Source organism: Lycium ferocissimum, chromosome 4 (assembly GCF_029784015.1).
Source record: "Lycium ferocissimum isolate CSIRO_LF1 chromosome 4, AGI_CSIRO_Lferr_CH_V1, whole genome shotgun sequence".
In the NCBI taxonomy this organism is placed as follows: Eukaryota; Viridiplantae; Streptophyta; class Magnoliopsida; order Solanales; family Solanaceae; genus Lycium; species Lycium ferocissimum.
Genome location: NC_081345.1, coordinates 24,891,508 through 25,018,764, shown reverse-complemented (window position 1 = coordinate 25,018,764; position 127,257 = coordinate 24,891,508). Strand labels below are relative to the sequence as shown.

At 34.1% G+C, this 127,257-nt stretch overlaps 11 protein-coding genes and 3 long non-coding RNA genes across 15 annotated transcripts; 7 read left to right on the top strand and 7 right to left on the bottom strand.

The window, feature by feature from the left end:
• Window positions 1-1,349: 1,349 nt before the first annotated feature.
• LOC132053867 (serine/threonine-protein phosphatase 7 long form homolog) lies at window positions 1,350-2,919 on the bottom strand. Its single transcript, XM_059445963.1, has 3 exons — window positions 2,402-2,919; window positions 1,670-2,313; window positions 1,350-1,538 (listed from the first exon to the last, which is right to left on the bottom strand). Exons 2-3 carry the CDS (start codon window positions 2,063-2,065, stop codon window positions 1,350-1,352), a joined length of 585 nt encoding a protein of 194 aa, XP_059301946.1. The 5' UTR covers window positions 2,066-2,313; window positions 2,402-2,919.
• On the bottom strand, window positions 2,390-2,923 carry LOC132053866 (protein MAIN-LIKE 1-like). The gene has a single exon (XM_059445962.1). It carries the CDS (start codon window positions 2,921-2,923, stop codon window positions 2,390-2,392), a length of 534 nt encoding a protein of 177 aa, XP_059301945.1.
• A 3,541-nt stretch (window positions 2,924-6,464) lies between these two features.
• On the bottom strand, window positions 6,465-8,048 carry LOC132051931 (leucine-rich repeat protein FLOR 1-like). The gene has a single exon (XM_059443204.1). It carries the CDS (start codon window positions 8,008-8,010, stop codon window positions 6,574-6,576), a length of 1,437 nt encoding a protein of 478 aa, XP_059299187.1. The 5' UTR covers window positions 8,011-8,048; the 3' UTR covers window positions 6,465-6,573.
• Window positions 8,049-26,595: 18,547 nt separating this feature from the next.
• Window positions 26,596-28,678, top strand: LOC132053865 (GTP-binding protein YPTM2). Its single transcript, XM_059445960.1, has 8 exons — window positions 26,596-26,744; window positions 26,832-26,904; window positions 27,581-27,628; window positions 27,710-27,757; window positions 27,968-28,039; window positions 28,126-28,281; window positions 28,389-28,492; window positions 28,582-28,678. Exons 1-8 carry the CDS (start codon window positions 26,596-26,598, stop codon window positions 28,676-28,678), a joined length of 747 nt encoding a protein of 248 aa, XP_059301943.1.
• Window positions 28,679-30,569: 1,891 nt separating this feature from the next.
• Window positions 30,570-35,907, bottom strand: LOC132051930 (RGG repeats nuclear RNA binding protein A-like). The gene is made up of 7 exons (XM_059443203.1): window positions 35,505-35,907; window positions 33,142-33,463; window positions 32,911-32,976; window positions 32,687-32,819; window positions 32,245-32,403; window positions 32,090-32,137; window positions 30,570-30,957 (listed from the first exon to the last, which is right to left on the bottom strand). The coding sequence occupies exons 1-7, from the start codon at window positions 35,683-35,685 to the stop codon at window positions 30,772-30,774; spliced, it is 1,095 nt and encodes a 364-aa protein (XP_059299186.1). The 5' UTR covers window positions 35,686-35,907; the 3' UTR covers window positions 30,570-30,771.
• Window positions 35,908-51,218: 15,311 nt separating this feature from the next.
• On the top strand, window positions 51,219-51,943 carry LOC132054490 (uncharacterized). Its single transcript, XR_009414309.1, has 3 exons — window positions 51,219-51,415; window positions 51,585-51,663; window positions 51,823-51,943. It is a non-coding gene; the product is annotated as an uncharacterized LOC132054490 (long non-coding RNA).
• A 5,705-nt stretch (window positions 51,944-57,648) lies between these two features.
• LOC132054489 (uncharacterized) lies at window positions 57,649-59,538 on the top strand. The gene is made up of 3 exons (XM_059446488.1): window positions 57,649-58,906; window positions 58,985-59,229; window positions 59,307-59,538. The coding sequence occupies exons 1-3, from the start codon at window positions 58,603-58,605 to the stop codon at window positions 59,526-59,528; spliced, it is 771 nt and encodes a 256-aa protein (XP_059302471.1). The 5' UTR covers window positions 57,649-58,602; the 3' UTR covers window positions 59,529-59,538.
• A 2,427-nt stretch (window positions 59,539-61,965) lies between these two features.
• LOC132051929 (phospholipase A1-Ibeta2, chloroplastic-like) lies at window positions 61,966-63,687 on the top strand. The gene has a single exon (XM_059443202.1). It carries the CDS (start codon window positions 62,009-62,011, stop codon window positions 63,611-63,613), a length of 1,605 nt encoding a protein of 534 aa, XP_059299185.1. The 5' UTR covers window positions 61,966-62,008; the 3' UTR covers window positions 63,614-63,687.
• Window positions 63,688-65,695: 2,008 nt separating this feature from the next.
• On the top strand, window positions 65,696-69,998 carry LOC132051928 (uncharacterized). 2 transcript variants are annotated; one of them, XM_059443201.1, is made up of 8 exons: window positions 65,696-65,846; window positions 65,938-65,974; window positions 66,374-66,570; window positions 67,178-67,214; window positions 67,430-67,710; window positions 68,055-68,091; window positions 68,199-68,395; window positions 68,914-69,998. In XM_059443201.1, the coding sequence occupies exons 1-8, from the start codon at window positions 65,835-65,837 to the stop codon at window positions 69,622-69,624; spliced, it is 1,509 nt and encodes a 502-aa protein (XP_059299184.1). In that variant the 5' UTR covers window positions 65,696-65,834; the 3' UTR covers window positions 69,625-69,998. The 2 variants fall into 2 exon arrangements, with proteins under 2 accessions (XP_059299184.1, XP_059299183.1); XM_059443200.1 differs by having other exon boundaries at window positions 65,697-65,846; window positions 67,421-67,710.
• A 1,526-nt stretch (window positions 69,999-71,524) lies between these two features.
• On the top strand, window positions 71,525-79,413 carry LOC132051925 (ubiquitin carboxyl-terminal hydrolase 3). Its single transcript, XM_059443197.1, has 9 exons — window positions 71,525-71,667; window positions 72,396-72,527; window positions 72,613-72,651; window positions 73,523-73,634; window positions 74,130-74,188; window positions 74,275-74,349; window positions 75,341-75,389; window positions 76,055-76,131; window positions 79,034-79,413. The coding sequence occupies exons 1-9, from the start codon at window positions 71,602-71,604 to the stop codon at window positions 79,118-79,120; spliced, it is 696 nt and encodes a 231-aa protein (XP_059299180.1). The 5' UTR covers window positions 71,525-71,601; the 3' UTR covers window positions 79,121-79,413.
• On the top strand, window positions 77,994-78,707 carry LOC132051927 (uncharacterized). Its single transcript, XR_009413917.1, has 2 exons — window positions 77,994-78,495; window positions 78,612-78,707. It is a non-coding gene; the product is annotated as an uncharacterized LOC132051927 (long non-coding RNA).
• A 360-nt stretch (window positions 79,414-79,773) lies between the features above and the next one.
• On the bottom strand, window positions 79,774-80,464 carry LOC132051926 (oleosin 1-like). Its single transcript, XM_059443198.1, has one exon. It carries the CDS (start codon window positions 80,362-80,364, stop codon window positions 79,960-79,962), a length of 405 nt encoding a protein of 134 aa, XP_059299181.1. The 5' UTR covers window positions 80,365-80,464; the 3' UTR covers window positions 79,774-79,959.
• Window positions 80,465-96,835: 16,371 nt separating this feature from the next.
• Window positions 96,836-99,703, bottom strand: LOC132051924 (uncharacterized). The gene is made up of 2 exons (XR_009413916.1): window positions 99,377-99,703; window positions 96,836-97,409 (listed from the first exon to the last, which is right to left on the bottom strand). It is a non-coding gene; the product is annotated as an uncharacterized LOC132051924 (long non-coding RNA).
• Window positions 96,836-99,812, bottom strand: LOC132051923 (uncharacterized). Its single transcript, XM_059443196.1, has 2 exons — window positions 99,696-99,812; window positions 96,836-99,276 (listed from the first exon to the last, which is right to left on the bottom strand). The coding sequence occupies exon 2, from the start codon at window positions 99,251-99,253 to the stop codon at window positions 97,643-97,645; it is 1,611 nt and encodes a 536-aa protein (XP_059299179.1). The 5' UTR covers window positions 99,254-99,276; window positions 99,696-99,812; the 3' UTR covers window positions 96,836-97,642.
• Window positions 99,813-127,257: the final 27,445 nt, after the last annotated feature.

Below are 127,257 nucleotides of genomic sequence, written 5' to 3'. Positions count from 1 at the left end.
GGGGTATAAGGTGGTAACGTGCACGATGGATCCATTCGGTGTAAATTAAGGAATTGTCCTAAGCGGGCGGAGCGATCCTTGTCCTACGGTGGCTACGTAGTTTCGGGCTATACGAGACTTCTCGGCAACTTGTGCAACTCCCAAAAACATGAACATGATATAATTGGCTAAGAAGCCCATGATTTTCGTGAATTAACTTGTACTTGTCTTGTAATCATGATTTCACGAAATAAGCGGTAAACATGGTTTCATGAAATAGCTTGTATTTAGCATGTATGTATCTTGTATCATGGCATGAAAGTAATTATATAATAAAGTTGCATGAAAACTTGTAGGCATGTAGGATATTCATGAAATAAGCATTTTTATTTAAAAAACATGCATGCAAGAACCCATGGAATACAAAATATGGGTTTTCATAGATTACGGACTGTTCTCGATAATCATATGGAGTTATTGAAAACACAATGATAGAATAATAGCAATTCATACATAATATAATCATGGACATAGACCTAGGGTTGTCATGAGCATGGTATAGAAGCCTAGTTTTCGTAAAGAACTATAATCTATGGATTATGAGGCGTGGGGAAGAACAATGATGTTCCCACACGTAGATAGTAACTCTACATACCTTAATCGCTCCAAAACTTAAATTAAAGACTTGAGCTTTGAAGAAGATTTCCAAAATCTTGAATTCTTGCACCTTGAGATGGGTTTTCTTGAAAACCTATGTTAAGAATGATGAATTCTTGCTTAATGATCATGAACGTATGTTGGAATTGACTTAAAATGCATAGAATAGGCTTACCTTAAAGTGTCTTGAAGTTTGGGAAAGAAGAGCTTCGTCGTTAGGGCTTGAGAGACTTCTTTAGGGTTTTTTACCTCAGAAAAATTGGTGTAAAACGAAATGGGAATGAATATAACAAAGTTTGGCTCTTAAAACGTCGTGGTCGATGCGCGGTCACGCAGCTGGAGGCCCACTTAGCGTAGGTGATCGCGCAGCGGCGGTCTGCGTGCGGCACTTCGCGCGCGCGCGGCGTCCGAAAAAACTGTCATAACTTATAGTAAACATCTCTGTTTGAGATCCATAATATATGGTTAGAAAGGTATTTCAAAGGCCTACAATTTCATGTTTTGAGTTTTCTCAAATTCCTAACACAAATACCCAAAAAATGGTCACAAGTACAGACAGTCTCAGACTTGGACGAATTTAGAAGGCCTTAAGAACTTCACTTTTTGGTTTAACTTCAAAACGACTGTTTATCACCCGAGTTCATCCCGAATGGATTCATATAGCTAAAATATCACCTTTATACTAGATTCATACATTCACACCTATCTCGGATTTACGGGATGTTACAACCAAGTCCTCCTCCTGGCGCTGGCTGATACTCAGCCTCTGGAATAGGCTCCTCCATGCGCCTAAACTCTCCAGCCTGCCGGATACCATCCTCGGATATCCGTACCATATCCGCAAGCCAGGGGTAAGGCTTATGCTCTAACCCCAACATGCGTAATTGTTGTACGGCCACCAGCTGCATTTGTGTTCAACAGTAAAAAAAAAAAAGTTATTTTTTAAAACGTAACAATTAATACAATTAAATAAATCTAGATACGATAAACTTACCAACGCCTCGTACTGCCCTGCGAGTGCTGCGTATCCTACATCCCTTGAGGGACGCAATGCTGGGTTACCGATCAATCGGCGTGTGATCTGATGATACCAGCGCATGTAATCCTGAATGGGAGTCAAATGGCCGACCATCGCTAAAGTGTCCAACCTGTGCTCCCAACGGTGGAGCTGGACAGCCATGAAAGCCAGAAATGCATCATCAACGGTGGCCCGATCGTCCCGCTGGTAGTGTCGGAGCTCATGACGAACGTCAGGGGGTATACTCTGTGTATGCCCAAACTGTCGTAAGACGCGCTCGGGCATGTGGTCCTCAACGATGTCCAGGTGTATCAATGGACACCGCGACCTCCACACCCCCTGACCTGCCTTACAAAAGGCCGGCAACCCATCTAATATAGCAGCGTACCGCATCCATATAAATAGCTGCATAACATATAAATACAAATTAGTGATCACCAAGTAGAAAAGATGTTTAATTAAATTAATAATGTAAAATTAAATAGTTTTACCGTATCGTCCGTCATGTAATCAAGTTGGTCCCGGAATGAAAGAATATTGTGGTGCATATCCATATCCCGGTCACAACCCGCCGTCCACCTCCTCGCATAGGGCATGTCAATATCGAGGTAATGCGTAGGTACGAGCTGAAAAGGCAGCATCCTCTCCCACGCCCATAACTGTAAGCGATATTAGAAAATACGATTTTTTTAGTCGTCGTTTCAAGAGGTTTGTTTATATTAAAGGAATGCACACTTAAAATATTACCTGGAGAAGAGCAAAAAATCCACACACATCGCTGACAACACCAATAGATGCTCGGCATAGGCATCTGTAAAGGTACGCCAAAACAGCACCACTCCAGCTGTAGTCTCTCAAGCGGTCCAGATGCTCCAAGAAGACCAAATATCGTAAACTAACAAAGGCACCCGATGAGTTCGGGAACAAGATGCCTTCGAATATAATAAGCAAGTACAAATGAGCATGACGATCAACAACATCCTGCTGGGTACGGTCCTTAACAGGAGGCAGAGCCTCCAAATAAGTGCAGAGTGCACTAATCTGAACCCGACTCTGTCCCGACATCTGGCCCTCGGCACCAGGCACGAAGTGGGTGAGCCTAGTCAACTCCGTCAACGATGTACTACCATGAGGAGGCTCGTACTGAGTGTATAATGGCTCTCCATCTACCCGCAATCCAAAGAGGACCTCCACATCCTGAAGTGTAATTGTGGCCTCATCGGTGCGAAGATGGAAGGTATGTGTCTCCGACCTCCACCGCTCAACCATGGTCGTAATGAGCGCCCAATCATGCTGTACCCAACCAACGGACACGCAACGATAGATGTCGCCCTGAAACAATATCTCTAAGATGCGGAGGCGTGGTTGGCGCTCGCGTAAAAGAGTCTCTGCAGCCTACGGAGACGGAGCCTAGTCGATATCCCTATAGTACCAGCCCATAATAACTCTGACCTATGATTGCCTTGCAAAGACAATACTGATTTATCATCAGACCCCGGGTGAACAGCGGGCGCCGAGTGATCATCGGGCCCCGGGGGAACACTCGGATCCATAAAAGAATCGGGTCTGTAAAAACTAAATTAGTCATTATTCTTGAAATTAAAGAGAAATTATATTAACTAATTAATCATTTGTAGGGAATATGTGAATTATGTTGTATTATATCTTGTGAATAATTAACATGGGATAAACAATTTCACAAATAAATAAAGTAACAATGGCATAATTAACATAATAGGAGATTACTATATTTTGGGGGTATGTAGTCTCTATGTACGTGCGTTGCACGAATATTTCTTGTCGACTTTTATAATATTATTTATATTCTATTGATAAGCAACTTGAAAAAATAATATCTACTTATTATCTTGAATACAAATATTTCTTTTGAATTTATAAAAATCAAATATTTACTTCCTCGCACGATTCTGAATATTTAATTTGGTAATTTTGTTATCAATCTTTAGTAGATAGTCTTTTCCAAAAATTATTTTCACTCTCCAACCAAATATTGGAAGAAAATAATTATTTTCAACATAACTTTCGTCATATTAAATGTGCAGTAAATTTAATATGTGATAGTAAGGACACGTGGTTTTGAATTATGTGATGGCAAAGACTTTTAAGTTAATTGGTTTGGGAATCGAAATTCAGCAGTAATATTTGTTTAGAACTCTATTTTAAATATGTGATATATTTTTAGTTGACTAAATAGGCAACACAAATATGGTAAAATTAGACTAAAAGAGTATATTCTTCGACCACTTGTTTTTTTACAAACTTTGCATTTTATCGTTAACGTATGTATTTATGGAATTCATTATAATTTTTATTTCCGTGAAGATAAATATTAAAAGAAGAACTTTAACTATTCTTTTTTAGATAATCTTTTTTTATTTAACATATATATTCATGCTTTTAAAATAATATAGATTTAACAATTCATAATCAATTAACAAAATATCTATTCATAATCAATAATTAACAACTAATTAATTAATAATTGCATATTTTACAAATAATAGTACATTACTATATTAAACAATTCATAAACAATTAACAAATCATAAACAATTAACAAATTAACAATTCATAAACATATAACAAATTAACAATTCATAAATTCCTATTTTTCCATGTCAAAATATGACCAAAATCACCAAAGAAATTCGGAATTGCAGATCTGGCCAGTTTTGCGCCTCTAGCCACTTTTGTCATTTTCTTCATTTTGGCTCCTTTTTGCCTCGTTTTCACTTGGTTCTTCCCGATCACTTTTAAATCACATAAAATCTATAAAATGGAAGTAAACGATATTAAATGCACTATTTTGTCAATCAAACATAGCAAAAATCTAAGCTTAAAGAAGAGATAAGTTGGTAAAATATTAACTTATCAGACTACAGATAGTCGACCAATCTACCGTGAGAGAGACACTAACAACATTATATTAAATATAAATAATATAACTTATTTTTTTAATAAATAAATAAATACAATATATTAGTTTAGTTATATAAATATAGGATAAATCAAAGATTTGGTTAAGTATGTATCAATACAAGACATCACTATATGATTTGATTAACTATGATCAAACTATAGTTTAACCATTATCAACTTCTTAAATAAAGCTATCATCCTCGATTTATTTATCCTAGCTACCTTATATTATGTATAACTATGAAAGTTAATATCTTTAACAACTTTTTTTTTAAGTCAGAATACTTATGTCAATTAATTAAACACCATAATTTTTAAACTATAACTTTAAAAGTTAATATTATCATCAAGCTATTTCAAAAAATCCCTTTAGCCTAAATTTCACTTACTTTTTTTTTCTTTTTCTTTTTAATTGATCAAAAGGAAAAAATATTAAACTGAAAACAATAAACACCACGGTCACAAAAGTGTATATACTAATATTTGTATTTACTCTTTTGTCTTGCTTTTTAAAATAGGAAAAGATTAAATGTTTTAATTTTTGAAAATAATCTAACACAAAATTAAACTAAAATCATTGTACTATTTAAATATCTTTATTATTTATTCAAAATTATACCTAAGCAATTAACATGAATAAAATCCTCAACGTAATTAGATAGATTGACCAAAGGAAATTGAGACTCAAATGGTCTTGATCGATTGGTCGACTACAAGTAGTCGACAGATCGGCATAGGCAATTAATAGGATTGAGTCCCTCAAATGGTCTACGTCGATGGGTCGAGTACAGGTAGTTGATCGATCGACCATGAGAGACACACTAACAACATTAGGTTAAATATACATATTATAAAGTAATTTTTTAAATATATGAATACAAGATATTACTTTAGTTATATAAATATATGATAAAACTAAAGATTTGGTTAAGTATGTTTTAATATAAGACATTACTATGATTTGATTAACTATGATCAAACTATAATTTAACTAATATCAATTTTTTAAAATAAGACTATTATCCGTAATTAGTTTATCCTAGCTACGTTATATTATGTATAACTATGAAAGTTAATATTGTTAACAACCTTCTTTTAAACCATAACAATTATATGAATTAATTAAACACCAAGACTTTTAAATTATAACTTTAAAAGTTAATATTATCATCAAACTTTTTCAAAGTCTTCTGGCCTAAATTTCACTTTTTTTTTCTTTTGTCTTTTTATTTGATTAAAAGGAAAAATATTAACTTAAAGAAAATAAATACCATGGTCATAAAAGTGTATATACAAATATTTGATATATATTAAAGATAATTAAACAGTGTAATAAATACTAATAATACTATATTCACTTTTATGAACATGGTATTTATTATTTTTAGTTTAATATTTTTCATGTATAAATTTAATATAAAATATAATACATGAATTAATCTCTCAAATAAAAAAGAAAAGAAGAAAGTGGAGGAGCTCGAATATGAAATGTGATGTAAATGATGAATGAGAACCAATGGATTTCATACATCTTGAAAATAAATTTAAAGTTTCTTGAATCCTTTTAACCAAAAAGTCTTTGACATGTCATTGATGTAATTAAAGAGTAAGAGCAATGCAACTATTAAAGAGAAATTTGACATTTTAACCAATTTCTCTCCGCAAGGGGCTTCATTCTCGACAAAGAATCTCGACAAATAACCTCACCCTTTGGCATTCTAGAGGGCCAATCCTTTTGATGTGAAAGTGATTTCTTTAGAAGTGAATGTTGACTCATTAGACATCATTGATTACTTGGAAAATGACAGCACTAGATTTTCTCTCATCATCTTTAATTATATTTCTTATTTATTTAATTTGGGAAATCCACTGGTCAAACACATTCATTTCATAAAAGCAAAGTGCAGCGGGTTGTACAACACCAAATTATTGGCACTGCTATAACTGTAAAACAACACAATCCAAACACTAATTTTGAACTAAGCTTTGCAGGGTGACAATGGTGAACCACAAAGACATTTATTTCCAGCAAAAGAATTAGCTCCAAACTTTGTCGGTGGAAGTTGACCACACAAATGATTACTACTCAAATTCAACTTTTGTAGTCCAGAAATTGCCTTTGGAACTTTCCCATAAATCATATTCCTTGACAAATCCAAATCCTTCAGTGTCTCAACAATCCTTAATTTCTCCAAATCAAACTTCAATTTATTCCCAGAAGCATAAAATCCCACCAAGAAATCAGTCTTGTTCAACAATCCAATTGGACTTCCACTAATCTCGTTATCCGAAAGATCAATATAGTCATAAAAATAAGTTGTCTTTGGCTTCCAATTATCCAATTTAATCTTGATCCCACATTTTGCTAGCTTCAAAGAGTATATAATCGGAGAAGTAGTGACCCAACTTGGAATTGTACCTAAGTGGAAATTATTGTATGACAGATCAAGAGACTCAATGCCTTTTACAAACAATGTTGGAAATGGGTCCACAAGAAGATTATGGGATAAATCAAGATTGAATATTTTGGTAAGATTTGCAAAGGATTTTGGTACAGTTCCTGAGAATTTGTTAGAAGAAAGATCTAATGTGTCTAGAGCACGGAATTTTCCAAGAAAATCTGGGATTTGACCGCTTAAATAATTGTGTCCTAGCTCAAGGTAACGTAGTTGTGGAGCTAGAGCTGCAATACTAGTTGGAATATTTCCAGTAAATTTGTTGTAAGAAAGTGTCAAGATTATGAGCTCAGGAATGGAATTGAAGAAGTTTGGTATTGATCCACTGAGTTGATTTTTCTCTAAACTCAGATAAGTTAAGTTCTTGAGATTGCTTAATGTCTTTGGTATAGTGCCAGTGAGAATATTGTTACCGAGTTTGAGCTGAGTCAACTGAGTTAACTGACCGATAGAACTCGGTATCGGGCCAGTTAACCGGTTACCCATGAAACTCAGAGCACCAAGTTGGGTCAAGTTACCAATGCTTTCGGGTATACGACCCGAGAACATGTTGTTTTCGATGTAAACAAATTGAATTTCAGGTAGAGTAAGGAGAAAATTCGGTGTACCCTTTAAGTTCTTAAGATTCGTAAAATAAATACCGTTTAGCTTTTTTAGTTTAGAGAGAGATGACGAGATGGTACCAGATAAGATTTCATTTTTTTCGGGTCGTCCGGAGAGTGATAACTCTGTGACCCGATTTTCTACCCGACAAGATACACCCGACCACGTACAACAGTCAGTACTTGCTTTCCAGGATGCTAGCATACCCGATGGGTCAGATGTGATACCCGACTTGAATGCTAACAACCCGCTCTTATCGTCCACGTGGCATTTTGCTGCAAGGGATGTGAGGCACTGCAGGGTGAGGATAGAGAGGAAAAAGAAGAGAGGGACCGGAAATTGAGAGAAAGATAGCATTGTGAATTTGCAGTTGTAGTTGTGCTTGTGCTTGCTCAAAGTTGGAAGTCTTTATAGGGTGGAAGTTGGATATTGGGTCCCAATCTTTAAAATATCTTATGAAGATAGAAATTTCCATCTAACTTTGTTACACAATATGACATGCTTGAAATGTGTGTAAGTTTTGACTTCTTCCACGTTCAAAGTTATATAAACTTATAAAGTACTCGTCGTCGTGGTAGAAGCATTATTATATTGTTCTAATCTTGATGAGGGAAAAATACGTATATAAATTAAATTGTTATTCAATTTTTAATATTAATATTTTTATGTTTTATTTGCAGGAAATGCCATAATAATAAATAAATTCAAGAGATCAAAATGAAGAAGAAAGAAAAGCAAGAAACGAGAAAAGGAATTGCTGCAAAGATGAAATCAATTGTACAAACTTTTCCTTGGTGTGGGACCCATCAAACTAAAACAAACATACAATCGTAAAAGAAAAGAAGGCCACTACACATTTCCATGTTCATGCCACTTTAAAAGCAACAAGTGGACTGACTTATAAGTTGCTTATAAGACAAATGCAAGTTGCAATATTCAACTTGTCAAATATAGAGTCCGTTTGGATTGGTTCATAAGTTGCTTATAAGCTGTTTTTAACTTTTTTGGATGTTTGACTGGTCAGTTTAAAGCCATTTTGTGCTTAAAATAAGCTCAAAAAATTAATTGGGCCTGTTTGGCTTAGCTTATAAGCTGAAAATTGCTTATAAGCCAAAAAAAATAAGTTGGGCTACCCTAACTTTTTTTTTTTTTTTTTGCTTATAAATTTATTTTCGAACATAAATTCGCTTTTAACTTCATCAAACGAGGCCCCTAGATATTTACGGCCTTTTAAAGACTATAAATAGAGTTGTTTGAGCTGCTTTGGAAAAGACGAATGGAGAGGATTAGAGAGTAACGGGAGGAGAACTGCAAAATATATTGTTCCTTTCTTCAGTTCTTCTTCTACTATTTCTTCAATTATTTGGTATTGGAAATTATTCTAGTTCTTGTTTTTAATTAAATAGCGGAATTATTCTTCTTGAATATTTCTTATATTTTCTTATTAATGAATAAGAATATTTCCATGAGTTGTATTAACTCCAGTATGGAGTAACTTTCTTTTATGTTAGGAGAATGACGGATCTTGATATTTCTATATAATAGTAGATATTATTCCTGAATTTCACATGTTTGAGCGGAAGCTTTCTATTTAACTTTTATATGCTTTAGAGTTAGATGTTATTTTATTTGTTAACGTTTATCTAATTTATACTACCGATTAACTTGTTACTAATTCTGTAATCGAGAGAGGCGGAAGAAGTAACATAGTTAATTGTCGTATTGATAGATGTTAACATTTATTTAGTGACATCTATCTCTTTTATGTCGTAATTAATTTTACACTTATTTATAATCGAAAGAGGCGGATAGTGTATTGATTAGTTATAGCAAGTAAGGTAATCGAAAGGGACTTACTATAAAGAGCATGTTTCAGTTCAAGCATATATTTCTGGTGCTTTAATATTACTATTTTGATAATTAATTTGTATAACCGAGAGGAATGCGATTAATTCTTCAACTTAAGTAATAATATCTAAATGTAATCCAGAGAGGCATTTATACATTTATGAGAAATAGAAATTGAAGATTAAAGAATTTACTTTATAATAACAATATCAAGTGAAGTCAGGATCCCAACACCTTTTATTATATTTGAGAGAAATCAAAATATATCTCCATTGCTTTATTTGCGTGTTTTTAGTTAATTAACTCACAAGTCAACTCTTTCTGATTATCTCAAATAGTAATTAAAACAAGAAACGTCTGTAGAATAGATAACCCAATCTCTATATAATTTGTGTTTCAAATATTTCATTAGTCGCAGTAAGATACAACTATCTAATAAGGTGTGTTTTAAGAAAATAACATAAAATGTGAGATGGGTGATGACATTATACTAAAATATACAACAACAAAAAATATTGAAATCGCATAAGATCAGGTGAGTCATGTGTCCCTGCGGTGCTCGCATGAGTTCAATATTTTTCCGGTGAAAGGTTAAAGCCAAATTTAGCAGTAATTAATGTAATTGTTTCAATTTACACTTTGGTATATTTTATATTTTGAAAGTTTAAGGCCTGATGTAGCCTGCATGGCCAATGTCGTTTAGTTGTTTCCTTTCTCGACATGGCAGTAGAAAAATATTTTTGTAAAGGAAGACCCAAAACAAATTGAAAGAGAGAATGGATTTCCGTGTGACATGAATGATTATTCAAACGACAAGAAGGAGATCTTTTATTAGCATTTTAGTTTTGATTTGGGTTTTATTTGAGTTACTAACATCTATAGACTATAAAACTTATTTGACCATTCAAGATTCTAAGTTCAAGTTTGAAATAATAAGTTAAAAGACCAAAACTATGAAAAAGTTCAAAAAATATTTATAGATAAAAATATTTATAAAAATCATTTCAAATAACTTTATGTATAAATATTTTGAAAAAATTGTGTACATGTAATGTCGGGCTGGTTTGGTTCGATTTGACTTTTATTAGTTAAAACCAAGCCAAACCAATTATGGTCGATTTTTTTTTTCTTCAATACCAAATCAAGTCAAACCAATCCACTAATCAAGTATTTTTCTCAGTTTGGTTCGGATGATCAGTTTGGTGTGATTTGTCGATTTTTTTTTGTACACCCTAAGCACAAGTATGAATAAATTTTACTCAGTGTGCACCCATTTCTCATGCCTTGTTTCTGCCTCGCCTCACTCCTTAGCCCCATTGCCACTTCTACTGATCGAGTGGTGTTTGTACAAATTCTCTAAGAAATTCTACCATATGATTAACTTGATTGATTGTGCATTTGGTGTTAATAGTTTCATGTACGTTCTACTATTTTATTTATTCATATTTTTCTTTTTCAGAATCATTTTGGCTAAAATTACAAGGAAAGTCATATTGTGTATAAAGAGACAAGATAGAACGGAAAGGTAAATATATCTTGAAGAGATTTTTAACTGATGCGACCATAAGAGTCCGGAACCAAAATGCCCCCCAAAAAAATCACTTTGAACCAAAATATGCCAACAAAAAAAATGTTATAAAACTACCTTTAGCGCAATAATTTACTGCGCTAAAGCAATTCACGGAGACGGAGCCGTTAACTGCTTTAGCCCAATATTTTACTGCGTTATAGAAGCTGTTAAAAAAAAAAAATCTATAACGCAGTAAAATACTGCGTTATAGAAACAGTACAAAAAAAAAAATTGGCAAATTTTTTTTTTTTGCAACACTTAGTGTGTTTTTTCATACTTTGACGAATGATTAGTCGTGTGTCAAGACTCCGAAACGTCAATATTTTATATAGAACCTGATATTTTTTTCTGCGTATAATAATGTAGGCTCAATACATCAAGGATACGTAAACGTTCGGATCGACATTTTAGGGGTTGAAAAGGTGCTCGAAGTAAGTTTTGTTTGTAAACTTTAGGTTTAAGTGTTCTATATACATAGTCGTTCATTTTTGTTTGAAGACTTGTTGTCATTAGCTTAAAGTTTTTTATTTTTAGGGTTTATATTTAAGTGTATTATTTTTTAAAGCGTAACTTTATTTCAAATATACGCGATTTTTTGAGCTCGGACGTCCGATTTACGCGATTTTTTTTTTTTTTGCAACATATTCGAAAGAAAGTTACGCATTAAAAAATAACACACTTAAGGAACTTAGTGTTTTTTTCCATAAAAAGATCGCAACATCTTATTTTAATAAATCTTTTCTTTGCAGCGCTTAGTGTTTTTTCCATATTTTGACCAACGATTAGTTGTGTGTCAAGACTCCGAAACATCAATATTTTATATAGAACCTGATATTTTTTTTTTGCGTACTATAATGTAGGCTCAATATATCAAGGATACGTAAACGTTCATTTTAGGGGTTGAAAAGGTACCCGAAGTAAGTTTTGTTTAAGGTTTAAGTGTTTTATTTTTTAAGGTTTTGATTTAAGCGTGTTATTTTTTAATCGATACATAACTTTATTTTGAATATAAATATAATTCTAAAAAATATAGGGAGAAAAACTAGTTGTAAAGTAGTCAAACTTTAGATGATCATAACTTTGCGCTTGGACGTCCGTTTTATGCGTTTTTTTTTTGAACTTGTGTATTTTTTCGAGATCTATGCGGACGAACGCCAAAAGGCAGTTTGGCAGAGCCGATTTTTTAAAAAAACACCTTTTATCCCATTCAATTTTAATTTTCTCCCAAATTGGCTTGAAATTTTCAGTTTTATTTACTTATAAGATGATGATATGCAATAGATTTCAACGTAAAAATTTCGGCGTAATGTAGCTGTGAATGTCAATTTCACTTCTGCGGTTTCAATTTTTGAAAATAAAGCTGACTAATTTTCTCGATATATAAAGTTGACTAAAATAACCTTACAGTTAAACACTAAATTTTTTCAAACAAAACTTACTTTGGGCACCTTTTCAACCCCTAAAATGACGATCCGAACGTATACGTATCCTTAATGTATTGAGCCTAAATTATTGTACGCAGAAAAAAATATCAGGTTCTATATAAAATATTGACGTTTCGGAGTCTTGACACACGACTAATCGTTCGCCAAATTTTTTTTTTTTTTTTAGTGCTCGCTATTTTACTGCGCTATACAAAAAAAAAATATTCTTTAGCACAGTAAAATACTGCGCTAAAGCAGTTAAAAACCTTTTGGCAACGGCTTAATAAAATGGACGTCTATATATATAGAACACTAAAAATAAAAAACCTTAAGCTAATGACAACAAGTCTTCAAATAAAAATGGACGTCTATATATATAGAACACTTAAACCTAAAGTTTACAAATAAAACTTACTTCGGGCACCTTTTCAACCCCTAAAATGACGATACGAACGTTTACGTATCCTTGATGTATTGAGCCTACATTATTGTGCTTGAGAAAAAAATATCAAGTTCTATATAAAATATCGACGTTTCGGAGTCTTGACACACGACTAATCATTGGTCAAAGTATGGAAAAAAACACTAAGTATTGCAAAAAATAAAGTTGGCCAATTTTTATTTTTTTTTGGTACTGTTTCTATAACGCAGTATTTTACTGCGTTATAATTTTTTTTTTTTAACGTAACTTCTATAACGATAAAATACGCGCTAAAGCGGTAACGGCTCCGTCTCCGTGAAGCTTGCTTTAGCTTGATAAATCTTGCGCTAAAGATAGTTTTGTAACATTTTTTTTTTTGTTAGGATATTTTGATTCAAAGTAATTTTTTTTGGGGCATTTTGGTTCCGGACCCCGACCATAATACCATATTTAGATATGCATGAACATGGAGGATTACCGTCACCACAAATATCTCCAAATGTTAATATTTAGATATGCATGAACATGGAGGATTACCGTCACCACAAATATCTCCAAATGTTATACTCCCTCTGTTTCAATTTATGTGAACTTATTTAATTGGGCACGGAATATAAGAGAAGACTTTTAAACTTGCGGTGTTTAATAAATCACATATATTTTATGTGACTATAAATCATTGCATAAAGGTAAATAATTTTCAAATATAAAAAAAATTAATAAGAAAATAGGTCGGCATAAAATGAAATGGAGGGATTAATTGCCTAATTGGGTATACAGTCATAGAACGTCGTGTAGCAAAAATAAAATACAGTCATAGAACATGCCTATTCTTCAATATTGATGGCTCTAGGTTGGACAAAGTCAAAATAATGTTACAAAACATGTTCTGCAATAGTGTTATATGGTCAAGATAAGACGCGGACTTACCCTATGTGAAGGGGATCAGAGGACACCTTTAATTTTGGGGAAAATCCTGTATATATTGTTGATATAACGGAAAAGGGTCAAAAATATTTCTGAATTTTTAAATATTATTTATTCATACCCTCCATTATATTTTTCATCCAATTATGTCCTTACCGTTATCTTTTAATGCTGATTTACCTTAATTTAAACGGAGTAACACTTAGACATCATGGGAATGAAATAACCCATCTCTAATTTTAATATCCTATTCTAATTAAAATCCACCCCAACTTTTGACCCACTACCCGACCCAATTACCCCCAAAACTTATTGAATTCATAAACAACCAACAAAAGACAAACACATGGCAAATGTGGGACTCACACCAAGCCCTCATCATCTTCTCCAACTAATCACCGGAGAGACCCAAATCCAGTAGGCAACAAAAGTATGACCAAACTAATATTTTTCTTGAAACCCAACTCGTTGAGAAATGAAGAAGGTGGAGGTGGTAGTGGTGGAGCGGACGGTGACAGATGAGTTGGAGAAGATGATGAGGGTGGTGGAGTTTGGGAGACGAGATGAAGAGAGGGAACAAGCAGTGAAAGATGCATTGTGGCCGTGTTGGCCGTGGTCATTTGGTCGGACCTCGTCGCCGGAGAAGACGAACAGAAATGGTGGTGTGAAATTTTGAAGAGATCAGGAGGGTTTGGCATGGGTCGGGTAGTGGGTCAAAATTTGGGATGGATTTTAATTAGAACCGGATATTATTATTAGGGATGGATTATTTCATTCCCATGATGTCACGTGTCACTCCGTTTAAATTAAGAGCAAATCTGCACCAAAGTATAACGATAGGAGTACAATTGGACGAAAGTATAACGGAGGGTAGAAATAAATAATATTTGATAGTTCAGGAGCATTTTTTACCCTTTTCCGTTGATACAAATACGAAAATTGTCATAAAAACAACCCGTTCACCAACAAAAATGTATCCCTCCCGATTCAACAAACTCTCCCAGTATCAATTAGGAGCAAAAACAACAAAAGATTAATTTAAAATAAAAAATCCTGCGGATCAAAAAAGAAAAGGACTAGTACTTGTCCTAAAAGAAATGAGAACATGTATTTATGGGTAAGGAGTTAACGATTGTGCTGTAATAACTAAAATAAGTAGCGGCTATAACGTTCATTACATTGATGGCTTTAACAGTTATGAAAAAATAAGGGAAATCTACATGGCATAACTAACTATGGTACATATTTATATTTAGTAGTTATAGTTTAAATTAATTACATCTTATAGCTAAGAGTAGTATGATAAATACAATTAATAGCTACATATATATTTAAAGTAGAATACTCTCTTATTATTATTATTTATAATTTTTTTTAATCTTATCTTACCGCTCCTTCGCTCTCGGCCCGCGAGCTCGCAACGAGCTCGGTCATCTTCTCCGGCGAGCGTCCTCGGGACGGCTTCTCTCTCTTCTCCCTCGGCGACGTATAATAAAATCGGTTGTATTCGAATCCGAACACGTGGACATACGAGGTCGGGTAACACATCCTTACACCGTGTCATTTTTCCATCTCCGTAGTGCATATGCGCAACTGCAATATCCTAAACTCACCATTTTTAACGTCAAATCTCAGCTTTGTGAGTGGATTAGATGCTTTACTTAGTTGTAATAATGAGCTGAGAATAATGAGTATTAGGAATAGTTTTATTGACTTGGAAGAATTCTTCATCAAGCTTGTTCTTGTCCACTGCCATCTGAGAAGAAGGGGAATGGTAATTGCCCTTCAAGTGGCTGTGGGTTTAGGGAAATCCGACCAGTGTATCTATGTTTTATGTATTCAAATTTTAGTGTATGACTTGCTGCCTTCACTAAAAAAAAATTGTATGCAACAAGTTGAATACAATATTTTTTGTATTTATGTTGTTTGAATCACTTGATTTTTAAATACAATAAAGTGAATACAATGTAAAAGTAGCTATAGATGAATACAATGAGTTGAATACATTTGACATGAATACGGTGAGTTAAATACATATGACTTGAATACGATTGAAAAGAATTTTTGAAATTTTTTTATTATTTGTATTCATGAATCTTTAGGCGTAGTTTTATGAATACGTGAGTCATTTTTGAATACAGCGGGGGAACTGTAGCTACGCAATGTAAATATTGAAACTGTAGCTATGGCAAATTTTAAACCCCCAAAGTGTAGTCATTTATGTAAAATTCCCAAAAAATAATGACTCAATTATATGGACATTTAACTGTTAAAAAATGTTTTACTATTTTAAAAACAGATGATTTAGATTGAGCCTGACGTATATTTCTCGTGCAGATGGGGAAGGCAAATCCAACAGTTTTGACTATCAGTCTATTTCTCATTGGCGCAAGTCCAATACCTTTTACTTGTTCTTTATAAGCCCAATAAAACAGGGGGGATCCATAGCATGAAATGTGGGTTGACGGGATCGAATAGCTTTTATGTAGTGTCCATAACGTAAATTGTAAAGCTCTGGCCTAAGAACAATAGGCCCATCTCTGATAAAATAAGAAGAAAATATTTTTTTTCCCATTATTTAGGATTTTGTATCTTTTCCCCTTCGATCTCCGTTCTTTCCATTGTCTCTTCGGAAACTTCACATGCATCCCTATTCACGCATAATCAGACTCAATGCATCTCGAAAACTTCATATACATCAGCAATTCGTGGAAAAAAAATCAGCAATTCTTTCCAGTTTTTCTGCAATTCGTGGTTTCAAAAACTTCATTACATCCCTATTTTGCAGTTCGTGGTTTCAACTTTATACAATATATAGACTTGTATATCAAATATCTAACCAATGTATCTACATTGTATGAGTGTGTATAAACAAGGATAATACACATTAGGGTATGTTTGGAAAGCTAGTTGGTAATTGGAATTGGTGTAATTACTAGGGTAGTAATTATACAACCTAGGAATAACGTAGTATAGTAATTACGAAGGCCTATTTGTTTGTTATAACGTAATTACAGTTTAATTTACAAGTGTACTGTTTGGTAGCACAAGTGTAATATTACACAGTATGGTTAAATTTAGAAATAAAAATTAATAATAAGAAATTAAAGTAATATTTGACAAATATGCGCCTTTATAAATAATACTAAATTAGATATTTAAGATACATGTTGTTTCTTGAAATATATTAATTAATAATCATATATTAATAGTATTTTAATTTAGTTAATTAAAGACTAAAAGCATACAGTTTGTAAGAATATCATGGATGCATGTTTGAGAGAAAGATTAATATTTATAAATATAATTCCATAACATTATTTTAGATGTTTGCAAAAAAATAATCTATCAATTCTAGTTGAAAAATGAACGACATGCAATGTGAAATAACAAGTCAATACTACTAAAGCAAATAAATTGGATCCGAAAATATAGGGAAAAGGGTCAAAAATACCCCTCTACTTTGGAAAAAGGGTTAAAAATATCTTCCGAACTTATTTTGGGTCAAAAATACCCCTCTCATCCTTAAAGTTTTCAAATATACCCCTATCTTGACGGAAATTATCCCCCAAAATAACCCGAAATCATTTTTTAAACCCGCTCCATCATTTAAACCCGACCCAACTAAATAATTACCCATAAGATCCCCTTATTCCCCCAATTCGGAGGATATTTTTAGCCCTTTTTTCAAAGTAGAGGGGTATTTTTGACCCTTTTCCCGAAAATATAACATAAATTCAAAATCCATTTTTTAAAACATAATACGCTTATGTCAAATTCCAACATAACTTAAGTAAATATAATTCAAAAGAAAAGGAAAACATAAATCTGTAACCTCATTCAACAACGAAATTATATTTTAATGACATCACTCGTTATATGCCAAGTTTGTTAACGACTCACTTTTTCAATATTAGGAGGTGTAGTTTCAAAAACTATAATAACGCAATTACGTTAAATGAAGAAATAAAGAAAAATACATAAGAAATAAAAAAAATATGAGAAATTACATGGAACTACAAGAAGTAAAGATTGAAAAATGAAAGATAAATATGTAAAAAAATATATTTTAAAAATAAAAATACTTTAAAAAGTAAAAACATAAAAGAAATTAAATAATAGAAATAAAAATAAAATTTAGAAGGAAAAATTAAAATAAAAGAAATACAAAAAATAATATAAAGACAAAAAAAATAAGAAATTAAAAAATTGACATGTTTACATGGTGTAATTACACCCAATTCTTAAGAGTCTGGAACCAAAATGAACCCAAAAAAGACCTTTTGAACCAAAATACCCCAACAAAAAAAATAAAGGTGACATAAGTACCTTTAGCGCAGCGGTTAAGTCCTTTACCGCAGTAAAATATTGCGTTATAGAACCCAGTAAAAAAAAAAATCTATAACGCAGTATTTTACTGTGTTATAGAAACAATAAAAAATAAAAAAAATTGGCCAACTTTATTTTTTGCAACACTTAGTGTTTTTTTTTTTCTATACTTTGACCAACGATTAGTTGTGTGTCAAGACTCCGAAACGTCAATATTTTATATAGAACCTGATATTTTTTTCTGCGTACAATAATGTAGGCTCAATACATCAAGGATACGTAAACGTTCGGATCGTCATTTTAGGGATTGAAAAGCTGCCCGATGTAAGTTTTGTTTGAAAACTTTAGGTTTAAGTGCTCTATATACATAGACGTTCATTTTTGTTTGTAGACTTCTTGTCATTAGCTTAAAGTTTTTTATTTTTAGGGTTTATATTTAAGTGTGCTATTTTTTAAAGCGTAACTTTATTTTGAATATACGCAATTTTTTGCGCTCGGACGTCTGATTTACGCGATTTTTTTTTTTTCAACATATTCTGTGCATTCTGTTGCGCTCTATTCACTGATTTGTATACATGTCTCGTTATCTGTAGGATATGAGGATCATTTCACTCGAATTATTTTAGTGAAATTCTTCTATGACTGCTCTATGTGTGTTTGTTTGCTTCTTTTAATTGGTGGAACTCATAGCTTGGATCTGGAAGTTAGCTCATGTTATCATATGCTTTAAATGTGGAAAAAATTAAATTTAAATACAAGGAACAAGGAGTCATTATGATGATTATAAATGAAACAAAAAGGAAATGAGACTTTGAGCCCATTTGGCTTGGCTTATAAGTTGTTGGAAACAACTTATAAGGTTTTTTGAGTGTTTGGCTGGCCAGTTTATAAGTCATTTTGTGCTTAAAATAATTCTCAAAAAATAAGTTGAGGTAGCTCAACTTTTTTTTTTTGGCTTATAAGCTATTTTTTTTAAGCTAAGCCAAATGGACCCTTTTTGCTAATTATTTATGTTTGATTGTAGTATTCCTAACTCTACACTCCAGTATTCACATGATTGCTTCATTGACTTTCAAGGAACTCCAATCAATGATTATAGGAGTATTGCTCTTGATAAAAGATTTGGCGCTGTCACACGTATCTCAATTAGGAACTCCAATAATATTGAATTATTACATAAGCATTCTCAAGAAACGCTTACTCATGAGAATGTTAGGTGATCTTGAATTGCTTTGTTTATTCTTATGAGTTGAATCACTCTTTTCCAGCGAAATAAACTGACATATTCCGATCTTCTACAATCTTACTAAATACACATCCAAATAATATTTGCACCATAAGTTGAGCTATTCAATCTTTACTTGTTCTTTTCAACAATTTTGAAATACTCAAAAATAGGATTTGGATATCCAAGAACCAGTTTATAAATCTACCTAACTAATTACATCATCTAAAGAAACAATGAAAAAACACAAAAAAGGGAAAAAAGTAACAGAATAAACACAACAGGTAGGGATATCACAAGGGGGAGAAAAATGTTATATCCCGTATTTTTAACAACGGGATAATTTGAGTTAATGATGACAAGTTAGGATACAAGGCTATTCCGGGACAAGAAGTCGGGATTTTCTTTAATCATGACTTTGTTTTAAATAAGTGGTATATGACTTTGTTGGCATGGAAACATTAAGGAAATAATTGGGGCCAAAAATGAATTAGAAAAACTTGTGGAATATGGAAATAAAAGGGCCAAAGTGGCCGGCCATACTACTTGTGGGCCATAGCCACATAAAATATTTTCTTTGGCAACTTAATAAGATGACTAAGTCATCTTTCTCCTCATTTTACTTTCTAGAAAAATCAAGAAAATAAGGAGAAGCAAAGAGGAGAGCATTCGGCCATTGGAGAACAAAATCAAGGCCAAGAAATCTCGATCAAAAAAATTGGTTTCCTTAGCAAAACAACTAATTCAAGGGCGCTTGTTAACGTGGAGGCGTTGGTTGGATTGATAAGCCATCCGTTTCTCTTGTTCACTACTTTAGTTGGCGTGTGGAGTGAAGAAGAAAAGGTAAGAATTAATTTTCCTTTATGTGTTTTGAATGGTGTGGACATGTTGTGGTATGTAAACATGCATGAAACTTATGAAAACTTGGATGTTGGAGTTGAACCGTGGCCATGGTGGATGCATGGCTTGTAGCCGTGCATATGTAATATTGTGTAGAAATGATAGCTTGAATTATATGTAGTATGTTTCCTTGTCGTTGTAATGTGTTGAATGAGTGTAAATCGTATGTGTGTGTAAGTGTTGAAAGGTGGCCGAATATAGGCCATGGTTGTGCCAAGAATGGACAAATGTTACTTAAGGCTCTAGTTGTTGTCGTTGTGAGTTTTGTATCGTTAATGAACCTTTGAATGATCCACGTTGATGTTGTGAAGAATGCGGGCTGTTTTGGAAGCCATTAGGCTTGTAATGTAAATTTTGTGATTAAGAGGAAGACATTGTTTATGCATGGTTTAGTAGTATAATTTATGGAATTTAAAGGAAAGAAAGGTGGGAGTAGCATTCTCGGGTTTGGGCCGCATTTCGGGTAAGTTGGGACAAGGTTTGGGTTATTTGAAAAATTGTGTGAATTGCTTAAAGTGTTCTTGAATATGATTTAAAGGGGTTCGGATTAGTAATGGAACGTATAAGCCTTAATGTTAATTTGATTATATGAGTATAGTTGAATATATTGGAATATTTCTAAGTATGTAGTAAAATGTATTTAATGTTGGAATGTGTTGGAATTGGATATTAATGTTAGAATGAATTGTGAATTGATTATTGATGTTGTAGTTTGGTTGTTGGCTTGGTTGTTGTTGAAATTGGCGAGTTGAATCTCGGGGTTGGTGCATTTATAGGGGAAATCTTTGCCGAAATTTCTATAGAATTTAATGTTCGTTTGGAATTGGATGCCTAAAGGCGTATGACTAATGTTAATATATATTTGGCGCTATGTAGATCTTGGCGTACCCGAGACTTGAAGCTTGACTTAGCTGCCGAGCGGATAAGGTATGTAAAGCGTCGATTTCTTTCCTTGGCATGTCCTAGTGCTATTAGGCTATGACCCGCGTCTTGAGGTCATTCTACTCCTAAAATCCGAGCTTAGATGTGTACTTTATTCGATTCCAAGAGCTTATTCCTTAATGTGTGCAAACTAAGATTTCTTGTGTTTCAAATGATTAAAACTTGAAAGACTTAAAAAGGATTTTGACCACAAAGAGGTCCTGAACTTCAAACGCCCATAACTTTTGCATACGAGCTCGGAACGCCCCAAAACATAATATGTATGTTCATAAGACCTATCTTTCCCCTAACTACCATAGTCGGGCTCGGATGGGGGTCGGCACCCGTCCGTGGGGCCCGCGGCTTTTTATGCTTCCGTAATGATTTTCAGGAAAAAAGTTAATACTATTTTCGTTTAAACTTTGGCACGTGGACTTCTTACTTTATGATTTTATGCATATGTATGCTCACGACTCCGCTCGTGCTCATAGTTGTCACCTCGTCCGCCGGATCCCGGGCCGGTTATGTTCGTGCGCGCTATGATATATATTCGGAGTATGATGTGTTCCGGTACGCCGTGTCCCCCGGCCGGGTACCGTGTATATTTGGCGTTACGGGGGTACGCTTTATGATATGATATGATCCGTCGGGTGTCGGAGATCCGAAACTTTACGGAGTATGATGTGGTATGGCGCCACCGTCGCGGCGACCATCGTTCTAAGAGCCTATGCATGATTTATGTTTTTTTTACATAAGTATTTTGACATTTGCATATTGTACTTAATTTTCTGCATCTCCTGTTTCGACTTATGATTCTGTATTCCCGCTTTACATACTCGCACATATTCGCACCGACCCCCCTCGTCTTCGGGGCCGCGTTCATGCCCGTGCACGGACGCTCGGCCTTGGTGATCCACCCGCTTAGGACGCCTATTCGGCTTTTTCCCCGGGATCGCTCCTTCTTCCGGAGCTCATATATTTTGGTATATATTTTCTTCGATGTATATGTACATTATTATTCGGGGTACGACGGGCCCCGTCCCGTCATAGGATTTCGTTATTCGTTTAGAGGCCCGTGGATATGTACGTGGGTTATGGCTATGTACGTACGTGTATATATATATATGTGATATGTTCGGGCGGTTTCGCCACGGCACCCCCTAAACGCTTGCCCGTATATGTATATATGGTTATGTTGGCCCTGTGTGGCCTCTGTTGGTATTTTCTGCGTGCAGGTTAATTTTGGCTAGTAAGAAAAACAAAGGAAACTCTGCCCAAATTTTATTAAATATTTAAGTTATTTTTTTTCGGGACTTTGGTACGTACGGGTGCCCAGGTCGGGCGCCAGTCGCGGCCCACGGGGTTGGGTCGTGACAAAAAAACAAATAGGTCAAAATACATGACGCAATGGATGATGAATTCCTCCAAACTCTCGCAATTGCAAAATCCCTAAAATCATACAAATATTCATCAGCAATGTTAAATCACTAATAATCTAAGCATTAACAGATTCGACAAAGAAACTACACTCAAACAACAGAAATATTAAAATAGAAAAATAGAGTCATTGGAATCCTCAATAATCTCCCATTCGCAACTCACAAATTGGCTTTCTCGACTCTTAACCTCCTCCTAACAATTAGTCATATCGTTGTTAATTTTTTATTGATAAGAATACACAATTCCAGTAACTGAAGACACAATTTTGTTTATAGAAACTAAAAGGAAAAGAAAGAAACGGAAAAAATCTGAAGACAATCATAGAAAGATGAGGAAGTAAAATATCCAGAGCAGAAAAATCCAGCATTACAACCTAATATGAGAATTCAGAATCCGGCATATAGCATATATATCACATATGATATATACACACAGAAAGAGGAACCATGGTGCACCAAAACTCATGCATATTTTAATTTGAATACCCAAAAACAAACATCCTAGACCCTTTTATATAGATATATCACCCTTATGCTGTTGTGAAGTTCCGTTTCTCTTATTTCTTTTATCATAAATAATGAATTGTTAATATTAATACGAATGAACGCTTCTTATAGTGACCTTTGGATTTTCAAATTAAGACTTTTAGACTTTCTAGTAGTACAATGTAAAATTTGAGGAGGCTTTTGCAAGTTGCTACTTCTCCATAGGAAACAGTTGTTTGTTTTTTGTGATTTTTGCATCCTTCAAATTAAATTAAATGAGTAGATCGAATGAGGGGTGGGTCATTTCATTTACTAATAAATTTAATACAAAGTAATCACAATAATTATAGGGGAAGTGATGACAAATAATATTATTAAATGGTGAGTGAGTCTTTATTATAGGTGGAGGGATGAAGCCTTTAATATTTTATTTTATTTAGTAAAATAGAGAAATGAAGAGAAAAATGTCAAAAATTTGAGAAAAAAGATAAATAGCAATGTAGTCATAGAGAGGTATCACATTACTTTGTCTATGTTAAGCTTTATTATAGGAATTTGAGATTGAGGGGGATTTTTGATCCTTTACAAAAAAAAAAAAAAAAAAAATTAGTTTTATGATCTTTTATCAGAGATCTTTACTTGTTACACATAAGAGATCTGAGAAAGATATTTTCTTCTATTTAAATTGTAAGAGGCTAAAAAATCTTATTTGCTCCTGTTAAGAGTTGAATAGGAATTTAAATCGAAGTAGAAATATTTTTGGCTCAAATTTTTAACGTGCCCACGCGCTATTTTGTGCTTTTACTCCAACTAAAAGTACACACGTATATGAGGCATCTAGGAAATTACGGGCTCAGCCACCTTGAAGGTCTTTAAAGTTTCCTGAATGACAAAAATATCCTTTAGTTTGGTTTGAAAAGTTTTAACCAGAAAATAATGGATTTGATTTTGAAAAAGGAAGTTGTTTCCAATAATCAAAACAAAAATATTTCAAGATTCAAAAGTACTTTCAATCATATATGCTATAACTTTGGAAAATTAAAGAAAACTTCCATTGACTAATTTAACTATGAATGTTGTCCATTCAGCTTTATATTTTCCTATCAGTTTGTAAAACTTTATAATATTTTGTATTACTTTTATTAAAGTTTTCGATTTGAGTGAATTAAAAAAAGATGTAGATATTATGTTATGTTATTTTATTTAGATGCTTAAAATTTTAAAAAATGGGGATAGAAGTAATAATGTGAGTTTCAATGATAAATAACAAAATGATGTAGCTCCATTTTTTTTTTTTTTTTGAAATTACCTAATGAAACACCTATAAGCCAAACTCCATATTATTTAATCCAAATTAATTTATAAATTCTTTCATCTTCACATAGCCAAACTTAACTATCTTGCCATTGAACGGTAATTTTCATATTATTCTCCTCTTTTTATATTTAACAAGAGAATATCAATTAAACAGCAATAGTCACGAAATTAAATCATTAGCACTCAGTGTCTACCTCAAATAAACGATCGCACAATAAGTCCATATACCATATATTTTTATTAAATAATAATTAAATTCATATTTATTCTGATCAAAAAATATCTCATAATAAATAAATAAATACTAGTGTAATCCAACTCATGTACATAATTAAAGTCATTAGCGAAAAGGACAATAGAAGCCCATTTCAGTAATCGCATTTGCAGCCCGATTCTGTATTCCACGTGGACTGCATTGCATTTAATTGCCATGTCACAGTTCCAACATTTGTAGACCTCTTTAACAAGTCCAACTTTCGCCGTTCTCTCTCTTTTTTGAAATAAACCAAATTTAATCTCTTTCTCTTCTCTCATAAGAAACTATTGTCATCTGATAAAAAATCTCAAATATTTGTTGAATTTAGCAGTCATGAATCCAGAATAGTAAGTAGCATCTGCTCTTTTTAATTTCGTCACGATTTTAATTCTCTTACTTTTAGATCTGTTGTCATCATCAGTCTTATCTCTAATTTTTTTCATATATCTCTTAAATATTTGGAATTACTCCATCAATTATTGTGACTTCTACTATTTTTCTATGTAATTTTTAAATAGTTAAATTTTATTTCAAAATAGTTGAAGATTCCATGCCTGATGAATTCAGAATCAAAATTAAACTGTTTGACTCTCAAAGTCCGAACTGTGTCACATAAATTGAGACAGAGGGAGTTTTATTTACTTGTTGGTACACTGGATCGGTGAATGATGGTTACGGGTGTGTAGTGATGTGACCTGTTAAATTCTTGGCATTTTTTTATCTTCAGAAATTTAACCAAGCAAAGACCGGCCGAGACCTAAGGTTAAAGTTAAAGAGGTAGAGATTAGGAAGGGGGTGGCCTACTGGTCAATGAAGTGGGTTAAGCACCGTGAGGTTTTAGGTTGAGTGACCTGGTATCTGTTGCTGGTGAGAGGTGGCAGGTATCTCTGGAATTAGTCGAGGTGCGCGCAAGTTAGCTCCGACACCACGGTTATATAAGAAAAAGAAAAAAAAGGAAGGGGGTGGAGAGGTCGGGGGATTGATTTGCATCTGACCACCAAAACAAAAAGACGAGAGGTTCAAGTGGAGAAGGGTAGAGAAGCTGGTTCATTAACAACCAAATTTCGACATGCAGATTTCTTTGTTATCAAAAAAAAATATATATATATATTTACCTTTTTTTGTTGGCATGGTTTGGTTCAGTGTTCCTTTTAACACTAGAAGGAGAAGAATATAGGAAGTATCTATAAATTCTAAAGAGTAATACCTCCTGGTGCATTGTCTGTTAATGTAACTTCAACTATCTTTTAGCTATTGCTAAAAGGTAGCAATGTAAATTGTTTTGGTTGAGTTGTAGTAATGTAAAACGTCTGGTTGATAATTTTGTGCAAGCTGCTGCCAAGGTTTAGCTGTTAAGTGTAAATTGACTTGTCAGATTTGAACTATGTGCTAACATGCTATTCCTCAAGCTTGACATAGACCTATGTGTTAATAGTTATTGTTTGCAAGGGTTCAACCATTATGAGTGGAGTATGTCAGTTCCCCTCTTTCAATCTGAAAAACCTTATAGACATTACTCTCTCTTTCCTGAATTGTTGTTCAGGAGCCAATTCTCTTAAACTTTGAGCAGAGTTTTTCAGACGATTTTTAAGCATTTGTGGTATCTCTATTATAGTTTTTAAACTTCAATTTTTTTTTAATTTTTTTTTTTCATGTGATTATTTTATCTCTATGTCCAATTCACTGTAATAAGTTGGCCATATTGAATCTCAAATAGCACAAAGTAGAAAAAAAAATTGGACAGTTCAACTTCTTTTAGTTATGTTTTGTTGATGTGCCATCTTCATAAGTTGTCTGATTATTAGTGGATCTTATTTGGTGTGATTATTCATACACTTAAACTTGTACCAGTAACCTTCCTGTGTGGTTATGTTGACTAATGTCAGATCTTAGTGTACTTATCAAAGTCTGGATTGAAGATTTTCCTTATCCATTTCATATTAGAAGAAGTTCTTTCCATGGGAATAGTGATGTTAGATTTTTGCTTCTGAAGACATCTGGTGCTTTATGGGCACATTATTTATGGATGTTGATCATTTTTGAAATCATGGCATGTCTGTATTGTGACATATTCTGAAAGATATGGCTTATCTGATATTGTAATCTTCCGTGCAGCGACTATCTTTTCAAGCTTTTGCTTATTGGAGATTCTGGAGTTGGCAAATCATGTCTCCTTCTCAGGTTCGCTGTAAGTGATTAACCATATTTGCTTCTCAGTTGAAATGTGAGAGAAGACTCTTTCCTTTGCCTCATCCAAGTTTCTCTATTTACTGGTGTATGTCTTTCGGGGATTGGAAATTACTTTGCTTTATCTTTGATTCACTTTTCTTATAAGGGTCTTTTTCCCCCTCTTTTTGGGTCCTTGAAGTGAGGGGAAAGGATAGCATGCTCTGCTCCTGTAATTTTTGGTGATTTTTAAAAAAAAAATCGACTTGTTTGGGCTGAGGCATAGTTGTTGGTTGTGGTCGTTTCTGTTGGCTCTTTATGACCCCTGGTATGTACATGTGTCAGGGGGTATTTGCAATTGAATTTTTGGGCTCACAGAGGTTCGGCATGTTTGTGATTGAGGAAACTTCTATTTATTACTGATCTGTGATCTAAATATAAATGATCTGTTGGAAATGACATTTGTACAGAAGGGAATTACCTCTGAATTATTTTATGGATTGAATATCGAGCCTGCATTAACTTCTGTTCCTGTTGAATGGAATATTTTAATCTTGCATTTGCTACATCTTATTGTCCTCGTTTTCTGATTTGAATTTGTCATGTTAGTTTATATTGCCTTTAAACTAGCCAGCAACTTTGTTGTAACTTATACATTATGTATGGAATAAGACGGACTTTTTTTTTCTGGTTTCCAGGATGATTCATATCTTGAAAGTTACATTAGTACCATTGGAGTGGACTTCGTAAGTGATCAATTCTGTTCTGTACAATGTTAACGTTATTATTGTTTGCAGTATATCAGTAACGATTGTATTCTCTTGTAGAAAATCCGCACAGTGGAACAGGATGGAAAAACCATTAAACTTCAAATTGTAAGTATTTGAACTTCAAGTGCCTTGGCAATTTATGTCTCTGTCAAAGGAATTGCAATTAGCATGAATATCTCTAGTCTCTGAGTTGTTTACCATATATTAAGAGAGACAGAAACTAAGTCAGAACCTTTAATCTATATATATGTTGATCCATTCTCAACTTATTTTAGTTCCTTTTAGAGACTAATGTTCCCGCCTTGTTGTATACAGTGGGACACCGCCGGTCAAGAACGTTTTAGGACCATCACCAGCAGTTACTATCGTGGGGCTCATGGCATAATTGTGAGAACTAAATAATTTCTTATACTTGTTCACTGATTCCATTTTTTATTTATCAAGGAGATCTTCTTTTGATGGCATCTGTTCAGGTGGTTTATGACGTGACTGATCAAGACAGCTTCAATAATGTCAAGCAATGGCTGAATGAAATTGATCGATATGCAAGTGATAATGTAAACAAGCTTCTTGTCGGAAACAAGTGTGACCTCACAGCACAAAAGGTAGTTTCCACAGAGACAGCTCAGGTAAGAAGTCTTTACCCCTTTTATTCTAGACTCTTGTCCCACATTGATCAAGGATGCCTCTGTGAGTAGAGTTTGTATTATATCTTAATGGTATGCAAAATATGCAGGCTTTTGCTGATGAAATTGGTATTCCTTTCATGGAAACAAGTGCAAAAAGTGCGACCAACGTAGAGCAGGCTTTCATGGCCATGGCTGCTTCAATCAAGAACAGGTATCAGAATTCGTCAAATTGCCGACGTCATTCATAGATTTATGTGAATTTCTGTATGGATAACTCACAATGATTCTTTGCTTTTGTAGAATGGCGAGCCAACCCGCATCAAACAATGCTCAACCTCCAACTGTGCAGATCCGTGGACAACCTGTTAACCAAAAGAGCGGTTGCTGCTCAACTTGAAAAGGATGAAGCTAAGTCAGCACCATGATGTTTCTGATATGATGTGGCATGTAAAATTAGTCTCTCAGTGGTTTGATACTGCTTTTATAGTATTTTGTTACAGTGTTTTCGCCAAACCCCCATTCTTTGCAATGTATTTGAATTTAAGCAAAATTTGTACAAAAACTAGGAATATTGGTGGAATTAATAGTGTTTGTTTTCTTTCCATTCTTTGAATCCTCAATGCTGCTTCAGCTTTAAATATCACCCTTGAACTTATGGTAAATGAACAAGTTGGTCCCAAGTTTAACCAATTATGTGGAAAATGCTCGTTATCAACATGTCAGATAATACTCTAATCTCTGAAGTTTGTTACATTTCACACTTTAATCATGAAGGGGAAGCTTTTAAGTAATCTCCGACTTCTTGCCTTCACACACCTCTTTTTTTGGCAGTAGGTTTGAAATAACCTTCAACCCGTATTACACTGCTTTTCAAATATACCTTTCTTTTAGAATTTACTGATAAAGTAAGCCACAGATAATGGCAGTTTTCAACAGAAAAATTAACCCGCCAACAAAAGAGGGACATTAGTTATTGTAGGAGAAGTTCCATCTTTTTCTATATGGGTGAAGTCTTTGCCTGTTTGGACGAACTTCGGCTATTCTACTTTAGTATCTGCCTAAGCTTTTTTTTTTTTTTTTTTAAGTTTGATGCCATCACTGTACAACGGACTGCAACACTTTTGATAAATGTTGAGACCGGTATATAATATAATACAATTCCTTTGTTGAGGGCCAAACTAAGCTTCTATTAGTGGCACATTGCAAAAGTTGAACAAGAATCAAAAAGAGACAACTCTAGACATTTAAGAGTAGAAAAAGGCTACATCAAATTAAGCGTAAATTATCGCTCTTGAATTTAGAAGGCGAGACATACCAAACTGAAGATTATGGGAAGTGTTAGGAGCATAATGTACGTATGTGTTTCGAGCATCTAAGGAACAAGAGCAACAAAATATATTTTTGCATCGAGGTTTTCATGGGACTAGGCATGCATGGGCAACCTCTGCACTGGTAGATAATGGCTTCATCCAATCTCATGTTGACCAGAACCTTTTCAAATAATCGAACATTCAATACACCAAGCAAAGTATTACAAGGAATTAAATTAAAATGTACCAATATTTATGGGACTAAAAGGGCAAATATAACTTCTAAAGAGAAAATCATAAAACCAAATTCAACGCCTTTAAGACTCAAATAGTTCGTACACTACAAAGCAGGTTGACACAGAATCTACACATTTACAAGAACACCAAATTTACTAGACTTGTGCATAAATACATAACATCCTTTTTTACTTTTGGGACGTAAATCTTACACAGTAACTCGTGTTCTTTAATTAGCTTATCAATCTTACATTTTCCCAATTTGCTGCAACAGTTGAATTCAAAGTGGAAGCTTGCTTACACCAGATCAAGAAAACAAAGTAGGTAATGAAAGATTCGGTAGTAGGATCATGCCTCCGAAATCCTAATTTTTGGCTCGGAATTATTTAATATAAGCAACTATGGCAACCCAGATTTTAACAGCTTAATTCTAGTAAAGACATTTAATACACATAAAGAATCACTGAAAAGAAGATAGATTTATGAATGCTTTTTAAAGGAACAAAATTGTTTTATGATAAAATCTACAGATCAGAAACTGATAATGAATGCTTGTTAAAGGAACAAAATTGTTTTATGATAAAATCTCCAGATCAGATACTGATCTCTTAACTAAATAAAAATTGTAAAAGTAACCCTAATTAAAATTGTTTTATGATAAAATCTCCAGATCAGAAACTGATCTCTTAACTAAATAAAAATTGTAAAAGTAACCCTAATGCCTATATGAAAGAAATGGTATTCATGCATAGCAAAAGTAAATAAATACTAAGGGCATAAAATCCCAGAAAGTCATCTAAATTTACACTATTAGATGAACTATAAAGGTTTTGGATAATTCTAATACAGGAACAGATTCCTGGAGATATTCTGCCATCATTGAGCCGAAACATGATAAATACTGCGAAAGTAGAGACCAGCCCAGATGGTCAGTTCTGCTTCCTTACTTGGCGCCCAAAGAAGGGAACTGTCCTACATCTTCAATGGATGGTGCTTTTATGAATGGTGCATCAACACTGTTGTTTCCAACAGAACCACCCCTTCCACGACCACGTCCCCTTCCACGGCCACCTGGGCGATAGTAACTTTCGCCATCGGCAGGCTTCAGAAACTCATTGATACTTTTAGTCTGCAAAAAATATAGATAAAAGTTTTCAGCATTTAAACCTCTTATCCATTTAAGCAACTTCTGTACCGGTTTATTATATGTGGGATAGAAACTTCAACTATAGTGCACACTATCAGGCTCTTCAGAACCTACACATGTTTGGTTGCCTATTGCATCTGGCCTTGGGAGACAGATTAACCAAGCTCCAGGTAAGCCCCTTACTAAAGTATACATGCCCCAGCGAATCCCTAACCCACAAAGGCAAAAGAAATGTTACTTGGAAAATATTGAAACTATGAATGAGGACAACAGAATTGAACTTCCACAACTTGGGAACGGCTTTACCAAGAGACTAAAAAGTATCAATCTGGAAGAACACACATGCACACCAGAAACAGCTTTGACTTAGATAATCAACTAAATCTGCAGCACGACCACCTAAGCTCTACAACGTCTACAGTAGAAGCTAGACCAAAGAGATTAATTGAACCAACAATGATGAGGGCCTCATGAAGCGGGGACATAAACAAACTCGAGTTTTAATCTCCGTACTACTTGGAAGTAGATTGAAAAGTTGGAGCTTGAGTTGTTTGATGTAAAGTCACTCATAAAGGTGCAGGTTGTGTCAAGCCAGTAAAGCTAGTAAACAAGTGGATCTAGCATCTTTAGCCAGTGCAGGCACAAATAAGTAACTCTCTATAAGCTCTTTTTCCGACAACATTTGTTAAAGCAATTAGTGAGTTAGAAACTTTGTGACTTCGTTCAGAAGTTTTACAACAAAAAGTTTTCAAGATAGTTCTATATGAACATTTCCTACTTTTCATTACTCAAGTATTCAACCCTTCTGTTTATTGGAGGCGGCTCATCCTCCCACATAGATAGGCATGGACAGAGCATCCCTCCCTCACACTTATTATATGCATCTTCTCGCATTCTTAGGCATGTATAGAGCTTTATTCACTTCTGTATTCCCGACAATAATGTAGGGGGCAGCAAGAAGGAAAAGTGGAATAGGTTGAAAAGTAAAAAATGTCAGACTTCATATAGCAGTAGGATAATGAGAGCATAGATTCCCAAGAAGATGCAATATACAACAAACCAGCTTGCTGCAAACAAAAATAGATGTTTCAAAGTGCTAAGAAACCTGAAGTACCTTCTTGGCTTTTTCCACTGCCTCTTTATGTTTCTCTTTCTCAGAACCCTGGGTGACATTTTTCAAGCACGGTTATTAACATACTAATAGAGCATAATCAAGTATCTAATAGCACAATTAAGCAACTAAATAGCAGCATATGCCAAACAGCTCACCAATTTAACGAAGACCTCATCGTCACTCTTCTTGTTTGATAAAAGTTGCATGGACTCAAACTCTTTGTCCAAATTAACCTTTCTTTCTTCAGGCTTTAAAGCCAATAAGGCTTTCCTCTTCTCTTCCAGTACCTTCTCATACTCTTCTAGGGTCATTTCCTACATATCAAGCAAGAATGTCATTTAAAATAAAAGATCCATAAGCAACATGAACAAATGCAAGGCAGCCTAATCCACCAGGGTTTGATATTAAAATTTAAAGCTGGTTCAAAAAACAACTGCATGCACTGTCCACTACAGAATCATATCACTCGTTGTAGAAGAACCAGCAAATCACCAAGATAAAAACTATGCACTGAGACAGATTAATTTTCAACAAATAGAAGTAGACCATGTAAAATAAAAGAGTGGAGAACAGCCCCAAAAAAATGCTGAAAGTTACCTTCTCCTCAGGTTCTTTCTCTTCTGGCTCGACCGCCGGAGTGTCCTTACTGGCATCTGCAGCATCTGCCTGCCCATCTTGTTTGTCGGCATCAACAATCTTTTCTCCTTCATTAACAGGTACTTCAGTCTCCCTGAACTCAGATGCAATAACAAAACTTTTAAAACTACATAAGAAACAAAAAACATGATGAATAAAGAAGGAATTGAGATGAAAGTACTCACGGTGCAAGCTCATCAGTAGGACTTCCCCAATTCCCACGACCAGCACCCTCTCGTTTAAATTCATACCTGTACAGTAAGACGATTGGTACATAATTACTAATACATTAAAGCATTCCAGCTCATACCAGCTAAATAAGCACATTAGAGAGTTGAGACCCCCCACCCCACCCCCGAAAAAAGTAGAATCCACTTGGCTTATTTAGTAATAAGTAATTCCCTTAAATGACTTACCCATGTCCAGTTCCACTTCGTCGCTCAAACGCTCTCCTGGGACGTTCACCATCCGCAGCATCTCCATTGCTAAAACCACCACGGCGACCACCACGAAACGCCCCGCGTGGTCCTCCGTATCCAACTCTCCTTTCAGAGGGCCTCCCTGACTCTCCATCTTCTGGAGCTTTATACCCTCCAGATAACCCATTACTGCTGCCAAATGTATTCTCACCATCAGCAAAATCTTGGTTAAACCCACGACCGCGCCCGCGTCCACGGAATCCTCCACGTGGTCCCCCACGACCTCCTCCACGCTGGCCATCATTCCTGGCTTCCCTCACTGCTCAAAAATCATCAGTCAAGTAAGAACGGAGAGAACTTCAATTGAAGGACTCGTGAGGGGTGACCATGGAGTATAACAGAAGAAAACAAAATGGTGACAAAACATCTACATTGTTTTCATCAATATCATAAATCTTAAAGAAAGAAAGTCAGCAATGACAATCAGACCAACGTGATGGTATCCGCGAGAGAGAGAGAGAGAGAGAGAGAGACAGAGAGAGAGAAAGAGAAAGATAACGGAGAACATTAAGGCCGCATGATTGGACATTTCCCTAATTCAAGTACAACCACAACACAGAAACACCAGCCAATCAACTTATCGTTGGTAACCAACTAGCTGAACAGTCAGCTTTCCATGTACTAACAACATGCTACCATACCATTAAAATAACAGACAATAGATCATAAAACATTGAAGAAACTACCATTTACTCCCTCCATTTGAATTTATGTGAACCTTTTCGGAGTACAAGGGTCAAACTTTAAATTTTTGACCGTAGATTTTGATATAGATTTTTAAAGTTTGTAAAAATTAAATTTTTATACTTAGAAACTACATAAAAAGTACTATAAGTCGTGATAATTTATAACTTAAATCATTTAGAAAACATGCTAGGAAAATGTGGTCAAAGAACCACCTCGAACACTCCAAAAATAGTAATAGGTTCACATACATTGAAACAGAGTGAGTATTATTTACGAACTAAAAGTGTCACCATGAAAGAAGTTATATACTATGACCTATGAGAAGATTGTAAACATACATATGCACTAGTCCTTAGTTGCAACAATTTGATGATATACGATGATAAAAGTGGACAAGGCAGCTCGAAATCACAGGAGATGAGCTGTCTCAGATTTACTAAAACTTCTTTGGATAAGAACTAGCCAAGAACATGACATAATAGAATGAAAGGGTCCACATGAGAAACCAACAAACTCAAGAGTTATTTTAGTTACACTTGCATTATCTTCAAGACTTTTCCGGTTGGACACTTGATTGCCGTGTAGGGACAAATGTGGGATTTAGAGAAGCCCTAATTTGACTTAAAAGAACATTTTTTTTAAGTATTAGAATGAAATGAACATGAAGAGAGCGTAATGGATATATAGCCAGACCCAACTAATTTAGGTTGGAGTATAGTTTATTGATTGAACATACAGCCTCTCGCTGAGCAAAGACAAGAAAATATACAATCGTGGACTTCTCAAGGCTAGCCAATAGGCAAAACAATAGAATAATAAAGTTGAAAACTTCTGGTTTGATTATAACGACATTTAAAGCGGAGACAAGAAAATCAACTCTAAAAACACTTGTTCAACACCAATTGAATAAGGACTACAGATTTACATCATAACCAGATCCTCGCGGCTACATTCACTAGATATCACCACAAAACGAAAACGCCAAAAAAAAAAAAAAAAAAAAAAAAGCATGTATAAAACAAAAACGCCAAAAAAGCAAAGCATGTATAAAACAAAAAGGCCAAATAGCAAAGCATGCAACAAAGCAAAAGTATCTAAATTATTACTCCCTCTATTTCAATTTGTTTGTCCTACTTTCCTTTTTAGTCTGTTACAAAAAAATGACTCTTTCCTAATTTAGCAACTCTTTAATTTCATCATAGCACATGGCATGTTTAAGACCACACAAACAAAGAATTTCTTGGGACTATTTAATTTAAGACCAAAACATCCCCAAAAAAAAAAAAATATTCTAAAACTCCGTGCCTAGTCAAAAACTAAGACACATAAATTGGAACAGAAGTAGCTTTATACAGTGATGTCAGGTGGGAACTTGGGCACACCTGGAGTAATGCACATGGTACAAAGCACAAGTTATCATCCACAAGTAAAGTACTACAACAACCATAACAACATAACCAGTGTAATCCCACAAAAAAAGTCAGACAAGGGTTGATGAGAGTAAAGAAGCCGTGGCAAACTAATATGATAATCGAAGTACAAGATACAACAGATAGTACCAGAAAATCGAAGGACAAGAAACTACAAAGATGGACAGGAAATCCAAGAATTACCAGCCTGAGATGGAGGTAAGGGCTTTGAAGGCAACTTAGCAGTAGGCTTAGCTTGTTGTGTAACCTGAGCAGCACCCTTCTTGTTGGGAACAGAAGCAGGAAGAACCTGCTTAGCTACAACAAACAAACTTGGGTCCTCAGTATCACCATCAAGAAGGTCAAATGGGTTCAAAGTTGCCATTTTTATGGATCTTTTTTGCTGTATAGATGGAAAGAGATACAAGATACTATGTATCTTTAGCAAAGATTTAATTCAAACATATAACACTATTGATTACAACCCATTATTGGGATATGGTGTTGGTAGCTTAATAGACTGATATGTAAAAAGCTTAAAACTGGTTGTAAAGAGAGAGTGTGGGAATTCTTGAAAACCCTAGACAATGCGGCAGGTAAGTGACAAGTGAACCTAATCTTTAATACCCTTATGGAAGGGTGATTCAGTGTGGGAAGGTGCACTGAGTAGTGGGTGTGGACTCCCTGGTGCTTGCCTGGTTTGTGGGCTTTATAACTTTTAGGGGTCGTTTGGTTTGGGCTTTAGCCTGGCTCCTATCTTGCGGTGGTTGTTAATTTTTGTCCCTCAAATCGCTGGTCTCTAATTTCTTATTCTATTGGATCGGATTCACCATCTTTGATTTCATAAATCAGTGAATAAAGGTAATTTTGCTCTCAAATTTTCATTAAATGAAAAACGAGGGCAAAACTAAAGATCAACTATTTCGGGGTTAAAATTAAAGACCAGTCTGTATAAAGAACAATCCGCGCAAAAATTGTAACTAATCGAGAATTTGGCATTTCATGACATGACCCAAAAAAAAAAAAAAACTCTGTAACAGTTATCATAAAACAATTCAATCTTTTATAAATGACACCTGATAGCCTATAAACTGATAGTATGTAGCTACTATCAAAAATAACTTTATGAATTTTCATGCTCACTTTCTTTATACAACCAAACCTCTCTGTAATAGCATTGTTGGGTTAAAACAAAAATTGATTGTTATAGCGAATGGTTGATACACACTTATAACAGCATTGAAATTTAAAAAATATTTTGTTGTTATTGGCGGAAAGATAAAATCTAACTTTTTCATTTTTAGTTGTCAAATCCTAAGCTTAAGCATACTTGTATAATGAAGGAAAAACTTTTAATGTGAAAATATAGAGGAGTAATTTTACGAAAAAGGATATTGTTATAAAGATGGTTGTTGTTGTTATGTAGAGGTAAAATATAACATAAAAAATCGATCGAAAGACTTAGCTGTTTTAAAGAAGTGTTGTTATATGAATAAGCCGTTATAAAGAGGTCTGACTATATAAGTGTTTTTCTTCAAATTTCTTTCAATTTCTCTTCCCACAATTTAGCATCACATTGTAGACGGCCTATCATTTTTTTATGTTGCAATGTTCATTGTTTTCTCTTCATCTTCATAGAACTAGTCATTACATTTACATGGGGTATTTTTTAAAGGAAAAGTACATGGTGTGGTCATCAATAAAAAAATAAAGGCTCGAAAAGGCCTCATTTTAAGCAAATGACCCGAGTTGACCATTCGGCCCCAATTAATGCCAAGCGCTAGCCACCCAGGCCATTCACTGTAAAAATTAAAAAAAAAAAAAAAAAAAAGGACTTTTTGCGGCGACAAAAAGTCGCGACAAAAGAGCAAAAGTCGTCACTAAAAGGTTCCAAAAGAACATGACTATTTGTGGCAATTAAAGTCGCCACTAAGCTCGACGAAAAAAATTCATATTGAGCCTTCAAAAAATATCTCAAAACATTATAATATATGTATATTAATTATACATTTATTAAACAGAAATTATACACCAATGATATATTTTCTAAGCATACATTAATTATACATTTATTAAGTAGAAATTACATGTTGATTACATATTTATTATACACAAATTATACAAAAATGATACATTTTCTATACATATACTTTAGGGATACATATTCAATACGATATGATACATTTTCTATACATATACAATAGTGATACATATACGACAATGACACAGTTTATATACATATGCTGGAATTAGTTGAAAAATTGCTAGAAAATGAAATTATTTTGAAAAGGCTAACAAATGACTTTGAAGATGCTTGGGCCAGTGGGTGTCAATAGTTTCATCCGGATGGCCATTTTTGTCATTTTGCCTTTTTTTTTAAGTTATTCAGTCTCTTAATGCTTTCACTACTGAAGTCTTTGGTCAAAAGGTGACCTCTTTTTTTGCATCCGGGTATGCATAGAGGGAGTGTAACAGTCATGTATATGATATTTATACTATTATACATAGCTACACAAGTGTTGTCTATTACAAGTGTCAATGATATACATGTATGTACTCTATTACATACGATGATATACGTGGACATAAATGTGTTGACTTTTTACAAGTGTAACATTTATTTACATGGACATATAATGCCTATATATGGGGATATAAATGTTTACATATTTGATGTATTTTACATGTATATAATAAAATCGTAAATTGATCAATTGGTGAATGTGTGCACATTTTTTTACAGAACTTCTTTGATTTACAGTTGATTCACCCTCTTCGATTTTCTTGGGCACAAAGATCTAGCTTTATATGGACAGTTGGACTTGGATTTTGGAATGGGACAAGCCTGAAATTAAGAGTATGCATGAAGTTGGATCTAGATTTTGAGAAGGAACAAGCATGAAATTAAGAGTTAAATGTTTTGATTCTCCTATGTTTTAGTCGTGTAGTAGGATTTGGCTATTCATTGCTTTTTTTTTCGGGGATTCAATTGTTACATGTAATCTTTGGCTGCAATAGTTATTAGGAATGGTATATACATGCCAATGTCTAACTAATATCCACATAAAAATCGATAGTGAAACTAGGATAGCGACACGCCGATACATGACCCATAACCAATATTGGTATATCGTTAACCAAACAATAGATTTGACAATTGAAGCCTAAAATATTTGGCATATCCAAGTATAACCGAAGAAATATTGAGGGAGTCAATATTTTTTTCTTGATCTCACGCATATAAAAATAGATTGTCATTTCATAAGAGAAAAGGTTCGGTAAGGAAGGGTGAAAACACAACACGTATATATGTTCCAAGGATCAGCAAATATATATCATAACCAAAGCTTTAGTAAGACAATAATATTTGCATTTGGTTTTCAAGTTGGAATTGCTAAATATTTTTGCACCTACTATCTTGCGGGAAAGTATTAAGAGTGGCGTATCCTAACTACTGTTAGATTATTGTGGTTAGCAGGTTATAGTTAGCTTGTATACCCTTTTTTCAATTTGTATGATGCAGTTTTTTTTAGTCTGTTCTGAACAAAACGACACATTTATATATATAATTAAAAAACAATTAAATTTAAAGTTCTTTTTACTATTCACACAAATATTTATAGCGTGTTTAGGTCATGAACTTTAAAAGACTTTCTTTTTTAAATTTTCTGTAAATATTTAACTTTAGTGCATGTAAACTTATGGTTAGTGATTTAACAGGAAAATATAAATTAACTAAGCATGAATAATTGCTAAAGACTGTGTATAAATACATATCATGCATTTATTGACTTGATGTAAAATAATAAATTTTTCCAGATCTTTTGACACTATTCGCAATGGTTAGGTGATTTAATGATTCTTATAATAGTTACATGGGCAAAATACTAAATTAACTAAGCATGAATAATTGCTAAGTACACCTATACATTTTCTGTATCGGACGAAGATAATCCTATACTATATAAATACATATGTATGTACAAATCCTTTATTTCGCCAAAACACGGGATGGACGGGCCCAATGTTAAATGAGGCCGCAGTACTTTAAGTAGATTTTTTCTTTAAACCTTTCTTCTTCACTTTACTTTCGTATCCATAAAATAGAATAGAGAGTAATTGGACAAAATAATTACCGGAAATCATTCGTATTCCTCAACTTAGGAACAAATGTCAACGAAAGAGACCTTTGCTAGTAGTATTTTTTGGTGGCGTACACGTGTTAAGTGCAAAAGCATTGTATAGTTCATTAATGAAGATTGAGCTCCCGTTTGCAAGAACTTCCCAAATATATTCTCCTTTTCTCTCTTCAGTTCTACTTCTCTTAACCCTAATCTATGGTGCTTGAGATTGCAAGTTTGGGGTGTGTTTGGTGGAGCAAAATATTTTGTATGTTTGATATAATTAAAAATTTTGGAGAATATTTTCTTTGAAAGACAAGTTACTTAAAAATAAAAAAAAATTGATTTTCTTGGAAAAAGTTGGAAAAATAAATTGCATAGTAGCATTTCACATTAATTAATTATTTCCTCCCCACGTCCCAACACATCCCGCCCCACCCCCACAGCCCATAAGCCCCATCCCTATTACCACACACCTCCATCCCCCATCCCTATATTATGCTAGTCTAGATTATAACAAAATATTTTTTGTACAGTATCTTTTGCTTATTTATTGTAAATCAAAAAAAAAAAACAAAAAAAAAAAAAACGTTCCAAATTCAAGAAATTATTTTTCATAGAAAACATTTTCCTTACCAAATACAACATTAGATTTGTGTAAATTTTGAAAAAAAAAAAAAAAACATTTCTTACTTTGTTTGTCCAAGAAATTAAAAAGAAAAGGCAATTCGTCCCTTACAATTTCTAGCTACTAATTATGTATCTTCACTCTCCTCCATCTCCTCTACAAAATTATTCTTGTTTTTACAGGTCACGTACTCCATTAGTATTTTGACAATTATTATTTATTCAATAGTGTGAGTAATTAAAATTTGTTAATTAGAGGGTGTATTTTTTTGTAAAAAAAATATGGATATTAATATTATTCCTCACTCGACCTGTTTTTATTAAGCACGGGGTTCAATTTTTTATTTTATCATTTTATAATTAACCCGTTATTAACTTGTCCACATTCAATATGACCAATCCATTTACTAAATACTACATGTCACATGTGGGGGCAGTGCTAGAGAAAAGTAGATAAAAGGCAAGGTTTCAAGATAAAATAATTTAATTGAACACTTCCTCAGATCTTTTAATCCTATAAGAATGGTATTGGAATATTCATACGTATTATAAATTCTTAATTTCGAGAAACTCAACAACTTATATTAGAAACAATATATCCACTTGAGTAACTTTGATTTGATACTTGTATGTCTTAAGAAATATATTGAATATTCATATGTATTATAAATTCTTAATTTAGAACTCAACAACTTATTAAAATTAGAATCCCAATCCTACTAGCTTCAAATAATCAAATCATGCCCCGCGTCTAAACACATGCAGGGCTATTCCTCGACATTATGTTTGTATAGCATGTTTATGTAGAAGACAAGTTCAAATTCTCTTCGTACTTTATTAGGATGTTAGCTTAAGCAATTTTTATGTGATTTAGTAGACGACTCTTAAATGAAAATGACTGGTCGGTGGTCTATTTTCCCTAGCTTAGCCTTAGTACGTCCTTTTTCTTTCCACACTGTGGTTTTGAAATTGCTGATTTTTTTAGTGTTTTTGTTGACTAATCTGTTTTCCTACACGTAAACTTTGGCTTCTGTTTATTGAAAATGTTACCACTATAGTACTTAATTATGTAAGGTTCTCTCTGACCGCGTGACACGCTAGTCAGCTCCTTAAATAGCCATTTAGTCAATGTTCAATTCTCATTTTGTATGTATGTTGTCGCTAACATGAAATTTCACCATGACCTACTGTCGTGTCATGTTTCTGATACTCTCTTTAAATGTAATCTACTTCTTCATCACTCCAAGTTTTTCTAGCACAACACATACATGGTATTAAGTTAATAACTTCAACAAAATAATTTAGACAAATACAAAATGTCTACGTTGGCTTTTAAATTTGTCACGCCGATTCAACATATGTATACAAAACATTTGGAGATCAAGGTATCAAATCTTTCGTACTTTACGCAATTTTTATGTGATTTAGTAGACGTTCATGTCTATTTTCAAATCAAATAAATATCGCTTCTGTTTATTGAAAATGAGGTCTTTACATGACGTGTTTGAAAATACTATTTTGTATGTATGTAGTCGCTAACATGAAAAGCTGGCCTAATTACTTAAATATAAATGTTAGGAGAGAAAAATCTTTTAAAAGCGATTCAACATAATAAACGTGCTTTTATTATACCCACAATATTCATCAATAAATATTTATTTCTTCATATTTTGTGTGTGGTTACAATTTATTTTTCGCACACCAAAAATTTGTTGCAAACAACGATGCTATAAATTTAATTATACATAATTCTAAATATTTTAAATTGTTTTTTGTTATTGTAGGACTACTGGTAACATTATTATATGCAGAAACGGTTATCAGAAAACTGTAAATTGCATGATCAGTTAAACAGAGAATAGCATGGGCTCTACATTGAGTTGCCCCACCATTTATTAATTTGACACACACTACACTCTAACAAGTAACATGTATATAGTCACGTCGTTGTCTCCTATTACCCCTACATCCCGAGTATTCTATTTACACTTCCCATGACGTGTTTTAAAAAATGAATTCTTCTTTTCGTGTTTTAGGTATACTCATTTGTTAAAGTAAATGCATATTTCTCTATCACACAGCTCTTCCAAATATATTGCATAATAGTAGTTGTCATACACGATTACCTCATGGAAGAAAACTACCGCGGTACTGCTGACTCAAGATTCAATGTTCTTGAATCTTGCGTGTCCTCAACTAATCAACTTCCTTCGGTTTGCTTAAAAGTGATAAACTTATGCCACGTGAAATAAAAGGAATAGAGAGAAAATTATTTTTTGTCCCTCAATTGATGAATTTTGATTGTGGTTTGAAATAATTAACCTTTTAGTCAATTAAAATGTTTGCTTGATCTTAGAAAAGTCTAAAATACTTAACTTTTAGTCAATTAAAATATGCGCTTTGATATTTTTATGTAGGAAATGTGTTATATTTAAATTATTTTAAAAGTATATACCTTTCAAATATTCTTTGCTTTGTGCCTCTCTTTTTTTTTGTCCCTCTTGCTAGTATGTCGTTATTATTTTCCTTCTAACCCTACTTTGATTTCACTTTCTTGAGCCGAAGGTCTATCGAAAGCAGTCTTTTTATCTCACAAAGGTACATAGGAGTAAGATATGCATACATCCTACCCTTTTTAGACCCCACTTAAGAAATTATACTGGATATGTTGTTTTTGTTATTGTTGTATCCCTTCAAATATTAATTAGTAAAGATACAAGTTTAACATTAAAAAATAGATTGTTTTAGAAGTATATTAATTACCTTCAAATTAATATTGCGTAACAATACAAGTTTAGTATAATATTATGAATAAGAGGATGATGGAACGGTAACTCTGAAACATTATGAAATACTCATAAACAAAATGATCAAAATTGCACATTTTAAGTAATTAAAGATTAAATTACTTAATAGGATATTATAACGATTTGAATTAGATTGACTATTAATTTGATGAATCAAAAGTATTATTAACCCGAAGGAAAATGTCTTCTTTTTTAAATTATTACATGAGGGTAGGGAAAGGGGATTACAACATAGGGATTCGAACATTCACCAATAAAGTGAGAGTTAGTTCAGGTCAAAAGAAATGCCAACTGAGCTACTAGATCCCTACCCGAAAGAATATATCCGGTCCAACCTCCAAAACGAAATTAATGAATACATATTTTATGAGTGAAGCTTGATAAGTTTTTTCTTTTTGGTAATTGAAGTAAGTTGGTGTAGCGCTTTCACCTCTTATTTTTATTTTTTTCTAAGGACGCCTGAACTGCTTGAGTCACACGTCGAAACTGAAGTTCACTGTTTATCCTTTTAGGGGTATTTCAGTAACCATAACATCAATCGTTTACACTAGCAGTAGTAGTTATCCATTGGAGGTTCAACATCCTAAGTATAGTGTTTCAAGTGTAGTAGGAAAGCCGCCAATGAGAGAAACTAATTAATGAAAGTTAGGATGGGATAGCAGTAAAGAAATAAATATATAGCATGCTAAAGAGAGAGAAGTACAAGCTCACCCACTAAAGTGCCCACTTTGCTTGCAATCTCTTTTGCCATAAAGTGGAATATAATGATAACAAGAGCATAAAACTTGAAAATTTTTTACAATGGTAGAGGCACAAGTATGACATGGTATGTGAGGGAGTTTTTAATTGATATTTTAACATGGGACCCACCACTTTTTGCTCCCATTCTCTCTTCCCTTCTCATCCGTCTTATATCTCCTCTTTTCTCTATCCTTTTTTTTTTTTTTTTCTCTTTTACTTGTGTCTTCACTCTCCTCTTTCCTTTTTTTTTTTTTTTTTCCCCCTCATTTTTGTTTTCATGAGTTTTAAAACTGTTTCTATTTCACACATTAGCAAACAAAATTTAGATATTCTCAATTTCATTATCTAGTTTTTCAATTCTATCTTAAAAATTTAGTTAAACTCCAAACAAATTTAAAAGAAAGTAATTGACACTTGAAAAAAATTAAATTAAATTTTAATAGCTAAATATGAACTTAGGATACTTCTGAAAGTAATAACACCACGAAAAATTTATTAAACTTCCTTTCTTCACTTTTTCTTTTGGTATATATTCAATTCAAAGTTTTTACATTCTGTACGTTAGAAATCTAAAATTTTAAGTGTCATCAAAGTAATATCCTAAATCCAAAAGTATTAAAAATTAAATTGAACCAGCAAAATCTTCAATCACAATTGGTTTGGCCTTCCACATCTTCTCACATAGAAATATCACTGAAATATACTTAAGAATATAGTTTTATTAAGACCTTACGTTATCGGTCCCACCGTTAATGTAAATTTAAAAATCAAAAATCGAATTAGCAGTCAAAGAAAAAATTACAAAAATATTAAAAATCATTACCCAATAACTCGATATCGGTTATCCAATAACAATTATTTTGGTTAAGTTTATCAGTTAAACCAACTTTTAATACTCCTAAATTTAGGATTTACTTTGATGACACTTCAAATTTTAGATTTCTAGGGTACATAATGTAGAAACTTTGAATTGAATATGTACCAAAAGAAAAAGTTTAAAAAAAAAAAAAAAAAAAAAAGGAAGTCTAATAAATTTTTAAGGTGTTTTACTTTCAGAAATATCCTAAGTTCATTTTTAGCTATCAGTTTTTATATTTAATTTTTTTTAAGCGCCAATTATTTTCTTTTAAGCTTGTTTGGAGTTTAATTGAATTTTTAAGATAAAATTGAAAAACAGATAATGAAGTCGAGAATATCTTAATTTTTTTTTTTTTTGCTAATGAGTAAACTAGAATTAGTTTTAAAATTGATGAAAACAAAAAATGAGAACAAAAAAAAAAAAGGAAAGAGGAGAGAGAAAGGAGAGTGAAGACACAAGTAAAAGAGGGCAAAAAAAAAAAAAAAAAGGACAGAGAAAAGAGGAGAGATAAGACGGATGAGAAGGGAAGAGAGAAAGGGAGCAAAAAGTGGTGGATCCCATGTAAAAATATCAATTAAAAACTCTCTCACATATCATGTCATACTTGTGCCTCTACCATTACAAATTTTTTCTAAAACTTGCTAGAAGTTTTTAATTGCTCACTTTTACAATGTGAAATTGTCAGTGAATAGTACTAAAGAGAGCCCCATCAAATTCCCAAGAAGATCAAATATCAGGAAGAGCTTTTGGTGCTGTGGCGGAGGTAAATTTTTTATTGGAGGGTTAAAAAAAGTGAAGAAATAAATACACAAATAAGCTAAAAAGATTTAATATTTATTATATATATATAAAAAATAATTTTAAACTTATATATAGAGTATAACTTTCAACCGATCCTTACATGGCTACGCCCCAGTTTTCATGCACTTGCTTGAATCAGGCGGGGCGCACATTCTGTGGCAAGTAGTGTTAGCAAATAGCAAGAGGTTCTACTTGATTTTCTTTTATTGAAAATTTAAATTGTATAAATAGAATGAGAATAAAATTTTAATTATATATAAATCAATAAATATCTCTGAAATGAGAACCTTTAAAAAAAAAAAATGGGCATATTTAGTAAGAAGAAAACTATTTTCCACGAAAAAGATTTTGTTGAAAAATATTTTCCCGAAAAATAATTTCTTATGTTTGATACATAAACTAAAAATATTATCTCAAAAGTAAGTATATAATTTAGCCAAATATTCAGAGAGGTGTGGGTGGGGTTGGGGTGTGGGTGTGGGCAGTGGCGGAGCCACATAGAGCCGAGGGTGTTCATCCGACCCCCCTCGGCGGAAAAAAATACTATTTTTACAAGGTTAAAATTATTTTTTATGTATATATAGTAGATGTTGAACCCCCTTAGGCTTCTTTGTATGTTTACTTTTTTATATTTTGAACCCCCTCGACGGAAATCCTGGCTCCGTCACTGGGTGTGGGGTGGTTGAGATGGAGTTTAAGGGGTAGGGGTGAGGATGGGTTGAAGAGTGGGGAGAAGAAAATATGGAATGCTATTTTTTAAATTTAATCTCCGTTAAAAAAGTTATTTTTCTCATTTTTAAACAATTTATTTTTTTAGAGAAAATGTTTTTCAAAATTTTAACCAACCAAACATGGAAAAATTGAAAAGAAAATATTTTCCTCCATATCAAACACACCTAGAGGCGAACGGACTTTTTTTGGGTGAAGGGAATTCAAAGTTTATTTCAGATTATAGATTCAAATCCTAAAGATGGCATTTTAGTATATATTTTTAAAATCCTCTAATATATATTTTTGGCTCCAAAACAGCGCCATTAAAGCATTCAATTTCATAATTCTTTTGAAAATCGTTTATAGCGCACATTGCTAGAATATTATTCAGTTATTTTGTAATGGGTTTTTTTCCCATGTCTGAACGTAAAAGTGTATATATGCTTTAATAAGGTTCTGATTCTACTTCATAGATTAAATTATATATAAGACCGTATAATAATTTTTTATATGATATATTAGTGTAATTTAACCTGTTATAACAAGTTTATTTATTCTGGCCGGGTTACCAACAAATTCTATAAAATAAAGTTATTTCCAATTAATTTTAACTGATTTGATTTTCTAAATAGTGTTTAGTTTTGATATATATCGGTAATGCATCTCAAAGAATAATGATAGTCAAAGGAGCACGACTTAATCGAGAGAGCCATTTCATTCGGGCAGTAATAAATGAATGATATATGTAAGAGTTGAATCCCTTTAACTTGAAACACAAGCTTAATATAGTCTATTTTTAAAAAAGTTAAATTCCTTTAATGAAATTTCTAGCTCCTCAATTGCATTCAGGACGAGACAAAATAGGCAAACATGGGTGGTCTTGTGCCCAAGCCAATTGAAAAATGCATTTAAACTATAAAACGTAAATATTTTTAAAGTGATGTAACAGAATCTAGATTTAATTAACGAGTGAAGATCCGACTGCAGTCAAAGCAACAAAACTGTTGAGCTATTGTTTCTTGTGTAAAGCGTGCATGTTTTTGTAGAGGAATTGAGCAACTTGTGATTCATATTTATGGATGAATACGCATCTCTATTTTTGAAAGGGAAAAGGAAATATAAATGTACAGTCCCACTTTATAGATATGCAATCTAATAAAGCACCGACCCAATAAAGTTTGGAAGAGTACCTAATAAAGTGTATAAAAACTTATGCACCCAAGGGTAAGAACGTAATGGTCAATGAAGTGGTTCATAACACCACATGAGCTATAAGATCTTATGTACAAATTTAAGCAGAGAAAAAAAAATAGGTGATTTATTCTCATCTGTCTAAGCCTCATTGAATAAAATTATTCTGTATTTGTGCAAGACATGAAGTGTGTTGCATATTATGACGGGTTTTTAAAACCGATGTAAAAAAATGCCGTAATTACTCAGTTTTTTAATTTGTTTTTGTAATTTACCTTGTAGAATTAGTTGAGGCGGACACTAGCTGATCCGAACATCACACAGTTATTAAAAAACTATATATATAAGAATATGATTATAAGGCTAGAAATGTATAAAATTCAAAATTCAAGACCTGTTTTAAAATATCTTTATAGATGGATAAAAACTTATTCGTAGCCGATATTTACACAATACCAATCTATATATAATATAAAGTTATGCATAAATAAGGTGATAATGACACCTCTGTATGGCCAGCATTCATATCTATCTTTTTATCTCATTTTTTGCATTTTTTTCTTCATTTGTCTATATAATCTACTAATTAAATTGATTAACAAAAGCCTTAAATATTTTTGGACAATAAATCCCAAGTAACCGCTATTTGAGTCAAAAATTATTACACACGTTCAGACTCCTTTGTGGAGAATAACTGCTCCATTACATGCCAATATTAAACCTCCCATTCATTCGGAAGTTTAAAAGTGAGCAGTTTTCTGCTCCATTACATGCCAATATTAAACCTCCCATTCATTCGGAAGTTTAAAAGTGAGCAGTTTTGTTTTGTCAGGCAAATATAAGAGGAGAAATTCCACAGCTTAATTCACTCATCTTTATTCCATATTGAGTCATGGAATGACACTGATGCTTCTTTCTATTGAGTTTTGATGCAGACACTACAACATAATGCATGTATAGCTACGAAATTTTAGTTATGAATTCAAAAATTGTGGCTAATAGCTAGTAATAGCTACAAAAATTTAAATTCCATGGCTATCTACAAATTAAGTAAAATTTTTAGCCACGAAAATTAAATTGACAAAGCTAATTCCTCATTTTTTCTATAATTGCTAACAATCGTGGCAATAATTACCTAAATTGCTACAACTTTATTGCTACGATAAAGTTTTGTAGCTGATCATAAGTTTTTGCCACACAATAGAAGTTAGTGTAGCAATAGTAACCTTTTAGCCACAAGAAATTATTTGAAACTAAATGTCGTAGCTAAATAAATATTTTTGCTTCAAATTATAAACAAGTGTGGCAATAGTTAAATGATATAGCTACAAAGTTTTTGGTATCATAAAATTTCGTAGCTAATCATTAGTTTTTGCCACAAATTGAAATTTGTTGCAGCAATAGTAACCTTTTAGCCACAAAAAGTTATTTTAAACAAAATATTGTAGCTAAATAAATATTTTTGCTTCGAGTACTAACATCCGTGGCAATAGTCTACTAATAGCTACAATAGTTTGTCATGAAGAAATTAAATAGCCACAGGGTCATTGTTATGCTAAAATTTCCGTAGCTAATCATTATTTTTTACCACGAGTTAAAGTTTCCGTAGCAATAATAATCTTTTAGCCACATTAAAATATTCAAAACAAAATCTAGTGGCTAAATGAATATTTTTTCTTCAAGTTACATTTGAGACAAAAGTGAAAATAGTTTGCTTAATAATTACAATTATTAGTCATGACAAAATGAATAACTATAAATTTAGAGTGTCAACAACAATAAACTTTCATAGTTAACCATAAGTTTTATATATACATGAGGCTATCCTTGAAATACTAGTATTTTAACCAAAATTTTGTAGCTACAAAAGATAAATAATTTTGCATCGGTTACGAAAATCATGATGAGAATTGGTCTAACAATATTACTTTTATTTTATTTTATTATTTTCATATAAGAGCTTAGAGTAATTTCTTATTTTACCAATTATATAATTAGCTATCATAAATTAAATTATGAATCTAAATAATGATAATTTAATATGATTTGTATAATGAATACTCTTGTATTTCTTGTGACTATTATTAGATAGTTTATAACACTTTTTCAATGTTATTAAGATTTATTTCAAAAAAGTAAATAATTTAACATGGTTACTATGAGTGTATAAGAAAACTAACTAGTATATCATAATTCATATTAAATAAAATATTGTTTGTAAGTTTCAAATACAATTTGGACAAACTTGTAATTATATTTAATTAAATATGAATATTTGATTATAAAATAGACTTAAACAACTATGTGCATGTATTTATCTACATTAATTGGTAATTATATTAATTTTAAATTAGTATAAAAGTTATTCATGCTATGATCTAATGCTGTTTTAATAATTACCATCAATTTAACTAAACAACATAAATTAAGAATTCAACAAAATTAAAATAAGGGAGTGTATAACAAAATCAACAATGGAGACGATGAAAAAAGCTATAAAGGAATTCATATTTTAGAATAATATGGTTGATATCTAAATAATAGTAAAACTAATAATATTATAAGTCTTATCAACTAAGTATTAGTTGTAAGCTCCACTTTGAAAAACAATAAACTATATCTAACTCTTAACAATAATCTTTTACCAATTACACTATAATGGTCATGAACTATCTTATTAATTATCATAAATTAAATTATACCGTGAATCTAACAAATGAAAATTTAATGTGATTTTTGTATTGAATAATCTTTTATTTATTGTGACAATTATTTGATAGTTTATACTAACACTTTTTCAATATTTTAAGATTTATTTTTAAAAAATAAATAATTTAATATGGTTAATATATGAGTGTATAAGAAAACTAACTAGTATGTCATAATTCTTGTTAAGTAAAATATTGTTTGTAATTTTCAAATACAATTTATATAACTTGTAGTTATATTTAATTAAATATGAATATCTGACTATAAAATAGACTTAAACAACTATGTGCATGTGCTTATCTATGTAGATTGGTAATTATATTCATTTTAAATTAGTATAAGAGTATTCATGATTGATCTAATACTATCTTAATAATTATCGTAAATTTAACTAAACACTATAAATTAAGAATTTAATAAAATTAAAATAGGGGAATATATAACAAAATCAACAATTTCATAGAAGACGGAAAAAGCTATAAAGGAATTAAAAATTTAGAATAATATTTATGTCATACGTATAGTTGACTTTTTCTATTTACTTAGAGTAAAGTCTATAATATTTATCATTATTTTCACTAGGTAATTTTCTTTGTTATATACGTTAGTTTTATTATAGAATTTGTATATAAAGAATTTGTATATAAAGAAGTAAAAGAAAGCTAAAAAATATACATATAATAATATGTAAAGAAAATACAAATTAATAATTTAATATGGTTGATATCTAAGTCCATAGGAAAAATAATTATAATATAATTCTTATTAAATAAGTATTAGATGTAAGTTCCAATAAATTTTTACAAAGATAATATAATTATATCTAATTAATAACAACTATAGTCTTTTACCAATTACATTGTGATGGTCGTGTACAATCTTATTAATTTCATAAATTAAATTATATACTGAATCTAACAAATGATTTTTTGTTTTTATTTTATAACACTTTTTTGATATTATTATGATTTACTTTTAAAAAAGTAAATAATTTAATATGATTAATCTATGAGGATTTAAGAAAACTAACTAGTATATCATAATCTATATGAAACAATTGTTTTAAATTTCAAATACAATTGAGATAAACTTGTAAATATATTTATTAAATTTGAATATCGGACTAAAAAATAATTATAAAGGAATACATATTTTGGAATAATATTTATTCCAAATAAAAAGTTTACTTTTTTCATGTATTTAAAGTAAATCAAACATTAATTATTATTACTCTGCATTAGGTAATTTTCTATGTTATATACTTCCGTTACTTTATAGGAGTGGTAGAAACGCAAATTAAAGGCCAATTGGCCGAACAGAAAACTCAAACCTAAATCCCTCCATAGCCGCATACCCTTTCCAAACTTTCCCATACCCTTCTTCAACAATTGGCTTCTCTTTTCACTTGATAAAAGCAAAATCAATCGAAGCCCTAGATTGCCCAACGGCCGCTAGCTCGTGAGAATTTATGAGTTCAAGTCTCGAAAAGTGAACAATGAAAAAGATAAAAAATGGAGCAAGAGAGAATCCATCGCTTTTATATTCAAAGTATGCTCATATTTTTATATTTTAAGATTTTTGGATCTCAACTTACACCTATTTGAACTTGAGTTTTTGTGTTCGGACTTATTCTAGCAATTTTATTAATATCGTGCCTTATTTTTTATTAGTAGTGAGTGGAATTTTAAAGATTTTAAAGTTGTAATAATGCTGGCAGGAGCTATATTTTGTCGATTGCAACAACAAAGCGATGTTATGGGGAGAAGATCTTTTTAAGAAGTTTAAAAAGTCTACAGGTTTGTTTACTTTTTTTGTTGCTTTGCATTTTTTCTTTGTTAAATTGATTATTAGTAATAGATTTATCTAAGACTTGTTTTGCTCTTGAATTCTATGTACACACATATAATTAATTGTTTATGTTTCTTAGTGCTAAAATAATTTATCATTATTAACAGGCAGATTTGTGGAATGAGAGCATATGAATGACAAACTAAGACAGATGTTGATCAAGCTAAGGTGCGGTTGAAGACCATGGAAAGAGAGAAAGGGGAAGACTATACAGCTTTGGACTCAAACAAGATTGTGTCATACAAAAATGAGAAAATTACACCGTTGGTCACACTTTTAAATTTAAGCACGTAATTAGCATATCTTAAAAAAGAACATGTTTTATTACATTTATGACACACAAAAAAAATCCTATACGAAAAGGATATCCTCTAAATTAGGGATTCACACACATTTTCCTTATTTCTCTCTCTTCTGTAACTAACACTCCCTATTTTCCTTCTCTATCTTCTCAACCAATAAACCCCATTATTTTCTAGCTAACACTTCAATGTATTTTAGTTTGTTGTTTATTTTAGTTTAAATATAAAAATTACATTATACCATTATTATTCAATGTATATAACATGTATTTTTAATTTATACTTTTTAAAATCATGCTTAAATACATATTATACTGGGTATAATTCATTTTCAGAGTATAATATGTAGACTAATGTGTCAATATACATAGTATAATTTAAACATATTTTAATAATATTGAGGTATAATAATATATACTTGGTATAATATTTTCTTGAGAAATACATTGTGTATAAAAGTAACAATATATGTGATTTTTTATGTTGTCTAGTGCTATTGACCCCTAATCAAAACAGAAAGGCAAGCTGTGTAAGAAAGAATATATATAATGGAAAACGTAAAGTGTCCATGAAAATGCGGAGCTTTCCTTATACAAAGAAATGTTAGAATATATGGAGAGAGTGTAAAATGGACTAATATCGTAAAAGAAAAATCAAGTACAATTATAGAGTCCATGAAAAATGCGGTCAAAAAGCCCCTCTTATCCTTAGGGGTGTTATGGTTGGCTTTTGGGTTGGTTATTGATTAAAACCATAACCAAACCAAAGCAATTTATTTTACTATAAAAACTCTTAATTTTTCGGTTTATGACCGTCATGAAATGTTGATAGCATTTCAAACGATATCTTTTATTTATAGTTTAAGGTGGAACATACATATGAATATGTAAACATTTTTATATTATATATGTCTACTTATGTTTTTGTCATCCTACAAAAATTGTTTTTGTATTATTTACTATATTGAAATTGAAAAATACAACTATGCATTTTGCCCTTAATTCTCCCATTTTATTAAAAAACTTTTTTTTTTTAGATCAAGTACAATTATCACGTAAGAAGTATTAGGACAAAGGGTCAAAAAAATATCTTCTATAAGGAACCTCCAAATTTACAATCTCTCGTCCTTTTCATATGAAAATATTAAAAGGACCCATTCAGACAAGAAAAAAAGAAAGAATATAAAAAGAAGAAGAAACAACCTAAAATCAAATGGGACAAAGAAAGGTTAAAAATTTTTAAAGACATGGACTCTAACGTCAAAAATACTGTAGGTTCTCATCACTTAAAGTAAAAGACTTTCAAATCTTAAAAACACGGGCCTTAAACAATCATGTGAAATAAGTAGACTAAAACCAAATTAATGATTAAAAGGTATAAAATATTTATAATTATTAATGAAAAACTACTATTATCATATATATGAATATTTATAGAATTTGTGTATATAATTTATCAGTTTAGTTCAGTTATCTTTTAATAAAATAACCAAACCAAAATTATCGGTTTTTTAAAATTTAAAACCAAATCAAACCAAACCAAACCAAAATTTATTTTGATTTTGTTTTTTTTTAAACCTACTTAAAGTTTTCAAATGTACCCCTGTCTTGACGGAAATTATCCCCCAAAATAACCCAAAATTATTTTTTAAACCCGCTTCATCATTTAAACCCGACCCAACTAAATAATAACCCATAAGATCCCCTTATTCCCCCAATTCCCTCAAACTTCAAACCTACATATTAGGGGAATAAAGGGATCTTATGGGTTATTATTTAGTTGGGTCGGGTTTAAAAACTGATTTCGGGTTATTTTGGGGGATAATTTCCGTCAAGACAGGGGTATATTTGAAACTTTAAGGATGGGAGGGGTATTTTTGACCCAAAATAAGTTCGGAAGATATTTTTAGCCCTTTTTCCAAAGTAGAGGGGTATTTTTGAGCCTTTTCCCTTATCTGTAACTTGAAACGTGTTTTGGAGTAAAAAAAAAAATGAATTTGTTTATAAAATTCTTGTTACCAACAATGCTTGTGGAAAACTTAATTTGTAATAATGGAATTGTTGAACATGTAGCTAAATATATATAATTGCCCTATAAAATTATTTCACTTTCCGTAGAAAATGAAGAAACATTTTAGCTATAATTTTATATATTTCATGGCTAAAGATATAGATTCTGAGCTACACTATAAAAATGTTTGCGGCAAATACTTCAAATCATAGCTATGAATTTCTTGATTCGTAACTAAATATGAGTACTATTGCCACGAGATTGACTATAAAAATAGCCACAAATTTTGAGTTTACGTGGCAAATAAATTAAATATTTTGCTACAATACAATACCTTGTGACTACATTATGAAGATTGCTACAACTTTTGTTTGTCGCGGCAAAAGATTAAAATCACTTGCTATAAGTAAATTTTTTGTGACATCAGCTATTTACCATTACAGCTACAACGCAAAAAAATTCGGTAGCAGTAAGTAATAGTCCTTAGCCACGGACCATGTAAAGTTTGTAGCTAACTTTTAGCTACGCTACATTTTGCTACGAATGCTACGGAACAAAAAATCGTGGCTAAAGTGTTTAGCCACGAATTTTTTTATAATTAGCTACAATGTACTTCATAGCTATAGATACACAATGTTGTAGTGAGATTGGTACACAAACCAGTCTACAAGAAGGGTGTGGAGCTTTTGTGCCAATCTAGGGAGATGAAAAATATGACGAAATTAGAGAGTGATCAGTGTACATAAGTTAATATGTGGACTTTTTGTTGATTCTGTACAGACATGATAGAGGACTTATTCTGTTCATATCAGAAGTAATATAAAGTTAAATAACTATGGTAATTCCACAATAATTATGTGAGAAAATATGCTTTCTTCGGCATATCAAAATTATTCTCCTGTTGATTTTTTCCCTTTTTCTTATGCTTCGTTTTTTTTTTTTTTTTTTTTTTGATATTATCACAACTAAATTCTTCTCTTAATTTGGTTGCCTAAACCTATGGTGTATTCAAAGGTTCCTTCTTATTTTTTTATTTATTACTTTATTCATTGTTAATTGAGATGTAACAATCTATTTTTAAAAAATTTCTTCTTATATATATGATATAGCCACTTTTCTTTGGTTTCGAATGAAGTAGTTTAGATCTTCATTTTTTGTGCTATGCCTTAACAGGTACTATATCTATGTTCATCTCGACCTTTAAGATATTCTTAATCCCATCTTTTATGATAATTTATAGGTGTAACTGATGAGGTATTGAAAAATAGGAGAAGTGATTTCGACAAAATTCGATTATGAAAATTTTAGGTTGGAGATGAGAAATTGAAAATAAAAATGCCGAGAAGGAGGAAGGCAATTTGAAGAAGCGGAAATTGTAATAATGGTGAGAGAAAGAAGAGAACGAAAGGAATAGGGCAAAAAAAAAAAAAAAAAAAAAAAAAACTAAAGGAAGAAAAGGAGAACGTATATTTTTTGTTTGCAATAGAATGGAATTGCATCCATTATGTATTCGCCACATGATCATATTTTTTCCTTTTGCTCCCTGAAATGCTTTTATTTTTGAGGAGAAAATAGACAAAAGAATATACCTACTAGCTATAAGAAACAATAGAACTTAAATAACTTATATTAAAAATTAATAGGAGTACATACAAATAGAGAATTTACTCAATATGTTTATATGTCAAAACTCAAGATTTATAAATGTTGTTCTTGGTAGTTAATTGGCATGATTGATTTAAATTCGTTAGTGATTACCCAAGACCTAGGGATGAGTTGATATGGGAAAAAAAAAATTAAAAAATTTGTAATCTATTTTTGTGACTCAATATCAAGAAATCATACTGCAACCATCAATGATGATTATGTTTATTTTCCTATATTTTTTAAATATATCTAGTTACCTTTATGCATGTGCAGCTCGAGTATAATTTTTAAATTTTGAGTTTTATATGTATATTCATCTTTCATCGAGATACAAAATTAGGCAAGTTAATATATGAAAATTACATGAGATATATCTCTATTTATAAATTCCTGGTTTTACTTCCTTTTTTCGTGATAATAGGTCATGAACAATGCATCAAACTACGAATCCCATTTATTTTGTTAATAGAAATTAATAAATTGTAAATGAAGTCTATCATTCTCATTAACTCTTTCTTTTCTTTTTTAATTTTTTTAACCGCGCAAAGTGTACTTAGACTTTTAACACTTAACTGTGGTTAGATGGACTGACTTTAGAAAATTGGAGCAAATGGAATTTAAGTCCTAGGTTGATGATGTGAAAAAGAGCTTGTTGATCACAACGGGTAGGAATTACTTTATTTCGGGGAGCTTACGAAAGATGAAGTATCAGAAAGGAAGATAGAAACAAGTCTTGCGTCAAAGGTCTAATAATTGGACCACCACTTACTCAAATCATATGATATTTGAAGTTTACTGTTTAATTAGAGTACTATATTTCAGACTTGCACTGAAATATAAGGGATCGATTCGGTAATAGTGGGTAATTTGCTGTGGAAGTAGATAAAGAGCCGTTTGGACATAGTTTGAAACGATGGTTTGAAACCATGAGATGAAACCATGTTTGGACATGCAATTTGAATTTCTTAAGTTGTATTTTTTTTATAGACATAAAAACCACACAAGTTGTGAAAACTATCAATATATTCTCAATTCTTATACAATCTTACCAAATGAGCAAGTTATAGTTCATAACAAAATTAATACGCTACTAAAAGGCCTTTCTAAAAAATACAACATCAATTGATCAAACTTTAGTTCAATAAAAAAGATAATTTAACATGAATAGTAATGTAACTACTCTTTGATATAATCCTTCCACATGGTAGACATAAATAAAGGTTGGTAAATGGTTGGTGGGAGTAATTGTTAAAAATATCTACTAACTTATGGGTCTTTTTTTTTTTTTTTTTTTTTTTTTTACAAAATATAAACTTATGGGTCAAGTTTTATATTTAAATTTTTTGAAATAACCATGGTTTGAAACTCCAAATCATGCCTTTTTGAATGATTTGGGATTTCAAACCATGGTTCACCACAAAAAAATTGAGATTTTAAGGCGGTTTATTTACGGCGGTTCTTTAAAACCGCCGTAAAATGTAACATAATACTGCGGTTTCGGTGACGCCATAATTTTTTTTTAAATAACGGCGTTTTTATTAATATAGCGGCGGTTCAAACCGCAGCTATATATATATATATATATATATATTTTTTTAAAAAAAAAAAACAAAAAAAAACAATTAGCCCTAATGGTGAATTTTATTCCGATTCTTCGAGAACTTTGAAACAAAATTGGTAGTGCGCAGCTCTTCACTCTTCACTCTCTCTCTCTCTCTCCCTCAAAAGTCGATTTGCTCTTCAATTTTTTTTTTTCGTCTTTTGAATTTTTTTTCTCTAAAGCTTTGGAATCGATTTGCTAAAGTTGATAAAATAATGGAATTCCTCTCCTGAATGCTATAGGTTTTTAGCAAAATAATGGAATTTATCTGAGGTTATGAACCAATAGCAGACTTTTTCGACAAAATAATGGAATTCCTCTTCTAAATCGATTTTTAGGGTCCATGCATGAAAGGAATTTCCACATCTTGAATACTCAAAACAGTGGAGTCTTCTTGACATCATCCACATCTTGTATTGCTAGTCGTGCTGATGGAAATTTGAGGCAAGCGGATTTGCCATATTATGGCAAGTTAGAAGACATCATTGAGCTTAACTACTATGGTCGATTTAGGGTTACACTATTCAAATGTAAATGGGCGGACACTACTAGGGATAGGGGGTTTAGAAAGGATAAATGGGGATTTCCTTCTGTTAATTTTTCACACTTGATTCACATTGGCGATCGTGAAGAGGATGATCCATACATTGAAGCTTCACAAGCTCAAATGGTATATTATGTGGATGATGAGGTGAATAAAGGTTGGAGCACTGTTGTTCACTTGAAACCAAGAGATTTATATGATATGGGAGAAGGAGGAGATAATGAAGTTCCTGAGAATGAGCCATTCCCTGTGCAAGACTTGGATCAATTCTTTGGTGATGTTAATCATCTGCTTTTGTGTAGGGAGGATGAAACTGATGAAGTATTAAATGAGTGCGATAATGAAAATGAGATTAGGGAGGATGAACATATTTGAAGAGCCACTGCTCTAGCTAATGATCTACTTTTGTAAGCTGGAGTTGCAAATGCGAAATGACACTTGAATACTTAAACAGGATGGCAGTTACAGTTTTGCATCTTGCTTTGTATGCTCTCTGATAATTTCCAGTTTTTCTTCTTGAATTACACAGTAACCTATTGGATTTAGCATGTAGGTGGAATACTCTACTTTCTTTGAACCTATTGAATGCTACTTTGCTGCTATGATCCTGTTTTCTATGTGGTATTGTTTGATATTTGTTACCCAAATTGATATTGTATATTAATGGTGGCTTATACTTCCGACCAGTAAGTTCATCTACTTACTTGTTTCTCTAAGATTCATTTAGGTTAAGAGTTTATTTGATTTCTTTCAATCTGAAATCTGCTTAATATTTTTTGTAGAGATGCCGAAGCAGAATCTGGTTAAGAATCTATTCAAAGGGAGCTCGTCACAGGCTCAGTCTCAGTCTCAGGCTTCATCTCCATCATTTGGTCGAGTCTCTTTACATCCTCCACAGTCTACCCAACCTATACAACCCAACTTTCCGACTTCATCATTTGTTGGAGGCTCTTCATCATCTGTTGGAGGCTCATCACAGCATGTCGCTCCATCTTCATCATTAGATGGAATCTCTTCACAACCAACTAAACGTAGAAAAGTTAGAGGGGTGGAAGTCCACGGTGGTAATTGGCATGTCCAACTTATAGGTACATACAAATTTAAACCGATTGAGTATTTTTTTTCCTCGATTAATATTTTTACCTTAGATCTTTATTTTGTTGTAGATGAAGATGAAGAAGTGACAAAAAATGCTAGATTGAAGACTAGGGATGTCTTTAACCTAGAGAATGGGTGGCGGATAATTGTAGATTTTAATGAGTATGGTTCAGCTATTGGAATATCAGCTGGCCTACTTGCTCAAGTTTTGGGGCACCTTGCCACAAATTCTCGATACTTTCCCATTGGCTTTGAGAAATGGCCGCACATGCCTAAAGCATTTATCGACCGTGTTTTTACTGAAATCCTATTGGTAATGCCTTCTAAGTTATTTTCCTTAATTCGTATATGTAAAACTTCATTGAACTAACATACTTCATTTTTATGAAGCCTCGGTTTTTCTTTAGGATTGATCAAGAAAGAGCAAAGAGTCATGTTGATAGTTCACTCAATAATAAGTGGAAGGAGTTCAGGCTAAAGCTATGGCGTGCGGCGTGGGATCCATTAAAGAGTAAAGAAGAAATCATCAGGAAAGTTCCAACAGGCATTCCCATGGACCAATGGGCATTGTTTGCTAATTATCGCCTGAAAGAAGAAACACAGGTACTTTAAGGTTTGGCACAATTGGTTTAAAACTGCAATAATATTCCATAACACTAACGGCGGTTAAAAACCGCCGCAATATACAGATTATGGCGGTTTTGCGAAAACCGCGGTAATAGGATTAATGGCGGCAAGGATTGCGGCGGTATTGAAAACCGCCATTTAAGCTGGTTATGGCGGTTTTAAACCGCCGCTATACCCATTAAAAACTGCCGTAATCCTTCCGTTATTTTTGTAGTGGTTTGAAACTATGAGATGAAATGCATGTTCAAACGCTGATTTCATCTCATAGTTTAAAATCGCATGTCCAAACGCATACAAAGTAAAAGGGTGTGTTTGGTGTTGAGAAAATATTTTCAAGTTTTCATATTTGGTTGGACAAAATTTTTGAAAAATATTTTCTAAGAAAGCAAGTTTTCACCCCCATAGCCCATCCATAATATCAAATAAATCATTTTCGTCTTTGGTAAACTTACCCAGGGCTATAGTCATAGTGATCCTCCTATTTAACTGCTTCAACCATTTACGAGCACCTCATATCTTTTTCGGGGCGTCCCTTTTCAATAGTTGATCCTTCCAAACGGATTCCATTTAGTCTCGACTGTTTAATAGATCTCCCAGGAAATTCCAAGTTGGCTACGTCGCGTCTATGCTCACTATTTTTTCCATTTGGGAACCCTGAAAAGTCTCACCTCGACACCTTACCCCCACCCTTCACCCTCATACTGTTTGCCTAGATTATATATACATACTAACAAAAATTCTACTTATGTACCAAACACAATAAATAAGAAAGTCACATATTTTCCAAAAAATAATAATATTAGATAAAAATTTCCATGATTAAAATTTTCTTCGTATACCAAACACACCCAAAAAGTTCAAACAGAAGAATTTGATGTACAATATATTTTGTTTAGTTCTATTTTTTTTCAAATATTTGACACTACCTGCTAGCTTCAAGATTGAAATGAGTTTTGACTAATATATCGTAAATGTATTCGTTCCCCATTTTTATATTCGTATATGCCTTGTACTGTAGTATTTTTTGGCATAATTTCTAAATAATTGAATTTTAGTTTAAGAAAATGAATTTCCTCTGGAAATTATATTGGTTACAATGAACCTTGGTAAGAGAAAGGAGTCGAGACTCAAGAAATTTGGTTGAAGAGAGTAATTGTTCGGTAGATGCTAAAATAGATAGTAGTACTATATAATTTATTTTAATGTGAGGTTTATTTTAAATTATATTAGTGCTAATTATTCTTAAAATTCTCTTTTCGATTACAAAAAAGAATAAAGAGGCTCAATACATGAAGTCAAACCTTTTAATTTTATGGCATAAAAAATGCTCCTACCATTAGCCAAGTAAAGCAAATGTGGAAGAAAAAAAAAGAAGTAAGGTATATATGCTCTTGAACTATTGTAAATAGAGCAATTATATCATTCATTTAGTTTTTGGCACAAAATAGGAATTTTCTAGTTACCCAAGTGGAATATATATATATATATATATATATATATGCCTTTCTAATTAATGACTTTCACATCAAATGTAAATTAGTATAAACTAATTTTTTTTTAGCTTCACTTGATGTTATAAGGGCATTTTTGCCTAAAAGTAGATGAAAGACATAATTGTTCTATCTCAATGGTTCAAGGAGATTTTTAGTCCTTTTCTGTTTTATTTATTATATCTTAATTCAAACATCAATTTTCTAGTCTTTTTAAAATAAAATAAGATGATTAAAAATACATAATATCATTATAAATTTTACTATAATTAAGAATATCCAGTAGAATATAAAAAGTTAAAGCTAAAAAAGTTAATTAGCTTTGCAAATTTTACAAACTAAGTTCTTCAATCATCTATTGAAACATGGTCGGAGGTGTCTATACGGTTGTGTGGGATGGTCCGGGTTCCTCCACTTTTAATCTGAAATCTCGGGTTTGAGCTTTGAAAATGAAAAAAATCCCGTTAGAAGTGTTGCCCGGGCTCAAAATGAATCCTGCAACGCGCTAGTCGAATTTAATCTGACTCCGATGGAATTACTGAACATAAAAAATGGTCGGAGGTGTAAAACATGTGGTATGTTGACATCAAGAATTGGAGGAACTGTGGAGAAATTGCAGGCGCTTCTTGTCGGTTTCATTTTGTCAACCATAATAAAAGGACACTTTTGACATTTGAATCGAATTGAAAAAGGAAAGAGATTAGCTAGCAGCTAATTAGGGGGCCACGAGTACCATGAGGATCTTTCTTATTTTCTAACATTAAATTAATCCGAGTAACATAAATGCACAATTACTCAAATACCGTCCATCCTTTTCACCTACTCATACTGTAGCCATTTCCCCACTATGGTTCTTAGTTGTAAATAAAGAAAACATTTAGCCTTAATATGAAACCTTATCCTCTATAAATAACCAAGCTGATCAATCCTATAGCACTAGTTCACCTTTTTGTCTCCCATTTCTCTCTCTAAAACATGCAGATCGGAACAACACTTCCAAATCTTCATCTTTTTCAGGCAAAGGGAGTTAACTTAAAGTGCAATGGTTGTCCAATATTAAACACTTCAGTAAATACACAAACTGTAAAAACACTCTCATCATCCTCATCTACAGAGATGACAAAAAAACACATTTCCAATCTTGAAAAGCTTCTATTAAAGACAAACCCACTTGATTCAAATTCAAATTCAAAACCAGTAGTTGAACAATCCAGTAATGAGTCTTTAGAAAAAAGGAGAAGAAACTTGTTAGAAGGGCTTAATTTGGCTAATATTTGGCCGGATGAGATGAGAAAAGCTGCTGAAGAAATGTCACCAAGGCATTTAAATAGACTAAAGAGACTATTATCATCTAAATCAATCGAATATTCTCCTAGAAACAATCTTGCTAATCGATGGAAGGAATATCATGGTAGCAATAATTGGCTAGGTCTGCTTGATCCACTGGACGAAAATCTCCGAAGAGAATTAATTCGATACGGGGAGTTCATCCAGGCAGCTTACCACTGTTTTCATTCTGACCCCGCCACATCAGCAGAAGAGTGTCCGTCCGAGAGACACGTGGCGTTGCCGGATAGGTCGTACAAAGTGACCAAGAGCCTCTATGCAACTTCGTCTATTGGGTTGCCTAAGTGGGTGGATGACGTGGCGCCTGATCTCGGATGGATGACTCAGAGGTCTAGTTGGATTGGATACGTGGCGGTGTGTGATGACAGGAGAGAGATTCAACGAATGGGGAGGAGGGATATTGTTATCGCGTTACGGGGTACTGCCACGTGTTTAGAGTGGGCGGAGAATTTTCGGGACTTGTTAGTGGAACAAAATGCCGATGATTCTGTTGAAGGAGTAGTACAGTCTAAAGTAGAATGTGGATTTTTGAGCTTGTATAAAACAAGTGGTCATCGAGTTCCTAGTTTAGCTGAATCAGTAGTTAATGAAGTGCAAAGATTAATCGAACAATATAAAGGTGAGCCTTTAAGCATCACAGTCACTGGGCACAGTCTTGGTGCGGCATTATCCCTTTTAGTAGCAGATGATTTAAGTACGTGCGTGCCAAATGCACCGCCCGTGGCAGTTTTTTCCTTCGGTGGTCCACGAGTAGGCAACAGGGGTTTTGCAGATCGTCTTAACGATAACAACGTTAAGGTGTTACGTATCGTGAATAATCAAGACGTGATCACTAGAGTTCCAGGCATGTTTGTGAGCGAAGCGCTCGACAAAAAGCTTAGAGAATCGGGTGCGGGTCGTGTTTTAGAGATGTTAGATTGTAGGATGCCATGGGCATACTCACACGTCGGGACTGAATTTCGAGTTGACACAAGAATGTCACCTTTTTTGAAGCCTAACGCGGATGTTGCATGTTGCCATGATTTAGAGGCGTACTTGCATTTGGTGGATGGATTTACGGCATCTGATTGTCCATTTAGGCCTAATGCCAAGAGAAGTCTTGTGAGGCTGCTAAATGAACAAAGGTCTAATTTTAAAAGACTTTACACTAGCAAGGGAAAGGATTTGACTATCAGTCTTGATAGAGAACATAATTTCCCTAGGTCTAGTTGTTTGCCTAGTCCTTCATCATGATATATATATTAGCAGGGGATGTATATTTCATGTACAAAAGAAGTAAGAGTAACAAGAAGTATATGTTTTCGACATACTTGCTTTTCTCCTTCTTTATCTTCTTCAGCTTCGAATAACTTAATTAGTATGTAGGTTTTAAGTAAAATATCACTAAATGCGCAATAAAGAAGACATGGAAAGACTAATAAACTGATTGATATGGGGGAAAACGAGTTTATGCCTTTTTTCTCTTTGAGCGAGAATATATAAGGATTCATTAATAAAAGTAATAACACCGATAAACCAGAAACTTTCCAAGTACTACCAATGTATTATGGAGTATTGCTAATGACTGGTGGATCTCATCAAATAATTTGACTGATCTCCAATTAAAAAATTTCAAATTAAAGATGCATGTGAAAAATATTTATTCTATTTTCTAATGAAAAATGTGGATAGAATTTTTCAAGTGGGAGACATAAACCTTTATCCTCTTTCATGAAATTTCATAATTTATAGTATGTAGGAACTTTATACTTTTTTCTTTAATGTGCATTTTAGTTATTCCGCCTTAATTTATTTTCATATATTTAGTTGAGGATATATTCCATATTTTTCAAAAGTAAATAATTTACAACCATATATTATACGTAAAAAAATCTGGAACTTAATTAAGCAACTTATATTTTGTACTATATATATTCACAATTTATTGGAGGTTAGTGATAATTTTGAAATACAGATAGTACTGTATTTGTAATTGAGTCATATTAGAAGCACACTTAGACTATATTCATTTGCACTTAATGAAGCTTTAAATCTTAATTATGTACATCTTAGTCATTGTGTGCTTGATATGTAAATAAGTGGTTTTCTTACTTACTTTTTGTTGTTTGGGAGTTAGCAAAAAATATTGTCCCACGAATATATATATAATCTAGGCAAATGGCTATGGTTAGAGTGAAATGGAGAGATTGGGAGTGGGAGGTGGAAGTGGTCTGCGTGGAGCGGGAGAGGGAAACAATGAGTGTGCAACATTATTTATGGAACTTGTTTTTCTTATTCCCAATGCCAAAGTTATTTTTCTGATTTTAAGAAACCGGTTTTCGTAAAACAATGTTTCTCAATGCATTTTGATCAATCAAACATTAAAAGATTGAAAAATATTTTTCTCGATATACAAAGCACATCTTAAGTGCTTTTGTCTTAGGTCAAAATCTTAATCATTTGAATCTCAATTAATTAAGTTTCTATTTTACAATCACTTAATGAGTTTGAATATATAGTACATTCCGAAAGATTAAGACCTATCGCCCATCACAATTATCAATCGCGCGCGATCCACACCATCAACCACCGACATTAGCACTATTGTCAACTATCAACACCACTAGCTGCTATCCACAATCACACAACAATCACCACAATCAGCCAACATCACTATCAACCACCATCACGATCGGCACCATAACTACCACCTATTACTATAAATAAGTTTTAAAGATTACTTTACTTTATTGGTATAATATTGGATTAGTTAGTATTTTATATTTTTATATTTATTAATTTTAAATGAAGACAATTTTTTTAAATTTCAAAAGTTTAGAAATCAAACAATATTAATTACCTAATATTTACATCTTAATACAATTATTTAATATCCTGAGGTACGTTCAGATTTTCAGATGTTAATCTTAATAAAAATAAATAGAGCCTTATCATAAACCCAAAAATCTTTTGAAAACTTTCGCATAAAGTACAGAGACCCAAATAAAGTTGTTCCAGGAAAAGTTGCATGTATGGCCAAATTCCTCATTTAGGTGCTAATTATGTTTACTCAAAACAACCTAGACTTACATATAAGACTAAAAGCATGCAACAATGATTTTATTAATTAAAAGAATGACAATTGGTTCTTTTTTGAAAGCTAGGGACCCTTTTTATACTAAAATCAAACCAGAACAGCCAAATGGCCTTTCTATGTGCATAAGTGTAATAAAGATAAACTAGTGGACCAGTTCTGCAGCTAAGTCGATAATACAGGAGAAATGGGGAATTTCAGGCAAATGAAAAATTTATCCCGGGAAATACTAACAAATTTGAAAATTTTAACAGAGGCGCCATTATAGATTATCTAGATCCAAAAATGGCAAGAAACAAACCATTGTTTTTTTATTCACACTTTAACATCAGTTTTTAATCTTTGTCCGTGCTCTTGTTTCTTTGATAATAAGGTTGCCAGATGTCTAAGCAGGTAATTTCAAAAGCTCCTTAATGTTTTTGGTTTTTTCAGTTAGCAAAAAGAAATGAGACTTCTCACTGAATGATTAAATTCTTAACTGCAGGTGTTGGATTCTGTAGACTCACTATCGCTTCCTTCTGGTATGTTTAATTTTGCCCAAAGAGTCATCTTGAATTTTCCTACTGATCCGTTCATATTAGCAGTCGTAGTATTACTCTTATAGTTTCCTGTCCTTTGATTTCTGCTACTATATTTGTTGCTTTTTGTACTTCGATTATCACATTAATTTGTTGTAGTTACTGCTCCTTTTTCTGCTTAATATACTTTTATCGTATTCTGCCATGGCTTTTTATACTGTTTTGATTTGCTTATCTTTGTACCAAGAGTACCGGAAACAACCTCCCTACCTCCCAAGATAGGGGTAAGGTCTGCGTACACTTTACCATTCCCAGCCTCCACGTTGTTGCTGTAGTCATGTAGAATGTTCCTTCCATTGTTTTTCTAATTTGGGTTTTTTTCCTCTCGTTTTCTACAAATAGAGCCTCCTCATATTGGAAATTGGTTCTCAAGCTATGCGTATGAATCGCCGGTTTTGAGTGGGATTGATGATTTAAAAGACACTGATGGCTCCAGAAAAATTGATGCTGGAGATGGCAGAAAAAGAAAGATAGATGATAATTCTTTGCTATGTGGTGAGAATGTAGCTTCACAAGGAGATATCGAACTTCCATTTAAGGTAGTTGAACTTCTGGTCTTATCTTTTAACCCTTACCTTTAGGTTTTCCCCCCTTTTTCCCACTTAAATTTGTGGAAAGAAAAATGAATTTGTTGGATTGAATCAACCCCCTCCTGACGACATGACCTTAGATAGGAGGTTTGAAGGTTGCGGATAAGGGTAGAAGGTTAGTTGGTAGTTAAGTGTTCTCTTGCTGGATAGGCTTGGTGGTCGTATGTGTACCTGCTTTCTTACCTGTAGCATTAGCACTATTCTCGTAGTTTCTTGTTCTGGGTATGTTGTTGTTGTTGGATTGAATCAACCCCCTCACGAGGAAGGGGAAAAAGAAGGAAAAATTTAACCCTGTTGTTAAAAAGTTTAAGCCATGGGGATATTATAATTACGCTATGCAGTTCCTTGTGATCATAAGGTTTGATTATATTCATAAACCCTTGCATTAGTGTCTGAATTTTGAAGAGTTTTGCTTCCACTTCTTGAGTTTAGCCTATAGTCACTTGGAGCTTTGAAAGTTGTAACTATAGTAGATTCCTTATTAAAAGTTCTAATTCATTGTTACTGAATATCATTTTCTGAGATTAGTAATATAACTTCGATAGTTGTTTCACAGGTTTGGAGAGCTTCAGATAATCTCTCATTTTCTTCTGGTAAGTCAGGCTCTTCTACATAGTATGAAGTATTGCTTACTATTGTTTTCTGGCATCTCAGTGAAAGAAGTGAAATTTAAAACCTTATATATGCTGGGAAACTAGACCAACAATTAAAGATTCCGGTTTTCTGTTTCCCTTAAATTTGCACATCAAATTTGCTCATATCAAATTCGTAGGAAGCTAACTTTCTGTCCTTATGGCAGCGATATCAGAGCCTTTAGATACCAAGGATTGTTTCTCAAGTTATGTGCCTGAAACTCCCCTATCGGCTGATAGTGATGATTTTAGAGTCCCTGAATCAATTGACATCGGTTTCAACGAGGATACTAGCTCCAGAGGATGCAAAGCAGGCATCAACAGCAAGGAGGAATATAATTCTGCTGAAAATCGAACAAATGTGAAAAGCGATAGTTTGTCTTCTGGTTTCAATGCAGCTTTGAAGGGCCTTGTTCAGTGTACAAACTTTGTTGCAGATAACAAAAGGGTAGTTCAGGTATTGCTTCAATTTCTCGTTGCAAACTTTGGAATGGTATCCATGTCAATCTATTATAAAGTGCTCGGTCCTGGTGGTGGATTTGGATAAGAATGGTTTGATTTTCTCTGATTATACCTACAGGTTTCATTAGCATGTTCCCTATAGTCCTTAAAGCTCAAAAATATTTCATCACAAGTATATGTGCAATTTTGTGAGGACAACTTGCAAAATCTTGTACGGATTGACAAAAATCAAGTCATGTACAAATGAACTCCCTTTTCAGCACAATTTGGGATATTTTTTTGGATTGTCTCTCCTGTGTTCTCTTCCTAAACCATGATTTTCTGTACTTGTGTCTTTAGGATGTGGACTCTTCAGATGACATTTCACTTGCTTCAGGTAAGCGTGATTCTTTCATCACCTAATATAAGAGTTTCCATTTTTTTAAGCAGCGATGATAGTTTTTGTTAATGCTTATCTTTATTTTCCTGTATGGTCTTTATCAGAACCTCCAGACATTCGGAACTGGTTCTCTAGCTATGTTTACGAATCTCCAAATGTGGATACTATTCAAGATTCCATACTTCCAGATCATGAGAAAGAATTAGATGACAAAGTGTATAGTGGCTTTGGGGAACCTCAGAATTCGAGGAATTCATTAGGAACTGGTTTTATCCACAATGAGCATCGACCTGTCTCAAAGGTACTCTTGATCTACTTGGTTTTATATTTCAACTTATTTTCTCTTTCTCCTTTCAATCATCACTTCTTCGCGAAGTCATGATCTAGATGTAGGCTTATTGAATGTACACTCTCGAGGTAAATTTTTATGAACCTTAAGCGGTAGATCACCAAACAGGTGGAAATATAGTAAATTTTGTCTGTGAGAGACTGCACAGACCTTTTTGCGTGGAGGGGTTAGTCCCTAGTTTATACAATAAGATTACATTGAGTTACAATGAGGGATCACATAGCGGAACATACAATAAGACATAGAGAGGAACACTAAAAGATCTATTTTGGCTTTAGTTGGTAAGAGGTTTTTGAGTTGGCTGAAAGCTACTTACGCAAATAAACCATCTCATCTCCGATTCTGTTAGTTATGGAATCGTTTCTTTCATGCAAAGAAGGTAACTAACACGTCAACTACATAACTGAAGTTCTACCTTACCATATTGTCTTAAGTTCCCTTGGTGATACCTTTACCTTTGTAAACTTTAGGATCTGGATGCTGATGGGACAAATAACACAGGAGTCTCCAATGAAATGTCTCTTGAAAGGATTTCTCAACATACTCCATATTACAAGACAATGCAGAACAGCAAATGTGGTTCACCAAGATACAGTGACATGGTAATTGAAGACAGTAAAACCGCTGGAGACAATTCGGAGACTATGTCCCCTCAAGAAACTAACTGCAAAGTATCCTGTATCATTAATCATTCAAGCTCCGAAGGTGAAAAATTATATCGACATGCAATTCACAGGAAGGATTCTGCAGAGAACAGCTCAAAATCTGAAGATATTGTTGAACCTGCTGATGATGTGGAATTTAAAAGTAGTTCAGAGACAAGTGTGTTAAGTCAGAAGCTATCCAAAAGGCAAGCTGAGGAAATGATGGACAAAGAAAATCATATAAATGACTTACAAGAGAATGGTTTTAGATCAACCAGAAAAGGCAGAAATAACCAAGTGCACAAGGAAAGTCCTTTGCCAAGGCCTGCTGCAGTGCAGTCTCCTTTAAGTGGGGTTACTGTTGCATCAAACTGCCACAAGCATGGTTTAACAAGAAAGGTACTTGCAGAAACAACCAACTTGAATCCTAGTGTTTTGGAGACAACAGGAAAATGGCGGTGCCCCCAGAGGACTAAGCCAAATCTTGGTCCTCCTTTAAAGCAGCTTCGACTAGAGCAATGGGTTCGTCGAGCTTAAGTCTAGTACATTATCATGAAGAGAAATATGGATATCAATAATGGTAGAATTCAAAATGGTTGTCGTATGTTAGCTAGTGAAAGATGTGAAAACAAGTCTTGGCACAATGATAAAGTGCTCTTTTGGGTTTTGAAAGAGGGAAACACTTTCTTTGCAGAAGTCTAAGGGCAAAGTTGCATCTGATGTACACTCCCCTTACCCTACGCTAGTAGGGTAATATACTTGCATAGGGTAAGGGCCTTAAGGTGTTAGTTAAAATGAAAGATATATAAGATCCAAGGCTTCTACCTCAGACTATGAGCTTTTCGTTGTGAAGTTTGGTCTGCATTATTGAATGAAAAAAGTTTCATGTAAAATGCATGAATCTGTGAACAGGTTGATCCTCTGCAGTGAGTAAAACCACTGCGTTTGCAGAAATCTTTCTTGTTTAAATGCTTAAGATACGTTTTGCATTACTTCCATTTGTGTCTTATGTTGAACGTAAGATAGTGCAAGCACTTTAACAGGAAAAGGGGTTAGTAAACTGATTCTGACTAGGTCACCGGAAGCAAGTGATCATCGATATTTGATCGAAAAATCAACTTAATTGAAGTAATATCATTATCATGAAATTATTTTTCTTTCCATGTATAAGCTCAATGTTCGTGGTGATAAATTGAGTAAATTAGTTGATCAGCACATCAAGATTTGGGTTGGAAGGAATAAACTTCTCTTTCAGCTGCTACAAGCAACATATTGGCTTACACTGTCTCTCGCCAAATACTTCCTCCATTCCATAATAAGTGACTTTTTTAGCTCATGCACACCATTTAAGAAATTACTTACTCCTAGAAAATTATGAGTATTTTTATACTAACTTACCCCTAATTAATGCTTAGAAAAAGAAAAGTTATTTAATGATTCTTGATTATAAATAAGGGTAAGTTTGAAAGAATAGGATTAATTTCTTTTTAAAATCCTAAAGTGTTACTTATTTTGAAACAAAATAAAAAGCTTAAAAGGTCATTTAATAGAGAATGGAGGGAGTAACACTTAAACAAACTAAATTTGTCAGCTATGTTCATTGTTATATATGTCAGCTCACACTACTTACACTTCGACAAATGTGTGCTCATATCTTATGTGCAGCTTTTAACTAGATAGGTTGAAGTACTTCTTGGTAAGGGACGTTTCAACCTTTTATTAGGTCTACTCTACATGAATTCGAATTAGTCAAGCCAATTGACTTCAGATACCAAATGGTTAAATTGAAAAATAAAGATAAATGGAAATGTAGATTTGCCCAAAATTCATGTAGTTACAGTTATAACTCATAAATAAAAGCATGTCATTTGAAATTTTGTAACCAAAAAAATCTTTTACATACAAATTGACCAACATGCTTCTTTTGATTATAATGATGTTTACAATGAAATATATTCGAAACTCAAATGCGTCAGTTCAAAAGTATTTGTTGTTGTTGTTGTAGTGCTTGTTAGAGATTTAGCAACATAAAACACCCTCGAGTGGTTTAAATTCTTTAAAATACTTTTACTTACGGACAACTCAATTAATATATATACAGAATAAGTGTTTTTTTTTTTTTTAAACTTAAGAAAAAGGAGATTTCTATATTTCAAGACTTAAATAGTGGTTAGTGTTGCAGACAGAAATGTTAAAAGTAAGTTCTTGTGTTAAAATTGTGTACATTTTTGGACTACCTTAAAAAAAGGCTATAAAAATTGATATATAATAATATGCATAAAAAATTGGGGTAAACAAGATCGAGAATCACAAGAAATTTTTGCAAATCATTTCTTCTATTTTAATTATACAAAACCATTAATTGCAAGAAAAAATTACAAAAAGGCACAATGGTGCAGGAAAATGATAAAGCCCTTTCCCATAAGTAAGTATATATAAAGGGGCACAAGGCGATCGAGACAGTAAAATAATACAGGTGTCTAAACTGCTAAACAAAGAGGAAAAGAAGTCCCCATGGCTGAAAGTACTTCCTCTAAGAGATGGCTTCCTCTTGAAGCCAACCCTGATGTCATGAATCAGGTCCCCCTATCTGTTCAATTTTCATTTATAGATTTATATATATATCCTCTTAGGTTTCTGATTACTGAAATTTTGACATTTCAAATAATCTTTACCATCTCAGATAATATTTACTGTTTTATTTCTCTGGTTTTAACTTGGCATGGCATTTAAGAAAATAAATAAGACTTTTGAATCTTGTGATCTTAAATTAAAGATACGTAGAATATATCAAAATGTCCTTTAATCTTGTGGTCTTTAAACATGTCATATGGAAAGTTGGAATTAGAGAGTTGCAAAAAGGGAAGTAAGACGAGCAAATTGAAAAAGAAGGGAGTATAAGATATATGAAAAAACTGTAGTCAAGTAGTTATAGTTTCATATAAAAATGGGATCGAGGGGATTGATGTTTTTGGGTGTTATTACAAGTAAAAAGCAGAAAGACGCAAATATTGGTTGAGAACTGATTTCTATTTGCTAACTCAATCAACCAAGTATGTTTCCCACTATGCCATGAAGCGGTGAATGCCCTATTCGATGATGAATTAGATTTGATAATGTTTGACTTTAGTATATGAAATAACTACTAGATGGTATTTCTTAACTAGGTTGAGAAGCATTTAAACAAAATTTATATAAATGGTTCATTAATCCACGAGAGACTGAAGGAGGAGGAAAATTATATACATGAAAGTAGAAACGAAAAAAAATAATGAAGTTCCTAATTTACGTGCTTATTCATTGAGCAGTTTCTTTATGGTCTTGGTGTTCCACCGAATGAGGCAGAGTGCTGTGATGTTTATGGGTTAGATGAAGAGCTTCTGGAGATGGTGCCGAAGCCAGTGCTTGCTGTTTTATTTCTCTATCCTCTCACAAAACAGGTTTGTTGTTATTTTAGTTTGATGTTAACTGGTATATGTCAATGATTTTGGTCAGCTAATTAATTTTATGCCCACTTGCGTGCAGAGTGAAGAAGAGAGAATAAAGCAAAACAGCGAAACAAAGGTGAATTGGATGACCATTTCTTTATAACCTACTCATGTTCTTTAATTCAGTGCTTCCAACTTTAGATTCTTTTTCTTGTTATTGATGAATGCTAACAGCTTGTTTCTGTTAATCAAATTATTACTTGTAGTCTCTCTTGTTTCTGGTGGCAAATAGTCAATGTTGAGCAATTACTTAATAATGTCATTGTTCCTGCTTTATTATTATGCAGTCCTGATGTGAAACTTTGTCCATCACTGATCCTAGGAAGTTCCCCTTTTTTCTTTTGAAAGGGGGAGGGGGGATTTGTAGTTGCCAGTGCTTGATCTCCTTACTATCAGTTGCCAAAGTCTTTTCTCCGACTTGGTTCTGATTATTTCTTTTGTTCCTTTTTGCTTACTTTCCTGCTGTGTACAGCCTTCTCTAGTTCTTTGAACTCTGGCTTTATTTTATTGGCTGTTGTCGTAAAACTATTCCCACCTGTGAGATTTCACTGGGTATGTTGTTGTTGTTGGTGTTGTTGTGCTGTTGTAAAACCATACCAGTGTGTCTAAGCGGTCCTTTAGACAGGTTGTTTGCTAGATGAGTTTTAATAGACATTGCAAGGTCATATAATACTTGGCTGGAAACATGGACCCTTTTTTGACAGGAAACAGAAACTTTAGTTTATATTTACATCAGTCACATAAATCAGTCATCACTACAGCATTTTTTTTTTCGTCCCTTCTAAATATCTCCCAATATTTGAATAATTCAGTTATCCAGAGATACTTGATTATCTGTTTCTTCTCTATTTATTTGGCTGAATCAATGTAGCATTTGAGCGTTTTTACATTTATGCCTTATATTTGGCTTCATAATTCTTTAACTATTCTTGAGAGGCTTCTGGCAGGTGCAGGATCCCAGTAGTACAGTTTACTTCATGAAACAAACAGTGGGAAATGCATGCGGAACAATTGGCCTTCTTCATGCGATCGGAAATATCACCTCTCAGATAAAACTTAGTAAGTCATTTGATGTTCTACATATACCATGAACTGGTTCTCACCATGTAAGTTTCTACTCTTTGCATTAAATATGTAATATTAGTGGTCGGAATACTTATGAGTTTCTGGTAGTATCGTAACTGGATAGTTGAATAAGTTGTATATTACTCTGTTAAGAGCTTGATTCGTCATGCTATAATTGATGATAGTGTTAGGGGGAAAGGGTCTTAAGTCAAATCAATATCATAGTTTGAGAAATGCCTGACTGGAGATAAGATCTTGAGAACTTTGGCGGTTAGACGAAATGCTCTGAATTATGGTGATTACTCAAAGCTCTTTTATTATTGACATTCTTGTCAACTTGGAAGATATATTTTTTGTTTTATTTTTTACATGCTTACCTATATCTTTTTTTTCTTCCCTTTTTGTTGTTTTCTTTTTTCCATCTTTAACGTCCTAGTTTTTCTTTTCTTTTTTCCCCGATTTCTGACATGCCTGTTTTTTGTCATTTAGTCGAGGGGTCATTCTTGGACAAGTTCTTTAAATCAACTTCAAGCATGGACCCAATGCAGGTATTAGTTTTGGCTTCATTGTAGTTAGTGGCCAGTCACGTCCTTCTAGTCATCCAATGCTAATACATTCGATTCTAAATTTGCAGCGTGCTTTGTTCCTTGAAAACGATAGGGAAATGGAAGTTGCACATTCAGTGGCAGCTACTGCTGGTGACACTGAGGTCAGAATTGAAAAATCTATGTGTTTCTTGTATATCTCAAATAAACAGTCCTCATCCTAATTATGGTAAACAGCTTAGCTTTTGCTGATGTAACGAATGTTTGAGGATGAACAACTTTCTATATTTGGTTTGAGCTTTCGTACATTTAGATTTCGCGGAGCTCATAGTTCTGGACATTTCTTTGTGTGTTAGCTGCTAAAACAGCCTCTTTGTCTACTCGACACTAGCTGAATAGAGTTGGTGTCTTTTAAGGCATGAAAAAATAATTTGGGTGTGTTATAGTAGGCTGGCACCTCTAAGCCTTCTGTGGCAATTGTGTGTAATACACACTAGAGTTTTTGATGGTTTGCAGTTTGTTGAAGACCAACAATCTTCTTGTTAAGCTCTGGCTTGTTTGGCATGAGAGGAATTGGGTATGTTTGGAGGCTGGTACGTACGTCTAAGCCTGGCAACTGTGTGCAACACAAACACCAGAGGTTTTGATGGTTTGGAGATTGATGACCAAGAACTTCTTCTTAGGCTCTAGCGTGTTTACTCTTCCTAAAGCTCACACTTCTGTGGATTTGTGAGCCTTTGCTCTTGCAACTGATAAATGTTACCAGGGGCTATCGCCAATAGTAGATTTTTATTTGTTTGTTATTATGCACAGCCAATATGGAGAATGCTTGAGAGTTTTGTGTGAATCTCAGTTCAAACTCTGTTAAAAATTTCATAGAAGATAGTTCTATTTTTTTTAGAATATGATTTATAGAACATGGAAAAAACACTTGCTGGCTTTCTGTTAAATCTTTTTGAAGATGTGAAGCTAAATACATTGGATATAAGGCTATAATGTCGTAAACTTCCTCTATATCAGTTTTCCCATTGAAGTGATTATCCCTTTTGTTGGTTTAACAATCCCATGAATATGACATATAAAATACATGTCGATATTTCCTTTTTGATGTTTTTCATGTGTTATATGCATCAATCTGGTGAGTTCTTTCTGCAGGCTACTGACGATGTGAACACTCATTTCATCTGCTTCACGCTTGCTGATGGTATTTCCTTCTCCATCCCATCCCCCCAAAACCCCAACTCTCTTTCTCTCTCTCAGTTTGTGTGATCCGTAAAATTCACTTAAGCACTGTCTGCATTCTGCTTTCAAGTTAAAAAGGGAGTCGTTTGTCATCTGGAGTTTAAACTGAGTGCTTGAGCATTGCAAATTTTTGCTAGAGTGCTAGTATCTATTAACATGGCTTTGGTGTAGAAAGTTGTAAAGGTTCATTTACTTTTTTTGAGTATTGTTGGGAGTCAACAATAAATCCAATATTAGCTGTCTGCATGATGTGTTTTAAGGAGAGTTTATATGGAACACAGTAGCACCTGGAGGGTCTAGGATCTCCATCACTTTACATTTCACTAGCTGTAATTTTCTTGTGAAAATGTGGAAGCTTGGATTTGTGCTATAGAATCACGGGAAACCTCTTTTTCTCTCTGTTTAACAATAACAAATTAGGGAGCACTAGGAGTCAATTAATATTATGGGAGATGAAACATATTGCATCACTATTTGCTTCTGGTTCTACTTGCCATATAAATGACGACGTTATCTTTGTCCACAACTTCAATAGTATAGTGATTGTTGGCTAGACACCTCAGCTTTGCTCGACCCAACTCCTGATGGCTGAAGAATTGTAAATCACACAAGCTTATCACATTGCAGGACAACTCTACGAGCTTGATGGAAGGAGGTCGGCACCTATTTCACATGGTGCATCCTCTCCAAACAGCTTATTAAAGGTAAGTAACTACGTCCATGCTCTGGGAAAAAGGAAAATGTATTTCTGTCTAAGCATCACATGATGGACTCTGATTGCTTTCTCTTGAAGTTTACTGACCGATGATAAATTAGTCCAAATAGTCAGGGTGAATGTGGTTTAATTTCCTTGTTTCACACCCAGACTAACCCTCGTGGCTTCATCGATTATAATATGAAACTCTTCAGTACGTGTGATAAGTTAGTTGCTTTCATATTGGAGGTCTTTTAGTTTTTCCCTTAATTTGCTTAAAAGATGTATATCATTTTTTAGTCTTACAGAAATAAGTTGTGATGGAGAAATTCAACATTTAAGTGATACTCTACCTGTTCAAAATTAAGTGGTACTGATAATCAATGTCGAGCTAGTCAATTATAATGATTTCTCACGATATTGAATATTAAATACGTGGAATGTGCTCTCCTATGTATGGGAGTAGTAAAATGAAAATAGAGGATTTATATTGGCCCCCTCGCCCCCCTTCTCCTCTTCTCCTCTTCTGCTTCAGCATCAAGGTGTAATAGTTGTTATACAATATATGATGTTCTAACTATTTAGCTAAGCAAGTTGAAAAATAGAAGTGGCCTGTTACATTTTCTTCAAAAACTAGACCTCTTCTATATGCACTGGTATTTAGGTGTGACAATGTGATGGTTGAAAATGATAAAAAGTTTTAAGTAGAGTAACGTAAAATCAAATTGAGGATAGTTATTTTAGCTCTACAATCCTTTAAAATCAATTTAGAATAGCTGAGAAGAGAACACGGTGGAGCCAAAAATTCTTATAGGAAATAACAATAAGTTGGGATTAAGGTTTAGTTGTTGCTCTTACATTAAGTGTGTTTTTTTTTGTTTTTGGAAATGAAACATTGGTATGTATTGACTTAATCAGTGCATCCTATGCACTGAAACCATATTTACAGCAAAAGTGAGAAAACTGACCCAAAAATCTGAAAATCTAACAAGAGCCTAGGATTTCAATTATGGATTCAGTCTGCTCTAGGTAAATCTGCTCGCACCAAAAACAAAAAAGTTTGATGCAGTTCAACTTGATCTTTTGTACATCTCTACTGCTGTCTTCAAAGCACCTTGAATTTCTGTCTTTACATATTGTCCACCAAATGCAAGCTGGGATAATCCTCCATCTATCTCTGTCCGAGGCTTCTATTCCTGCTTCCTCCCAACTATGGAGTAGATTAGTAATCCTATTTGGCATTACCCAAACAATGCCCCTAAGATTCACAAAGATCCTCCAAAGCTGCATTGTGATCCTACAATGTAAATAGATGACTGACTGTCTCACCCTCTTCACCACACAAGTAACATCTGGAACAAAGAGAATTTTCTCTTTTTTAGGTTTTCTTGAGTCAGTACTGCTTCCCTTGCCAACAGCCATGTGAAACATGCAACTTTGAATGGTACCTTCACTTTCCAAATGTGCTTCCAAGGCCAAAAGTTGCACCTGCTGGTTACTCTGGTTCAGAAATTTGTATGCTGTGCTCACTTTGTAAATGCCTTTGCTGTCTTCTTTCCACCACAATTTATCTGCTCCTTCTTATGTGCCCTTAAACTCTTCTAGTAGCCTAAAGAACTCTGTCAATGTGTTGATTTCCCAGTCATTGAAGTTTCTCCTAAACTGAAGGTTCCATCCATGAGTGTCCCATATCCTAGCTACTTTCTTGTGTTGGTTTACTGCCAGCCCATGAATGTCAGGAAATAATTCCTTTAGTGTTTCCCAACCATTTGTCCTCCCAAAAAGAAGTCTTGTGGCCATTACTCACCTTAATGGTGGAATGGTTCCACAAGAAAGGCCAAAGAGCTCATTCTCAAAAAAAAAAAAAAGAAAGGCCAAAGAGCTCTGATGGATCTCCCGGGACTGACACCATAAGGAGTGTGCACTTCCTTGGTCATCCACTTGTTTTCTTCCCCATATTTTGCTTTGATCTTCCCCAGTATGGTTGAGGTGTATGTGAATACCTCCATAACCATTTAAGTCTTAAAGCTTTGCTCTGCAGCTTTAAATTCCTGATACCTAGTCCTCCCTGCTTCTTCCTCAATAGAACATTATCCCACGTGACTAAATGGATTTTTTTTTTTTTTTAATCTTAATCACCCTTCTAGAGAAAGACCCTCCTGATCTTGTCTAGTCTTTCAATCACTCCAACAGGAATGGGAAAAACAGACATCATATAGATAGGGAGTGCATCCAGAACTGAATTTATAAGTGTGACTCTGCCCTCTAGAGATATATATTGTGACTTCCACCTGGATAGCTTCTTCTCACATTTTTCAATCACAGAGTTCCAGATATTCAAGGACTTTGATTTGGCTCCTAAAGGCATACCCAAGTAAGTAGTTGGCAGTGCCCCTACTTCTCCACCTAGAATCCTGGTCAATTCCTCCATATTATTCACACCATTAATTGGATATATGTGACTCTTTCTCCAATTAATGTGTAACCCAGAAATTCCTTCAAACAATACCAGAATTGCTCTCAAAATCTTCAGTTGCTCTTCCTCAGCATCACAAAAGATTAGGATGTTTTTCCGAAGTCCGTTTATTCTGGTAAATACTTGTAAGACTATGTAAACCTAGGTGCTTTTCAGAAGTCCTTTTAAACAAAAGTTGACATACTTGTATGACTGTGTAAACTTGTAAGTGTTTTTTTAGAAGTATTTTTAAACAGAAGTTCCTTTCTTAGTTCCTGGTTCCGCCAATCTTCCACCATGTCTGGTCCCTTCATCTCCCCATTAAGTGACTAGTTGGCTACTATGGTTGCATTTTGTGCGGGAGTCTTGTTAGTCGGGAGTTGTGTTATGTTAATGTACATTGATTAAGTTTTAGAAATGTCTTCTTGACTATATAGCATTTCTCATCTATTTACAGGATGCAGCTAGAGTTATCCAAGAGATGATCAAGAAGAATCCAGACTCAATCAACTTCAACGTTATTGCCATTTCAAAAAGAGCTTAAACTAGTGCTAGCTAGTGCTTCTAAGCAGAGACACTTTTATGGCTGAGATTTTAGCTTTGGGCGTGTAGTGTATGAGAGCTAAATATGGACTCGTTTCTGCTTTTTCAGTACAATGTTTCTTGTTGGTAATGCGTATATTTGCAATCTGTTTCTTATTAGAAATGAGTGCTTTCACCATTCCACGATTGGTGAATAACTCTGCTACATGGTTGCAGTAATTTCAACGCGGAACAATAATATTTGCTCAATGGTTGATTTTGGAGATGGTGTCGCACACTTTCCACTGTCATAAATGAGTTCTTGTGCCACCTACAAACAAAATTTTTTTTTTTTTTTTTTTTTTTTTTTTGTACTTTCGTTGGTCACAGAGCTGGAGAGAGTTGGCGTCATTCTTGCAGATATCATTCCTACCTAGAAGTTTAAAGGTATGGCCCGTTAGCAAAATCTTATACATAATTTTGGTATTATCCGTCAAATTATCAAAACCCGGTGATGTCAATTTTTCCTTCAGGCTACAGAATGAAGGGAATCTGATCTTGCCGTTCATTTTTTGTCTATATTAGACTTCTTGCGTCAATGGTTTATTTTAACCTTGCGTTTCTGTTTCCCGAGGGGGTAATAGCAAATGTAGCATGGAACTGAGAAGATTTGGATAATTGAAAAACAGACTCATTAATTAACTGAAAGTAAATCTAGTTACAGAACCATTGATATCTACCACAAAAACAACCAACATTTACCTATCCAACCAACACGACAAGACTCACATTCTCAAACAAAACCGATTAACAACAAACAATTAAAAGGTACATGCATACATAACCAAAAAGATCTCTCCTTCAACCCTTGATCTGCTGCCCTGCTTGATGCCCCAACTGCTCAGCCTTCTCCTTCACATCATGAGCCGCATGGCCAATCTTATCCTTTGCGTAATCGATTGTGGTTGCTCCGATCGGATGCTTCCCCGTGACATATCTGTACATCCAGTAGAAAACAAAAGATGCAGTAGCTCCAAAACCACCAGAAGCCAAGAACCCACCAAGAATCAACCCAATAGTTATCACAGCAGGTACAAGAACAGGGCTGAAAATCACCAACAAAGGGGTAGCTATAGCTAGACCGATAACGGTAGCTGCCAGCGTTAAGCCGGAAAGCACCATGAGTGAGCCACCAACGGTGACAGCAGTGGTGGTCTTGGCCACCTGACGAGAAAGCTGCTGGTCATGGCGTGGCTGCATCTGCATTCTTCTTTTCCCTTAATTTTTTTCTTCCACTTAATGAAAAGAGATTTTTGAGTTGAGAGTAGAAAAAAAGGATATAGATGAAGAATGGGAAAGCAAAGAGGAGAGGTGTTGCTAATATAGTGTTAAAAGAAGTAGATAGGGGGTTTGCATGGTTGTTACGTGTTTGAGTATCTTGAATTTGCATGTAATGAGGCCTTTGTTGATTGACACGTAAGGTTTCATGCGCACACTGAAATAGAGTTGGCTCTCTGGCATTTTGAATTATTTTGCAGGCGATTTTATCAAATGAGATAGCTCTACCCTTTTTTTGTTTTTGCAAATGTGGCACTTTTTATTCGAAGATAACGTCGATTTTTTTTCTCGTCCGATACGTTCTCGATTTGAACTCACGTGTCATGAGCTTAATTGTAGTGGTCTGTGAGTCACTGTAGTCTATTTGAACTTTTCACACTCTGTTCTTAATCAGGCGGAAAGATTATTAGATTCGTTTGGATGAATTTAAAATGTGTTTTTTGAATTACGTTTCTCAGGAAAAGAGAAAAGTATGAAGTATGATCATTAATATAACTACTATTCTCAGCCGAATATATTTTGAGAATTTGCTTTCTTTATATGTGGAGAAAATTGCAAAAGGGAAAAAAAATGAAGGGAGTTGATGCTACTATTAATTATTCTCTATCTTAGTCTTAGAAGAATATCCCATCAGTTAATTCCTCTTGCCGAACCCATAAAGAGTTCGGAGGAATTTACCAGAAAAATGAGTTGCCCGTGTTAATACCTTTTTAATTGATAAAACTTCTTTCATCACGAAATTGTAGTTAATTCGTCATAAATAAACACATAATCAAAGATATTCACAAAAAAAAAAAAAAAAAACCTCACAAGAAAAAAAAAAAAAAAGAAAAACCTCACAAGAAAAAAAAAGAAACACCAAGATGATAAGAAAAACCAAGATATTAAGAGTTTTGAGTGTGTATTTGGGCCGCTAGGCTTTGTAAGATATAAGGGAGGGACAATTCGCAGGAATGCTCCTTATTCGGGGTGGTCTTTAGTTTTTGTCCCTTAAATTGCTAGTCTTTAATTTTTTTTTTCCTTCGTCTAGAATACCTTGAGGTTCTGGGTTCGAACTCTGGTTCAGGTATAAAAATAAAATAAAAATTCGCAAGGCAAGACTTTTGGAAAAGTCTGCCTTATGCGGCATAGGTTGCCTAAGGCATAACTAAAGTTTTACCGGATCCGGCAAAGGTTTCCTCATAAGGCAGACTTTTAGTTATGCCAAGGCAACCTCTGCTGGAGACGGCACAGGTTGTCTTAAGGCATAACTAAAGTTATGCCGGATCCGGCCTTAAAGCAACCTATGCCGCATAAGGCAGATTTTCCCAAAGTCTTGCCTGCGATTTTTTTTTTTTTTTTTACTGAGCTGGAGTTCGAACCCAGAATCTTGGGGTATTTTCGACCACTTTTTTAAGCTTGAGGGACAAAAATAAGACCACCCCAAAAGAAGGCCAATCCGCTCAAAAAAATGAATAAACAGAGTGTGCAACCCAACAAATCATTTTTTGTGCGGATTGCTCTTCAAAGGCACTGGTCTTTAATTTTTGTCCCTTAAATTCGTGGTCTTTAATTTTTGTCCTGCGCCTAATACCTCGAGGTTCTAGGTTTGAATCTCAGCTCAGCAAAAATAAAAAATAAAAAGGAATTAATTTTGCAAGGCTGAGATTTGTAGCAAAGTTAGGCTTATTCAAGCAAAAGTTAAGCCTTAAGGCAAAACTTTCACCCAAAATTAGGCCTATTAGGGCAAAAGTTAGGCCTTCAGGTAGAGGTTTATAAAATTCCAACCAAGTAAAAAAAAAATAAAAAATTGCCGAAGGCGTAAGGCAGAGTTTTGTCTTCTGGTGAAACTCTGCCTGAGGTAGAGTTTTGCGAAACTCTGCCTGAGGTAGAGTTTTGCAAAACTCTGCCTTGCGAATCCAAACTCTACCTTGTGATTTTTTTTTAAAATTTTTGACTGAGCGAAAATTAGAACAAAAAATTAAAGAATTTTTAGCGAAAGGCAAAAATTAATGCCATCAATTTGAGGAGCAAAAATTAAAGACCAGTGCCTTTGAAGGGAAATCGTGCAAATGACCCCTACCAAAATCGTATATTTGCGTCTTTTACTTACTTCAAAGAGGCCTTCACTAATTCGGAAAACTTATTTATTTCGAGATGACAATCCTTTTTTTTTTTTGGCGTGAATTGTCCTTTATATGGACTGCTCTTTAATTTTTGTCCCTCAAATCGCTGGTCTTTAATTTTTGTCCCTCAAATTGCTGGTCAATAAATTTTTCCCATACTTCTCATTTAATGATAATTTGTGGGCTAAAGTATCCTTATTCGGTGGTCTACAAAATTAGAGATTCCGGGTTGGAATCTCAGCAGAGTAAAAAATAAATAAATCATAAGGCAAGGTTTCATAGAAACTATGCCTATTCGGGCTAAGTTACATCTAAACTATGCCATGTCCAATATAGTTCTGCAGAAATTAAGTTTATAAAAACTATGCCTATTCGGGCAAAGTTACATAGACATAGTTCTATATAGTTACTTAATTTCTACAAAACTATGCCGGACAAGGCATAGTTTCTATGTAACTTTGGCCGAATAGACATAATTTCTATGAAACCTTACCTTGCGAAATTAGGTTATAGATCCAATTTTCTTTTTTCTTGTTGTGACCGTCAAGAGTATTTTCGATCACGTTTTTATTACTTAAAGTGCCGAAAGATAAAAATTAAAATCTGCGATTTGATGGACAAAAATTAAAAACCACCCGAAGATAGGGGCAATCGTCCGAATTGTCAATGGGTAACAAAAGAGCGACTACAGTACCTCGAAACCAAGCAGCAAGAGTGTGTAGAGGAGTTTTTGACCGTGATTTGTAAGCTAACGCTCATACATAACGGGCCACCAATCGAGCCGATGAACTAATAGCTGCTAAAGTCTCACTTCACCTGAAGGATAGAGCTTCATAAGTGGTTTAAAATATCATAAATAATATAATATGTATAACATCTCAACAAAAGGAAATATGATATACTAAAATGCCCCTTTTGTTTAAGGAAAATTGCATTATTTTCTTATTAGTTCGTTAAAAATATAAATGACACTTTAAAATCTGAAAATAATTAAATTTGAACTGCTTATAAGCTTTTATAGCTACGCCATTGCTATGTCATGTTCACAATATCAAATTTTAATAAATATAATAATATGTATGACATCTCAACAAAAGGAAATATGATATCCTAAAATGCCCCTTTCGTTTAAGGAAAATTGCACTATTTTCTTATTAGTTCGTTAAAAATATAAATGACACTTTGAAATCTGAAAATAATTAAATTTGAACTGCTTATAAGCTTTTATAGCTACGCCATTGCTATGTCATGTTCACAATATCAAATTTTAATAAATATAATAATATGTATAACATCTCAACAAAAGGAAATATGATATCCTAAAATGCCCCTTTCGTTTAAGGAAAATTGCACTATTTTCTTATTAGTTCGTTAAAAATATAAATGACACTTTAAAATCTGAAAATAATTAAATTTGAACTGCTTATAAGCTTTTATAGCTACACCATTGCTATGTCATGTTCACAATATCAAATTTTAAAAATCTTCCGGACTCTAAATCACACAAATACTATGAGCATATTCGAAATTATAGTTTCAAAAACCTTTCATGCCCAATCAAGCTTATAAATCACATAAATTAACATAGAGGGAATAGTATGTTCGTACCAAGTTGATTTGGTGTTTCTTTGCTGCATTTTTGTAAAAATACGAAATTAAATGACCAATAGTTAGGGACTCGAGATTTTTACTAAGGGAAGTAGACAAAGGACTAAAACGGTGCTAATAAAATTGCGGAGGACATGCCAAATCTTACTAGAAGAGAATTAAGATAGTTCTTTTCATCATTTGAAGCAATAATATGATTAGGTAAAGTGTATAATATGCCCACAATCTCATACAGTGTGTTTTATTACATGATGAAGCATATGCTGTCTCCTGCAATAATTCGTTCTTTAACAAAATTAAAATATATATTGGCTGCTAAACTAAACATATCTGGTAATATACCTTACTGTCCTCTTGACATCCTAAATTATCCCAAATTAGGCTTTGTGGTGATGATTTGACTGAGGATAAGTTTGTAATTTAAATAGTGTGGGACAAACGTACATGTACCAAACAGATATTCTCCAGACTCAGCACACGTGCAATCCTACCTCAAATTGGGCTTTTTATTATTTTTCCGACAAGTTGGGCTTTTTAATTTTTTACCTTCTCCAACAAGTTGGGTCTGTTTTATTAATTTTAAAATGTTAATAAATGATATTAGCAACGAGATTCTGAAGTTTTAAGAGATTCGATTAACGGTTAATCACATGTTAACCAGCTAAGCCAATCACATGGGCCAGATATGTGAGGCCCATTAATCACACGATTATCTAAGCAAAGCTAGCCCACCGACAAATTCCAGGTCCGCTTTTTCTTGGCAATGGTTGCACATGCCCATTGCATGTGCGGGCATCAACGGCTGACAGATTAATTTATTCCTAATGAACGGCTGAGATGGATCCTAGGAACCTCGATTCAAAGTAAATGGTAATCCTGATTTATTGGTCACAAGGTGAAAAATAAGAACAGAAAAAGAAAGTGTTGAGGAATCAAGATCAATTCATTTGTCATGGTAAGTGTAAATAAATTATATAAACAGTGTAAAAATTCATATATTATCAGTATATATAACTTGATTTTTTTTATTTTTAATTCATGATTGTGGTAACAGGATTTACAATTATTTACCATTTATACAATAATGTTATATAAATTTCATGATTCATCCATAAGTTTGGACGAAAATAATTCATAACTTCGAGATTTCAAGATTATTAACTTGTTTTTAAAACCTAAATAGATAAGAAATTAAATTTACGATTCAAATTGTGACCTCTTAACAATAAACTCCCTCTATTTACTTTTACTTGTCCAGTATACTAAAAATAAATTTTCATTTTTACTTGTCCACTTTAGCATCAGGGGCGGATCTAGGAGGTCTCCAAGGTGTTCACCCGAACACCCTCGGTAAAAAATTACATTGTATATATAAAGTAATTTTCTTATTTTCTATGTACATATATAGATTTTGAACACCCTAAACACAAGACTAGAGGTTGGCTCAATGGTTTAGGGTGTTCCAAATTCGGTTCCAAGTTCAAATCTCAAACATTACATTTTTATTTTTCGAACATCCTTAGTAAAAATTCTGGATCCACCTTGGAGGATAAAACTTGTTCTATTGTTCTTCATTTTATTTGTCTTGATGCAGCTCAAGTAAACATATAGTTAAAAACTTTTTGAGCATGTAAGATTTGAAAATAAAGTTTTAGAGTTTGTGTAAAACAAATTTGCATTGACAGATAAATAATGCATGAAGGAACTCTAAAATAATGACTAGGCAATGATGAAATGATTGTGGATAGTATAGTAAGCAATTATTTGAGCTGACCATTGACCAGATCCAGGGGTTAGTTTGACTGAACGTGTGGGCACACGTATGCTTCATGTGTTTTCTTCCTGTATTTGGGGCTGTTAAGGAATGATGGTATGTCATGTAGGATGCACATGAACCTGCTCAGAATTTAAAAATAATTGTTCTTGAGCAACTTGATAAATAAATAAATAAATAAGTATAAGAGATGAATTTCGTAAAAGAAGAAATAGTATACAGGAGAAAATAGTTGGTGGAGAAGAGACATATACATGGGAATTTCATTTAATTTGCCCCTTCATTCGTTGTCCACCTTTTGGTGCTTTACACTACTAAAAAAATCTTTATTTTTCCACTAATTTCTCACTGAAAAATATTCAGTGACTATTTTTTTACCATGCGTTTTTTTAGTGATCTGGTTCGGTGTAAATGAGGTGGGAAAATCAGGTTTTATAGCACAAATTTCTCACTAAATGTCGGTGGAAAAAATCTCTATTTCTAGCCGTTAATTTCGTAGAAAACTATTAATTTGACAACGATGACAATCAATTTATGGTTTGTTTTACATTTGTTTTGAAAAGTAAATCAAACTAAATCATGATGATTACATCAATAGGTCCCATATATAATCACGAGCTACTCATATTATGTGATAATGTCTTGTATACATTTCCTTTTGCCTTTTACGTTTTTGAAGCATGGCTCAAGAACATAATTAAATACTCCGTAGATACGTTTACATTATATAGGTATTTAATTCTTGTTTGTTTTTGCTTTTGGAAACTTGGATAGTTCGGGGAATGATGAGTGCTTAGAAAAAGTTAGCCAACTTGAGGAATTTTCAATAATTGTTTAATATTCCTACCTAGCTAGAGCGTAGTTGTTAAGTGCCAACTTAATTATAATGATGAGACAGCAAGAGATTTGTTGAATAAAATTTAGGCCAGAAGTCGTAGATAATTTGAACTTGTCACGATTTTCATCTGAAATACCCCCCCCAATTGAAACGTTAACCATCTGAACCCCCAAACATAAGATAAACTGTGCCATTTGAACCCCCTCGTGCCAGCTGGCACACGCGTGAAGCTCACTGCTTTAAACAGAGTGTGAGAGACCCATTTTTTTTTCTTTTTTTGAATTTTTAATCATTAAAAATTAATTTTAACAAAAACTCTATTTTAAAATCTATTTAAATAATTAAAAAAAATTGAAAAACCCCAACCCATCCTCTCCGATAGCCCACTTCACCACCGCCACTGCCGCTGCTGCCTCCTCCTTCGCCGCCTCCCCCTCCGCCGCTGTCGCAGCTTTCTTTTTTTAAATTTTTAATCATTAAAAATTAATTTTAACAAAACGCTATTTAAATAGATTTTGAAGAGGCGGCGGCGGGGGCAGTGGCGGCGGTGAAGTGGGCTATCGGAGAGGATGGGTTTTTCAATTTTTTTTAATTATTTAAATAGATTTTAAAATAGAGTTTTTGTTAAAATTAATTATTTTTGTTGACATGGCTTTTTTTAAAAAAAAAAAAAAAAAAAAAAAACGGGTAACATGACATGGCTCTATGTCACTGGTCTATTTTTTCATGTCACAGCAAGTGAGCTTCACGCGTGTGCCCAGCTGGCACGAGGGGTTCAAATGGCACATTTTATCTTATGTTCGGGGGTTCAGATTGTTAACATTTCAGTTGGGGGATCTAGACGGAAAATCAGGACAAGTTCAGGGATCCATCTATGACTTTGGCCTAAAATTTACAATAATCAGGTGCATCCTACACATGAATATCCGGAATAAAGTGACTAATTAAAAATTGCCTGTCAAATCATGTTCCTGTCGGAAAACAAATCTTAAAAAGTGGTTCCTTATTTAATTATTTTCTCCATGTAATTTTCTGTCTCGAACAAATTTCACTTTTCTATTTTTTTTCCCTCAAACTTACCCCTTTATAATTTAACTTTAGAACCATCTCTAAAGGCATTTGGTCAAATTGTAATTTGTCTATCTTATTTAAATCAAAGTTAAATTCATAGATAGCTCGCATTTATATATTTAGCTAAAAATGGCATGCCAAAACTCTTTAATTCTTGAGAAGTTGCTCAAAAGCTTTGCACAGTACAAGGACATACTTAGAAGTAAGAACTAACCAGTCAAGTTATAGAGCAACAATTAATATACATATATGAATACACATACGTTTTTTCGGATAAATAAATATTGCATCCGAAAACTCTACCGGAGAAAAAAGGTGCCAAAAGATAGAGTAAGTTACAAATTAAGGGAGTACTTATTTATTCTTCGTGCATGCTGATTTCCTCTTTTTTTCTTTTTAGGTAGGAAAAGTATTTTTTTTTGGCAGTCAGCAAATCTAATGCTTATGTTCACGAGATTAGTTAAGCAACTAGTTGCTTGAGTAATATCCCTGCCCATATAGAATTAAATCTTGCATTTTAAACAACTCGCTATTTGTTTATCTAAGGGGGTGTTTGGACTGAAAGAAACTGTTATCTAAAAAAATGTGATATTTAGTTGACCTTATACAATCATTCAACTTCAATTGACCTCCTTGTAGGTGGTAAAGTAGTATCGTCAACGTAACAAGCATACATTTTTAGAAATTGGCTTGAAATTGATTACATTCTGAATATTCATAATCATGCATATCAATAGTGCTTCTGGACCCTTAACTGTTTCTGCTTCAATCTGAGGGATCGTAAGAAGGATTCTCTTAATGAACCCTCTCGCTTATTTTATTACTAGGTTCACTTTGATCTTCAATCATTTTTCTTGTGAAATAATGCTGATATAGTGGTGATTCTATAAAATAGTCGTTTATGATATTGGTGTTGGCTCACTGTAAAGGTGATTGATGGTTGCGTCTAATGGTTCTGGGTGTGTGATGGAAACTAACGCTAATGATTAGTAATAATAGCTATACGATAATACTAGTGAATAGAGCGGTGATTAAAAATGTCATATTTTTGTAGAAATTTTTAAGTGATCATCGACTTAATAATTTTAAGATCAGTTCATATTAAGTGAAATTAAACAAACGGCCTCGGTGGAGGACAAGATGAGGGAAGCGAGGCTGAGATGGTTCAGGCATGTGAAAAGGAGATGCATGGATGCTCTAGTATGGAGGTGTGAGAGGTTGGCTATGGATGGTTTCAGGAGAGGTAGAGGTAGGCTGAAGAAGTATTGGAGAGAGGTGATTAGACAGGACATGGATCTGCTCTAGCTCACCGAGGACATGACCATAGATAGGAGGTTACGGAGAACACAAACTAGGATAGTAGGCTAGTAGGTAGTTGAGCGTTGCCGTGGTATTATTTTTGTAGTTTCTTGTCCTTTGATTTCTGTTATCCTCTAGTGTTTCGTCTACTTCGATTATCGTATGATTTTGTAGCAGTTGTGTTGTTGTTCCTTTTTCAGATTGATTTTTGTTATTATTTGATGTTTCTTTAGTTTTGTTATTTCTTGTTTCGCATTGCTTTTGTTTGTTTTTCTTTGAACCGAGGGTCTATGAGAAACAACCTCTCTATCTCTCAAAACAAGGGTAAGATTTGCGTACACTCCATCCTTTCAGACTCCACTTGTGAAATTACACTAGATATGTTGTCGTTGTAAACAAACGGCCTAATGAATGATGGTTAATGAAGGGGATGCAAGCAGAAAGCACATGGTGAGGACCTCGTTATGACCCATCCTCGTAGAGACATCATAATGATTCATCTTTCAATGCCGAGATATGAGTTGGGCAATATAGTTAAGACTTAAGGGGAAGACGTATTAAAGGACACATGGGACAACTAATTGGGACACCCTTTCCTCGTCCTCCCCGACATCTTGTCGCCTCACACTGGCCCTTTCATCATATTTTATTCATTCATCATTTTCTTGGATACTTTAATGCGTACTCTATTCAAGACCTCTAATGGACTACCTACTTGTAATAATAAAAATCTATAATGGTGTTTCTTTCTTTCTTTTTGGTAGCAATGGTATTTCGATTTGCCGAGATACTAATGTACTTGTTCGAGGCCCACGCCTCTTTCTAGCTAGTAGCTAGGGTCAAGCTATAGTTCGCGAACGATAGGAGATAATTTCAATAATATATTTTTCAACATCAAATATTATATTCACATAGTTTTTAATTTAAATATGCAGAGCTAACTTTTTTTTTAATAGTATTTATACACACAATAGATAATATTATACACTTATTATAGATAATGTATCAACCTTTTATAAAAGTGTATAATAGTGTATAAAAGTGCCATTTCGGATAAATATTTTCTCCAAATAAACATAAAGTGTTATTTTCCCTATTTAATAGGCCTTTGGATATAGAAATTGTGATATTTGGAAAAGAAATATTTGAAAATTGAGTTACGCTAGAATATGCAATTAACTTTAAGAAAATTGAACTTTTGTGACTAGAAAAGAAATTTCATTTGAAAAGCTAATCAAAACCACATTTTAAAACTTGTAACTCACTTTTAAAAAATCAGTTCAATGTATACCCAACACTGTTTTGATTTTTTTTTTTTTTTGAAAAACAGAGTGATAATTTTGGTATATGTTTCTCTTTTCTTAATTTTGAACATTTCTAGTGAAAATTGTTAGTTCGTCACTTTGAGTTCCTAGTAGCAGATTAAAAAATAATGCTAATTAAGTTGTCCCATATATTAGCAGTATATTAATTAATACTACTATCTTGAAACTCCACCTGTTTGACCAGGCCGAGTGGGTCGGCCTTCACATATCATGAACACTTTACTTGTTGTGACTTGCGAGTCCACCGCTTGGAGAGGAGTCTAAGAAATGAAAGAAGCTTAGGACCCCTTTTGTCCATGAGAATAATTCACTTTTCTTGGGATTTTTTTTTTCCATCTTTATTTGAAAATCAGTGTTTGATTATGAAAATTTAAATGGCACTTGAAATTATATTTGAAATTTAGATAACACCTAAAACTCTATTTTCACGTTTAGTTTTGGATCATTGATTTTTTTTTGAAGTTTTACCCTAAATATTTTATTTTATAAAAATTACCCCGTTTATAACAGTCACCAAAGTGTTGCATGCTCTACTACCCATTACCAATATTCTAAACTTCATACAAAAAACTTGACACTCTTTGGGAGTTGATTAGTTTGAAAAAAACAATAAGCATTAGAGTTAACGAATATGGTTTTTATATATTGCATAAAATAAGAAGGATTAGATAATGTGATTTTGCTAGTTTTTGGAAATTAGGCGGTATAAATTATACTTCATGTTTTTTAGAAAAAGCACGTACGTTCAAACAACCAAATATTCTTTCCAAAAAATATAACCAAACGCAATTCCATTTTCAACTTCAACTTTAAAAATTTCAAATAAAGTGAAAAAAATAGTTTCTATACCCAAACGCCTACTTAGAATCTTCCAATTATTAATATTGAAAGATGCAAACCCCTATGATTATTGAATAGATTGAAAATTAGAACTAACCTCAGATATTTTGTGAAAGTGATTTCTACACTAATTTACTTTCTCATAATTATTGTACGATAATATGTTTCTGGACTACTGTCAGCAAGAATCTGGTACCATTTCGTTTTTTAGAAAGAATTCAGAAACTTTTGCTTCTTTTTGAAAAGGAAAGTCTAAAAGGTTTAGGTTTTAGGTAAGCGCAAAAAGTTAGGTGCACTACTTATTAATGAAGGGAAGTTAGCTGCAATTGTAAAGGCATAAAGTAGGATTTGGTTTTCGTTTAAATAATAAGGCTTTTTGCCATACTATTTTGGCCATAATGGCCCAAATGAGATAAATTCATATGACTATTTAGGTCAAATTTAATAATTTATGCTTACTTAATGTCATTTCTATTTTTTTTCCTCAAAGTTTATCTTAATTTAAAATTGTACAATAGAGATTATGGTGATTTTTACATAAATATAGCTAAATTTGAATCAAATTGGTATCAAGTTTTTGATGTGTGAAAACACACTATAAACAGTATACAATTCTCTTGTGACTTGTAAAATCAGTTAGGAAGGTGAAGTGTCATATCATGAATGACTAAAATATTGTTTCATCATCATATATGTACATTAGATAGGTTAAAGCTCTGCGGTCTTGTCTCTTCACCACGATACTAGACATCCTTTGTGTTTTCATATCAGTTTTATTAAGAGCCTGTTTGGATGGGCTTATTTTAAGCGATTTTATAAGTACATTTTAAATTTTTCGCTTTTTAGATAAATTAAGTTGAATGGATCAAATTATTTTTTGAGCTTTTTTAAGACAAAACGATTTTAGTTCTGCCACTAAACACTCAAAAAAACACTCAAAAACAAAATGTTTATAGTTAACTTATAAGCCAATTCAAACGGGCTCTTTTAAATCTCTTTTTTACTGATTTTGTTTTACCTTTTCTCGTTTCGAATTTGCCTTTTTCTTTTTTGGGAAAGTTTAATGAATTAACGTTTGGCCTAAATATATAATAGTATTAGGTAGATGTCTTTAGATGCTTAGGTTGCGTCGCCGTAACAAATAAAATATATACTCTTACAACTTAAACTCCATTTATTATGACGTTGAATGATTTTCGATATTGCAACAAATGGAGTATCTCCAGGTAAACTTTCATTGAGAAATATCGTTAAGTATTCAAATGAACAAAAATAAATCTAAATTACCTTGGGATAAACCAAGTGGAATTATCTTGCTCCAAAGCGTTGCCAATCATGCGTGTGAAAAGACACGAGCATTGTCATTTTCTTCTTTACTATTTCATCTTATTCATTTTTTTTCTTCATTCGTATCCCAGATGAAAGATTTGTTCCCACTAAAATTGAATTCGCATAGTCCACATTAAAGGGCAACAATGGTAATCAGACTTGGCTTTTTTTCAACTCAGCACTTACTAATTAAGGATAAGTAGCATAAACACTATACACCACAACACTGGTTGGTATTTCCTCTTATTCATATTATCTGGTTGGTTAAAACTTTTGTACGCTAATGAGAAAATATTAGTAAAATTTTAATAATTAAAATATTTATTCAAATTATCATTTATTTATTTCTTAAATGTTTTATTTAATCAATACTTTACTAATTTGCGCAATGCAGGTAGATTAATATATTATTTCTAATTACTTTAAAACATTAAAAATTAAGTTTAGTTTATTAAAACTACTAATATTTATAATCAGCAAAATACTAATCTTTTAATGATTGGATTGCAACGGCCACGAGTGGTTAAAATGAATTTGAGATACAGAAGACCCACATCTGTTTGTATGAATTATTATTGGAATCATGCATACTGCATAGTTATCACTTATCACTAAATAAACAATAATGTGAAACTCTAAAAATAGGATAGTGATAATTAGGTCATGTTACGTTGTCTACTTATTCAATTTCACGTGGACAACCCTTGTGATTGTAATATTCCTAAGCTAAGGAGAGCAGGGGGTGGCATCCTAAGCAACTACAACTAATTTTAGAAGGATATTTGTAGGATAGATACATAATTTATTTAACTATCAAATGTTAAATATTTGTAAAAATTTAAGTAACTTTTTTACTGAATTAGTAAATAGTACCTAAGGAGTTTCAAAATAGAAGGACTATAATACACTTTCCCGTCCCAATTTATGAGTTTGCAGTTTGATTGGACAGAAATTAAAAAAAAAAAAAAAAGAGTTTTCTTGTCATAAGTGTCAAAGTGATACAAAATTATAGTAATCATTACTATTCAATGTCAATAAACAACTCCATTTTTGCTCCATAGAGATACCGAAAGGGATACTATTGAGAGGAAATAAAATTTAAATTAAGTCAAGCCAAAACCTATATATAAGAATATATTACTACTTTTTTAGAATAAGATTTTAAAAGATCTATCAGATTAGGTGGCCAGATGTAAAAAGACATGGATATGAAAATCAGGTCTTTCCTTTTGGCCTTTCAGTTTTTATTTATTACTTAATACTCTCTTTAAAATCCTGATTAATTAATTTTGAATTTATACTACAAGAAATTTCTTTAGTTAAATTGAACAAAAATATTTTTCTATTCTCAAAATTAAAACTCAAACCTATAGTTGAAACTTGACAATTAAGAAATCATATCTATTACACCATTATTTTGGTGTCAAAACACTCCTGAACTATCATTTTTCGCGAGTTTCATTTCTTAGTTATCAGTTATTTCCTTTTTTTACCTCATCATCATCTATGTATTAAAATCCTCAAAGTTGATTATAACTAGCAATTATTTTCTTGTTCTACCTGATGGTTGGTCCACATGAGTTCTGCACAGTTTGGGAGTAATCAGTTTTGAAGTATACTTTAATATATAGATAATGATAGTTCAAATTAAAAAAAAAAAGGCTAAATAATTTAAGTGTGGAACTCCGTAACAATGATAGCTCAAGTGTTTTATTTATTTATTATTATCTCTTCATTGATGAATATAATAACATGGAATAGAAACAAATGAATGATAGTTTGAGTTCAAATGATTGTAGGGAGAGGTGGGTGTCGTGCAATGGAGAGACACGAGGACACGCACGGCTGCATGCAACCATGGACCCACATTTCCCATTTCCCTCTTTGGGGATTCTCAGTTTTTCTAAAAGTTATTTAGAATTTAATTGTGTATGTAATTTAAATTGTATTTTTATTTTAAATAATGTTACAAGATTTTATAATTTTATAAAAGTCATAAGAATAGAATGAAGTTTTTTAATTAATTAATAAAATAAAAATATCACATAAATTAAGAGACATAACATAAGTCGTATATACTAATATTATAAATAACTTTTATATTATTTAATTTATTTTACTTATTGATTATTTTTTTCCTCTCATCTGTATGACATTAACTTGAAACAAAGTTAACTATAAAAAGAAATTATCATCTCTAAATATAAAAATAGTTACTCCCTCTGTCTCAATTTATGTGATACAATTTCAATTTCGAGAGTCAAATTTCTTTATACAATTTTTAAGTATTTTTGAATTTTTTTTTACATATTAAAAACTACATAAAAAATATTATACGTCAGAATATTAATAATTTAAAATATTTAAAGGACATGCAATAAATATCAGTTAATTTTTTTTTATTTGACTCTCGGGTTTGAATTGTATCACATAAATTAAGTCAGAGTATTTCTTTAGACAGATCTAAGAAAAAATGTCGAACGAGGAAATACCATGATTATTATATTGTAGTTAAAAAAATGAGTCTGTCAATAAAACTTAGTGCTAAAATAAATAAAGAGGGGCATAGATATGGGAAAGCATGTGTAAACCAGCACAACATGTTTGGTCCACGTGAGTTCTGGGACAAAGCAAACTCCTTTCGAAAGAGAAAAAGAAGGTGGGCTACTGATGGGATTCATTTTATTTTTTACTTTGCAATTTGCAAAGGCTTTTCTTACTGGTAGTATTTTCATTGCCCACGTGAACTCCACTTTCATGTGTCTCCATGCACTCATGGCCCCAATCTCTTTTTAACCTTATCTAATCATTTGCCTTTGGCTTCGCTTGCCAGTTGCCACAGGCACCCCCTTTTTATTAGCTGGCTGATATCACATTCTTTTGTAGTTTTGTTTTGTCACTTATCTTCGAATCTGAGTTTCTATGAATATATACGGGGAAAAAATGGAAGGAAATTTCAGGAGGATTGAGTTTTAACTTGCGATTCTCTAACACAATATATTCGACCCTACTAATTTGTATGCCAAACGTAATATTAAAATATGTGTTTTATATGTGCTAACTACTTGAGCCACTTGACTTTGTAGAGATGGAATCAGAATTTAAAATTTATTATTTAATATTTATTTACTATCAAAGTCATATCTATGATGTTAGAGAGAACATATTTTATTATTTGATTATATTCCAATGCGCCTCCTCATGTGCGGTTCTGTTCTATTTTCATGCGCAAACCATGTGAAATTTATTTTAGATAATAAGTGACGGTGAGATTGGATCTCATCTATTCTCAAACTTAATTGTATTCTCAAACTTTTTTAAGAATATAAACTTACAATTTGAGAAAAAAATGCTTTTGAGTTTGTCCGAACTATAAGTAATACTCTATAACCGGCTTTGACAATAATAAATTACTCTCATCCCAATTAATGTGATACACTTTCATTTTTAGTCTGTAAAAAAAAAGATGATACATTTCTATAATTAAAATAATCTAACTTACAACTTTCCTTTTTACCTCAGTGAAATGATTAATAGCAACACAAGCATCTATGACTTGTTTTAGATCATAAATTTTAAAAGTATTTTTTTTAAATTTTTTTATATTTAGTCAAATTATATCACATAAATTGAGACAGACGGAGCAGTAAGTTATTTTCAATTCAATTTTAGATGACAAGAAATGTCATCTCATCATTGCATGGCATCCCACAAAAGGCCATGAAAGCGACTAGTTTCTCCATACGCCCTTTTCTCCCTTGTTTAAACTGGTGGAGGAAAATGAGATAGAGAGAGATATTCACAAAAGATAAGATGGACCAAGCAGGACATGGTTTTGGGACCCACTTCAGGTGGGCAATGGCATTTTAGTCCGGAATGGCAGAACCGTAAAGAATCATCTACTATTATGAGAGCCAAGTAATTTCCCTCATCATTTGATTTGATTTGATTTGATTTGATGGCACTCTAATATAAATATATAATATCTCAAGAGATTATAATTAGACAGATGAAATCACATTGAAGTTAAGAGATTTGTCTTCGCAAAATTTGAGTAAGCTGACTCAGAGATGAATTCAGGATTTGAAGTTTTCGGGTGTCATGCGTCATTCAATCAATTTGGGCTTCGGGTCGGATTATTCGTCTTTTCGAGCTTTGATTCGGGTTATTCGTCTTTTCCGATGAAACATTTATTTATAGCAATATACAGAAGAGAAAAGCATAAAACTTTCAATAATATTACTAATATCATAAATATCCATCATTCATTTACAATTGTCCTCGACGAGGTTTCATCTTCTGAAAATGATCAATGACGACATCATTACTTACATTTGTGAATACATCACGCTCTATGTAACAAACTAAACAATCATTCAAATATTGATCACCAATTCTATTTTGCACTTCATTTTTGATCCGCTTCATGGATGAGAATGCTCTCTCCACAGTTGCGGTAGCAACAGGTAAGATCAGAGTTAATTTCACAAGTAAATAAACAAGTGAATAAGTATCCACAAGATTTGCCTCAACCAATGCTTTTGCCAAATCACGAATTCCTTGCAAGTTGGAGAACTTGGGATTACCACTTCGCATATGAAATATGAAAGTATCGAGTTGGTAACTCAAATCTCGAATCTGTAGTTCATCAAACTCATCTGGGTAACACTTTGCTAAAGTCATGATTCTACCTTTATCAAAATTAGCAAAAGAATTGATAGGATTCAAGCTACCCATCCCAAGAAGCAAATCACTACTCGCTACATCAAAGCGATCATTAAGATCTTGAAGTTGCACATCAATCACAATACAAAAGATTTCAATACGCAAGTGGTGTGAATAACAAACACCAGAAGACTTACGCTTTGACTTTCCAGGAAAATAAGACTCATCTAACTTGGGAATCAAAATATCTTGTGCATCACAAAATGAGGAAACATCATCCAACAAAGGCCTCCATCCAGTTTCCCTCATATCTTGCAATCTTTCTTTTGCAATGTTAAGAAACTCCACGGCATTAATAATATCTTGTTTTTTTTTTTTTTTGTAAAATTTTGCTCAACTCATTTGACATTGCCAACACTTTCAACATCAAGTGAAGCATAAAAACAAATTTGAATGTTTTAATCTCAGTCAAAAGATATTTTTCTTGATTTCTATCACTTGAGGTGGAACCTTCATGTTTAATCACTTCAAGCACATGAACAATAGTTGAGAAAATAATAATAAAGTTATCTAATGTTTTGAAATGTGATCCCCAACGAGTATCACCTGGTCTTTGAAGTCCACACATTTGATTTAGTCCTCGTCCAGTATGAACTTCACCTGATTCAAGTAACTGCTCCAGCTTTTCAGCTTGATGATGACGAATCAAATCTCTATGCTTAAAAGATCCTCTAATAACATTCAACACATTAGTAACATGATCAAAGAAGTCTTCAACATCCCCATGTTTTTTAGCAATAGCTACAAGTGTTAATTGCAATTGATGAGCAAAACAATGAATGTAATATGCCGATGGACTATCTTTCATAATCAAAGTTTTGAGACCATTTATCTCTCCTCTCATATTACTAGCTCCATCATAACCTTGTCCACGTATTTTGGATGGACTTAGTGAGTGATTGGAAAGCAAAGAGTAGATTTCTTTCTTTAACGAGCATGCCGATGTATCACTAACATGGACTAGACCGATAAATCGTTCTACCACCTCACCATTCTTATCAACATACCGCAACACAAGAGCCATTTGTTCTTTGTGTGAGATATCTTTGGACTCATCCACTAATATACCAAAGTAATCTCCATTCAAGTCTCCAATTATAGCTTTCACCGTTTCTTTTGCACAAGCGTGGACAATATCTTTTTGGATCATAGGACAAGTCAAAGTATCATTTTGTGGAGCATTTTCTAATATCACTTTTCCCACATCCGGATGTTTATCCCCGTGCCATCGCAAAAATCCTAGAAAGAAGCCTTGATTTGTTGAAGATTCACTTTCATCATGACCTCGAAAAGGCAACCCATGGTGCAAAAGAAGTCTTGCCACATCAATTGAGGCTTCCAAACGCATTCGATAATCACTTTTTTCCTTCTCGGAATGCTTTTCAAGAACAACTTGAATTGATTGATGATGATTTGACAAATCTAGCATCTTCTTGAAACATTTATCATGGACACTATTAACCTCACCAACATGCAAACGGAACCTTTCAAGAGCCCTATTCCAACTCCTAAAACCATTTTTCGTATAAAACTCACCCGCAATTCCATGTACAAATTCATTTTTGAACAAATAACAACATAGGCAATATGCGGCATCTTTCTTCATGCTATACTCCAACCAATTAGAATGTGGACCTTTGTACCAACTTGAAACAAATTGACGACCTCTATTTCCTATTTGAGTTGTAGGAAATTTTTTCAGTAAAGGTTGACAAGGTCCTGTTTGAATATAATGTCTCCTCACTTCATCCCGAATTCGAGGGTTATATTCAGCAATGGGTATCCTTTCTCCTGGATCAGCTTCAAGCGATCCTAAATCGAGCACATCTATAAGTTGAGAACGATTGGCATCCATACTAGAACTCGGTTGAGAACAATTAAATTTTGTGAGAAATTTATCCATCTTCAAAGAATCAAAGCACTTCCCTACAAAATGAAAGTTCAATTCAACTCACAATTTGAAGTAAAGCACCACAAATTTAAGTACCAACAAAAAACACACAAAGCAATATGCCAAATTCTTTACAAAAATGTACATACGCACAAGCAAAATTACACTTTTATACATAACTCTACAAAAAGCACAAGCAAGATTACAACTTTTCTATAAAATAGTACATACCCACAAGAAAAATTACAACTTTTATACATAAATGTACAAAACCCACAATCAAGATTACAACTTTTATAAATAAATGTACAAAAACCACAAGCAAAATGACAACTTTTAGACATAAATGTACAAAACTCACTAGCAAGATTACAATTTTAACACAAAAAAGCATTTTTGTAAGAAAAAAAAAAACTCAAAAGAAATCAAGAAAGAAAGACGAAAAGATCCTTACAATGGGTCAATGGAGGAAGCAGCCGAATGGGATTTTGGCTTTGGAGCAATGAAGAGGGTTTGTTTAGTTGATGAGAATTGAAAGAGAGGGTTTGTTTCTTTGATGAGAATTGAGAAGAGAGAGTTTTTTTTTTTTTTTTTTTTTTTTTTTTTAATGAGAAGGAAGAGAGGGAAACTTCTATTTTTAACTTTAAGAAATAAAAAAGTCAAAGATTAATAAATTAAATTAAGTCAACAACAATTATAGAAATGAGAAAAGAGAATATAAAATTAATGGGAAATTGGGAATTGTTTTGTATCCACTGCTCTGCCCAGTCACGTTGCTACTGCTCATTGTTGAGCAACAAGGGTAAAATAAAAAAAATTTAAAGTGCAGCATGCAGCCGCTGGGACTCGATCCCGCGACCAGAGAGAAGGCATCAAAGCCTCTGGTCACTGGCACCAGCGGGTTAGTTTGTAGTGGGGTGCCACTTTAAATATTTGTACATAGCTTATGTATATATACATATATATACACAGGGTTTCGGGCGAGGCTTGCGGGTGGCGTGACACCCCCCGACCCTTAATAGATCCGCCCCTGACCGCACCTCTAATTTATCCCTACTTGCTCCGTTATTTGTTACTCCTTAGAAAAACACACAATGTCAATACACCTGCAATCTTAGGTTTTGGGGTGAATGCTGAGTTCTTTTACCTACTAGTTACAAGAGGCCGTGCTAAGCCCAGACTCAAACTCAATATATTAAATTAATATTTTTTATTAAATAAGTATAATACACATCATAGTTTTTACCGCATAACTAATTTAATATAATTGCAAGTTGGCAATATCTTATTGATAAGTTTTTATAATTATTAAAGTTTCTTTGTTATATAATTTGATAATTTTTAAAGAAAATTTACTTATGAGAAAGAAAATAAAGTAGGAATATTAGCAAACCCCAAAGGGACACAACTGATTCGATATCCTATAAACTAACATTATAAAGTATGATAGTTAACAACTTGGCGAAGATCATGGATTGGAAAATATTTTCATATTTTTATGAATCCATGAGCATGTGATTTTATTTACAAATAAAATAGATTTCTTTTGATGTTTATTAATATTCACTCATTATTTAATGGTTCAAGAATTTATGGTACTTAAGTGCAATTTTTAATCTTAGTTTCAACCGAAATTCAAGAAATAACCTATATTCATTATATATACTTTATGAAAAAATAAATTTTAATTAATCAAACAGGAGACTCTAAAAACAATCAATCTTGATTGAATTACTATTTTTGTTTTCAACAATATATGGTACTATCCAATAATTTATATTTTTTATATTTGTAATACATCATAGATGTTTCAAAGACGACAAATAAAATTATCCCTACAAAATTCAGTTCCGGAAAAATAAGTTAGAAAAAAAGAGATAATCATATGAGAATTGTACTTCGTTCAAAATATATAATATATAACCTCGTACAATCACCAAATTCAGGACGGTTTTAACCTCTTCTCCTTTTTCCTCTTCTTTGTCAATATAATAAAAGAAATTTTAAAAATAAATTCAAGGTTCTTGCCTTTTTTTTTTCTTTTTTTTTTTCAAGTATGCTTTTCCATGGCCTTTTCGCTCTCGTTATGTTCATTTTCATACTGCTTTGATTTGTTTGTCTTTATCTAACCTTTTTGTCAAACTTTCTCTTGGGTCGAGGGTCTTTCAGAAACAACCTCTATCTTCCAAGGTAGAAGTAAGGTGTGCGTACACTTTACCCCCTCCCCAGACGCAACAAATTTAATATGTCTGTCTGGACGTAAAATACCTAAAAAAGAAGAAGGAAAAGGAAAACGTTATTGTAAATGGCACGAGAAATGGACTCACTATATAAATAATTATGTAAATTTTCGTTTCGATTTATAAAAAGAAAACTTCTTTTTACTTTGTTAACATTTTAACTCTCAATATTAATTGAATTATTTGCTTCAAACTCACTTATGCTTATCTTGAACTTGTTTGAGATTTTAACAATGTATTTTTTTATTCACATGTAATAGCAAAAGATTCATATTTTCATCATCTACAATTATCTAAAGAACACAACAAACTTTTAAATAGCTACAATTTAGAGCCTTATTTTAGAACCGTTACACAGATTAACCTAATGACTTATAAAGCTATTAATAAATAATAATTCAAGTACATTGATAAAGTAAAATGCATTTGAAGTAAAGCCAAAATCACAGAAAGGCCTCATTTTTAAGTCGAAAGAAAAATTGAATTGTTAGAGTTAATTTATACTAATATTTGTGAACTTGGAGGAATTTTAACTCGTGGAGGAAATAGATATTTTATCACTTTTATTGATGATTTTTCTAAGTATACATATGTTTTCTTGATGAAAAATAAAAGTGATGCTTTTGAAAATTTTAAAATTTATCTCCATGAAGTTGAAAATCAGTTTGAAAGAAAAAAAAAAAAGAATTAGAAGTGATAGAGGCCGTGAATATGAGTCTAATGAGTTTAATTCTTTTGTTAGATCATTGGCAATAATTCATGAAACTACTCCACCTTATTTTCCTGCATCTAATGGTGTAGCGGAAAGAAAAAATAGAACTTTGGTTGAGTTGACCATTGCCATGCTTACTGAGTCTAGGGCACCACTAAATTTTTGGGGTAAAGCTATTTTGACTGCTTGTTATGTGTTGAATCGTGTGCCTCATAAAAAGACGAAATTAACACCATTTGAGTTGTGGAAAGGTCAGAACCAGAATTTGGGATATCTAAGAGTTTGTGGTTGTTTAGCCTATGTGAGATTAATGGATCCCAAAATTTCTAAGTTGGGTAAAAGAGTCACTACTTGTGTTTTTCTTGGTTATGCATCAAAATAGTACAGCCTATAGATTTTTTAATCTTGAAGATAATATAATAATAGAATCAAATGATGCTATTTTTCATGAAAATAATTTTCCATTTGATTTTAAAAGTAGTGGGGGTCATAGGACTAACGAAAATATTTTGTCACTACCTAGTTCTTCTACTTCTGTTTTGAAAAATAAAGAAAATGAAGATTTTGAGTTAAGAAGAAGTAAAAGAGCTAGAATAGAAAAAGATTTTGGTCCTAATTTTTATGTTTTTAATGTTGGAAATGACCCTCTCACTTTACAAGAAGCTTTATCTTCACAGGATGCTATTTTTTGGAAAGAGACTGTAAATGATGAAATGGAATCACTAATTTCTAATAAAACTTAAAAGTTAGTTGATTTACCACCGGGTTGTAAAACAATTGGGTGTAAATGGGTCCTAAGAAAAAAAGTTAAAACCGGATGTTCTGTTGATAAATACAAGGCTAGACTAGTTGCTAAAGGTTTTAAACAACTAGAAGGCCTAGATTTTTTTTGATACCTTTTCTCTGGCAACTATAATCACATCCATAAGACTTTTAATTGCTATAGCTGCAATTTTTGATTTGCATATTCATCAAATGGATGTAAAAATTGCTATTTTAAATGGGGACCTAATATGGAACAACTCGAAGGTTTTGTTGAAGCAGGCTAAGAAACCAAAGTGTGTAAACTTACTAAATCTCTATATGGCTTGAAACGGGCACCAAAGCAATGGCATGAGAAATTTGATTCCTGCATGATTGAAAATGGTTTTAAAACAAGCGAGTGTGATAAGTGCATTTATTATAAGTCTTGGAATAATTCACATGTTATTGTTTGCCTCTATGCTGATGATTTATTGATCTTTGGCTCTAACATGGGTGTTATTGGTGAAACTAAAAGTATTCTTAGAAGCATTTTGATATGAAAGATTTATTCTTGGAATAAAAATTACTAAAACATGTGATGGAATTTTCCTTGACCAGTCACATTATGTCAAATTTTTTTGAAAAATATAACTTTCTTGATTGCAAGCATGTTGTAACTCCTTTTGATTCAAGTGTTCACTTGTTTCCTGTTCAAAGTGAAAATGATGTGATAAATCAAAAGGAATATGCGAGCTTAATTGGAGAAGTTTGAGATACGTATCGATTGCACTCACCGATATTGCGTATGCAGTTGAAGTACTTAAAGGTGTTTTCAAGAAAGCCAGGTAATGAGCATTGGCATGCCATAACGAGAGTTATGAAATATTTAGTTGGTACAAAAACTTATGGCTTGTTTTATAAAAAGAAATCCTGCTGTACTTGAAGGCTTTTCCGATGCAGATTGGACCACTTTATCTGGCGAGCACTGGCTATATATTTACTTCGGGAGGTGGTGCTATTTGTTGGAAATCAAAAAAGCAAACTATTATTGCTAACTCTACCATGGAGGCTGAACTAATTGCTTTAGCTTGACTAGGCGAAGAAGCGAATTGGTTAAGAGATTTATTATTTCAAATACCTTATTTTGAAATACCAATTCCTCCTATTTTAATTCATTGTGATAGCAAGATCGCAATTGGTAGAGTTCAAAACCGTTATTACAACGGTAAATCCGTGACCTATAAGGAGAAAAACACATGATCGTGGGATCATATTTGACAAGTGGTACCATTAACGCGATTATGTCAAATCTTGCAGATCCATTAACCAAGGTCTCTGCAAGAGAAAGTGGTCCTGAGCACATCGAGGAGGATGGGATTGAAGCCCAAAAATTCATGAGTCGTATATGAGGAAACCCAACCTGGGGACTAGAGATCCTATAACTTGGTTCAGTGGGAAAAACGGATCATATAATGACTTGTTGAGAAATACAATAACATTTTTATTCCCTCCCTATGGTGTGATTTCATTATTCTGTAATGATTTGTGGAGGTTGAGTCTATAAACTCTTAATGAAATTCTGTAGCTCGTATGAGTGGGGTGCTAAAGTTACAGAAGCACCCTTGACAGATTTCACCTTTGTGAGTGTGGAAGTAGGCCGCTTCTTACGAGAATTGGGCTCGTTCTCAAAAGCACTCATGAAATCGGGATACCACAAGGCCGTAATGTGCTGGCTATGAAATCTCATGTCAACACCTTGATTATTATGTGTAAGCAGTAATTCTTTATTTCCCTTAAGCAATCATAGTTCAAGTCTAAGACCACTGCGGCTCTGGAGTAAATATTATTATTTTACTAAGTAGAGGTTTAATGTAGAGCACACCTTCATTATACATAATAGTCCAACATCAGCTAGTATACTCTCTTATATTAATATTAAAATGGTGGGGGATTGATAGATTTTTGAGCATTTTAATATTATTTTATTGATATATTAAAGTGTCTCATTTTCTTCCATTGACCTTTCACGTTAGTGGCGTAAAAGTGGCCATAACATTTCTCTTAGAGTTTATGACACCACTAACTCATTACTCACCCACATTCATCCTCTTTAGCCATGCAACTCTTGTAACCACTAAGCCATAATTCTCTTATTATTTTCTCACTTTATTATCCCACTAATCCACTCTTTTCATCCAATTCTATTCAAGGATGAATTTTTCAACTATAAACTGTTTGTCATCCGTACCTTATGGGTGTAGAAAAATACATTGGAGAGTTTTTGAAAAAGTGAGGAAAATAATAGAGGGTTTTATTTAGTTGAACGAAGGTGCTCTTTGGTGGAGCTTTGGACTCAACATCTTGTCCAAAGTTTGTTGAGTTTTACGACGTGGTAGGGCTGTTGTATCTTGAAGGGGATAAGTCAGGAAGGTTACTATTTGGGTCAAGTGGTTCAATCTTTTAAAGAGAAAAGTATATTCGCCCTCGACTCGAAGATACTTTTATTTCATCATTTTATTTTTCAATTGTAATTATATTTTCGCCAACACATGGCTTGCCACTCGTGCCTATGGGCCATTCTTTTCGTCTTCATGCACCATTCTTTGAATATATGTCCATTTTCAATCAGGAATAATACTAGAATATGAAATAAGTGTTTACAGTCTTTATGAGATGTAGAAAGGCAACAAAGGACACGAAAAAAAAGTAGCCAGGGCATCTAAAATTCTTTACCGACAGATCGGAGATTGGCCTTCTTTTATATATTTGAGATTCTGAAATATGAAATTTTAGAATATTGTTAGTGTTTCATGGAAAATGACATCTATTTATGATAAGATCTCACATGTAGAAAGAAGCAACGACCCATTAATGCATGAATCAATTTGTTATATTATTTATTGTCCCCGAGACACTCACTGAGTACCCAGTACTTAATTATATTATTTTGCTATATTATTTATTGTCCCTGTGACATTCACTGAGTATGTCACGCCCCGAACCATGGCCTAAGCGTAACACGACACTTAGTGCCTAATTGCATGTGATCGAGCGAACCCATAGGCTAGCTGAATCAACATGTGATATCAAAACATACTAAATTGTGAAAATAAAACTAACACATGCTTATCTACTAAAAAGTGTGGCTGAAATATATTAAATGCGAAAATACTGTTTAAGTCTAAAACATCTGAAATCAATGCCAACAAGGCTAACACATCGAGGTCTGCTAATATATGACTGACTAGACAGTGTATGAAGCCTCTACGAATACTGAAAAGATAACTGTCTAAAACTGGAAAGACTGAAAGCTGGATAACGCCCCGGAGGAATTGGGGCTCACCAAACAGCTGATACGAGCAATCCTAGCTAGCTGGATCGTCAACCTGTATGTCGTTACCTGCATCGCGAGATGCAGACCCTAAGCAATAAAAAGGGACATCAGCACATTTGAATTGTAATGGTATGTAAAGCAACTGAAACTGATCTAAACAGGAAGGCAAGGATCTGAAGTACTCTCTGTTCTGAATGAAGAATCACCCGTTAACAGTAAATATAAACTGTGGCCTAGGGCCCAAATAAATGTGCACAAAACTGTGGCCTCGGTGCCCAAGCAATACGTATGCATAAGCTGGCTCGGGGCCCAAAAATACAGATACATGTGTTCAACATTAAACAATTTAGAAGACTGAGATTGGCTATAGCTGATAGTATGATAACTATTTTGATTATGGAACTTAAGCAAATAACTGATTATACACTGACTGAGACTCATGTGATGTCAATACACAAGTCTATAATGATTACGTACTGAGTTCATGATATTCAAAATGATCACCATGAACGAATTATGAAACTATAACCCTAAAAGATAGCAGTTCTACAACTATTCAAGAAACTAGGGCTAAACTGTATTCTGAGTCAAATTACTGATAAACATGTAGAATGAGGCGTAGGGAGAATCATAAACGTTCCCTAACGTAGATAGTTAGCCTCACATACCTATAACGCTCCAAAACTTGAAGAAAAGGTATGTACTTTTGAAGAAGGAACCCAAAGCTTAGAACTTGAAACCCTGAGCAGAGTTTTCATCGAAAACTCTGATCTGCACAGAGTTTTCATCGAAAACTCTGATCAGATTTTCGTAGCTACTGTTCATAGCTCAAACCACACTTCTCCGGACATCCAAATCTGATCTGCACCATTCACATTTAATACCTATATGTTGTTATCACTCAGTTAAAATTTGGGCTCGATCCAACGGTTAAATTAGCGGGAACGCCAAAGTAAGCTGGCTAGTCGGAGGGAAATCTACAACAAAATTACTAGGATTTTGCGTTTGATGGAGTGTATCTAAATCAATCCTATTTCATGATTGTACCAACCATTAAATGTCTAAAACATAATAATAACTCCATATAATCCATTAATGATTGAGGGGCTTACCTTTTTGAAGAAATCCTAAAGCTTCATTCCAAATTCGACCTTGAATGGATTTTTTCCCCAAAATCTAGCGATTCTAAATAATTATTCGGTGTTAATCTAGCGTTAATTTAATATAATTGACATAGGGATTTGAATAAGAACTCACATTAGGTGTTTGGTGGCAGCTCTGGTCGAAAATACTTACATAAAACGTTTTAGGATTGTATTTATAGGTTATCATAAATGCTTGGGCTTTAAAACCTAATCCTACAAGAATGGGGATTTTCATTTTACACGACCTAAGTAAATCGGCCATAACGTTTTGTACAGAACTCTGTTTTACCTGGGCCTTAAACGGATGGAAAGGTATTTCAATGAGCTACAACTTTCATGTTTTGAGTTTTCTCCAATTCTCAATGGATTTTCACTAAATCAGTCGAAATACGTACTCTGTCAGAACTTTTTCGATTCTATCGAATCTTAAGCACCTTACTACTAGCCACCTTGCGACGATCATATCTCCTTGCTCTAATCTCCGATTGGCCTGATCCTTATATGCATGGAACGATACTTCCACGTACTACAACTTTCATTAAGGAATCATTTCAAAATTCTCAACTAATTAAGGGGTTATGGTTTCCCGAAGTAGGCCCCTCAGCCATTTTCGTAAAACGTTCAAACCTTCAAACCTTCAAACCTTCAAATTTGCACTGAAACTTTAACTATACGAGTCTAACCTTTATTGTACGATACGGGGTGTAGGTAGTACCCAGTACTCATGCATACCATTGTTGTTTTTGATAGTATGTTAGGTAACATTGAAGAGCACGTTCGTGATGCGCTGACGACTTAGGAGAACTTGCTACTTCTCGAGATCTTTCGGTGAGCCCACATGTTTGTTCGTGGGGCACCTCTCTACATTATTTCATTTACTTAGATTGTTGGGCTGCGTCCCGAGACTTTAGACACTCTTTATTAAGTAGAGGCTCCTTAGATGGTTGTTGAACTATGGGTAGTGTTATGGATGTTTTTCCATGATTGCTGGGGCATGTTGCCACGTATTATTTAAGTATGGATTTAGATTTCTGCTGTTTTGTTTTAATGAGCATGACCTTATCTTGGATATTTGCTAAGGGTGTGTCTCTTACTTATTAGATAATTGCTGATTTGAAGGTATCAAACTTTTTCCATATGTAATAAGGTTCTTCCGATGTTGTTCATGACATCGGATGCTGGTCACGTCTAGGGTGGGTTTTAGGCGTGACATTTTGTCGCTACCTAGTTCTTCTACTTATGTTTTGAAAAATAAAAAAATGACGATTTTGAGTTAAGAAGAAGTAAAAGAGCTAGAGTAGAAAAAGATTTTGGTCCTGATTTTTATGTTTCTAATGTTGGAGATGATCCTCTCACTTTACAAGAAGCTTTATCTTCACTTGATGCTATTTTTTGGAAAGAGATTGTAAATGATGAAATGGAATCACTAATTTCTAATAAAACTTGGAAGTTAGTTGATTTACCACCGGGTTGTAAAACAATTGGGTGTAAATGGGTCCTGAGAAAAATGTTAAAATCGGATCGTTCTATTGATAAATACAAGGCTAGACTAGTTGCTAAAGGTTTTAAACAACTAGAAGGCCTACCGTTTTTTATACCTTTTCTCTGGTAACTAGAATTACATCCATAAGACTTTTAATTGCTATAGCTGCAATTTTTGATTTGCATATTCATCAAATAGATGCAAAAACTGTTTTTTTTTTTTTTAAATGGGGACCTAAATGAAGAAGTTTATATGGAACAACCCGAAGGTTTTGTTGAAGCAGGCCAAGAAAGCAAAGTGAAGCTGGTCAAGAGTGTGTAAACTTACTAAATTCCTATATGGCTTGAAATAGGCGCCAAAGCAATAGCATGAGAAATTTCATTCCTGCATGATTGAAAATGGTCTTAAAACAAACGAGTGTGATAAATGCATCTATTATAAGTCTTGGAATAATTCACATGTTATTGTTTGCCTCTATGTTGATGATTTATTGATCTTTGGCTCTAACATGAATGTTATTGGTGAAACTAAAAGTATTCTAAGAAGCCATTTTGATATGAAAAATCTGGGTGAGATAAACTTTATTTCTTGGAATAAAAATTACTAAAACATGTGATGGAATTTTCTGACCACTACATTATGTTGAGAAAATTTTGAAAAAAATATAACTTTCTTGATTGAAAACATGTTGTAACTCCTTTGATTCAAGTGTTCACTTGTTTTCGTTCAAAGTGAAAATGATGTGATAAATCAAAAGGAATATGCTAGCTTAATTGGAAGTTTGAGATATGTGACCGATTGCACTTACTCGATATTGCGTATGCGTTGGGTACTTAGCAGTTTTCAAGAAAGCGTGTAATGAACATTGGCATGCCATAATGAGAGTTATGAAATATTTAGTTGGTACAAAAACTTATGGCTTGTTTTATAAAAAGAAATCGTCACATTTGAAGGCTTTTTCAGTCATCGGGGAACACTTTATCTCAAAACCATCGGCTATATATTTACTTTGGGAGGTGGTGCTATTTGTTGGAAATCAAAAAGCAAACTATTATTGCTAACTCTACCACGGAGGGCCGAACTAATCATTTTTTAATTTTTCTACTAGTGAAGAAGCGAATTGGTTAAGAGATTTATTATTTCAAATACCTTATTTTGAAAACCAATTCCTCCTATTTTAATTCATTGCGATAGCTATGCCACAATTGGTAGAGTTCGAAACCGTTATTACAATGGTAAATCCAGACCTATAAGGAGAAAACACAGTACTGTGGGATCATATTTGACAAGTGGTACCATTAACGTTGATTATGTCAAATCTTGCAGATCCATTAACCAAGGTCTTGGCAAGAGAAAGGGTCTGGAGCACATCGAGGAGGATGGGATTGAAGCCCATAAATTCATGAGTCGTATATGAGGAAATGCAACCTGGGAACTAGAGATCCTATAACCAGGTTCAATAGAAAAAACGAATCATATAATGACTTGTTGAGAAATGCACTAATATTTTTATTCCATCCCTACGAATGATCCCCTTTTTCTCGTTTTAGTACGTCGTGAAAAAGAATCGGTTTCCTTAGGAAATTTAGTTCAGTTTACAAGGGCAGTTAGCAACTCCTTCCAGCTTCGTTAGTAAGCCATAGGTTTTCAAGCTGCTTTTCCACAAAGTTAACAATTTATTTGGTCAAGCTTTTAAATCTATTTAGTTTAAGTACTACTCTTTTTAGATTTTTTTTTTTTTTGGAAAGTAATTGTTTATGTTTGGCTAATAAATTTCAAAAATATATTTATCAATATTAGAGCAGCATTTAATGCTGGGTTAAAGTTTCAAAAATATTTTTCGAGAGACGCTATTATATCAACTTCTAAAAGATATTTTTGGCTACCATTCAAAGCACTAGTATATTTTTTCTATAAGCTTGATTAAATACCTCACCTTTCTAAAATAAATAAAGTTCTTTTTAAAAATTAAAAAAAACAAAAAAACTTTTAGCTTCTTAGAAGCTTGACCAAAAATGGATATAAGCTTGAGTTAGACTAACCTAGTTTATAAGTTACTGATTCACGTGAACTTAATACTCTTACCTAATATTAAAAAGTTTATTAAATTTCTGATAATATTTCAACATGAACCTAATTATTATTGATATTAAAATTACTATAAACATTCATAAATTTATTGCCTAAATTCGTCTTTGGCCAGAGCTACATCATGTCATCACTTCGACTTACCATGGCAATGCTATCAGTCTAAATGATATATAGGGAAAAGGGTAAAAAATATCTCTCTACTTTGGAAAAAGGGCTAAAAATATTCTCCGTTATAAATTTGGGTCAAAAATATCTCTCCCGTCATTAAAGTTTCAAATATACCCCCTGTCTTAATGGAATTCCCAACATAATCCGATTTCATTTTTAAACCCGCTCCATTTAAACCCGACTCAACTACATAAAAATCCCATATGTGACCAATTTGTTCCCAAGTCCTACATCTGGAGCCACTAGGCACAGGAGAGGATAACTCATATGGGGCTTTTATTTAATTGGGTCTGGTTTAAATGGAGCGGGTTTATAAATGAAATCGGGTTATGTTGGGATTTCTGTTAAGACAGGGGTATATTTGAAAATTTTAATGACGGGAGGGGTATTTTTAACCCAAATTTGTAAAGTAGGATATTTTTAACGCTTTTCCCAAAGTAGAGGGGTATTTTTGGCCCTTTTCCCTTATATATAATATACATATACAAAATAAATTATATTGACTTATTTTGAATTTACTGATTTATGATTATATCAGTCCTATGAGGAAACTTTATATTTTGTATCTTACATAATTAACAGTACTAATTTTTTGATGCTCTTTTTTAATCTTACAATTTAACAGACCCAAATTTATGAAATGAAAAATATAAATTTTGAAGCTACCCATTTGTGAGGTGAAAAATAAAATTATGTAAAGCACCGAATAAAAGTTCGTCATATGGCAGTGACTAAGAGTCCGGAACCAAAATGACCCAAAAAAATACCTTTTGAACCAAAATACCCCAATAAAAAAAAAGGTGACAAAAAAAAATCTATAACGCAGTATTTTACTGCATTATAGAAACAGTAAAAAAAAAAAAATTTGGCCAACTTTATTTTTTGCAACACTTTAGTATTTTTTTTCATACTTTGACCAACGATTAGTCGTGTGTCAAGACTCCGAAACGTCAATATTTTATATATAACCTAATATTTTTTTCTGCGTACAATAACGTAGGCTCAATACATCAAGGATACGTAAACGTTCGGATCGTCATTTTAGGGGTTAAAAAGGTACCTGAAGTAAGTTTTGTTTGAAAACATTAGATTTAAGTTTGACCATCTAAAGTTTGATCACTTTACAACTAGTTTTTCTCTCTATATTTTTTAGAATTAGATTTATATTCAAAATAAAGTTATGTCTTATAAATAGAATCAGGAGGTCTTTATTTTCATTTTATTTTTATTTTTATTTTTTCTTAGTGATTTAGAATAGAACAAGTAATCAAATAAAAGAGAATGTGTAGGAATTTTCATCTCAAGATTTAGAAGATCTTGTGTTGGTATATTCCTTTTATTATTATTATTATTATTATTCTTATTTTATTATTATTTAATAATAGTATCAGGATTCGAATGCAGGTAGAGGGGTTTTTCTTGGTTGAATACAGAAAAAGAAGACTTTTTGTGTTGTGCTTCGCTAGGTCGAGGTAAGTCAGGTATACGAAAGAAAAGCCTATTTGACAATGAAAGTGACCAAAGATATTTGATTAAAAAATAACACGCTTAAATCAAAACTTTAAAAAATAAAACACTTAAAACTAAAGTTTCCAAACAAAACTTACTTCGGGTACCTTTTGAACCCCTAAAACGACGATCCGAACGTTTACGTATCCTTGATGTATTGAGCCTACATTATAGTACGCAGAAAAATATATCAGGTTCTATATAAAATATTGACGTTTTGGAGTCTTGACACACGACTGATCGTTGGTCAAAGTATGGAAAAAAACACTAAGTGTTGCAAAGAAAAGATTTATTAAAATAAGATGTTGCGATCTTTTTATGGAAAAAAATACTAAGTGGTCCTTAAGTGTGTTATTTTTTAATGCGTAACTTTATTTCGAATATGTTGCAAAAAAAAAAAATTGCTTAAATCGGACGTCCGAGCGCAAAAAATCGCGTATATTCGAAATAAAGTTACACTTTAAAAAATAACACACTTAAATCTAAACCCTAAAAATAAAAAACTTTAAGCTAATGACAATAAGTCTTCAAACAAAAATGGACGTCTATGTATATTGAACACTTAAATCTAAAGTTTTCAAACCAAACTTAATTCGGGCACCTTTGTAACCCCTAAAATGAATATCCAAACGTTTACATATCCTTGATGTATTGAGCCTATATTATTGTACGTAGAAAAAATATCAGGTTCTATATAAAATATTGACGTTTCGGAATCTTGACATAAAACTAATTGTTGGTCAAAGTATGGAAAAAAACACTAAAGTGTTGCAAAAAATAAAGTTAGCCAATTTTTTATTTTTTTTACTGTTTCTATATCGCAGTAAAATACTGCGTTATAGTTTTTTTTTTTTTTTTTTACTGGTTCTATAACGCAGTATTTTATTGCGTTAAAGGACTTAATCGTGTCGTTACGGTTAAGTCCTTTAGCACAAGCGCAGTAAATTACTGCGCTAAAGGTACCTGTGTCACTTTTTTTTTTTTTGTTGAAATATTTTGGTTCAAATTTTTTTTTTTTTTGGTCATTTTGATTCCGCACTCCAGTGATTAATATGGGGGTAAAAAGAACAATTGAGAAGGGTGGTAATAATAATTCAAGAGGCAAAAGCTATGATTTGTGATAATTGACACTACCTTAGTCATGATTGACCTAATTGCCCAACCCTTCACGCCCTCTATTACGGGTGAGGATCACCTCCAGTACAAGTTGCTCCAGTATGGTTGCCAACTGTCCAAAAATAATTTACATGGCCAGGATCGTCCTTTACCTTTTTTAACAATTCATTTTTTATTAAATAATGTTTGTTTAGAATAAAAAGAAGTAAAATACCATTATCATTCTCTGGGAATAAACTAGGTTTCCCGTTCCTCAGTGTATGGTGTTTGCTTATATATGTACGTATATATAGGTACTCTCGTTTCAACTTTCATCAAAATAGATCCCAAACTCTTTAACTACAATTTTTGCAAATAGCTTCTCATCATTGTATGCAGTAAAATACCGGGTTAACTTGTGTCCGATGGAACCAGAGTAAAAGACAAGTCCGAGGTGGCACGAACACGTTCAACTCTGCTTCAACACCGAGGGTATTTTACCCGACACGGTAAAATCCGAGCCTAAAGAGCACTCTCAATATAGGTCCGGATAATCAGTTATAGAGCAGGCCATGCGTCATCCAACCGTTCCGCCATTTGCGCTAACAATAGTACGGGTGTCAGACCGTACAGACCAGCCTTATCCATTTTAGGTTTTTTCAAGAAAGGCTTTTTAGATATTGTACTAAGGCCCATTTATGATTACCTATAAATAGAGAGCTATCCCTTCATTTTTTAGGTTAGCTTTTACTAGTCAAGAAAATTATAATCAGCAAAGCGGCACATTATTTCATCAAGTATTTTGGCTCGGTTACAAGAAGTTTCCCCCAGACAGGACCAATCCACAACTTTCGTTAACATTTCTTCTCTAGTTTCTATTCTATATTACTTATTAATACATATCACTATTTACTCGTTACTATCTTATATTATAATTAAATCTAACCACATATCCTATCCACCACTTCTGAAATTTAATTGTTATCCACTATTCGGGGGTAAACAGTTTGGCGCCCACCTTGGGGCATAGGATAATAGTGGTGGTTTAATCTTTGCTACTTCTTTTTTCACTTGTTGTTTGAAGAATTTGCAGATTTGCACAGAAAACGTACGAAATGGCAAGCAGCAATCACTCCGGTCATGTGAACAACAACGAGATAGTTGCTGAAAACGAGAACAACAGCGGGTTACGAAACCCGCCTGCTGACCTAGCCGACCCAAATGCGATCAACTCAAAAGAAGGTCTCAACCGGCAGAATACCGTCAATCAGGAGAATGCCGCCCTTCCGGCTACAGATCCTTTGGATAGCCATAACTCAATTACTTTGTCTCGGGCTAAAGCCCGGAAAACACCGGATATCTTGGGATGAGATTAACTTACGTTTAATATTTGAAATGTTGTAGGAACAAGAGACTGCCATAACCGAACAAGGAGTTGCTATAGCTCAGCTTCAGAGCAAAGACGACAAAGTAGCTTCGGCAAAGCCAAAAGGTGTTATCGAACCAAGGCGAGAGGAAGCACGGATAGTCGAGAGCAATGGGTTCGGAGTCGGTTCACCTACCGAGGTTTTAAAGATGCTCGAAACTTTGGAAAAATGGGTTGATTCAACGGAGAAAAGAGTGGAAACATATAACTCTTGGGTGGATCATGTTACACCTCGGATTTTCGCGCATTAAAGTCCCATCATGAGTTAGTCGACACAAGCTCATAAGAAATTATATTGAGGTTAAAAGGGGTTGAGCTTGTTAATATAAATGGTTACAAGAGTCTATAAATAATATTAGTAAGTGGCGGAAGGTTTTGAAGGTGAATGTATTAAAAAAAAAAAAAAAGCATGAGTATCGTCAAAAGTCGGCAAGTTGGGAATACGATAACTTGTACTTTTGGGGTGAGAATAGGAGTGTTTCACATGGTAAGAAAGTAATGATATGAAGTATTTGAATCGTATAATGGTCTCTTGTTAAGTTAGAAGTCAAACGAGTTGTAATACGAAAGTCGACAAAGGGCGTCGCAAGTTGAGTTTGTCAATTTCACTGAAATTTGGGTCAGATGTCGAAGAGTTTTTCTCTCAATCTACTTGGAGTTACGGGGTGATCCACCTATCAAATCGAAGATCTGCGATTCTAGTTTCCAGCACATTTTACCTTCGTCGATACGACATTGGAGTAGAGAGAAATTCGCATTTCCGTCCAGGGACGCAAACTGCCGCGGGAATAGTGTGCTAAGTCGGTGTCTTTAAATTTGCCCAATTATATATAGGCCCCTTGCACGAATTTTTCTTCATTTTCTCACCATCCCTAACCTGGAAAACCCTCAAACTCTCTCCAATGAATCCTCCATCAACCTCAATCCAAACCAAGAGCAAATCTATCAACTTTAACATGAAGAACAACATGGCAACTTCGAAATTGTGATTTCTTCATTATTTCACCTTTCGGAGGAAAACCTTGCTTTAAAGTAACTTGGGGTTTGAAGTGATTTTCATGATCTAAGGTATGTTTTACTTCCTTTTGATCTCTTTGAACTTGTAGAAGCAATTGATCATAGAAATTGGTGAAAAACCCCATAGAACAAGCTCTTCTATATTCTTATGAAACTTTCATGAACTTAGCTTATTTGTTGGGCTGTTTTACATGGTTTTGTTGTGTTGTTTGGAGTTGTGGTGATATGGATGGGATCATATTGAAGAGGAGAAGTAGAAAAGTAGAATTTGGTAGCGTTTTACGGGAAAATTTCGCTACAAAAGGGCCTATAAATTCACACCAACGAGTTGCTCGATTAAATGTCTAAATGAATATTTCTATAAGCTATGACCTTGAATAGTCCGTATTATGTAGGAAATCGTTCGTAAGGCGTTAGAGGACTCAGGAAACATATATAACTCCATCGACGAGGTATGTAGGGCTTTCTCTTCTCTTTTGTGGCATGACTAGAACTCGACGAACGTTTCATTGATACATTTATTCCGTGAAAACATAAGTCGATCATATTCTTATACTTGAGCAGCCCTCTACTTCATAGAAGACTTAAATTAAAGTGTTGTCTATATTTCCATGTTTCTTTGGTTATTGATTGAGACATTTTCGTAAAACTTGAACCGGCCGTATCCCGAAATGGTTAAGCTTACCTCTTCTTCGAAATAGCTTATATTAAAGTGTATTCCCGCATCCATATCTTTCTTGTCCATCAATTAAAGATGATGGACCTTCTATTGATATAAGTTTTCACTAAATATGAGATGAATACGCTTCCTTGTGATTGACTAATCTTTATTTCATAAATGATTGCATCAAACGCCATTCATGCTTCCATATCTCTTTTGGCCACCGAATTGGAATGTTTCTGCTAAACTTGGATTGATTATATACCATCCGAATAAGTTGAACTATAATTCATGTGTAACTTCATGCAAGTATCTTACATGTTCTCCGTATTGTTGTCTCTTGAATTGAAAGGTAAAGAATGTAGCGACAATAACGATAGTCGGAGGGTAACGACGATAAATCACTCCGACTTCTTATGATATCTCTTAAGAGGTCGGTCTTACATATATATATATATATATATATATATATATATATATATATATATATATATATATATTTTTACCGTTCCGCGCTATAGTCGGCTGGGTAGGCACTTATATGTGCACACAGACATGTTTCTTTCTTTTAGAAGTAGTATTGTTGGCGGTGGGTAGGCACGTATGCGTGCATTGGCATTGATCAGTTGGGCAGAGATGATGATATGATGATGAGCTCACCCCACAGAAGGATATATATTATTATATGATATGATATGATATGATATAAGCTTCCACCGTGAGGAATGACTTTTACGAGCATACAATTATATTCCTGTCATGGTTATGGTCGCCCTTAATGGCCTCGTTCAGAGTTTCAGGTTGTCTCTACATCTCTTCCCATGTTATTTATATCTCTTATGCTTATGTTATGTTTATGCTTACCGCCTTACATACTCGGTACATCTTTAAATGTGACGCATTTTGTACCTTTGTGATCATGCCCGCGGTACGGTAGACGGATTGGTGTACCTTTCTCGGTAGGATACTAGAGTTCGGCGGGGATATTCGCACTCATTCTCCGGAGTTCTTTGGTGAGTCATCAAATAGGATGCGTGCATGTATATGTGTGTGTGTATATATATATATATATATATATATATATATATATATATATATATATATATATATATATATTACGAGTATGGCTATGGCTATGTGGGGCCTTTGTCCGGGCCCGTTGATGCGTATTAGTACTCTTAGAGGCTTACGGACTATCGGTCGGTGTACATGTATTGTGTTTGGCCTTGCTGGCCTTCTGACTAATTGTCTTTCCTGGTTGTGGCCTTGTCAGCCCTAGTTTTGCATATATGTGTTGTTGGGCCTTTTCTACTTGCAGGTTGTCATGATATAATTCATACAATTGTTATTCAGTAGCCTTGTCAGCCTATGATTCATGTTACAGAGTTCAGATATCACAGTTGGTTCGCTTGGACCTTCGGGTCTGCGGGTGCCGGCAACACCCTCTAAGGTTGGGGTGTGACAAATCAGATCCCGGGAGCACCCCCGATCTTGAAGGGATCGGATTCAAAGAGATACATTCAAAGTCTTTTTCCTCACGTGCGGCCCCAAAGTTGATCCCGAAGAGGTTCAAGATGCCGGATATCCCAAAATATGATGGGACAACGGACCCACAGGAGCACGTGACCTCGTACACCTGTGCCATAAAAGGAAATGATATCAAGGAAGATGAAACAGAGTCGATATTGTGGAAAAAGTTCGGTAAAACATTTTCCAAAGGGGCATTGACTTGGTACGACCATCTGCCCGAGCATTCCATCACTTCTTTTGAGATGCTCGTAGATGCGTTTATCAAAGCACATGCCGGGGCCAAGATGGTGCAGGCCAGAAAGACGGATATTTTCAGAATCACTCAAAGGGATAATGAGCTGCTATGAGAATTCGTGAATCGATTCCAAAGGGAACGAATGGAACTTCCCTTGGTCCCGGAAGAGTGGCAACCCAAGCTTTCACAAAGGGACTCAATCCTTGAAGCTCAACTGCCACGTTTAAATTAAAAGAGAACTTGTTGGAGTACGAGGCAGTAACTTGGGCCAATGTCCATAACAGATACGAGTCCAAGATTCGGGTAGAGGATGATCAGCTCGAACTTCCCCCGGGTCCAGTAAATGGAAGTAAGAACTCTGAAAGGTCGAGAAGGAACTATGAACCGAAGGCAAGGCCATCAAGGGATAGATATCGACCATACTCTCAACCGGAGAAATCCAGCTTTAGGTCAGAAAAAGAGAGAAGCCGCCTCAGCCATTTCTCGAGTAGAGGTGATAAGCAAGCTGATCATGGGTCAAACAACTGAGGTTTGTTATTTAGAAGCAAAGCCGGTAGTTCAGCCAGTAATGGAGACATACCGAGGTTATCAGAGTACAACTTCAACATCAATACATTAGACCTTGTCTCGGCCATCGGACGTATCACAGAAGCTAGGTGGCCAAGACCGTTGAGGTCCGATCCAGCTCAAAGGGATCCGAGCACGAGGTGTCAGTATTATGAGACTCACGGTCATAGAACCGAGGACTGTCGCCAATTAAGGGAAGAGGTGGCTCGGTTGTTGAAAAATGGTCACCTTCGAGAATTCCTGAGTGATCGAGCCAAAGGCCACTATAAAGGAAGGAAAATCAAAAAGGCCGAGCCCGAGAAACCATAGCATGTGATCAATGTGATAATCGGAGGAACGGATACACCTCGAGGGCCGATGATGAAGAGAACAAAGGTTTCGATTACATGAGAAAAACAGACCAGGGATTACATGCCCGAAGGGACAATTTCCTTCAATGATGAGGACGTAGAAGGCATCACGCAGCTGCACAACGATGCGTTGGTAATCTCTATTCTTATCTTTAAATCTCAAGTTAAACGTATTTTGATTGACCCAAGTAGTTCGACGATATTATCAGGATGGAGAGTGGTATAAAAATTGAGATTCTTTGGATCAAATCATTACAGTAGCTCGTGTACTCGACGGATTTAATATGGCAAGCAAGACTACAAGGGAGAAATTTCTTTGCCGGTCAACATCGACGGGACCATTCGGCGGTACGTGTTTTTATGTCGGCGACGAGGAGATGAAGTATAATGCTTTACTCGGTAGGCAGGTAATTCATAGTATGAGAGCGATTGCCATCGACATTGCATCGGATGTTGAAGTTCCTGACTCACAGGAAGGGATAAAACTATCTGGTGCGTAAAACCCGCGCGGAAAGAGAGATGTTCGCTGTCGAGGAAACCCCTTTTGTTTCGAAGAAACCGGTTCAAAAAATCGGTGAGGCAATCGAAGGTAAAGTCACCAAATAGCAATTAAAGAATAAGGGCTCGAATGAAGAACAGAAGGATATGAGCCCGAATTGCGAAGAGGATGATTTCGGTGTGCAGAATCGTTCATACTATTGGATGTTCGGATGCAACCAAATCTCTGATGGAGATTTGGAGCGAATCATTTTGTTTGTGCATTTCCGGATAGAAAGGTATACCGGGGCACGAGTTAACCTCGAGGCTCGGAACAAGTTAATTAAATTTCTTTAAGCTAAGATTGTTTTGTATGGTCCCATATAGATATGACGGTGTGCCACGGAAGGTGACAACACGTAAACTCGACCTCGATAAAATTTACTCCGTTTAAGCGAGAGAAAAGAAGACCGATGGCGAGTCAAAACATACCTTCATCAAAGATGAGGTAATGAAGCTTTTTGAAAAGTGGACTATCCAGAGGTAAAAATACCGGCTAGCCAACGTCGTTGTGGTACGGAAGAAAGGTAACAAATTTAGAATGTGCGTTGATTATAAAAATCTAAATAAAGCATGCCCGAAGGATTCATTCCCTATGGCTCACATCGATCGAATGATAGATGCGACGGCTGGGCATGAGATGTTAAGTTTCCTCGATGCTTACTCTGGGTACAACGGATGTCAGGATGCACCAGGAGGATCAGAAAACTTCTTTTATTACCGATATGGGACTTGTTATTACAATGTCATGCCATTCGGGTTAAAATGCGAAGCAACTTGCTACACCTAGTTAATCGAATGTTCGAAGAATAAGATAGGTAAAACAACAATGTTTACATTGATGACATATTGGTCAAGTCCCAGAAACATAGGATCATTTTAAAACATTTGCGGGATACATTTGATGTATTGTAATTCAACATGAAAGTTTGAACCCGGAGAAGCGTGCCTTTGCGGTCGAATCGGCAAATTTTTGGGCTTTATTGTATCAAATCGGGATTAGAGAAATTGCGGATAAAAATCAAAGCTATTGAGGATATTGAAGTAGTGAACAATGTGAAGGAGGTGTAAAGGATGACGGGAAGGATGACGGTACGAGTCGATTCATCTCGAGGTCATCCGATAAAAGTCACCATTTCTCTCCTGCTAAGGAAAAATAATGACTTCGTTTGGACACCGGAATGTCAAAAAAGGCTTACCGATAATTAGACGATACTTGTCGAGCCCATCGTTGCTGCATACACCGAAGGCAGATGAGTAACTGTTCTTATATCTAGCGGTATCCGAGGTTGCGGTAAGCAGCGTCTTGGTCAGAGAAGAAGGAGGTACGCAATTACCAATCTATAATATAAGTAGGATATTAGGAGATGCGGAGACCCGTTATCCGTACCTCGAAAAATTAACTTTGGCACTAGTGAGTGCCTTAAGAAAGCTAAAACCCTACTTTCAATGCCACCTCATATGTGTAGTAACTACTTACCCGTTAAAAAATGTCATGCATAAACCGGAACTATCGGGTAGGTTGACCAAATGGGCCGTAGAGATTAGTGGTTATGATATCGATTATAAGCCTAGAACGGTTATTAAATCTCAAATCTTAGCCGATTTTGTAGCAGACTTTACCCCCGCCATGATTCCCAAGGTAGAGAAGAGCTTTCTTAACCCTCGGAAAGGCTTCGGTGTCACGGACCCTACGTACTGACGGGCATCGAACCTAAAGGGTATCGGGTTGGGCGTTGTTCTTAAGGCCCCCGCGGGTGACGGTGTTAGGCAATTAATCAGAACTATGAAATTAACTAACAATGAAGCCGAGTATGAGACTATGATTGCAGGTTTAGAATTGGCTCGGAGCTTAGGGGCCGAAGTGATCGAAGCAAAATGTGACTCTCTCCTAGTCGTGAACCAAATCAATGGCGTCTTCGAGGTCAAGGATGAACGAATGCAAAGATACTTGAAAAAAACTCAAGTAATATTGCATCGGTTTAAAGAATGGACCATGCGGCGTGTCACAGGAAGAGCGAACAACGAATCGAAGCATTGCCAGCTTAGGCTCATCGGTTGAAGCGGAGGAATTCCAGTGCAGGACGGTCGTCCAATTGATGAACTCGACCGTTGAAAACGGGCACGCCGAGATAAATGCAATGGGCCTAACATGGGATTGACGCAACAAATACATCGACTACTTGTGTGATGGAAAACTACCTAACGACCCTAAAGATTCGAGGTCTCTTCGGACCAATGCGACCATTCTGCTTGATGGATGAGCAATCATATCGCCAATCTTTCTACAGACCTTTGGCTAAATGCTTAGGACCCGGAGAAACGGATTATGTGATGAGAGAAGTCTACGAAAAGGCTGCCGGTAACCACTTCGAGTACATTTGAACGTTGGTTCGAAGATTATCACCTTGGGTATTCGGAACCGAATGGAAGAACAGAAAAGCTTTGTTCGTAATGTGATGGATGCAGCATGCGGCGATGATACATCAAGCCCCAGGGGGAGTTCTTTCGGTCCTGTCCCCTTGGCCGTTCATGAAGTGGGGAATGGATATCGTCGGTCCTTTACCATAGGCTTCGGGTAAGGCTCGTTTTTTTTATTTATGACTGATTATTTTTCAAAATGGGTTGAAGCACAGGCTTTTGAGAAAGTTAGAGAAAAGGAGGTTATTAACTTCATATGGGATCACATCCTTTGTCGTTTCGGCATCCCAGCCGAGATAACTTGTGATAACGGTCCTTAGTTCATTGGCAATAAAGTGAATAACTTCCTCGAAGGCTTGAAGATAAAAAAGATTGTGTCAACTCCGTATCACCAAAGTGCAAATGGATAGGCAAAATCAACGAACAAAACCATAATTCAAAATTTAAGAAAACGGTTAGAAACATCAAAGCACAAATGGAAGGAAGTGCTACCGGAGGTACTATGGGCCTACAGAACGACATCAAAGTCAAGCACTGGAGAAACACCATTTTCCCTGATCTACGGGCCCGAGGCTCTAATCACCGTAGAAGTTGGTGAGCCAAGTCTAAAGGTTTCGATTATCCCTTAATAGATGATCAAATGAAGAGGCTATGGCCGTAGGAAACTCGACTTAACGGACCGAACTACGCGAAGAATGCGATGGTGGTTGCGGCTCAAAAGCAGCGAATGGGGAGGTACTACAATCGAAGGACGAACCTTCGATATTTCCAAGTTGGGGACTTAGTGCTTCGGAAGATTACCCTGCACACCAAGAACCCCGATGATGAAAAGTTGGGTCCGAACTAGAAAGGACCGTATAAGGTAATCGGAATAACGGGCAAAGGATCGTACTAGTCGGAAATCGTAGATGGTCAACAACTACACAACAACTGGAACGTGACGCATTTGAAGAAATACTATTGTTGAGGTATGATCCGTTAACACTTCTGATTATTCTAAAAACTCTCACCTATCCTTTTTGCAGAAGTAGGTCTGAAAACATGTGTTGCACTCTTTTCCTTAGCTCGGTTTTGTCCCGAAGTGGATTTTCCAGTAAGGTTTTTAACGAGGCAACAAGTACAATGTGTTACCCTATGAAAACTAGGCTAAGTACCTATAAGTTCGAGGCCAGCTAAGTACCGAGGAATGGATAGTTTTCAGCATTGTTTGTTTTTTGAATAGTGTTTCCCCGTTCATACTTCACGGACAAATACTAGGGGACTACTATACCCACACCAAGACCGAAGAAGAGCTCGTCGAAGAAAAAAAAAGAAATGAAGGCAACATTGAAATTTATGTTTTTTGTAACCACCCGAACTTTCTATACTAGGTTTCAATGTAAGGGTCAAACGATCAAACGAATAGTGCCCAGATAGTATTTGCTGTGGCAAGAGCAGAAGGGATCGAATGAAATCCTTAAGTTTTGTATGGGATAAATATTTAAGATATGAAGAGAAATATTACTGAAAAGTATGTCTTAAATACGTTCTTTTATTAATAGCCCTCGATTGGGGACTGTAGTTATAAAATCGACAAAGGCAAAAAGGTTATAGTTAACCGAGCCCAATTCTATTCCAACCCTCGAATGGGGACTGCCGAATCTAATGCACTAAATACAAACAGTCGGAGGAAGGTCAAATAATTAAAGACCTCGACTTAAATGCCCGAGGTGATTCGGAGACGTCTGAATTCACAAAGCATAAAAAGGCCCTGCGGGTAAGCCATCTATAAGTCTTCGATCTATAGGAAACCGAACAAAATAAAGCCCATAAACAATGAGCTACGATTGGCTCGACTTTCTAAAAAAAATGGACAAAGGGCTTAGGGCCGAACCTCAGTCACTCTTTACGAAGCAATCGTTAAAAGCAAATATCCTAGAATGTACTCGAAGAAAATGATAGCAAAAAGGAAATACGCATTTCATATATTGCATGACATACCGAAACTTTACACTTGTGATTTTTTCCTACATAGATCAAAAACAAAAAGGCTCGTACAGGCCCTATTTTACTCGGTGTGAGAAGAACCTTAGTTCTCAGAAATGGTCTCTTCGGGAATCATCCCAGCTATCCTCGGAAACTTTCTTGGCTTTATCTCGATCATCTTCCACGTGAGTATGTGAACCGAGATATTTTCCAAACCCCGTTCAACCTGCTCGAGTGTAACCCTCCGCGACTTCCACCGCTCATGTTCAATGAAAAGGGTAGAGCGAGCCTCGGCGGCCTCTACTTCTTTACAAGCTTCCACCAGGTCAGCCTAAGCTTTCTTCAGTTTCTCCTTTAGCTCGGACTTCATGTCAATCAGAGTGATCCGAACCTTGTTGACAGATGCTAGTTCATTTTGAACAGCATTATTGGCTAGAATAGCATCCTCGAACTGACCCTTAAGCTCATCACTGATCTGGGCTCGTGTCTCGGCCTTTTCTTCGATTACCCTTAACTTTTCCTTGTCGGCGGCCCTCTCAGCCTCAAACTGCCTGGACCTTTCTATCATTTTCTCGGCATCGACCTTGACAGAATCGAGCTCTTCCCTTAGTCGGGCGATAGAAGCCTCAAACTAAGTTTGGTAACAAATTCAGCATTCTCTCGGCAAAGGTTTTTATTATCCCCATCCAGGAGCTTGTTCTTTTCAACTGCGTCGTCGAGCTCAACCTTTAAATGAAGGTTCTCCCTTTTTGCTGCCTTCAGCTCGGATTGAGATTCGGAGAGCGGTGACCCGGCCTCGACTCATCCTCTTTTTTTCTCGCGAAAGTTTAACTTTCGGCCTCTCGGCTTGAGCATCTGGGCGGGCCTTCAAATCATCCACTGCGGCGCTCGGCTCGGACGAAGCCTTCATTCACGAGCACGACACTCTATAAAAATAAAATAAACAAAGATAAAGAATCGAAAAGTGAAGATAAAGAATCATACATCAGTGCTTTAAAGGCACGAAATACTTACCCAATTGCCGGCGTGCATGCCCTCGTTTATAAGACACTGCCACGGGAGTTCTTCCATCTTCTCCTTATCCAAATCTGAAAGAAAAGGTCTTAGATAGCAAGAACCTCGCGGGGCGAGAAAAAAAGTAAGCGCCCTCGGGATGGTGGTAACGACCTAGTCCTCCGCGGTTCTATACTCGGGGCGGGAAAATATCTATAAGTTTTGATCTCAAACCGACTTAGTGTAGCCAAGTCGGCAACCCTCGTTGCTCGAAATAGGGAGATGACCAAACCCCAAGCTTCCACCGTAGCGTGAGGGAGTGTTGGTAAGCTATCATCAAGGTTCTCTTGCTCAGAAAAGGATCGGGAGGATAAGTTGTGTCGGCGTATCATTGTCGGTAGCTCGGCCGCGATCTTGGTTTGACACTTAGAGGTGGGTCGGTGGCCATTATGTTGTCTCGAGTCGTTTCGGCCTTTGAGCGTCTTGGCCGTTGAAGTTGGGCCGGTCTGCCTTTTTACCAGGGCGCCTCGGGTGAAGTGTCACACCATAATATCAATAAATTCAACATACCTTAGTGGAATCGGAGCTTGGATATACTCGGTTATTGGAGGAAAGGAGCCTCATCCTCCCCACCTCGTGATTGGGGTCGAACCTCCGCCGGCGTCTCGACCTCGCATCTATGGCACGACGAGGTCTCGATAATGCAGTAAAGATAATATCGGCTCGAGGTTCGTCCTCGTGCCCCGAACATTATCCCTCGACCTTTTCTTTTTCTGCTAGCCCTTGGTCGAGGGTTTTCTCTTTTCTTTTCGATTTGCGGCAAAGAATAAGCCGAGCGCGACCTCGCTCGTGTCAAAATCCTCTCCCGGTGTTGTGGGCTCGTCCGCTGGTGCCGGTCGAGGTTCCACAGAACCTTTGCCCAAACTTAGGTATCAGAAGGTTAAATGAAGAAAAGACGGAATGGAAAAAATATGACAAGGATCAAAGGAAAGGAAAGGTTACCATGGTTTTTTCACAACCCGCCTCGTGGAATGGGACAACCGCACATGTCCATTCTTCGTGCAAATGTTGGCCAATGATTGCTTCAATCCATTCGGAAAAACTCGGAAGAGTGGGTGAAAGCCATTCTTTGGCAGTAATATTGGAAAAGTTAAAAAAAAATGGGAAGAAGAAATGCTCAAAGATACGTGGAAAAGGAAAATCTAAGAAACTCACGTTGTCATTCCATTTTTCAGGAAAAGGCATGTAGTCGGCCGGTATAATGTCCACGGTCCTAACCCGGACAAAACTCTCGAGCCATCCTCTATCCCTATCCTCGTCAACACTGGAAAGAATTGGATTTTTGCCTCGTTTGGAGACCTTTATCACACCCCCGCGAAAGATCCTCGGGCATTATAACTGAATGAAGTGTGTCAACGTGAATTCTTTGTTGACGTTATTCGCCAAAAGACGAAGACAGGCCACGACCCTCCAGATATTCGGGCCAATCTGGGTAAGGCACACATTATACGTTCGGCACATCTCGAGAATAACCAGATCAATCGGAGGGTTGAACTTGAGAGTAAACGGATACGTATAAACGTATAGATACCGTTCTTTGAAATCGGTGACGAATTCGTCATCACCAGGAACAAAAATTTGTACAGGGCGATTGTCCCAGTCACACTCAGCCCGAACTCGGGGAATATGCTCTTCTTTGATCGACGAGGGATAACGTCTTACATCGAAACCCGGTCTATTCCCAGACTGCTTTTTCAACGAAAGAAATTGTGGTTAAAATTAGGCTTCGAATG

Coding starts and splice junctions, on each gene's coding strand:
- LOC132053867 (XM_059445963.1), bottom strand. CDS start 2,065: ATGCAGCTATTTATATGGATGCGGTACGCTGCTATATTAGATGGGTTG. Junction 1,539..1,669: donor CATTGCGTCCCTCAAGGGAT/GTAGGATACGCA, acceptor ACACAAATGCAG/CTGGTGGCCGTACAACAATT.
- LOC132053866 (XM_059445962.1), bottom strand. CDS start 2,923: ATGGTTGAGCGGTGGAGGTCGGAGACACATACCTTCCATCTTCGCACC.
- LOC132051931 (XM_059443204.1), bottom strand. CDS start 8,010: ATGCTATCTTTCTCTCAATTTCCGGTCCCTCTCTTCTTTTTCCTCTCT.
- LOC132053865 (XM_059445960.1), top strand. CDS start 26,596: ATGTCAGATCTTAGTGTACTTATCAAAGTCTGGATTGAAGATTTTCCT. Junction 26,745..26,831: donor TGGGCACATTATTTATGGAT/GTTGATCATTTT, acceptor TCTTCCGTGCAG/CGACTATCTTTTCAAGCTTT. Junction 26,905..27,580: donor GTCTCCTTCTCAGGTTCGCT/GTAAGTGATTAA, acceptor TCTGGTTTCCAG/GATGATTCATATCTTGAAAG.
- LOC132051930 (XM_059443203.1), bottom strand. CDS start 35,685: ATGGCAACTTTGAACCCATTTGACCTTCTTGATGGTGATACTGAGGAC. Junction 33,464..35,504: donor CTTACCTCCATCTCAGGCTG/GTAATTCTTGGA, acceptor ATTTTTGAGCAG/TGAGGGAAGCCAGGAATGAT. Junction 32,977..33,141: donor CGAAGTGGAACTGGACATGG/GTAAGTCATTTA, acceptor CTTACTGTACAG/GTATGAATTTAAACGAGAGG.
- LOC132054489 (XM_059446488.1), top strand. CDS start 58,603: ATGCCGAAGCAGAATCTGGTTAAGAATCTATTCAAAGGGAGCTCGTCA. Junction 58,907..58,984: donor TTGGCATGTCCAACTTATAG/GTACATACAAAT, acceptor ATTTTGTTGTAG/ATGAAGATGAAGAAGTGACA. Junction 59,230..59,306: donor TTTTTACTGAAATCCTATTG/GTAATGCCTTCT, acceptor ATTTTTATGAAG/CCTCGGTTTTTCTTTAGGAT.
- LOC132051929 (XM_059443202.1), top strand. CDS start 62,009: ATGCAGATCGGAACAACACTTCCAAATCTTCATCTTTTTCAGGCAAAG.
- LOC132051928 (XM_059443200.1), top strand. Junction 66,571..67,177: donor ATATCGAACTTCCATTTAAG/GTAGTTGAACTT, acceptor GTTGTTTCACAG/GTTTGGAGAGCTTCAGATAA. Junction 67,711..68,054: donor ATAACAAAAGGGTAGTTCAG/GTATTGCTTCAA, acceptor TTGTGTCTTTAG/GATGTGGACTCTTCAGATGA.
- LOC132051925 (XM_059443197.1), top strand. CDS start 71,602: ATGGCTGAAAGTACTTCCTCTAAGAGATGGCTTCCTCTTGAAGCCAAC. Junction 74,350..75,340: donor CTACTGCTGGTGACACTGAG/GTCAGAATTGAA, acceptor TTCTTTCTGCAG/GCTACTGACGATGTGAACAC. Junction 75,390..76,054: donor CTGCTTCACGCTTGCTGATG/GTATTTCCTTCT, acceptor ATCACATTGCAG/GACAACTCTACGAGCTTGAT.
- LOC132051926 (XM_059443198.1), bottom strand. CDS start 80,364: ATGCAGATGCAGCCACGCCATGACCAGCAGCTTTCTCGTCAGGTGGCC.
- LOC132051923 (XM_059443196.1), bottom strand. CDS start 99,253: ATGGATAAATTTCTCACAAAATTTAATTGTTCTCAACCGAGTTCTAGT.